Source organism: Asterias rubens, chromosome 19 (genome assembly GCF_902459465.1).
Source record: "Asterias rubens chromosome 19, eAstRub1.3, whole genome shotgun sequence".
In the NCBI taxonomy this organism is placed as follows: Eukaryota; Metazoa; Echinodermata; class Asteroidea; order Forcipulatida; family Asteriidae; genus Asterias; species Asterias rubens.
This window is the reverse complement of record NC_047080.1, coordinates 9,774,883-9,919,061: the sequence shown is the minus strand read 5'-3', so window position 1 is coordinate 9,919,061 and position 144,179 is coordinate 9,774,883. Positions and strand designations below refer to the sequence as shown.

At 38.5% G+C, this 144,179-nt stretch overlaps 7 protein-coding genes across 8 annotated transcripts; 3 read left to right on the top strand and 4 right to left on the bottom strand.

Annotated features, from left to right (window-relative positions):
- The first annotated feature begins 18,656 nt into the window (after positions 1-18,656).
- Positions 18,657-40,517, top strand: LOC117303356 (heparan sulfate 2-O-sulfotransferase 1-like). Its single transcript, XM_033787525.1, has 7 exons — positions 18,657-18,738; positions 22,005-22,225; positions 29,921-30,006; positions 31,836-31,983; positions 36,997-37,094; positions 37,939-38,096; positions 39,856-40,517. The coding sequence occupies exons 1-7, from the start codon at positions 18,657-18,659 to the stop codon at positions 40,074-40,076; spliced, it is 1,014 nt and encodes a 337-aa protein (XP_033643416.1). The 3' UTR covers positions 40,077-40,517.
- A 6,120-nt stretch (positions 40,518-46,637) lies between these two features.
- Positions 46,638-53,831, bottom strand: LOC117302892 (sperm acrosome-associated protein 9-like). The gene is made up of 5 exons (XM_033786859.1): positions 53,737-53,831; positions 50,722-50,878; positions 49,780-50,004; positions 48,705-48,924; positions 46,638-48,288 (listed from the first exon to the last, which is right to left on the bottom strand). Exons 2-5 carry the CDS (start codon positions 50,863-50,865, stop codon positions 48,005-48,007), a joined length of 873 nt encoding a protein of 290 aa, XP_033642750.1. The 5' UTR covers positions 50,866-50,878; positions 53,737-53,831; the 3' UTR covers positions 46,638-48,004.
- A 923-nt stretch (positions 53,832-54,754) lies between these two features.
- LOC117303490 lies at positions 54,755-72,646 on the top strand. Of its 2 annotated transcripts, none has more exons than XM_033787710.1 (14): positions 54,755-54,853; positions 56,144-56,338; positions 57,210-58,805; positions 59,707-59,830; positions 62,139-62,236; positions 64,032-64,156; positions 64,761-64,813; positions 66,314-66,380; positions 67,675-67,782; positions 68,660-68,830; positions 69,398-69,513; positions 70,603-70,739; positions 70,977-71,023; positions 71,422-72,646. In XM_033787710.1, exons 2-14 carry the CDS (start codon positions 56,172-56,174, stop codon positions 71,502-71,504), a joined length of 2,892 nt encoding a protein of 963 aa, XP_033643601.1. In that variant the 5' UTR covers positions 54,755-54,853; positions 56,144-56,171; the 3' UTR covers positions 71,505-72,646. The 2 variants fall into 2 exon arrangements, with proteins under 2 accessions (XP_033643601.1, XP_033643602.1); XM_033787711.1 differs by lacking the exon at positions 54,755-54,853 and adding an exon at positions 55,069-55,127.
- An 8,363-nt stretch (positions 72,647-81,009) lies between these two features.
- Positions 81,010-91,418, bottom strand: LOC117303354 (adhesion G-protein coupled receptor D1-like). Its single transcript, XM_033787524.1, has 16 exons — positions 91,281-91,418; positions 90,512-90,580; positions 89,647-89,758; positions 88,958-89,083; positions 88,538-88,716; positions 87,822-87,883; positions 86,138-87,044; positions 85,900-86,000; positions 85,257-85,365; positions 84,426-84,579; positions 83,991-84,063; positions 83,702-83,768; positions 83,284-83,369; positions 82,844-82,964; positions 82,126-82,248; positions 81,010-81,241 (listed from the first exon to the last, which is right to left on the bottom strand). The coding sequence occupies exons 1-16, from the start codon at positions 91,416-91,418 to the stop codon at positions 81,176-81,178; spliced, it is 2,493 nt and encodes an 830-aa protein (XP_033643415.1). The 3' UTR covers positions 81,010-81,175.
- Positions 91,419-106,799: 15,381 nt separating this feature from the next.
- LOC117303284 (sarcosine dehydrogenase, mitochondrial-like) lies at positions 106,800-124,250 on the bottom strand. The gene is made up of 16 exons (XM_033787445.1): positions 124,138-124,250; positions 120,952-121,280; positions 119,613-119,791; positions 118,816-118,995; positions 117,487-117,610; positions 116,685-116,890; positions 116,027-116,156; positions 115,236-115,413; positions 113,987-114,128; positions 113,447-113,530; positions 112,437-112,550; positions 111,453-111,591; positions 110,213-110,471; positions 108,944-109,200; positions 108,263-108,431; positions 106,800-108,137 (listed from the first exon to the last, which is right to left on the bottom strand). The coding sequence occupies exons 2-16, from the start codon at positions 121,244-121,246 to the stop codon at positions 107,873-107,875; spliced, it is 2,721 nt and encodes a 906-aa protein (XP_033643336.1). The 5' UTR covers positions 121,247-121,280; positions 124,138-124,250; the 3' UTR covers positions 106,800-107,872.
- Positions 124,251-126,238: 1,988 nt separating this feature from the next.
- On the bottom strand, positions 126,239-137,826 carry LOC117302942 (spliceosome RNA helicase DDX39B). The gene is made up of 10 exons (XM_033786941.1): positions 137,785-137,826; positions 136,528-136,765; positions 135,934-136,061; positions 134,846-135,128; positions 134,069-134,187; positions 131,133-131,264; positions 130,190-130,299; positions 129,206-129,350; positions 128,552-128,699; positions 126,239-128,091 (listed from the first exon to the last, which is right to left on the bottom strand). Exons 2-10 carry the CDS (start codon positions 136,745-136,747, stop codon positions 128,069-128,071), a joined length of 1,308 nt encoding a protein of 435 aa, XP_033642832.1. The 5' UTR covers positions 136,748-136,765; positions 137,785-137,826; the 3' UTR covers positions 126,239-128,068.
- Positions 137,827-139,631: 1,805 nt separating this feature from the next.
- Positions 139,632-141,182, top strand: LOC117302941 (the record flags this gene model as incomplete). The annotated part of the gene is made up of 1 exon (XM_033786940.1): positions 139,632-141,182. A coding segment is annotated over one exon (1,449 nt), but the record flags the coding sequence as incomplete, so codon positions are not given.
- Positions 141,183-144,179: the final 2,997 nt, after the last annotated feature.

The window sequence follows — 144,179 nt, the reverse complement described above, 5'->3', positions numbered from 1 at the left end:
TCAAAAATAATTAAATGTATTATTTATTAATTTTTTTTGTTTTGTTATTTGATTACACATCCAGGAATCCAGAATCATTAATCAGCGCCAGGAATCATGTGTCTTAAATCTCGCGACGAGATAATCTTTGTTTTTCTCTTGATCACCTGGGTGATGACATGCTGAGTAACGTGGGAAATTACCCATTTTGAAAGCACACACCCTTCCTTTTCAAATATTCATTTTAATTTTCGGACATTTTGGCGTGTCATGAGAGCTGGAACAGACTCAAGTGACTGTCAGTGGAGACTGTCATGATTTTGACACCTACAGGAAATGTTCCCATTTCAAAAGACGTTAAAAGAACACGTTGCCTTGGATCGGACGAGTTGGTCTTTGAAAAGCGTTTGTGACTGTTTTTTTATAAAATGCATATGGGTAGAAAGATGTTGTAAAAGTAGAATACAATGATCCACACAAACATGCCTCAAAATTGCACTGTTTTCCTTCAACCTCGTCGACTAACACGGTCGGCCATTTATGGGAGTCAAATTTTTGACTAACACGGTCGGCCATTTAGATGGCCGACCGTGTTAGTTCGTGCAGTAAAAGGAAAATCACGCAATTTCAAGGCAAACTTGTGTGGATCATTGTATTCTACTTTTAAAACATCATTCTAACCATATGCATTTTATTAAAAAAACGGTTACAAACGCTTTTTATGGACCAACTCATCCGATCCAAGGCACCGTGTTCCTTTAATATTGCCTCATCCATGATTTGACATGAAAACCTACAGGAATGACAAGCCAAATATTGACTCAAGAAATCTAGTTTATATTCCCTCTGTTCTGTTTTTTTTTTTCAAACACATTCCAATTAAATGTAAATTTTCCAGGTTTGTTTTTTGACACATACAGGAGATGTAGGCCTGCCCATTTCAAAACGAACGTTAATATTACCCCATCCCAGTGCAGCCTGCCCCCTGATTTGTCATAAAAACCTACAAACTTGACAGCCCAAATATTGATGCAAGAAAACTAGTTTGTATACCCCCCTTTCTTTATTTTTTCGCTGTGTGTTTTTTTCAGGCACGTTCTAATTAAAAAATTCTGCTTTTTTTTTCACTGTGTGTAGAGATCTCTTGATGAAGAATAATATTTTCTAATAAAATGTAAATTTTCCGTTTTTTTTTTCTTTTTTCGCTGCTGTTTTGAGAAAATCCCAGCTGTCGTAAGCCGGTTTTTTTAGCGAGTGCCTTGGGTCATCATAGGTAATGTTGTTTTACAGGTGAAGTGCCAACAATAATATTGATACTAGAAGTGCCAGGCTATGTGTCTTAAATAATGACATTTCTCAGTGTTGGACTGTTAACTTTTCGTATCTCCTGGGCTTTATATCCGCTGAAGTGTGTATAAAGAAACAGTATTTACTCTACTCCGACATTTTTTCTCTCTCCATTCTCGATGAGTTTCTTTATTTATTCAAGCCATGTTTTTTTTATACTTCTGAGCCGGAATCACAAACTTAAGGCCCTCGTTTAAGTCTGTTTTGTATTGACTTTGGAGGTCCTTTAGGTTGTTTTGAGGTTTTTAACGCCTAATTCATTCCGTTGGAGACAAAGAAAGCACTTTGTTGCCGACATGAGTCCAGACAAGAACATTGAAGGATGTGTTTGTTTTACTTTGTAATTTTGAAACAAAGGCCCTTTTCGAAACGACGGTTGCGGCTTTGGATTCGGCTCAGGCTAGCTTGGGTATACGCCCTCGAGGCTTCAGACTAGAGAGCGGAGCCTCAAGCCGAATCCAAAGCCGAAGCCGTGGTTTCGAAAAGGGCCATAAATTTGTTTCATGCTCAACAAAAAAACAAGAAAGATATATATATTTTACTCTTTCAGTGCCAAGGTCGTACATGTACGATCTATTTTATGTGTTTCAAAAGCGCCATCATTGCCATGAACAATATTTGTTATGTACCGGTTCTCAAAAAGTGTTGTCAATCGTACGTGTTTCTCCTAAAAAACATGTTATCAGAGGAGGGCATTTTCACTCATTTAGTTTTCTTGACTTTGAGATGTACCAGGGCAACTAACTAAAATCAGCAAGATACATTTTGTTTGATGAGAAAGACTTTTTTTAAACAGATTTTCTGGGCATTTAAGGCTTTTAGAAAAAATGCAAAAAGGCAAACTCACGCACATGCGATTATATTAAAGGGAACAACATTGTTTTAGAGATGACCTTGATTACTTTTGTCTCGAGGATGAAGTCTGTGACCCTCTGATATAAATTACACCTCAATTTAGCTCCGGATATATTAATAACAGATTAGCGTCTTTGGCTTCCAGTTCATGTACTTCCTTTAAAGGGAAGGTGGCCCTATAAATAGTAAACTTACAGGTACAACTGTATGTAAAGTGTCTTGGGAGGAGTGTTGGCTCTAAGAAGAGCCGGTTTGGGTCTCGTTGTTTCCAAGATTATACTCTACTCATCTTTGAATCTGAGAAACATTACTGTCAGATATGTTTCTCAGATTGTGTATTCCAATTGTGGAATATTCTTTCTGTGTGGAAACCGCTCTGGATTTTGGGCAAATCTTCAAAATCAGTTTTAAATTAAACTCGGCCCAAAAATGTGTTTAAAATTGTTGTTGTTGAAGTTTTTTTTTTTTGGTTTTTCTTTTGTTTAAGAGAATATTGATCTCATATTGAAATCTTTGCTAATTAACATAATTGACATGAGTGAAAGATATCTACTAATCAACATAATGTTTTTAAAGGAAGATATTGAATTGAAAAACACTGACACTAAAATCACTGGCCTCAAAGCCTGTGGTCCAATGTCAAATTTGAGCCCCGGTATTACAATTGTATTGTAGTGCAACAGAACCCGTATCTTATCTTTAAAGTACAGGAAAAAAATTAGTCCGGAAAAGGAAATGATGACCCGTGAAGGTCACAGTGATTGACAATTTTATCAGATTTCCCGATTGCCTTAACAATGTTGGTTGTCATATGAATGAGTGCATTGACTTTAAATTTGGGGATCTACATTGCATTGTTTACAGGGTTTGCTGTTAACTTTTTCAGCGACTTGCCAACAGTACCAGAATAGCTTGTCATTTCACTGGCCCGCCAATTTTTTTGAACGGTCATATTCTGGGATTTCCTTTCAATAAAAACTAGCATGGGACTATGTGATTTGAAGCATTATGATCAAGCAGTGGTTAAGTGGCTAGCAATCAACTAGCCTGCCGGACTAGCTGGTCGGATTCTGACTAGTCCTTGGGTGTTTTAAATGGCATTTGACCGGAACATGGTTTAAAAGTTCCAAGAAATAATAACACAGCTAGAGTTAATGGGAGGGTACACAAAAACTACAGCTTTCTACCATCCTTGTCTTCAAACTGTGTAAGTTTAATGTAAATATGTTGGAATTGTGTTATTTTGTCCTACAAAAAACAAATAGACCCTTTAAAATAATCAAATAGTTCAGAAAAACCAAAGATATACATTCGCTTTTAAGATGATGGTATGAACGAGTTAATGTCTTTTATATATGCTGTCATGAAATTTACCAAAAAACTATCCTTTTAATACAGAATATTACACATCATAAAATGGAAGGGGTGTGATTGCAGTGGTTAAGTATTCATCCCCTATCGTAAAAATAACCCATCTTTGTGGACCATCCTTTCTTTCCCCTGGTCTGGTCGGTAAAACCCTTTATAAAGAACCTGGCTCAAGGGGCTGTAAGACAATAAATGCTGATACGCTAAATGAGTTGAGTCAGCTGATATAGTATGGAACGACCCCGGGCGCTTAGATTTAATTAGCTTCTTACCCAGTTAAATTGCTTCTGCACGGATTCTTCTGAAGAAGGGAAACTAAATTTCATTATACAATTGTAAATGAAGTCCCATGTCTTGCAATATTTATTGTGTGTCACATTGGTTGAGGGGTTTTTATGTTCTGGATTGAAGAAATGCCAGTAGCGAGGGTAGGCACAGATAGATATAAATGCAATACTCAATGTGTACTTCAATAATCCACTTGTTGGCGGAGTTTAGATCTATGGGTGTTTTTGGAACAGCTTTTCATTAAAGGGAAAGTATACCTTTGGTTTTTTGAACCATTTGATTGTTTTGATCCCATATGTAGATGTATACAATAAAACTAACCGATGAAAATTTGCATTTCAAAAAGTGGTTGTCTTTTTTGAGACATTGCTGAAAATCTGTAGCGGTTTATGTCCACACAGGAAGAATAATCTGTAATTTGAATACACAATTTGATAAACGTATAGTGTCAGTAATGTCTGTGTTAAATGAAAAATTTGCTTTCATCAAAATCTGCATAATTTAAAATTTGCTTTACGTGAGCAGCAAATTTGCATAATAAAAAATGGCTTTTAATGATGCAGAAAATCTGTGATAAATGACAAATTTGCTTTTATGGAAGCAGATAATATGCGTAATGTAAACATAATGCACCGCATAGCAAGAAGGTTTTGTATGTGCATGTGTGCGTACTTAACCTTGCTAAGTACATTTACCAAAGGCTCCAGAGTAAGGAACTGTTCTTTGCTGCTTACCATGGGGGAAGGAAATTTCCGTGGTCTTACTGATTCACAGAGCTACATGTATTGCAGAAATTTGTTGCTTAACCCTGTAGGTTGAAAAATAGCGACAACCAGTGTTAGCGCAGAATTCCTTCATCAGCACATCGCCACGAAATTAAGACTTAATTTGATTTGACAGAACCCCCAATCAGATTGTTGTAAACAATTCTTAGCGTTTTCATCTCAAGCTCATCATCTTGCGGCGCCCAGAACCACCCGTCGTCTTATCATCCCCCATCAACAAAACCGCCTCGATTGTCCATCCATCGCCCCCCCAAAGGAAAAACTCCTGTTTCACATAAAATACACAACTATATCCACAGCGTTACTTTCTAGTTCTGCGGCAAATTTAATTAGAGTTCTGTCTTTTTTCCCCTTTTTTTATTGACCTAAATCGTCGCAAGATAATGAAATATCCAGCCACTGCCTGTTTCAAAACTGACGAGTCATAGCCTTGAGGTGGGGAAGGTGAAGTTGGTTCTAAGCCCGATGTTTATTTTTCTTGCCTTGGGAGTATTCCGTGTTGTTGGAGAACCCATCCCCCTGAAGTAACTGGACTTTTTTTTTTGTATTCCCCTTCTCTCTCTCTGTCTCTCGCATTCGATCATGCTGAGAGTTGTTACTGTTTATTGCGGACTGAAGGTTTTTGCTGTCACCTGTAATTACACAATTTTAAAGGGAGGGGACTGTTTCGAGTCTATGAGAACCCTGTAGCACTCTTTGGTTTAATTAGAAAGTTCTGCAACTACGTTGTGGATAACTTTGGGTCTGATGTTTAAAGTGACGATGGAATTTAACTTTCCTGGTTTTCAAGTATGGTCCTGCGAGTAGAACTTACTTTGATTTGTTGATACTATGCTAATCTTTGCATTGGGGGATAAGATACAATTTGGTTTAACCTTCACTGATGTGTATTTTAAAAGCACTGTCCCTGGAAACTCAGTATTTCCCAAGTTATGTGACAAATTATCTACTTTTAACAGAATATGCTTCCCACTTTTAGTCTGATTTCTGATATTTTTTTATCCTAAAACAAAAAAATCAGGGGAAAATGTGATTAAATTGCCTAATAAGTTGATTAGGCCTACAAAAGTGTATATTAAGGTAAGCCCTTGTTCTCTATAAAATATTCCCACATTTTTCCCAATGGACAAGTATCATGCTTGTCTTAAAAGCAATATAGACCTCTGCAAAATGTGTTAAGGTTGAAATGAGGACTCTGTTATTTGTATTTATTTGTGGACAAGCCTCCTCAATCCTAGTAGTGATGCATTTTAATAAATTAGGAAAACTCTAAGCAAACAAAAAAGATGAAGAGTTTCCTAAATGAAACCAGTCCGTATCTAAGTTGAGGTAATTGTGACTGAAGTAGACAAATGGCGGACGAACTAGAGGAAGCACCTGTTATGTATAATCTGAAGAATACTCAAGAGTTGTTTTGTAAAACAACTAGTACAAATTAGACTTGAGTACAGTCGTTTTGATTGATGGTTGTGTTGATTGGGGATGTGTAACGACTGCTGTAGCGGCTTGACAGGAAGACTAAACATCCAAACCGTTTTGGTGATCAATCAGTCAAATGGGCGACGTGAAAGGCCAAGTCCATTAGTAATGTACACATAATTTCCCTGAATTGTTTACTGGTTGCAAAGCACAAAACGGCAGGAGTTAAATGTTTCATTTGTCACGACGAACCTTCGGGGGAGAAATCTAATTAATTTGTGACCATTTAAAATCCTGATGTAATTTTGAATATTGTTTACCCACCAGAGGATGGGTCTAGCATGCAGAAGCAATGGTTATTGACCATAGTGGCCGCATGTCGCTTGTACCCAAATGCCCAAAGTGGTCACAAGGTTTGACCCATAAATGAACAATACAAAATTAACAACATTACAATATTTGTGATCGTATTTGCGATCTTTGAAACACAGAAATGAATGGTCTCTAAAGGATAAAACTAAAAATAAAACTGAACAATACAAAATTAGAAATTTTACAATATTTGTGATCGTATTTGTGATCTTACAGAAATCAATGGTCTCTGACGTATTTTAAAGCTAAACATAAAACCTGAATTACTGGATCAAATAATTCTTTTGAGTAAAGGATTCGTATTTACTTCCGAGTGCAAAGCGAGGCCCACTCTACCTTTAGTGTGCTAAATGCCAATGATATCATGACATATTTTCAATTTCATAAAATAATAGACCCTAGCAGTGTCTTTCTGAAAGACCTACAACAAAGACTCTGCTATCGTTTCTGATAGTAGGGTCGAAACGTCAGGCCATTAACTATTTTTTGCTTAATCCTTTAATCCTGTTGCTTAGTCTGAACATAAGGTAAACTAGGAGTTTAGGTCCTTTTGGTTGGAAAGCAGTTTGCAACAGCTAAGTCTAATTTCAGCTCAGCTAAGTCTAATTGCCGGTTTGTGTTGGCAGCTTTGTTCCAATGTGCAGCCTCTGTTGATTATCTAAAGTGCCTAGCAATGAATCAATCAATCGGATTCATCAGTAAGCACCATGATGGACAGGTGGAAAATTGCAGAACCAATTTAGCAGAGTTGTTTGTTTGCCACCCAAAAACCGTTACACATCCCAACCACTTAAAACCATAGAGCAAGGTCCTTGGCTCTGTGTTAAAACAAACCAATTCCATCCTAATCCGTTCCAGCAAAAAATAACATTTCCCAAATCTTGTTGTGGTTCCTTTTTCGCCCCCAATTGCAAGCTTCACAAACTGTCGCCCGCAAATCTCTGCACTCTGTTTGCCCTCGTCCGCAAGTCTCTCCACCAGGTGCTGAATTCAGTATTCGCGAATGAAAAATATAAGAGTACAATACACACGCCACGCTGCTGTATCAACAAAATCTTGTCAGCAGCCCATTTTGAGGCAACAATCGCCAAGGCACAAGTATCTCTAAGGGAGGTCGTATAATCACCCAGAATCCACCCCCATCGTGCTTAATATGATGCAGATCTTGTTATTGGTAGCACCCAGTAGTATGATGTTCCTATACAGAGTTAACAAGAACCTAGACAATACATTCTATGGCTTTAATCGTGGACTTGTAGTACTCCGCTTGAGTCAACATCCACCTTTAGTCCTAAGCTATACCCTCTTCTATGTAGAGTACATATTCACACCATTTTGGTGTGGCTTTTCCGGTAGATTTGTCCGTGTTTGACACTAGCGCGACTGGATGCATTTACTGCCTCATTGGTTCTTATTTTTAGACTTGGTAGGGAGGGAGCCACAGCTTTTTTCTCAAGTTAACCGGCTCTGGCTACAGCTTGACCTCTGATGCATTGTAAGAATAGGGTGTTTATAGCAACACCCTAAGCAACAGCCGCAGTCGGAGCCATAGCTGCCAAAAAACCACACTCGTTAGGGAGCAACCCACTATTCCTGCTCCTCATGCCCAAGTTATCTGGCTCTGGCTACGGCTTGACCTCTGATGCATTATAAGAATAGGATACCTATAGCAACACCCTTAGCAACAGACGCAGTCGTAGCCACAACTGTTAATAAGCCATTTGCGAGTTAGATTTGAATAATGTCTGGTACAATGACTTGATAACAAGTTAACTCTTAAATTTTGAATTCCTTTGACTAAATAGACAGTTGTTATGTCAAATGATTGGGGGCAACTGTCTCCATATAGTCTGAGGATTCAAGTTTAAAAGGCAGTGGACACTATTGGTAATTACTCAAAATAATTATTAGCATAAAACCTTACTTGGTAACGAGTAATAGGGAGAGGTTGGTAGTATAAAACATTGTGAGAAAGGGCTCCCTCTGAAGTGGAGTAGTTTTTGAGAAAGAAGTAATTGTCCACAAATTTGATTTCGAGACATCAGATTTAGAACTTGAAGTCTCGAAATCAAGCACACAACTTCGTGTGACAAGCATGCTTTTTCTTTCATTGTTATCTCGCAACTTCGATGACTGATTGAGCTGAAATTTTCACAGGTTTGTTATTTTATGCATAATGTTGAGATACAGCATGTGAGAAGACCGGTCTTTGACAATTACCAATAGTGTCCAGTGTCTTTAAGTGGTACCTTGTGACTAAGCAAGTCCTTGTACCAGACTTTATACAAATCTTACTCACAATAGCATAATTATACACAGTCATACTTCTAGAACATTTGATACCCATTCAGGTATCAAATTTGGAGGGAAAATTTGCAAGCCCTCGGGGGCTTGTTGCTCAAAATGTTTACTGGACCAGAAATGTTTTTACGATACCAGAATCAAAATGAGAAAAGCTTCTTGACACAGTTTCACATGCATTTAACTTTTTTTTATTTGAAGCATAAAGAAATACCTATTAACTCTTTCATTGCCAAGCTCGTACATGTACGACCTATTTTATGTATTTCGAAAGTGCCATTATTGTACATTTACGATCACTTTTTCATGTACTTTTCATACGACCCAAAATATTCATGTTCTTACCAACACCGCACGAGTCATCCATTTTAATGTATCTCCTTCTTAAATCTTCTCTTAGACATCCCCACTCCAGGGTGTTGCATCTAAGACACCTGTGAATTCCTCGGTCAAGATTTAAAACATTCTCCTTGTATTCTCGAAAGAAGAGAAGATCGATGGAACCAAAAGGTTACAGACTGCCTCGAGGCTGAGGATACATTCCGAGGAGTGATATGAAAACAGCAGAGAGAGAAGGGAAATAGTGAACTCTTGGGAAATTACAAACCGGTCCCATAGGGCTGATGCACCTTTAAACAATTTGAATACGATCCTGGATCTGTTTCTTTCTGACTTACTCTACATTTTTGAAAGAGTCGTTGAATTTTATAAGAGGGGTCTGTTTTATGAATGAAGTCGTGGGTGTTTCACAACTCGAAACCACGGAGGGATGTCCCTGCACTTTACAGTTTCCCTGGACAAAAACTTGCCAAGCACAGAAACATCTTGCGTAGCAGAAACGGATAACCAGCCAATATTGCACTAAATATATTCTATTGTCACCTGTGCCAAACTCATTTTTTGCTCAGCAAAGAAATTTGCTAAGCAGCATTTTCTGCTAAACAGCTTTTTCTGCTAAACAGCTTTAAAGGGTTTGTATATGTTTTGTTCCTGCATGGATCCACTCCGAAAAGGGATATGAAAACACCAGAGAGAGAGAAGGAAAGTCTTAGGCCTACTCTTGGGAAATTATAGGGCTGTTGCATCTTAAACAGTTTGAATACGATCCTCTAGATCTGTTTTCTCTCCTGTGTCTTTACTCTACATTTTGAAAGAGTCAAAAAATGTTAAAAGAGGTTCGGTTTTTATGGATGAAGTAGTGGGTGTTTCATAACTAGAGACCATGGAGGGATGTCCCTGCACTTAAAGGAACCGTACAGAGGTAGTAAGAAAGAAAAAAACCTTGTCTTAGATCACAGATTTACATAAAACTTACATGGTCTAATGATGATGATGGTCTAATGATGATGATGGTAGAAAACATCCTTTAAAATATTTCTGTCTGAAATGTCTTGTTTGATGAGAAATAATTAAAACTAAATTTAATGCAATATTGGCTGGTAATCCGTTTCTGCTGGCAAGATGTTTCTGTGCTTAGCAAGTTTTTGTGCTTACAGGCTTTGTGAAATTGTGGCAAGGTCATCTCTCTTTATTGACACACTTATGGTTCCTTTGCATAATTTATCAGAATTTGTTACTTTAAGCCTTCGAATAGGGTCGAAACGTCAGGCCATTAAGTATTTCTTGCAGAATTTGTTACTATAGAAACTGGCTGAAATATTCAGCTGTTTTCCAAATTAAGAGGAATTGCTAAGTTCTTTTATCATCGGAAATGTTAACTTATTCATGCCAGAGTAGGCATTATTGCTTGGTTGTCAATTAGTTTAAAAAAAGGGTACTTAAGGAAGGTTGTATTGTATGGTTTTCTGATAGCAAGTGATGTGTTCTGTAAATGTTTTACAACCGGACAACAATAGAGAGCAGTATTGCTCCTAAACCTCTTACATGGTAAAATCTTCACTATTTCAATGGACTCTTCTTGTTCCCCCATTACAAACATTTTATTTTGGAAACCATATCTTTGGCCTTTGGTGGCCTTTGTTTATAGCAGAATTCTTGACAGACATGGCGCACTAGAGATGTTCAATCATTTTTAATAAATATCAAAATAAGTTCTCTCTAATATTGATTAAAAAATCTTCACTAAAATGTCACTAATCATTCAACCAGTTTGGAAGCCAGCAGTCTATTGACCGTGCTTTGCTTTTTCAATACAAAACTCAAAGTCCAGTTGTCACTGACCGATGAACGTGTTGCCGATGAACGTGCTCCTAACAATACATCACGTTAATTATTGTCAAGTCACATCCAATTCATCTTGTAAGACGTCTCTTGAGATGGCAAGCCACCCAGCTTCAAGAGCTCATTTTCCTTACGCTATGTACGTCAAACACTCTTATACCTTCCACGAGGATGCACTTATAAGATTTTTCGTCTCAAAATTGTTGGCTTGGTTGATAAGTCATGTGTTTAGTGACTGTAAATTGAGAAGTTGAAGATTGGGTTTGCCTACTTATAGAGTTCCTACAACTGGGTATCACTGAGCGACCATTTTGTTTTGCACCCCTAAATTGGGGAAATATATCTATTTATTTAATTATTCTTTCAGGCTTTAAAAAACATACCAACATACAGCATCACTGAAGGATTTGAAAACATTAGGAAACAATGAGAGACATTACAAATCAAACAGAAAAAGCAAACAGAAGCCTAGGGATTGCCCAAAAGTGAACCAAATCACTATCCAAAGGGACAATCCCTTTAAGTTTATAAATAAGACACAAAAATAGGCAATCAAAGTTTTAAAAAAACTGAACCATAACAAAATTTAAAAAAATTTAAAAAATTTAAAAAATTAACACAAATGTATACAACTACAATTTTATAAGATTAAAACAACAAAACACTTCCAAGAACCAATACATTGCCTTTAAGAAATAAGACCCCTGAACAGCCATTTTGGTTTGGTTTCCTGAATACTACTATAGTAATTGCTAGACTGATAATGTAAGGGGCCAATCTATTTAACCACGGTCTGGTTACTTGTGTATACATTAGGAGTAACAGTATTGTGTTGCTTTAGGGTGTGACTACGTGAAGGCTCAGTTATTACTTCCAGAACATGTGGGTAATATTGGTTTAGTTTCCTGTTGAACCAGTCAGGCGTGAACTCGTGGTGTTTATAGCAGCTAGACTGGAGGAAAGTCAACCGTGATTACTTCCATGAGCCTTCCCATCCTCTGCTACTCGGCCCTGACCTAGGGGCTTTTACCTCGGAAAACATAAACACTTTAAGAAGAATTTGTTCATTTATAATGATATTAATAACTGGATTTATAGACGATGTGACCTCTGACGTCACTCGAAAACCATAACATGACTCGTGTGCATACCGCCGGACAAAACGTTTGTGTTTTGGCAGCCAGCTAGAAAGTATGCGCAATCTTACCATGACTACGCGTCTTTTTGCCCGGCGAAACATGGCGTGTACAGTGTTTTGTCAACAGAGGGCGATTTGAATGTAAACATAGGTCACATTGTCTATACAGTGCCAAATTACCACAAGACGCAAGGCGCTTAATATATCTTTATACATATGTTTATGTGGTGCGTCGGGTGCCTAACACGGATAAGAACACGGGACACAAGCTTTGGTGTTTCTGATCAGCAGAGTGTGGGTTCGAGTCCCGGTCATGAACACTTTTGTCCTTGAGCAAGACACTTAACCATGCTTTGTCCTTTGGATGGGGGCGTTAAGCCGTAGGTCCTGTGTGTTGTGTAATTCACATAAAAGAACACAGTGCACTTATCGTATTGACTCCTTTGTCTCCAGTGAAATTTTCCATGGAAAAGAAGTAGTTCTTCATACGAGAACTTATTTTATACGTTTGATCGTTTTTTGGATACAGATAAAAGGGCAAGCGTGACAGACAGGAATCTAGGTTGACGCTAATCAAGTCTAGAAGCAATTCAGTGCGGCAATTTGCTTTCCAAATATGCCCCCTCCGTTGCACTTTGTATTTGCAGGTATTTAACAAATTGGCTAATACAAATGTTCCAATTGTCAATACTCAAAATGTAAGTGTCACGTTGAGTACCGGAAAAAAGAAGTAGTCACTGCTGAAAAATTTGGTTGCTAGAAGTTCTGGATCTGCGAGTTGAGCGATACTAGGTCATTTAATTTATATTTGTTTGAAGAAAACACGGGGATAAACGGCGTTAAGTTAATTGGGCTGACGCGAAAAAAGATGATCATGAATAAAGCATATGGTGGGTTGTTTACCAGGCTAAAATCGCTTTTTTTTTATTTCATGAAACAAAATATTTTGTGAGAAATATTTTGGTGTTGTTGTGAGTGAAAAATGCATGATTTGGAAAAAAGGGGAACAGATGGCTAGAAGTCACTGGGGAAATCATTTTAGTAAATGTTGTCCTTCCATAAGTCAATGGTAGTTTGTAGTTTCCACTATGGTTGGGGAATCGTTGGGCTGTGAGAATGGAAGGAGAGAGACTGCTGATTGGAATGAACTTTCTGTTTTACTGTCTGGAAAATGAGAGACAAAAGAAATGATCGATATTGAGTTTAGAAGTTTGGAGCTATGAGTGCTGAGGGAGGAATGAAGGATTTGCCCTTTAGTAGAAGTCTAATCTCCCGAAAAAGGGGGGGGGGACACACAAAATATACAAGAAAAATAAAATTAGTTTAAATAAATAAATAATAATTCGTCAAAAAAATGATTAAATTTTTGAATTATTATCAAAATTTTTACTTTTGCTATATCCTTGTCATTCTATTTTATTAGCTCGTGAAGTATACTGAACATTTTGGCAGGTCCCACAAAATCTTTTAATGAAATCTGCCTTTCCAGTTTTAATAACTGTCAATTAAAAAAAAAGGCTCATGGTTGATTGCTTTGTTTCCAACAAACTCAACATTTACTTAGAATGTTTGTGTTATGTTGTTAAAATTGTTTTTGTTTTGCATTTGTGGCAAACACTTGGTCTGGGACTTTGCAATAGAAAGGTCGATAGACTGCAGAAGGAAACTCTTGCAGTAGTGAGAAAGCCACATTTGTCAACTCTTATAAATCACCATTGCTTGGTCGAGTCAAAAGAGGGCCTGTCAGAACCTCTAAAAGGTGTGTCACTTTGTCTCGTCGTGAAAATGTGTAAAGCCACCTGACCCATGGGTTAATACCACCCAGGAGGAACTCCATCAGTAAACCGTAAGAAAACAAGAACGCTGAGCGTGACTCCGAGGGTTGGCAACGGGATGCTGCCTCGTTCCCATGGTGATTGATCTCCCTCTTCACTAGTACTCCTCACTCAGTCAGTAATTCAATTCAATTTTTGTTTTGTCAATGTAACATTTATTTTCGTACCCAGGCAGGCAACTTTTCAGCTAATCAGCTGATTTCCTCTTTTTCTTTTTGAAACAGTGCCATAGAAAACTGAATTACACTGTATAAAAAGTTAAGTGTGATATGATCGGCCATTTTCTCTTTAACAGAATTATATGGACAAAAACGAAGTAATAAATTACAAGCAAAGAGCAAACATAACCAATGATAATGACACTGACAAAAATGTAACTATAGACGATGTGACCTAAGTTTACATTTAAACTGCCCTCTGTTGAAAAACTCTGTATATGTCATGTTTCGCCGGGCAAAAATACACGTAGTCATGGTAAGATTGCATACACTTTCTAGCTGGCTGCCAAAACACAAAGGTTTTGCCCAGCGGTATGCGCGGGAGAAAATGCCAAAATGTACCAGTAATGAGCTAACTAAACAGATAGTGCCAACAAAATAACGACAACAATAGGACCAGTTAAAAGCATCAACAAAAAGAGAGCTTTTCCTTTTCATTTAGCATTTCACTGGTTAATGCTCTTAAACTCTTGGGGATGTCCCAGGCCTATATGCTTTGTTTTTGAAAGGGCAAGGGCACCAAGGCATTTTGTCCTTAGTAAAGGGCACCTAAGGAGGAAACAAAATTTCTGCTGTAGCATTTCAAGGGCACCAAGGCAATGATCAGGGGGCATGGAGGCAATTACCTTCGTTGCCTCCATGAAGTATCAGGCCTGATGTCCTTTATACCCAGATCTGTTTATAACTGGGGGTGGAGCTACGTCAGCCATGGGAAAGAGGTTGATACCAATAATAAAACCTCCTTTCACACATCGCTTGCAGTGACCCCCTAGGTTGGTCTACTTTCGTCGGATGTTACAATGCCTCACTGCTGCTCGTATGTTTACAGAGTGAGATTTCTCTCCAAATGCTAGTGCCTTGAAGTGTTTCTTTTCAGCACCAATAAATGTTACGCTCTATTCAAGTGTGCTGGGCTTATTTCTTTTATAAGATAGACTCGTAGGAGTGGTTTCGAAACTGTTGTGGTTTTTCCTTTTGGCAAAGTAAATAATAAAACTCGGACAAAGAATTCAAAAGCTGTTTTGCCAAACAAGGCTAAATAATGTGCAGAATAATACGACAGAGCCTGCAAGTCTATTACATGAACTTAAGTAAAACATAACCCAAGCAGTTAACAAAACATGTGCACTCTCTTATAATTGCAGTGTTTGTAACCAGCTGTTTATTTCAATCCTATTGACCCATTTCACCTGACGTCATCATCAGAAAAATCTCAAATGCACCATACTGGTGGGCAATTTCACTGTGCGTTTTCATATATAACTCTATGCATAGAGTATGCTGTGCGATATGCAGTGAAGTGCGCATTTTAGGTGACGCGGTGTTAATACACTAAACCTAACTTGCCCACCAACATGGCGAGCTTGGCACCAGTCGCCGCGTGTGACAAGGGGTCAATAGTTGTAGATATGTGCCACAAAACTAACCAGTGTGAAAATTTCCTTTTCAGAGGGTTGTAGCATTGTTAGAAATTGCTGAAAATCTGGAGCGGTATGTCCACGCAGTGAGAATCATCCATAATTGGAACACACAATCTGAGAAACATGACTGTCTGATGCTTCTCAGATTCATATTTTTGGGGATAAAAAGTGATATCCTTTTCCGTGACCGCAGTACTTCGGAGCCCAGGTAGTCAAAAGTTTCCTTGATGCCTTTATTAGGACAAAATCTACCACACAGAAATCTTCAGCCGAAATATCAGAACCATTTTTTTGTGATTTTAATTTGAGTATTACTCCTTAAAAGTTTTTTTTTTTTTTTTAAATGTCCGATCTGAAAGTGCATGTTTGTCCATGTGTGAACGACACAAACTGATTCTGTAACAGTCATACATGTAGCACTAGTACCGATGAACACAAAATTAACATAGGCCGGCCGAACTGCTACAGGCTGTGTTTAAACAACGCAGGTGAAATCTCCATCATATTAGAGCCTAAAATGTCAATTAGTTTCAGTGGCTTATAGGGACACATAGAGTTTGTCAGAACGCCCCTTCACTATTCAGCCCACCTGCCTACCCGCCGCGGAAGGGCATGCATTTGAAATGTTTAAACCCTCTCCGCAGGCTAGTGACCCCTACACACTCGAGAGAGAGAGAGAGGCTACGATTGGGGATTGTAACATGGGCGTACATTCATGCACCCGAGTCCTAGACACCTGCAGGTAGCAATGTTGGTAGGCACAGTCTCTGAGTAAATATTGCCCGCCATGGACCCATGAAGCCAACGAGGGACTCCACTCCCACAGACCCCTGAAGCTTGTAGCAAACCCACCTTCTCGCTAGATTTCAGAGGAGATTCTGCAAACAACAGTCGTATAAAGTGTGTTGTTTATTGTTAGTGTTGCAATACACTTAATAGGGCAGGGAACTAAACTTGGCGACCTATTATGTGTATCTTGAATGTAAAGTAGATTTTATCGTTGGCTATCCTTAGGATCACGATGCATCAGTTTGTTGAATAGTTATTTAGCTGAGCTTTCTTTAAAGCCATTGGACACTTTCTGAATACAACAAAAATTAAATGTTCACAGATTTACAAATAACTTACAGGGTTTACAGAAGGTAATGGTGAAAGACTTCCCTTGAAATATCATTCAATGAAATACTTTACTTTTTAAGAAGACATTAAAACAGTATAAATTCTCGATATCAAGAATAACGGATTTATTTTAAACACATGTTATGACTCGTGCGGATACAAGGGTGGGTTTTCCCGTTATTTTCTCCCGACTCCGATGACCGATTGAGCCTAAATTTGCACAGGTTTGGTATTTTATATATAAGTTGTGATACACAAAGTGTGGGCCTTTGGACAATACTGTTTACCGATGTTGTGCGATTGCTTTAAAGGGAAGGTACACGTTTGGAAATACTCAAAACAAATATTAACTTAAAAACTGACTTCGTAGCGAGCATTGGAGAGCTGTTGATAGTATAAAACATTGTGAGAAAGGGCTCCCTCTGAAGTAGCATAGATTTTATTTCTATCTGAAAGCACACAAATTCGTCTAACAAGGGTGTTTTTTTTCTCCCATAATTTTCTCGCAACTTCGATGACCAATTTAGCTCAAATTTTCACAGGCTTGTTATTTTTTGCTTATGTTGGGTCCACCAAGTGAGAAGACTGGTCTTTGACAATTACAAAACATGTACCTTCCCTTTTAAGAGTGAGAGCCATCATCGCCTTTTCAGAATACTTGAATTTGTTTAGAATGTTTAAGAATGTAACTAGTAAAGATGGTTTACAAAATGTGCATTCATCAGGCCTCAAAAGAACCCACGGTGCCCACAGCCATTGTCGTGATGCTGACATTTGCTTTTGCTGTGGTGCCCTTCGCAAAGTTCCAATACGGTATCAGGCCTGGAATTTCATCTTTGAGAGGGCAAGGCCATTTTTTAATTTGCAAATGGCACTTCCATTGGAACAAAATTTATAAAGTCAAAGGGAAACTTTTGAAGGGGCACCAAGGCCAATACTAGGGCAACATTACATTTTCCTCATTGCTGTACCCCTTCAAGAGCACAGGGCAAGGCCTGTGCGTTTGTGTGAAAGGTTACACACATTTTCCGACACACCTACACTTGTATATTCCGACACACATAGTGTAATTTTCTATTTTCTAACCCCAACCCTAGCATGTATATCAAGAGGGGGGTTGTCGGAACCTAAGGGTGGCTGAATATTACGGGTGTCGGAATGTAGAGCAGTCACTTTGTGAAACACCATTGATTGGGCGGATAAAGTTTTAAAGAAAAGTCCTTAATCTAAGTAGATTCCGTGCTGAATGATTCATTCAGGACGCCAACAAAAAGACCAGAGGCAGAAAAAGCTGGCGTTCATCTAAGGAAAATCACAGTAAATAGAGCTTGTCCGGAGTTTGATGTTCTTACAGAAAATTCATTTTGTCATGGCTTAGTAGATTCTACGTCTGATAAATAAGCTTTGTCGACTGTAATAACGTTGCTTTTCCCCCTGATTTAGGCCAACTCTACACAAGTGACATTAACAATACCATAGAAGCTATCTATTCTTACAGTATCTTGGTAGGAATCTAAACTGTAAGTCCTTGTATACTCCTCATAGTAGCGGTAATCCAAAGGTACTTTGAAAAACATTTAAAAGTTGTCGTTTTAATCAAGGGTTAGGAATGTCTCGGAGGCAAATTGGCCCGGCAGAAAGGTTTCTTTAGAAGAAAAACGCGCGGCAGTGATCACCACCGTCCATGCCTCCAACCAATTGAGATCGGTAGCTCCGGGGTAACGGGCCAAACAAGAGAATGACTAATAGAGCAATAAAGCCCGGGTTCCTAGCCGTCCCCACCGACAAAAGAGGAGAGATAATGAAATGTGACTTGAGTCTTAGTGGCGATTGAGTTGGTCCGACACTCACCGTGACATATTTCATGTTGGGGTGTAAAAAGAGACAGGATTCTTGCGAACTTCCTTTAGGAATTTGGAGCATTAATTGGGATTTTTTTTTTTTTGTTTTTTTTTTTTTTGCTAGCCGGATGAGGCCATGGGGGAGTGGTAGGGACAAGATTAGCAGAATGAGACCGGAATGAGATTGAAATGGGACAAAAGTTTCTCGGATTTAGACGTGAATGTGGGATGGCAGTTGAATACAGAGAGATTGATTTGAAACATTCAGACAGTGAGTCAGATTTGTTGCAAAACTTCTAAGTCCCAGTACGCTTTGTAGGGAGTATTCTGTTTACAGTCAAGTCCGTCTTGTTTTGTAGTGTGTGGTTTATAGACTATGTCTTATTTTGTAGTTTGTTGTGTATAGACTATGTCTGGCAGGCCTGTACATCTATGCTTCGTTTTTGAGAGGGCAAGGGCACCAAGGCATTTTCTCCTTGGTAAAGGCCACCCTATGAGGAAATAGCAAATTGCTACTGGAACATTTCAAGGGCACCAAGGCAATGACCAGGGGGCACGAAGAAAATCGCCTTTGTTTCCTCAATGAAGTATCATGCCCATCTTGTTTTGTAGTTTGTGGTTTGTAGACTTTGTCTTGGAAATTGTGGAAATAACAACTACCAGAATCCACAAAATAAAGAACTCAAATTAACCCACCGCACACACAGCGATTGCTGTGGTGCCTTATTATTTTGCTGTGGTGCCCTTTGCAAAGTTCCAATACAAATTTAATCTTTCTTCATTGATGTGCCCCTTACACAGGCCTGGAATGGATTTCACAAAGGTAGTCCTAACTTAGGACTAGTCCTAAGCAATGCTAAGAGATAGGACTGGTCCTAAGTTAGGACCAGTAACTCATTCTAACTTAGGACTAGTCCTAAGCAATGCTAAGAGATAGGACTGGTCCTAAGTTCATCCTAACTTAGGACTAGTCCTAAGTAATGCTAAGAGATAGGACTGGTCCTAAGTTAGTACCAGTAACTCATCCTAACTTAGGACTAGTCCTAAGCAATGCTAAGAGATAGGACTGGTCCTAAGTTAGGACCAGTAACTCATCCTAACTTAGGACTGGTCCTATCTCTTAGCATTGCCTAGGACAAGTCCTAAGTTAGGACTACCTTTGTGAAATCCACCCCTGGTATTTTATCTTTGAGAGGGCAAGGCTAGTTTACAAAGGGCACTTCCATTAGAAAATCCTAATGTCTATGGGAAACTTTTGCAGGGGCACCAAGACCAAGACCAGGGGGCAACAAAGGCCATGGCCTCTGTGTAATTTCCAGGCCTGCCCTTACCAGAGAAAAATTGCTGTGCCCCTTGAAGAATAAAATTCAAGGCTTGCAAATCAGAAAACTGTTTGATCATTTGTAGAGCATCTATTGCTTTAATATCTGGAGCATGAGGGAAGTGAACTCTGAGATCATCTCATCAATAACTTGCTCTCTTGTCTTACAACTTTTCTTAAGATAATTAAGAAATCGTTTTAGTTCCACCTAACGGAGCAGAAACTAAATCGCCATGTGAATTTAGTTTGTAATTGATGCACTCATTACGTCCCTGAGCGGGTTGATGTAGTGATGTCCTTCAAAGACGATCTCGAAAATTCCATCAAAAAAATAATATCCAGCCCACTGATTTTTCCGCCTAGCTCCCTTTTCCCTTTTCTGAATTAATGAATGAAGTCACTTGGTAAAAAAATTTAGCATGCGCATGTCGGCGCAAATAATGCGAATAGCAAGGTGATTTGTGTGCGGGGCTTATGTACATAAATGCACATATCATTGGGCATTTACCCATTTACAATCTGTATAGAGAGAGAGAGAGAGAGCTCAGATTTCATACGAGGGACAAACTCCAAAAACCAGGTGGCCGTTTGGAAAACGTGTTCTCTACTGGGCTTCCTGTCATTTGCTGACCCAGTTGCAACCCCCCTCTAGAAAGAAATCTGGTCAATAATTTTGCCCAGTTCGGGGTCTAGGCTGCTCATGTTTCGTCAGCCTCATTCGATGGAGGAGCCCCCCATCGATGCTGTTTGAAGTGTCTTTAAGATATGTTCAATTTGATATGGGTTGGAAGAGCCCTTGCCCGAACGCAGTGACACGTGGTGACGGCGAACGCGATTGGATTCCTAAATGCGGGGCGATATTTTTTCCTGACGGATGTTGTTTAGTTTTGATGTTAAGTATGATCCGAGGGACAGAGCATTAACTTCGCTGAGGGAAGTCACTGCCGAAGTACAGTGGCAAGAGTCTTGTGCTATAATCATTAGAATCATTTATGGCTGTAGAATTGGAAATGTTGAGCTGCAGTTCATTTGCACTACCTTAAAGTTGTACAGGATTGATAAACTTGGGCACAAATGTGTCTTAAGTTTACATAGTTTACTTTTAAAGACTCTGGACACTATTGGTAATTGTCAAAGACTAGCCTTCACAGTTGGTGTATCTCAACATATGCATAAAATAACAAACCTGTGAAAATTTGAGCTCAATCGGTCATCGAAGTTGCAAGATAATAATGAAAGAAAAATAACCCTTGTCACAAGAAGTTGTGTACGTTTAGATGGTTGATTTTGAGACCTCAAGTTCTAAATCTGAGGTCTCGAAATCAAATTCGTGGAAAATTACTTATTTCTCAAAAACTATGGCACTTCAGAGGGATCCGTTTCTCACATTGTTTTATACCATCAACCTCTCCCCATTACTCGTCACCAGGAAAGGTTTTATGCTAATAATTATTTTGAGTAATTTCCAATAGTGTCCACTGCCTTTAAGTTTACATAGTTTACGTTTAAACAACATTTCAACATACAATGCGCATATCTGTTACATAGCAGATCAAATGTAGACCTTGTGTCCAGAAATGTTGTCAAAATATATTTATGTTCTTGTTGACTTTTATGTTCTTGTTGACAGTTGATGTTTCCTAAGTTCAGATTGCAAAGTACATCATACAGTTGCGCCACCCATTGTCCAGTTGGTTGACTGTGGCTATGTCTGCAGTTGTTGCTTGTTGGTTTGGGCATTCTATGCTATGCCATGGGTATTCTAGTTATTATATTAAGCATAGAACTTTTTATACTCTGGTCATTAGGCAAATAACATTCATTTAATCTTTCTCAGCTCTCCGGGTGTATACAGCCCCTGGGCTGCCGCTACCCTCACATGTATCCATTTATACCCCTGGGTCAAAGCATCTTGCTCAAGGACACAAGTGTCATGACCGGGATTCAAACCCACTCTCCGATGACTAACTTTAAACCACCAGCCATCGATTTCACCAAACTCTTCCTAACTTAGGATTAATCTTAGGACTTAGGACGGGTTCAGTTCCGTATCCAAATACGTATGACGCATTGAATCCATCCTAAGTTAGGACCGTTTACTCGTCCTAACTCGAGTTAGGATTAATCCTAGCGTTTCGTGAAATCGGCTGCAGGGGTATTATATGGTCGAAACTTTTATCTGACATTTCTTTCCATCTTTTTTATCGTTTCTACAGAGGAAACTCTAGAAAAATCCAACAGCAGACGAATGCGAAGTACTCCGAGCATCGCCAGTAAATCCAGTACCGATGAATTCGTCGTCATTTACAACAGAGTGCCTAAAACAGGCAGTACCTCCTTCACGGGAATCGCGTACGACCTCTGCCATTCAAACAGATTCAATGTTCTACATATAAACACTACCAGAAATATGCACACCATGTCAGTAGCAGATCAGGTTTGTACATCTCTTGTTTCTTTTGAAAGTGGACACTATTGGTAGTTACTCAAAATAATTATCATCATGAAACCTTTCTTGATTACGAGTAATGGGGAGAGGTTGATGGTATAAAACATTGTGAGAAACAGCTCCCTCTGAAGTGACGTAGTTTTGGAGAAAGAAGTGATTTTCCACGGATTTGATTTTGAGACCTCAAGTTAAGAATTTGAGGTCTCGAATTCAAGCATCAGAAAGCACACACCTTCGTGTGACAAGGGTGTTTTTTCTTTCATTATTATCTCGCAACTTCAATGACCGATTGAGCTCAAATTTTCACAGGTTTGCTATTTTATGCATATGTTTAGATACACCAAGTGAGAAGACTGGTCTTTGACAATTACCAATAGTGTCCACTGTCTTTAAAACAATCGAATGGTTCAAAAAAAAATAAAGGTACACCTAATTGCCTTTAACCTCAATAAGACCATATTCATCCATTTAAGATGCACACACCAGTGTAAATACACCACATTCCTCCTCCTTGAAGATAATTTAGAGTCTGCGCTAACACTCCTTCATTTCGGAAGATGATTAAGTGGAGAACAAATAACACAGAGTAAGTTTAATGGATAAGCAATCAAGCCGAGGCGGATTCCAGGGGGTAGAAACTCATAAATATAAAGTTCAGGAAACTCAAACTGTGACTAGAAACTCAAATCAAGATGTGATATAAAACATTTGTATCCCACTAAGGCTCAAAATTTAGGAAGGCAGTTTCAGTTTTTAGATGTAGAGGGAAAAAACCCCAGAGAATTATTCCACGCAATCAGGCAGGGACTGAAAACCCACAGTTCTCCCAGTGGGATTTGAACCAGGGTCCTAGAGGTGGGAGGCGAAGCAAAGATACCACTATGCCAACCTGACTGTCTTTCATTACAAATAAGATTGGTTTAGTCGTACTTCTCGTAATTGCCTCCGACTTTATTACTGAGCATTGTTTCATCCTTTGCTCTGTGTCTGACTCACTCCCTTTCAAACGATTCCCAAACCTCGGATTGTTCTTGTCAAAACCCCAACAATCAATATCGGCTTAAATACATCTGGATGCCATAGCAGATTGCCTTACAGAATCCCCCACAGATTTGGAATCTCTTAATGACGTCACGTCTTCACTCGTCTTAAACGACAGCCTCCGCTTTTAGCAAGGGTCGTCCGCCCCCATTATTCTTGTCAAATCAATTTTCGTCAAATCAAAGCCGATACGGCAGGGGAGCCCCGTAACAATTAAAAGAACCAAGTTCATTCACACGTTCAAATCAATTGTACCAATCAATCCGGGCCCCTTTTATATACTCCTCCCAAGCCATACCTCACCTGTCACTAAGGGGGGGGGACTGGTGGGGGACTTTGAATGAAAGAACACCTGTTCTTTTGTTCGGGGGAGAGAGATGGGAGGGGATTCCCTTTCCATAGAGGGGAATGATTAGTAACAAAACGGTGATGCTTTTACGGGGTTGAGCTCGTGATTGGGACGTGGTTCAATTTCTCATAACCCGAAGCTCTGTGTTTTGTGCTGGACTTTATGACGGATAAAAGTGCTGGAAACGGCTTTTTTCGATGAGGTCCTAATGAGGCGTGATTTACTCACTTTTCCCCCTCGATGAAAACCAAATCAATCCGATGTCAAATTTGGATGTCCGTTGTACAGACAAGTTGAACATCCATTGCTGAAACTTTGGGGTCAACGACTCTCAAAGTAGGAGGGAACTATAAATAAATAGTGAAGTTGCGGGTACAACCGTGTGTAAATCTCTTTTGTGGGAGTGTTGGCTCTAAAAAGAGCTGCCGTGGTCTCAAAATTTCGAACAGTATACTCTGCTCGTCTTCAGGAGAATGCAGGACTACTCGTGGTGTTGGGAGCTTTTAAGCTCTTGAAGTGGCAAAAAAGATACCTGTCAATGCTTGAACAATTTTCTTAATTATTAATTCAAAATAAGGTTCTTCTGTCTCAATTATGTTTTACTCACTCCACCCTTCAGTGTACAATTCCGCTCTTTGTTGTACAGACACGTTGCACGTCCACTGCAGAAACTTTGGGGTCAACGTCTCTCAAAATCCAAGATACCTGTCATGCTTTGAAAAAAATGTTAAATTATTAAATCAAAATTATGTTCTTCTGTCTCAATCGTGTTTTACTCACTCCTCCCAAAACCATATCAATCCGATGTCCGAATTTCACTCTCCACAGACACGTAGAACATCCACTGCTGAAAACTTTGGGGTCAACGTCTTTCAAACTAAAAGAGATGTCTGTCATGCTTGAAGAAAAAAAAAAGTTAAATTATTAACGCAAAATTATGTTCTTCTGTCTCAATTATTGATTTCATACATCACCTCCTGGCTATAGTATGCAAAATTGAAAAGAATCTTCAGAATGTATAAAAACAAACCAGAGTAAGGAAGATGAAAATGTTACGCACATTAATAATTATAGTTTAGGTTTTTCTACAGTGCTTTATCACAGGTGTCTCAAGGCGTTCATTACATCTATGACAGCTACGCTATGATTATGATGATGATAGGTACGCTATGTATGAATTATGAAATCTTCTTGCAGCATCTTAGGCCCCAAAAAAATAATACCAGTTGATCGTCCGGATTTTTCAAAAAAGAGGAGGATGATGGCCTTTTTTTTTTTTTTTTTTTTTTTTTCTTCCCCCAAGATGGCCGCTTAGTATTTCAAATAAAACAGGCCACAAATTCTTCAGTTTGAAACACCGCAAACTTATTTTAAATCTATTTGCTTGAGGACCCGTGTTAACAGGGTCGGATTATTACACTAAAAAGATGTGGTAGGCTTTCACTAATATTGTGTTATGAAACAGACATTTACACGTGTTCGAGAGCATAACGCGTTTTAAAGGATGCATTTTTATTTATTTTTTATTTTGTACAAAAATCAAAACAAAAAAAAATAATATAAAAAATAAGGATGCGGCCCCCAAAAAGGATGCAGGCGGGGACGATCAACTGTTTTTTTAATTTATTTGGCCTTATAACGATTTACTACTGTGTCGCAATCTGCAGCACCAGAAGCACTGGGGGCAAACCTTTCTCTTAACGATAATGGACTGGGTTTTTAATGTCTATCACACAGCAAATGTGATTTAAAGGCAGTGGACACTATTGGTAATTACTCAAAATAATGATTAGCATAAAGCCTTAATTGGTAACAAGTTATGGGGAGAGGTTGATAGTATACAACATTGTGAGAAACGGCTCCCTGTGAAGTGACGTAGTTTTCGAGAAATAAGTAATTTTCCATGAATTTGATTTTGAGACCTCAGATTTAGAGTTTGAGGTTATTGAGCGTTCTCGGAAGGTCTTGAAAAACAAAGAGTCTGGTTTCAACCATCTTTCATCAACTGCCCTTTACAATGTAGCTAGAGCGGACGATAGTAATTACTCCAACGTCACTGCAATCTCTAGCTGAGCGTGTCTATGCGTCTTGATATTGACGGTCCGAGTAGTAGTGAATCTTTACAAACGCATCTCTCATCTACCCCTACAGCCGTTCTTCCACCTGTTCTTTGTTTGTCTTCAATATTCTCCTCCTCATATGGACGTTTGGAATTCAACTTTCCGGGCCCCGGTATATTTTAGTATGCACTACGCAAAATAATCTACATGCATTAAGAAGCCGCTGGCCCAGGGGGAGTCTTGAATTTATTGGCTAGCGTTTTGCAATTTTAAGTTTCCGGGCGAGAATGTTTCGTTCTACACAAAGACTTCATTATGAAAAATGAGGTAGAGTAAGCGAAGAATGGCGATTGTAAATGCAGAATTCAGCAATAAGCAGAGCCATGAATTTGGGCTCAGATGTTTCGAACAGTTGTGTGAACAAAGAAGTTCACATTTCATTTGGGGAAACAGTTTAGAGGCAAAGTAAGCCCTATACTTTTTCATTTTTAAACGTTTGATTATTTTAACCCTATATTAATGTGTACACGATAAACTAACAGATCTATACAAAAAAGTCATTTTAAAGGCAGTGGACACTATTGGTAATTACTCAAAATAATTATCCTCATAAAACCTAACTTGGTATTCCGAGTAATGGGGAGAGGTTGATGGTATAAAACATTGTGAGAAACGGCTCCATCTGAAGTGACGTAGTTTTCAAGAAAGAAGTAGTTATCCACAAACTTGATTTCGAGACCTCCGATTTAGATTTTGAGGTCTCGAAATCAAGCATCTGAAAGCACACAACTTCGTGTGACAAGAACGTTTTTTTCTTTCAATATTATCTTGCTACTTTGACGACCGATTGAGCTCAAATTTTCACAGGTTTGTTATTGTATGCATATGTTGAGATACACCAAGTGAGAAGACTAGTCTTTGACAATTACCAACAGTGTCCTCTGTCTTTAAAAGGTGGTTGCATTTTGAGAAATCGGCGAAAATGCAGAGCGAAATATCCATGTAAGAAGAATTATCCATAATGGGAATACACAATCTTAAAAACATTCTGAGGTCATGCTTCTCAGATTCAAATATTAGGGCATAAGAACTGTTATCTTTTGACACAACTGAATTACTTAGAAGTGAAATGTTCCTCATAATGCTTTATACTGAAGTGTCGTGGCCGAGCGGTTAAGAGCACCGAATTCAAACTCTGGTGTTTCTAATCAGCAGAGTGCGGGTTCAAATCCCCAGCCAAGACTGTGACGAAGCTGCTGTACCAAGAAAAAAATAAAAATAAAAACTAGTGGACTATTATATTTTTATACTTTTTAATTAGTCACCATCGTTCATCTTAACATGTTACTCACGTTCTCAATGCCAAACTCATTTGGGTATTAATAGCTTTCAAGCGGTACCCTGACTTTGATTTCACCGCCAGTAAAAAGATCGGAGCGGAAACTGGTTAGTTTCTTCCCCCGTTAGCGTTCGCACTCAACGGATCTTATTTCCAGTGGGACATGGGGAGTTGCAACGAGAGAACCCATACACTGCAGGGTGCACTTCAGAAAGTTTCGTATCGACGCTGTTTGATGTACCATAAAGGAATCATCATAAAGTTGGACATTCAGGAAACATTTGAGGCTGAAACTGGCTATCATCAGAGCCACTTCTACTCACAAAAGAGATTTTGTTTACATGTAGTCACCACAAACCTCGCTTACTTAGTATTTTCCACTGTGCGTAGCCTGAGGGTCTTATCTCACGAAACGTTTCTTATTGTGGGTTATTGTACATCTATATTAATAATGGCCTTTTTAAGAGCGCGAGTGTAGATGGATTGCACTAAGCGTCATTAACCACCATATTTGATGAAATGTGCATGCGTGCAAGGCTATCATTGGCTAAGAGCTGTGCGCAGCGCGTACATGTATGCACTTTTGCATTGTTTATACATCAAATATGGCTGTTGATGACGCTTAGTGCAATACATCTATTGCTTTGTGTGAACTAAGTCACCTATTAGTTTATTGGTTTTCATAAAATGCACACAAGCACATAATACAGTAATATAAATTAATTGAATAAGCAAAAAAAGACAAAGATTAAAAAGCTGAAAAATTAAAAATCACAAAATGAGAACAAATAAATTGGTAAAGAGTGAGGAATTACACAATCCATTTACCAAACACTTTTTTTTTTGTTTCTCTATTTTTTATTATTATAACAATATAAATATAACAAATGTAAATATTCAAACAATTTCAGAAAAATTAATTTACAAAATTGGGAAAATTTCTGCAGGTTTCAAAATTCAAAATAATTTTTTTTTTTTTTTTTTTTTTTTTTTTTTTAAGTGTAAGAATGATGCACAGAACATTGTCTGTAAAAATGAGATTAATTTATTCTTGACCACAAAAAGTTGTATCTGGGCTTCGAAGTGTAGCTATAAAGTAAACATTGATGTCAATATCTGATACTATCGATAATATCATGGTATATCACTCAGCCATCAGAGAGCCAACTGTATTGGGTGGCAGTGGATCGGGTATACACCAACAACAAAAACGAATTCCAACAAAAACCACTGCTTACCCATCCCCTTTAGCTGTTATGATGAAGTCCTACAACAATATTGAAACATGTATTGGAGTGCCTTGCCACAGGCCAATGCATTGTGATATGGGGGTGGCAAGCCGTCAATTGCTCATCCTCCAGGGTGAATAATTTAAAAGTTCTTTTTACTTGAGGGGGGTTGGTCCGATCAGTTTCTTAAAAAGGGTTTGATGGAACCTACATGTATAAGGCCAAATAAAACAAAAAACATGTTTCCTGTCCCCCGCCTGCTTTCTTTTTAGAGGATGCCTCTTTTTTTCCTTCTTTTTTTAATGATTCTTTTTAAAGGAATTTATTTGTGTGAACAGGGGAAGAAGACAAAAAAAACTTTAAAAATCTCAGCTAATCAAAATAAGTTTTGAAAAGAAGAAAAAAAGCCCAGCCGTTTTTGTCTTAAAAAAAACCCAAAAAACATAAACAAAACAGGCCCTTTTCCTTTAAAAAAAAAGGGGAAGACGCTAAACATGTTTTTATTTTTCCTAATACTCCTGTCCTGAATGCATGTCATCATTGTTTATCAAGAAGAAAGCAGGAGTGAAATTCAATCAATCGTAGCTTCAGACTCGCTGACGATGGAGTGTTATTTTTATGGCACTAATGTCCGTCTATATACACATCACTTTCCCCTCGATTTTTCCTTTCAAGAGGGTATTTTTTCAAGGGTCATCTGATGTGAAATGGATTTTCGGGGTGGATAATGAATTCTTGTTGTGGGTAAAGCCCCCTAGTTGCTGGCATTGTGAATCGATAAAGTTGTTACTGATGGAAGGTTGGGTTGGAGGTACCCTGTAAGCTTTGAGGGGTTAGAAAGAAGAGGAGATAGCTGACCCCTCCCCCCCCCCCCCACAAACGGCCTCTTAAGGTCGGTTTATAGTCTGTTGCGCGATGGATATCTTGCGCGCGATATTAAGACTGATACTAAGTCTTTTTATAGTCGCGCGTAAAGATTTCCATCGTGCGATCATCGTGCAACAGACTATTAACCGGCCTTAACTGTGGACCCTCCTTTGTCCTGACAAAGAACAACTCTTTGTCCTAACAAAGAATAATAATAATAATTATAATAAGACTTGTAATGCGCACGTATCCACCCTGCTGGGTGTTCAAGGTGCAGAGTAGACCCCGTTGTTTTCCGTTGTGATAGGAATCGTGCACCTATTGTTCCTTTCTGTTAAAATTTCTTGGTTTGAATGTAACCAAAATACACGCAACCTAAGGGGATCCTGTTTGTGGGGTCTTGCTATTATTGTTTTATTATTGTTCTATTATTTATAATAGATGTTAAATTTGCATAGAGGATCAAGAATATTAATTTTGGTTTTTACCCATACACCGATGTGAGTTAGCACTGTATACTCAGTACTTTCCCGAGTCCTGTGAACAAATATTACAGGCATATTACTCGGGTGGGGTTGGAACCCACGACCCTTGCAATTCTACAGCAGTGTCTTACCAACTAGACTACCGAAGTTGCCCGGTAGCTAGAAGCAGTTCGAGCAGTTCATGTTTTGGCAGCGGGTACTGCAACGATATATAATAGATGTTAAATTTGCATTGGGGAATTGCAAGGTTCGGTTCACCCACCCAAAAAAGGATAATATAATGTCTTTGTTTTTCCTTTCTATTTTGTTGCAGATGAAATTTGTTCACAACGTCACGAGTTGGACAGCAAAGAAACCAGCGTTTTACCATGGCCACTTAGCATTTATAGATTTTGGAAGGTGAGGGAGTTAACATCGGCATAGGCCCAGTTCATAGAGTTCCTTAAGCACCTTAGCACAACAAAATTATGCTTACCATAATATGGTTACCAGCAAAACTATCATATCACATACCATCTTTGACTGGTATCCGTGCTTACGTCAAGCGAACTTCACAGATAAGCAGGAAATTTTTGCTTGTGCGCGTGCAGAATCAACGTTACTAGGTATTCTTCGCTTACACAGCTAGAGCATACATTTGGCGCCTGCACAGTTAACAGAGAATGGTGACCGTAAGCGCAGAATTCGGCAGTAAGCAGAGCCATGAAATTTGGCCTCATTTACTCATTGACTCTCGTTGACGTGTTTTTCACTGACTCTCTTTAAAGGGAAGGTACACGTTTGGTAATTACTCAAAACAAATATTATCATAAAAACTTACTTGGTAATGAGTAATGGAGTGCTGTCGATAGTATAAAACATGGTGAGAAACGACTCCCTCTGAAGTAAAGTAGTTTTTGAGAAAGAAGTAGTTTCACACTAAAATAATAAAAACTTCTAGCTAGAAGTCTTTTATTCCTACCTGAAAGCACACAAATTCGTTCGACAAGAATGTTTTTTTCTTTCATCAATTTCTTGCAGGTTTGATGACCAATTGAGCCCAAATTTTCACAGACTTGTTATTTTATGGTTATGATGGGATACACCAAGTGAGAAGACTGGTCTTTGACAATTACCAAACGTGTACCTTCCCTTTAACTGACAGTTCATTATTGACCCTTCTCCCCTTTCCCCCATATCCTGTTAAACTTCTGTTTACTCACTGTCTCCTTCTGACAGCCATCATTGAAAGTTATTTGTCCCGTCATAACATTATGATAGTAAAATCATGTTACTGGAATTTGCCCATGGGTCAAAATTACATTTACCGTCATTTAATAGCCATGAAGTATCAATTTTCACGACGTCGCCCCATATGCCGTCGTCCCGATCCTGTGTGTGACGGACACAGAGAAGACCAGATGCTTTCTGCATCATTAAGCTTTGATCAACGAGGGTTTTGGTCTGACAGACTGGCATCCTTTGGAGCTTGTTGTCATCAGCTCAAAAGAAAAAAATAGAAGGGTGACTCCTCTAACCCTCAATTTGTTCAAGTCTTTGTTTTCTGGTGCGCAATGACTGTGTCAATGAGTCATGATAAATACGGGTTGATCTGTATACCATGTGCTCTCAAGATAGCTTTTTTGTATATTAATCTTTCATTAGTCTCACAATACCTCATTGAAATTGCCTGTTTTTTTATCAAGGTTTAAAGGGAAGGTATGGTTTGGTTAATCACTCTTAAATTTGATGGCGATACAAACCTTTGATTAGAAGCCTACAGCAGCTTTTGATGGTTTAACAAAATTTGAGAAACATTTCACTTCAAAGTAACGTGGTTGTGTAAAAAAATATATCAAATTTTATGCGTCAAAAGTTTTTGAAACTAAGATTTGATCAATATTTATATTGATAATTAATTAGAACCAACTGATATTTGTATTGATCAATTGGAACCAATCTAAAAAAATATTGATCAATTAGGACCAAGCTGTATATTACTGATCGTATTTATTAGCCAATCAATATTCGTTTTTGATCAGTCTGGAACCCATTATTATTTGCAGTGATCAATTAGAACAACTATCATTTGTACAGAGGTTGTTTCAAAATAATTCATATTTGTAGAGATTGTTTGGAACAATCAATGTTTGTCTTGGTCTTTTGGAACCAATCAATATTTGACTCGTCATTTGGAACCAATTGATACTTATGTTGACTATTTTGAACTAATTTGTTTGACACTGTAGCTATGGATCATCACAGCAGCCACTTTACATTAACATCATCCGTCGACCTCTAGATAGACTAGTATCTTACTACTACTTCTTAAGAAACGGAGACGATTTACGACCAAAGCTGAGGCGGGCAAGACAACAAGGAAGTACATATAAAGAGGTAAGAAGAGAGTGAGGAACATCTTGAGATGGTTGCTTCAATATAGATGTCAGAGATGTTAAATTTGCATCGGGATAAATAATATTATATATATACTTTTTTTTACCCATACACCCTTGTGTCTTAGCACTGTATACTCAGTACTTTCCTGAGTCCTGTGAAAAAAATATTACAGGCATGTTACTCGGGTGGGATTCGAACCCACGACCCCTGCAACTCTAGAGCATTGTCTTACCAACTAGACTACCAAGGTTGCCCGGTAGCTAAAGGCAGTTTGAACCCTATTTTTTGGCAGCGGGTACCGCAACGATATAGAGATATAGGATTTGGGGCATTGCATGGTGTTGAGGTATCAATGTATATTTTGGTTTGCGGTAACACCATGTGTGTATCTACTTGCCAGGTAGAGTTTGTTCTTAGAGAACTGTCTTGCTAAATTCTACTGCCGCGGAGTAGATAATCGGAGGTTCGGGAGACTTCTCAGAGATATAAGAGATGTTAAAGTATATTTTTAAAAAAATTGTTTTTATAGATGTCTCCGGAGAAAGTTATTTAGTCAAAATATATGTAGGTGTATAATAAAATAGTCAATGGTAAAAGAAATTCCTTTTTTCTTTTTTTTCTGTTTTTCCCTTCTTTTTTTACCCCGAAATTGTGGATAGGTGGTTCAAAAGAAATAACTGAGAAACAAAATTCAGTTGTTATTAAAAAACATTAATTAACCAAATGAAAAAGAAGAAGTAAAAATACCCAGCAGCTGGCCAAGATCTTCAATTTTAGTCCTGATTAAACTGCAAAGTTGTTTGTTTGAGCTGTTGTTGGAGAACTTTGACCTAAAATACAATGTAGCTGGTTCACTGGAGGCATTACTTTGTTCTTAAGTGTAATTTTTTTTAGCATTGACTATTCTGTTCTAAGAAGTCCTAGACTAATAATGATGAACAAAATATCAAATATTGTTTTGATTTTACAGATGTGTTGACCAGACTTGTGTATTTCTCTAAGCGCGCCATAACTTTTTTGACTCCAAACCCAAGAAAGGTTTTTCATTTTTATTGAGGTATTTGACTCACTCACCATTTGAGGTCGTTGTTTATTTATATTTAAACTAAGTACATGAAGTACAAGCTTGAATTGACCTGGGTATAACGCACTCAACCATGGCTCGCTTTTAACGTTCATTAATCATCATAAGTTGATTATTGTCTCTCTCTGAAGTCGTTGTCAGGCGCCGAACTTGCATCACACATGGATGTAATGTTTCTCTTCTCCGCCCTCCTGAGATAAAACTCCCGACATAATTCCGCAAAGATGGTTTCATAATTACGTATAATGCTTCCCCTTTAGTGGATAGAAATCTCTTGGGGGGCTGCGCCATTTGATTATAAATCCGTCAAAAAACCAGCAGAGTGCTTCTCATTCCCGTATTGTTTTTCACTGTCACATCTGTTTTAATTGAGTAAGTCTTCGGAGCTTGAATCGAGGGAACTGAGAATTGACTTTTTTATTATTATTTTTTCTTCTCGGTCGTTCATATTCCTGATTCCTCAGGAGATATTGATCTTGATTTGTAATTTGGCAAGGTTTAAAAAAGTACTGCATCCTCAGAAGATTTCAGAATTGGTTCTGATGATGAGGGATTTAAGGAAATTAGGTTTGTTGGATTTGAGAGGCCACCAGTCGCGATAACCCCCCAAATGATAGGAAGTCCAGGCAGGGACTGGTTTTGATTTACTGAATTTGGGCACAAGGATTGTGGTATGTTCCTTCCCGAGTCACTCCAGGGACTCATTGGTACAAATAGCTAAACCATGCAAAGCAGAAATGAAATATTACAACATGAAGTGGGTAGGACAAGTCCATGCCAAGAATGTCGGATCTAGAAAGAGCTAATCTCTTTCTTTCTCAGGAGGATATCTGAGTTTCTAACTTCACAAGGAGCTTTTGCAGTGGTGTAGAACCAGAGCTCTTTAAGTTGATGAGTAGAAAATCTGCTAAGCAAATTTACTTTGCTTGGTGACTCATTGGTACAAATTACTGAACCATGCAAAGCAGAAATGAAATATTGGTGACATGAAGTGGGCAGGACAAGTCCATGCAAAGAATGTCGAATCTAGAAGGGACTAATCTCTTTCTTTCTCAGGAGCCTTTGCGATGATGCAGAACCAAAGCTCTTTAAGTTGATGAGTAGAAAATGAGCTAAGCAAATTTATTTTGTTTGGTGACTCATTGGTACAAATTACTGAACCAAGCAAAGCAGAAATGAATTATTGCTGACATGAAGTTTGCTGGACACATTAATGCCAAGAATGTCGGATCTAGAAGGGACTAATCTCCTTCTTCCTCGGGAGCCTTTGCGATGATGCAGAACCAGAGCTCTTTAAGTTGATGAGTAGAAAATCTGCTAAGCAAATTTATTTTGTTTGGTGACTCATTGGTACAAATTACTGAACCATGCAAAGCAGAAATGAAATATTGCTGACATGAAGTTGGCTGGACACATTAATGCCAAGAATTTCGCTCTAAAAAGGGAATCTCTTTCTTTCTCGGGAGCTTTTGCGATGATGCAGAGCTCTTTAAGTTTGATGAGTAGAAAATCTGCTGAGCAAATTTATTTCATTCTAACTCGGGAGCTTTTGCGATGATGCAGAACCAGAGCTCTTTAAGTTGATGAGTAGAAAATCTGCTAAGCAAGTTTAGTTGCTGGGTGGGTGGTGACTCGTTGGTACAAATGCATGAACCATGCAAGGCAGAAATGAAATATTGCTAACGTGAAGTGGGCAGGACAAGTCCAACCTTAATCTGTTAAGCAAAATGTGCTTAGCTATTTTCTGTGCTTAAGCAGCTCTATGATATGTGGCCCAGGGTAGCATTACAAATGGTCTTAAAAAGTCTGGAAGTTCTGGGGCGACTAGTGAAATTTACTACTCGACTAGTCGCACCTCAAATAGTCGCGACTAGGACACGAGTCGCAACTAAATTTTGATTCTCAAGATGCAATGTGGCAATGGTTACCGCAAGCGCAATATAGTAGAATTCAAGCTTAAAGGATTCAAGGTTTGTGTCACTGATGTCTGATTGTGTTTTGTAGTCGTGATCAACACAATGTGTTCACCAAACAGGTAGTCGCGACCATTTTTAAAGTAGTCGTGGTGGCATGATTAGTCGATTAGTTGAAAAACGGTAGTCGCGACTCGACTACGACACTGGTCGCACTAGTCACCCAGGCCTACTTTTTAGTATGTGTGCAGGTAGTCTGTTTATTCTTCAAGAAAAATACTAGACATCTGTCTGTTTCTGTTGTATCTGTCACGGTTTTATTCATTCCAAGTCATCGACCTCATCCGATAATCAAATTAAAAAATGTTCTGATCCCTCACACGGCGAACCTAAATGGCCTTTAACACTCATAAACATCCTTTAGAAATATGGTTTTAAAAGGCTATAACTCTTGAGATGATTGAATGGAGCTTTTAATGTCTGAGAGAGAGGGTTTTAGGGTGGTTGTTTGTTTCATTTCAGAACATTTTAAAGTCTCTTGAGTAACAAGGTTATCCACCTTTTATTGGCTCAATTTCATAAAGCTGTTGAAGGAGAAAATAATAATTGCTTGGCAATTTTCTTTGCTGAGCAAAAAAAGAGTGTACACCAGTTGCACCAATGTAAACTTAATGGTAAACTTAATGGAATTTTGGCTGGTAACCAGTTTCTGCTAAGCAATATTTATCTGTGCTTAGCAAGTTTTTCTGCTTACTGGGTTTATGCAATTGGGCCCTGGGCTCAATTTCATGGAGCAGCTTCAGCAGAAAATATTGCTTGATATTTTCTTGCTTAGCAGAAATTAGCAGGTTACCAGTCACAAATTGTACATGTGACAAGGTACTTTGGCTGGTAACCTTATTTTGGTAAGCATAGTTTTTTGTGCTTGTAAGCAGCTCTGTGAAATTGGGCCCTGGAGATGCTGACTTGACAAGAAAAAAACATCTCAACTCTACTCCCAGTAGAATCTGAAAATCTCACCAAAAATGTGCCTTTTTTATTACCGTTCAAAGGGGTGACTTTGGACAAATATTACCTGATTTTCCTAATATTTTGTATACACTGTAATTCTGTGGTTCATGTTTGTATTGAATAGCATCAATATTAAAGAACAGCATGTGATATCGCGCCAACTTTCTTATACTTTTCTTGGGGGGGGGGGGGGTCAAACCTTGTCCAAAGACACCCCAGGGTTTAGGGTGACTTTGGACAGCCAACTGTCTCTGTAAAGATACTGTTCTCATCCCTGGGTATTAATCAACAGTAGGCCAACTGCTTTCTTTTGATTACTTAGTTTTTAATCAGTAGAGTTTGACCTTTCATCACGCGGTCAACTTTTGAGTAACGCAACACAAGTGCTTGTCCAGTCTTGTGTTGCATACTCAAAAGTTGATGAGCATTGTTGTCGGAAAATTGTAATATCAGTGACTTTTATATACAACCTGTGATCTTCATGTAGGGTGGCTGTGCATTTGATTAGTTTCCCTGGGCCGGCTCACACAGTTGATGGTTTAAGGGTGAAAATGTGTGTCAAACTTCTTGAAAGAGTCCTGTTGAATTACAAACAAAATGGTGGCCTTTGAGAAAGGTTTTTTAGTTTGACATGACGATACGCACCTCGGTCAGCCCAGGTCGACCCAGGGAAGCTAATCGAATGCACTCATGGAACCAGTGATCTTTATGTAGTACCAGTGATCGTTATTCTAGTAACAGCGAAAACCAATCCCATTTCTCATTCCTGCCATTGTCATTATAAATCAATAGTCTTTAGTAACGATGATACTTCTTCCTTGATCTAACCAGGGAAGCTAATCCAACCCACCCATGGAACCAGTGATCTTGATGTCGTACCAGTGATCTTTATTCTAGTAACAGCATAAACCAATCCCATCTCTCATTCCTGCCATTGTCATTATAAATCAATAGTCATTAGTAACGATGATACATTGTACTCTTCTTGGTCTCTCATGGCAGACATTCGATCAGTGCGTCGCCAGACGAGGCTACGATTGCTCGGAGCAGAAGCTGTGGATTCAGGTACCCTTCTTCTGTGGACATGCTCAGGAATGCTGGTGAGTCTTGGCTCCAGACTGCAGACAGCTATAGGCTAGATCAATGCTGTCAAAAGTCAAAAACTAAACAAAGAAAACCCAATCACAGTCTTGAAAACAACATGATCATAATACTCGCCCAAGATCCAAGACTACACGTCTATATCTTTTTTAGAAAAAAGAGACGCGGGTCTGAAAACTTTAAATCTTTACAGCCAATCCTTACAGACATTGTTTACAAGTTTTTGCAGTCGTCATGATATTCTTCCTACGTTAGTCTGATTTCCCATATTTGTTAACCCCATAGAGTTATATATAAGAGCAAGAGGGCGCACTGGTGATGCTGCTTGCACAAACGCGACGGGACCGCAAGGAGACACGCGCGCCATTCTGCATGTGCGTTGAATATGAAGTACACATTGGAATTTGTGTTTATTGAATGCTATGCGATGCTGTTTTGTCAACTTACAAAATGCCCGTACAAACACACGCTGTGCGCTGCTTTTTTTGTCAACTTAGGAAATGGCAGCATGCGCACATACCGGGCCGCGTGTACAGGCCAGTGCGCCCTCTAGTTCTTATGTATAACTCTTTGGTTAACCCTCAGAAAGAAAAAAAAACAGCCTACTTTTTCCCAAGGACCAGGGGTGGTTTCACGAAGAGTTAATACTACTCTTATCGCGATTTAGGACAAATTACTCATCCTAACTTAGGACTAGCCTTAAGTTTTTATTAATCCTTAGGACTTGTCCTAAGTTAGGGCTATCTTTGTGAAATCGACCCCTGATCGTTCCTGTTTTTGCACGCAGTACTCTTCCCCTTTTCACTGGTGACCCCCATTATCAACTTATTGTTCTTCTTACAGGGTTCCCGGTAGCCGCTGGGCGTTAGAGCAAGCCAAATTCAACTTAGCCAATCATTATATGCTAGTAGGAGTTACGGAGGAGATGGAGGAGTTTGTTATTATGTTGGAATCAGCGCTGCCCTCTATGTTCAGGGGTGCCGTGGAATTATTCAGAACAGGTTTGTCATATACCATTTGTAAGCATCATTCTCCCTTAAAGGAACAGTACAGAATTAGTAAGAAAAAAGCTTGTCTAAGATCACAGATTTAGATAAAACTTACACGGTCTAATGATGATGATAGTAGAAAACAATTTTCAGCTGAGGAAAACTGCACAAGATGGTACATGCGACATGCTATCTTGGCTGTAACCTGAATCTGTGAGCAAAATGTCTTTATGCTTAGCTAGTTTCTGTGCTTAAACATTAAAGCAGTTCTATGATATTGGGCTGTTAAAGGTTATTATTTTGGTACAAAATAATTAGTTTCCAGAGCAGCTACATTCCATGCGTATTCCATGCCCCGTGGCGTTATGGGGGCGGAGTGTAAACCCCATCCCTTTAAAGCCATTGGACACTTTCGGAAGAGAACATTTTTTTTTTAAAAGTTACAGATTTACAAATATTTACAGGGTTTACAGAAGGTAATGGTGAAACACTTCTCTTGAAATATTATTCCATGAAATGCTTTACTTTTTGAGAAAACATTAAAACAATTATCAATTCTCGATATCGAGAATTACAGATTTATTTTAAACACATGTCATGACACGGCGAAACGTGCGGAAACCAAGGGTGGGTTTTCCCATTATTTTCTCCCGACGATTGAGCCTAAATTTTCACAGGTTTGTTATTTTATATATAAGTTGTGATACATGAAGTGTGGGCCTTTGGACAACACTGTTTTACCGAAAGTGTCCGATGGCTTTAAAGCCTACATAAGTATGTTATATTACAATTAGATTTATAGCAAATGAAAACCTATGGTCAATGGTTAGTATTTATTTATACAGGCGGCTTAATTGCTCTGAATGGAGACCGTTCATTTTACCACAAGTCCATACTTTATGTGTCAGTTTTGAATGTTGTCACATTTTTTTTTCCACATGAGGTGAGATTTGTGGATGTCTGAAACAGACTTGAGTTCCTTATATCTGTCAGCTTTCATTTGATATAATCAAAGCTGTGAAAGCTGCTGTAATAACAGAAGCTGTTTGCCTGACACTTATTGACTTATAAAACAAGCTTAAAGGTTAGGATTGTCTCCATGAAATGTTGTCCACTGTCCAATTGCACGATAAAAACACCACGCCTGTCCCAGTGGTCCGGCTGGCTAGTTTATCAATTCCTACATCTATATATAAACCACATTATTTTGTTTGAGAGGCTAAAGACACTGGACACTATTGGTAATTGTCAAAGACCAGTCTTCTCACTTGGTGTAGCTCAACATATGCATAATATAACAAACCTGCAAAAATTTTGAGCTTGATTGGTCGTCGGAGTTGCGAGATAACTATGAAAGAAAAAACACCCTTGTCACACATAGTTGTGTGCTTTCAGAATCTAAATCTGAGGTCTCAAAATCAAATTCGAGGAAAATTACTTCTTTCTCAAAAACTACGTTACTTCAGAGGGAGCCGTTTCTCACAATGTTTTATACTATCAACAGTTCCCCATTGCTTGTTACCAAGTAAGTTTTTATGCTAACAATTATTTTGAGTAATTACCAACAGTGTCCACTGCCTTTAAGTGCCTTGCTCATAGGATCATGAATACTTGATCAATGGCATCATTTATTTTCCTCGATTTAGAAACATTCATCAATTGTGTTGACTCGATTGTGTTCAAAATGTCCATGTAACTTTCAAAGGGACTTAAAATTTGAGGTTCTTCCGTTTCTAATAACACCTTTTTTCCTGTCCTCACTCTTCATCAGGTCAAAAGTCCCACCTACGGAAAACATCACACAAGCTCGCCCCCTCGGAAGAAACCGTCAAGTTCTTTCAAGCCTCATCGATCTGGGAAGTCGAAGAAGAATTCTACAACTTTGTGCTGGATAACTTTCACATGCAGAAAAAGCGCAGTCTAAAGACAGTCGACGGTGCCGTGGTGCCAATCAGCGGGCAGTTCCTATACGAGAAAATCCGCCCCAAGTGACATACAAGATGCCCCCGGGTCCATTTATAAAACACAAGTATTCTTGTCTTCTTTGTTCCTCGGGCGTCCATTTCTTCTGCATCTTCTTCCATCTTCTGGTTTTATGGGAGAAAAGAATGAGTGGACAGCTCCGGGTTTCAACAGTTATGTTTTTTTTATGTTACTTTAATTTGTTGAAGGTTCTTCTTCAATTCATACAAGAATTGACAGAATGTTGAAAGTTTTTGTTTCGTTTTGTTCCAAGTCACAGTGATGTTTATCAAGCGTTTGTAAGACCAACTCATGATATTCATTCCAATTTTTAAAGACGATCATCCGAGCATACTGATAAAAATGTTGAGTTGTCAACCACCGGTTTCTCTCAGAAGCAAAACTACTCAAAAGAGAGTTACACATGGTGCTACCGCAACCTCACTGATTATGCTCCCACTATGCAAAGAATCAAACAATCATTCTACTGATTCCTAGAGCTGCTTAAGCACAAAAAGTAGCCAAGTACAACAAAATGATGCTTACCAAATTAAGGTTACCAGCCAAACTATCATGTCACTTGTAAAGTTTGTGGCTGTTTTCCTGCTCGTTAAATTCTGCTTAGCAGACAATATGTGACTCTAGAGCTGCTTAAAGACAAAAATAAAGTTCATTACAACAACAAAATTATGCTTACCAGAATAAGGTTAACAGCCAAGTACCATTTCACCACTACCATTTATGACTGGTATTATGCTTATTTTTGCTAAGCAAGAAATTGGATTGAGTCTTCCAGTTGCGCTTGATAAAGCAATCAGAATATTTTGTGACTTGTGATGAAAGAATCCAGATGTTTGCTCTTTTAACTTTCGTTTTGTTTGTTTTTATTTTACGCTTGTTTGTTTGTTTGTTTGTTTTTCTTTTTTTAACTCTTCACACTAACACCATTGGGGGCATTTAGGAGAGATTAGTGAATAAATTATTTTCTTGTCAATACTGTAAATGATTTGACATGTTTTTATGTGCTATGCATATTTGGTAAGGTGTCATACTCGTTGATGAGATGAATTTTTTATATGAATTAGTCATTGAACCATTTTTGTGTTAATCGTGGCTGAAGTAGAAACGCTGTAAATGGACGAGGTTTTTTTGTACACGCCTTGTACGACTTCGTGACGTGATGTCTAAATGAACAAAAGTACACAATAGGGTGAATACGGTTCGGCTCAGGATTTCTTTAATGGCGGAAACGTGTTTTTAGTTCATAAAACCGTGTACCTGTAGTCAATATTGATGGCTAGGAAACCATTTATTGACTGGTAAATATGTAGTTCGCGTTTTGTTGAAATCTTTGAAAGGAATTTGCAGGTATAGTTGCAAAATTTGGAAAATGTGTGGTGGTCGGAAAATGAGAAAATTCTGTCAGTGTTGGTTTGAGATCCTGAGTGCCGGGAATTTTTTTCCTGTTCCCCAGGAAATTCTTCAAGCGCCGGAGATTCTGTCCCCCATATGAGAAATTAACATTGGCTGGACGAGGATGATTCAAAAGAGGGCGCTAACAGAAGTAACTTGTACATAGTTCACCTCATAGGGGGACAGAATTTCTGGGGGACAGAATCTCCTACCCGGTACAACCCAGGGTAAAGAAAGATTGTCTTTATTGACTTTCTGTTTGCTACGCATGATGATGCAAGGTCAGTTTATACACAGAATAATGCATAGTGAATGTCCTTAACCCTTTGGAGACCTAAGAAGAAACTATGAACAAATAGTGTAGGGTGAGTGTTGGCTCTGAAAAGAGCCGGTTGGGTCTCGACGTTTCGAACAGTATGCTCTGCTCGTCTTCAGGAGAATACTGTTTGAAACGTTGAGACCCAACCAGCTCTTTTCAGAGCCAACACTCACCCTAAGAGATTTACACATGGTTGTACCCGCAAGTTTACTATTTATTTATAGTTTCTTATTTCTCCACACCATGCAAAGCTTCAAACAATACTTCCTTTGGAGACCATTCATATCTATATAGAAGTTTTAGACACTATTTTTTTTGTAAAAGTGTCTGGAAAATTGATATAAAACAGAAATTAGGTTTTGTTTTAGAAACTTAGATACTATACACTAACTTGGAAAACGGTAGAAAATGTCAACTCAGGACTTGGCTTTTGCTCTGACCTTTTAAATCGAGTGGAAATAGGTCAGATCTTGCGGCCGTTTATGGTTATTTTGGTACAAGCTATTGTTTGCCAAACTGTGATTAGAAAACTATGGAAAGCCAAAAATGCAAAATAAAAACAAACGGCCACAGTTTGTAATCGTGTCACACAACTATTCAAAAATAGTGTTGAATTCGTTGGAAATAAAGAAAACAATCGTGGGAGGTATCTTTTAAATGAAAACTTTCAGAAAATATTGAATTTGGTTAAAACATCTGTAATTACAATTAAATATTTCAATAACATTCGGCCGACCATGCCAACAAGCTAGGTTTGTTTATCAACAACGGAAAGGTCCCATACACAGCTAGCTCTGCTGACAGTCAGAGCATTATACTGCCCTCAAGAGTTTTCAACTGCTTAGGTTTTTCCATTTCAAGTCGGTGAACTTTTGGCAACGTGCTCAAGTTGATAAGTTTTTGCTGTCGTTGGAAATTTTATCGCAGTTTGTGTTGTTGGTCTTTGTTGTTTATAAAAGTCTCTTGCTTAAAGTACCATGCTTTGGTTGATGAAAGGTAACAAAAGACCCGAAATTCTTATAAAAAAAAATTAATCGTCATGCATGTATTGATTTGTTAAATCGAAAAAAAAAAAAAGCAGTAGTCTTTGCCGGTTGTTATAAATCAAAGGGCGAAAGTAAAGACGCTAGTTTTCAAAAGCTTCAGTATTTGTTATAACAACCGGCATAGCGAGTGAATGGTTGCCCCACCGGCTATTTCAAACTAACAGATTTCTGTTAACTAAACGAGTGCATTGTATTGTACACTTAAAAGGTGCAAGTTGTTGCTGTATGCTGCAGCAAGTTTCTATTATTGTCAGTAGAAGTTACCGCTCATCGACCTACTGAAGTTCTTCTGCCTTTATATACTGCCAGGAAAAGAGCACGACCCGATTTCATGAAGCCGTTAAGCAGAAAATAATGCTTGGCAAATTTCTTTGTTTAATAAAGATTGAGTGGGGCACCAGTTGCAACAGTGTAAACCTCATGGAATTTTGGCTGGTACACTGTTTTTGCTCTGCAAGATTTGTTTGTGCCAGGGCCCATTTTCATAAAGCCTGTTAGCAAAAACTTGCTTAGCACATAACAAAAGCACAAACAGAAATTGGTTATCAGCCAAAATTCCATAGTGTTTACATTGTTAAATTAGTAAAGAAATTTGCTAAGCAGTATTTTTTGCTTAACAGCTTTATGAAATTGGGCCCAGGGTCATATCTCAAAGAATGTACGGTATACGCCTTTCTTAATATTTATGCATGAGGTACGTCACAATGCTAATCCAAAACGAGGCGATGGGCGCAGCCACTGCAAATGTTGGGGGACGTGCGCCCATAGCCTCTTTTTGGGTAAGAATTATGACGTCGTGCATAAATATTAAGAGAGGCGTATATGTACCGGTACTTTTTAAATAAAACTTCTTGTACTACATACCAGTTGCCCGCAAGGCTCTACCTTTGGTCATATTGAGCTGATTATTTGAACACGGTCAAGTTTGTAACTGGTATTACCTTATCAGGACGTGTTGGTTTTTTTGTTATATAGAAACATTGATAGGCTCAATATCATCTATTCCATGTGATTGCATGTGGTCCACAGGGCTTTGTTCTTGGTCCTGCTGTTTGTTTGTAAAGACTAAACAATTTGTAAATACATGACACTGATATTATTATGTGTTTGTAATTATGACATAAATGTTCATTTGTATTTAATGCGATAAACTTAAACAAACATAGAGAAACCACACCAGCAACTTCCTTCATTTTCTACTTGTCCAAGAGATGCGACATTGCCTAAAAGATTAAATTATGCAAGAAAATTTCAACTCTTTTTTGTCTTGAAATTTTCAGCTAATTGTACAAGAATCTTGTTTGTAAAAGTAGTCATAGTTGTTAAAACCTGAATTTATTTTTCCTTTTACACCCAAAAAGATCATCAAATTGACTCAAAATTCCCAAATTGGGAAACTAACAAAATTGACAGTTGTCCATCTCACTGTCAATTTAATTTAGAAATTCCTCTGTTTTAAAAAAACACAACTACAAAGATATGTTTGTCCTCTTACTCTTTTCTTGTCAATGTTTTTGTCTCTTATTTGGCAAGATGTCAATGCAAACTGTATGATTGAATTGAGAGTCTGGTCAAATGAGGCAACTTTCGCAGGCAACTTTTACAGGCGACTTGGAGGCAACCAACTGTAGTGCCTGCTACAAGACCACTTTGGTAGCACATGAGTCATTTTTCAAATAAATGTCTTTCGATCCCCATGTAAGTAAAGTGAATAGACCCTTCCCATGAAATATGTAAATTGCACGTAGCGCGTGCGCACTAACGTTTTGGTTGGTAAAATGAGGGAACATTGCGCTGTTTTGTACACAGCTAATGGGTGCGTGACGCAGACGCGATTGCGCGTCTGCTTAGTGCACAACTCTATGGCGTTTGCCAACCAACAGGGTCTGTACGCATGTGTGAATGTAATTAGCATATTTTGTGGGAAGGGTCCATTATTTTTCTTCTTGGAGATCGCCTGGAACTTGTTGCCTTTAAATTGCCTCGGGTGACCATGGCCACACTAAATATGACCCATAATTATTTTTAGATTAAACAGAAACTTAACCTTTCTCGTCCCAAGTGGTGATTTACAGTTTACAGTACTATTGACAAAAAACCTCAAATGCAAAAAGTAGGTTATTATTGTTGTACAGTGTACCATCATTTAGTTTGACTTTGTTTAAACTAAGGTAAACAACTTTGTACCAATCTCTTTCCGCTGTGTCATTTGAAAAAGCAAAATTGACTGACCCCCCCTTTTTGTATAATGCCAATTGGTATTGATGTTTGGCTATTGTAAACAGGGAACATGGCATCTAGTTGAGTCATTATTTTGACGGTGCTTTTTGTTTTGTTTAAGGAATTAATTGAAACAGTCATTTAACAGAAATCGGATTACTTTGTGTAATTTTCGGAAGATCTTAGATGGGAGAGATACAAAATATATATCGGAAAAAAATAACCGTATTTTTCACACATCAAATTATATATAAATGGAACATAAGTTTTCCGAAGATAGTTTATTATACACAAATTTAAGCAATCTTATGTGTAGGATCATGTAATATTTGATTAAAAGGGAGGGTATACATTTAGTAATTACTCAAAAATAATAACGACCATATTAACTTACTTGGTAAAAAGCACTGCAGCTGTTGATCATGTATAATATTTGAGAAAAAAATCCTTTTGAAGGTGGGTTTAGAGAAAGGATTCACAAACATTTCAATCTGAGAAACGTTTCTGAGATTATGTTTTCCTACTACGGTATTTTTTCTCCTGCGTGGACATCACCACTTCAGACTTTTGGGCAATATCTCCAAAATGCTACCACCTTTTGGAATAAAATTTTCACTGGTCATTTTTATTGTATATAACTACATTTATTTTGGATCACAACGGTTTCAAAATTCCAAAGGTATACTTTGCTTTTAAAGTGTCTATGATAAGAGGTACACAAATGTAGATCAAAGTTTCAAAACTTATTTTCCATTTAAAACGACTCCATTTCCTTCTTTTCAAACTAAAGTTGTGTCCTTTGATCAAATTTATCCAGGAGTCGATCTTCGTTATTTTATTTACAAATGTTTCAACTCTCTATTTTAAAAGGTATATCACACAAGTCCCTTGTCCAAACTGTACATTTCTAAACATTGTAAATTATTATTCCTTATTAGGCAATCATTTTGTTTATAAACCTCCACTTAGCTTTTGAAATAATAAACTTTAAAAGTTAACAGATATTATGTTGGGCTGAACTCTTTTTGTGTCTATTTTCACCCAGGCGTAAGTGAAACGTGTCTCTGGTGGCATTTGATTCGTGTCAACAGCCCAAATCAGTTAAGTGTAGCCCCCATCTTAAAGGCACTGGACACTATTGGTGATTACTCAAAATAATTTTTAGCATAAAAACTTACTTGGTAACAAGCAATGGAGAGCTGCTGATAGTATAAAACATTGTAAAAACAGCTCCCTCTGAAGTAACATAGTTTTCAAGAAAAGAGTAATTTTCCACAAATTTGATTTTGAGACCGCGGAATTAGATTTTGAGGTTGCGAAATCGAGCATCTGAAAGCACACAACTTTGTGTGACACGAGTGTTTGTTTCTTCCATTATTATCTCGCAACTTCGACCACCAATTGAGTTCAAATTTTCACAGGTTTGTTATTTTATGCATATGTTGAGATACACCAAGTGAGAAGACTGGTCTTTGACAATTACCAAAGGTGTCCAGTGTCTTTAAAGTGATCGTCCAGCCTTGCGACTTAAGGGGATCTCTCATTCAACAAAATAACAACTTAACAAGATGTTTCTTTCAATCAAATCTGTTATTTATTTTTACACTGAGTACATTTTTACACTAGATTCACACATTTTGTGTTTATATTACAGACTAGTTAGTTACACACAGAATAATTTGATAATACAATCGGCCGTCACCTAACCCGCTCTGTTGATTATTTAAACTGTTTTCTAGATTTTTGTTTTCTAGCCATCACTCGCCAGATTTTACTCATCTTTTATTGTATGTTTTGTTTTGTTCAAACCAGCACTTCAAAAAAAATAAAAAATTATGTGTTAGTTTAGGACTAAAATTTCTCGACTTGCAACCAAAACGGAAAACAAATTTGTGCAAATTCAACTTCAAACTTTGCAAGTGAGCCGTGTGTGTGTGTGTTTTTGTTTTAAACCACAGGTAAAAGTTCAAACCTTCATTTTTTTGACACATTGAAAAACTACTCTCTTTTTGTCAAATCTTTTTTTCAAACCCTTTTTTTAAACACAGAAGTTGAGAGACATTTTCTGGTTCAAAAATTTCATGGCTCTGCTTACCAGGCAGAGATGTACGCTTATGTTTCAAGGGTATTTCACGGGTTAGCAGGGAAAGTTTATTTGAGCTTGTGCATACTCCCGAATCTAAAGCTCCTATTTATCCCATTAGAGACAGTCCACTGATTAGTATCTTTGATCTAGCAGTACTAGCTAATATTTCAGCATTCTCTAGAAAATATTGTTCAATATGGCGTCAGGAAATAAAAAGTACAAAATATAGATAGATTTAAGGCAAGGCACAAGATTACAACAAGATATTTCAGCTTTTTGTTAGTGGCTGATTGAAAATCTAACTCAAAATGTCTTAAAAGTTAATGGAATTTCAGGATGAGAAAGTATTTAAATTAAGAGCTCACTCGGAAAGAACTGAAACAATGAGCAGGAAAAATTGATCAAACAACTCAGGTCAAGCTTTTAAAGGAAGGTCGACTTGAGCCCATAAATTGATTTGCTTTCTTTAAGTTTAGCAACGCTTTATGTACGCAATGTGTGATTAGAAAATGCAAGATACTATTTCAGTAAAGTTGAGGGCAACTTTCACAATGCAATATGAGCATTACAATATACAAACAAATTTTGGAATCTAAAATGGACAAAAACTTGAATACACAAAGAGCAACTGACCACCCTATCCAACATGTTGGGCGTGAAAGAAGGTAGGAAAATAAATAAATACATCAATTTAATTCGATATGGCATGTTCATATGAAAAATATCAAATTCGAGTGGATAGTGAATGTCATAAGAGAGCTGTACGCCATAATCTTTCTCATAACTTATTGAATGGTTATCTGATCCAGTTCTCCGTACGCGACCCACAACAAACTCTTCATCTAACTTCAATTCTCAACTCATGAAACACTCATCAGTAAAGCTTTCCCTCTAAATTAGTAAAATGTCGGTGTTCTTTGTGGTTAATTTTATCGTATGAAGCACCCCGCCATGGGGCTCGGTCAAGTGTTATCTCGCCATTATGGTATAATTTATCTGATCGGCCGTTCAATGTGCGACGATAAAACAGGACGGGTTCGTCGGTATTCTTAGGCATTTTTCCGAAGGAGAGCCTGAGCATACGCTTTGAGAGGTCTTTGGTGTCAACTCCTTGGTCTCGGGAACCAACTGCAGTCTTGGCTCGGAGTGGTACCTCACCTTAATTCAGATAAAAATAAAAGATATTCAAGTAAGCTTCTGGGTTGCAGAAGAGTAGGGGACCTGACTAATATTTTGTTACATTTTTTTTATACAAATTTCCAGAGGTAATTATGGTCACCGTGGTCAAGTGGTTAGACTGCAGGACTTGCGATCACAGGGTCGTAGGTTCGAATCCTACCAAGCTAACCACTGATTTCACAATGACTACAACAAGTATAGCTACTGAATGACAATTTCTTGATTTATGCCATTCATAGTCAAAGACGTTAAACCAGTGTTTGTGCGAGATTGATTGGCTGTTGCCAGCTTGGCGTTTATATCCCCTTGTGGGAGTTTGCCGAGTTTCCTTGACGAGAAGCATTTATAAAACAAACAAAGGTCTTTTTCGGGTCCTCCATGAAGTTGTTACTTACCGTCAGTGTGTGACCGATGATGCTTAGCGCTCTGTACAGATCGTCTAGGTGGATACGTTTCCTTCAATGGTTCCCCGCCTACACCGGTTGCCCCTGATGGTATTTTAGATAATTTAGAGAGCTCACTTTGTACCCGATGAGCTTGGTCAAAGACGAGGGGTACCAGACTAACTGCGCCGCCGAATAGCACGCGAGCTTCAGCACAGCTTAGATGGTTCACCTGAGGGGATAACAACAAACTTACACTGTAACTTTTCACAAAATTCACTGGACACTATTGGTCATAAAGGAAAACAATTTTTTAAATAGTATAGCTGATTGCAAACTGCTTACCCACCAAAAGGATACAAATGCAAAAAAAAAAGGTTAAAGGCCGGACGTTTTGACCCTAGCCTGAAATTACTAATATATTTTTGTCTTTGCCTTCTCCTTTTTCCCACAGATAACACCCTTTTTTGTCTGTCTCATTCACTAATTAATAACTTTTTCTCCCTCTTCCACATCTTTGATGTTGCACTTTTGTGTTTCCAACTTCTTGTGGTCAAACCAGCCCTTCCTCCACACCCCCTTGTCTCCCTATTCTTTGGGTGCGTTCGATAAGCTTCCCTGGGTTGACCCCGCAGTGCTCACTCAGGTGAGCCCCTGACAAGAGCTAATCAAACGATCACACTCGCCCTCTCGTGGTGACGGCATGCACCTCAGGTCACCTCAAAGTGACTCACTCCACAAGCAGGGCACTGGGGGCTGACCCGGGTGAGCGAGGTCAAAGCTATTCGAACGTACTAGGGCAAACCGGGGTCGACCCAGGGAAGCTTAAACGAACGTACCCTTTGTTTACCCACTTGCTATTTTCTGTGTGCCTTCTGACTCTCTCTTCTTTGTATTCCCACTTGACTGCTTCTGTTACCCTTTAAATGTTCATGCGTGTTTTGTTGTCATTTACATGTAGCCTTAAAGAAAGACTCTGCTATAATAGGGTCAAAACGTCAGGCCATAACTACTTTTGAAAAAGTTTGACAAATAAACATTGTCAAGAACTTTTCGTATAAAATTCAACCTTAGACACTAAACTTACCTCTTGGTGTGGGTACTTGGCTTTCAAATCGGAGAAATCATGATTTGGACTCAGTAGGACCTTCCATCGATCCAGCGCCCTCCCTATGGCACCTTCCTTGGCATGTGATCCGACAGCGTTCTCTACACTCCGTAGAAGGTTACTGAGGTCGTTCAGGAGGTCAAGCCACTGGCGCATTGCTCGTTTGTCCGTTGCATTCCTACTCCTGTCGTTCATTTGTTTAATCTGTTTTCAGAGTTCACAAAAAGGATTTGAAAAAGTGTCACTTTGGTGCATATCAGAATGTACCACACAATTGGTTTAAATTTTTCTAAATTGCAAAAAAAATAAAACGTTAAGTGAAGAAGAGCACTGCATTTTAAGGCCAATCAGTCTTAGGTTTTTGGTTCATGAAATTGGCAAATGATGGACGCCGGCACCAAGGCTCAATTTTACACAGTGTTTATCTGGGAAGTCTGCGTTTTCCATGGAAGTCTGCGCTTTTGCCTTATGACCCATAGAATTCTTCGCAGGTACTTTTTGCTGCCCTCTTGTACTCGAGATATTTTTGAACTGGTTGGTTAGCACCCTGGTTAGAAGTACACAAGAGCTGCTTAAGCACAAAAAGTATCTAATAAGCACAAAATATTTCTGCTTACCAGAATAGGGTTACCAGCCAAAATCCTATCTCACACGCACAATATGTGACTGGTATCATGCTTGTTTTTGCTAACAGCAGAAATCTGTCAAGCAATATTTGCCTGGTTTAGTGGTTTAGTGGTTACACTGGTTATAAAGTTATTCATCATTAACCCTGTTTAACTAACCTGAGTTATTGTCCGTACTGGTTTAGTTCGTTCAAAGGCATCACTCCTTGAACGCTCCAAAGCTCTCTGAAATTGGGCCATGGTTTAGTGGTACACTGGTTATAAAATTAATCGTCATAAACCCTTTTTAACTAACCTGAGTTATTGTCCGTACTGGTTTAGTTCGTTCGAATGCATCACTCCTTGAATGCTCTAATGCTGAGACAAATGTAAACTGCTGCTGTTGAAGAATCTTATATCTTTCTCTCAACTTTGAGACGTCTCGTTTGAGGAGATCCATCTTGGAATTTAAACTGTAATCATCAAAATAAAACAAAAACTATACAATTAATAATCTGAAGTCTCCAACAATAGTGTTAAAAACATCGCTGAAGGAAGTGGATTTTTTTCATCAACAGATGATTCTTTCTCATTCATTTCCTCAAACCCCCAATCAATTGTGCGAGGCAGAGGTAGTTTCAAAGTGCAGAGTCGGAGGCATTCGTGGAAGAGATGGCTCGTGGGGGCCAGCGGCGCTCCGTGCCGCACGCACATTATGTGAAGACGCGGTCCATTATTAAGGTACGACCGAGGAGGGCTGCGGGGCTCTCAAGAATCATAATTTCTTCAAAGTTTTTTTTTTTTTTAAAAGACTGTTATTGAAAAGAGATCTTCAAAATTTTGTTTGCCACCATTTCATATCATTATCAAATAATGTTTAACAACAAAATATAAACGAAAAAACAATTGATTTTTTAGCACGGTAACCAAGGTTTTGTTACGAGGTACCAAAGTTCAATCCACACGTCCATTAAAATACACTTTGCTAAACTATACAAATAGCCTTTCACATACAACCTACCAGGCGCCATGTGTACTGTTACCATGGTGACAATGAGTGGTTTGACCCATATCAAATTGTTTGTATAATTTGTAATATTTGCTTGTGATATTTGAGTAAACAGTGGTTTTTTTTTACAGTATAAAATAAAGTCATCAGATATTTAGGAACAAAATTAGTATAAAGACCAGGTGGTCCTCTGGCATTTATATAAACATTAATAATTAGTTTTTGACTGATATTTGACAATGGGTGGTCACTTCAACCAAGTTTTCAAATAAGATTTAGTCTGCCTCATTCTCTTATTTATTTATTTATTCTTGGTAAACCTCTCCAGAAAAAAATCTTGTCCTCTAAATCCATTCTCCAGAAGACAATCAGAGCCCAATTTCATAAAGCCTGTAAGCACAAAAACTTGCTAAGCACAGAACAGTAATGCTCAATAGAAACAGATTACCAGCCAAAGTTACATAAAGTCTACATTACTTAATTTTTACTTAGCAAAGCAATTTGTCAAGCAGCATTTTCTGCTAAACAGCTGTATTTTTTTATATTTTTTTTTTCTGTAATTTCGCCCAAAACAAGGCTAAAAGAAAGGGCTACATGTACAAAGCAAAAAACATAGCAATGCAGTAACTCAGTGGAGCTGAAGGTAGGAATTAATATTCCTATTCCTGTATGAATTTGGGCCCAGAGCATCTGATCAAAAGTTGAGTTGTCAAACCACCGGTTCTTCTCAGAACCACCGGCACTAATCCTATAAACTAGAGATTTATGCCCATGGTGTCACTGCAAACCTTACTTCTAGTTCTACAGCATTGTGTGAGTTCAATCTCCTTTTATTATCGGCGCATGAAGGTGCCTCAGAGTTCATAGAGTTCTAAATGAATTCTAATGATTCTAAATAACAGGTGTTAAATTATCCTTGAATTAAGCCCTCTCTTTGAAAACAAAAACACCCAAATGAAACCAAACTCCAATGGACCCCCACAGGCAAAGACTCTGTCGACCGATTCCTGGCTAAGATTTCATTCCATGTAAAAGAAAACTATTGCACAAACTGAGGTTACTGAAGTTTTGTATATACATCATAACAATCATTATGCACAGCTTTTCACATGGGAAATAAGTTATGGCATAGTTGTCAACATACGTTTAGGCTAGTTTAAAAAAGAAGTATTTTGATAAAAATTTGTAATTTACTAAGTTACAACCTGGTGCAGGATAAAGTGTGGATTACATTTTTAAAATAAAAACAAGTTGTTTGTATTTGTATCTTGTTATAATGTTTTGATATAAATATGTTGGTGTAATTTTATAAACTACTTTTTATTTTAATGTATGTTTTTTTACAGAAATTGTTATTATTATTACCTGTAGGCTATTAAAAAAAAATATCCTGCCACAACTTTTTCACAGTTTTTCAAAGGGGATCTCATTCGAGTTAAGTTAGAAACTAATTTATTTTATTACGAAGAATACATTTACCCAGAATTCTAAAAGGTTTTTATTATGGATCTGTCTACTCTTTTGTAAATGCCAAATCTATGAAAATAGGATTTAAAAAACTTGTTAAAAGAACTTAATTCCATCACAATCATTAATCTCAAAATTGTTAGGAGCCAATATCCGCCTAGGATAACTTTCCATATGGCGCCACCACTTTTTCACTCATTTTTACAAAAAGGTATATCTCATTGAGGTAAATTAGATACTGTTAAATATTTCATATCGAATGAAAAAGTGGTGGCGCCAAAGGGAAACTTTTCATATAAACAAGATGTATTATGTCAAAGTGAAATTGATACAGAGTGAGATACTGTTGGAAAAAAATATAGTTTTTATAATGATTGATAGAGCAGCTTGTTGCAGGTGTCACCATGTGCACCCCTTTTTTGCATTGACTTTTGTTTTTTTGCACACACACACAATTGCCCATTCACACTACTAGCACAGCACCGGCGTTTTGTACACGTTCACGGCCCCGTTTACACACGAGACATCGATGTAAACAAATGGTTGCCAAGCCAGAATTCCAGATTATTCAAGTATTTCAAAACCTCCAAACCTGCCATTTACAATATTTAGTTCACACGAATGTAGAGCAATCTATAAAGAAATATATTCAGCATTCTTAAACTGCAAAACAACACACGTTGTTGATATAACAGAAAGTGAATTCCAGTGAATTAAAAGGGCGTTGCTAAGACAACTCTGTCAGCAGTTCGGACGGTCCCGTCAAGAAAACGTTCAAATTTTGGGCTTTTTTTCTGTCCATAAATTTCAAACCTGAAAATGAAAGTAGAAAATCAGTGATGCCTAGTAACTTACCTTTATTCCCCTTCCAGTTAAGAACCGTATAAACGTGAAATCACTTAGAAATCCGTGATTTTAAGTCTATATATCGCGGGACGGGACAGTGTCGTGTGTGTTTTCCATTCACTAAAGTTTATGATAATAGACTTGTCCTCCAGTCGGTCGGTCGCGCGCTGTATAGGTTTGCCTAGTTTTGTGTGCTGGCTGGCGCATCATAGCCCGCCACGCGTGGCGTGTTTTTGTGATCCACTTTAATCTTTTGTGGGGCCGGCTATTGATTATGTTAACTGAACAGTAAAATAGTCATTTAATTAAATTGATAAAAACTTTGAAGAAAATTATGATTGTTGACTGGCCTTTTAACCATGGATGTAGAACTTTGCTGTTTCTGAAAACAGGGGTTGACCATGACAATTGCTTAATTGTGTAAAATTAGAATTCTAATTTTATTCCACCATGTTATAATTATTACTAGCTTTGTATTTGTCACACAGTTTTTGCACATTTTCCAGGCGGCAGGCTAGCTACGTGCTAGGAGGCACCTTTCTTGCCAAAAACTTGAAACTTTTAAACTCCCCCCCCCCCCCCGCCCCGCCCGAGAAAAAAATCCCACTTGGTTGGGATCATGGATAGTCAACTCGACTAAATAGTCGAATGTCGTTTTAAACGTGCCAATATCGATGGTCACGAAAGGTCGAGCTTGCCGTTGGTCGAGTGGATCTGCATTTAGCATGCAATAGTCATGTAGCCATTGAGGTCGAGTTGGTTCTTTGGCCGACTTGTGAATGGTCGAGTTAGCTATTGTTCGAGTCGTCTTCCGTCTAGTCTTAACCCAAGACGTCAAAGTCGTTAAATCATGCCGTAAGAGGGCGCTCTATAATAATTTACCAAACTTGAGCGTAGTACTGTAACCGAACCAAATCCACCATCGATCACTGACGCTTTGGGCCAAGACTATCTATCTTCAGTCGAGTTGGTCCCTACGTAAAAATGTTGAAATAGTGATTCCGCGGTTGGTTGCTGTCTGGGTGTTTATCGTTGCTGCGTGTTTGTGTGGGAAGCTGTCACTCAAATTTTTAGAAATGCAACTGGAACTGACGGATTTTTGTTCCAGCATAATAATCATTGATATGTAAGTATGTTTTCAAAAGTCAACACTTGTGTTGACAGCTTTTGAAATGTAGTTTTCAAACCATGTTTTTCTGCCTTATTTCCTGCCTCCCTCCCTCCCTAGCCTTTTTCAGTCACTCGACGCAACGTTAAAAAAAAAACGCATTGAGTAGAAATCAAATTCTTTTTATGGCAGTGCCGTCTGGCTGTGGTTGTCCAGTTTCCGGACTGTGTACATTTATTTGAATTGTACCAAACATGATTAATTTGTACTTTGTAGTGATTAATATGTAATTGTAAGTCAAAAGTGAATTTGTTGTGACTTTTTGTTGAGAATGACACTGACGGAGTGTGAATAATCTGTGATGTGTAATTGTGTAACTGTAAAGTGTAAGCATGGTCACGTGGGTGGTGAGTGTAGCACTATATTAAAAAGTAACACTACGGGTGTAATGTAAAAAAAATAAACACTGCAGTATCACAGTTGTCATGCATGACATGGTTGTGTAGTGACTGACAGACATGACCGACATTGCTCATTGTTGATGATCACCCTTTTTTATTTTATTGTAAAAAAAAGTATAATTTATATTAAATTATAAAACTTGCATTTACTATTAGTATTACTAGTTTGACTGCAGTTGCACAAATGAATTGTACAAATCATGAAATTGTGATTCAGAAACTAGACGACAATAAAGATTCTAGTCAATGTATGTGAAATCAGCGATTAGCTTTAAGGTAGGATTCGAACCTACAACCTTGTAATTGCAAGTTTTGCACTTGGTTGCAGTCTTAACCACTGGACCACGAAAGTGTGTAACTCAGTAGTCAGTGTTTAGAACTTATCATGATTCCCAGCTGGATTGCCTTTCGACAATTGAGAACAGCCAGCTGGGAATCGTGATAAGAGAAGGTCAATTAAGGAATTGTAATTTTCACAAATGATATTGAGATAAATAATAAATAATGACATTTATATATAGCGCCTTTTACCAGAGGATGCAAAGCGCTGGAAAATGAAAAGAACAGAGAGCCAGAAGGGCAGGGTTGGGGGGGGGGGGTACACTGGAGAAACCCAGATTACATGCTAGCAGAGAAAAGATGAGTCTTGAGAGCCTTTTCAAAAGGGGTGAGACCAGTTAAATTTCTAACATGAGCGGGAAGGTTATTTGAGATGTCGTCTCTATTTGAGATGTCGTCTCATTTGTCATAGTCATTTATGTTAATTTAGCCAGTGACATTTTGAATCATAACAACATTGTCTCGCATGAAATACTGACAAAAACAATATTTTGTTATCATTCCACAGAATGGGATTCTGAGTCCAATCCCCCACAATGGCCACCGATTTTGACGCATTACTGGGTGTAGACTCCCTCTCCAGTCTTGAGCAAGAGACTAATATTTTATCGGCACGATCCACCAGCTCTCAAAGTTCATTGGATGATGTCTTAGGAGGTCACCAGACAAGGAAGAAGAAATCGAGCACGCTAAGTCGCTTAAAGTAAACATCTATTTATTTATTAATTGTGTTGTATTGTATTTATTTTGTTCCAAAAACTGAACGAACCCCATACCCTGGGGAACGCTTACAACAATAACAACATTTAAACCTTACAATATAGCAAAAAAGGAGAGATTAGCTAAAATATAAACTTATACTTTGGATTTCCTTTAACTTAAAAGCGGAGAATATGAACTTGGCAACACAATTCATTTTTCATTATAAGGACAAATAAATTGGCCCTTCTCAGATAAGATACTGAGATACAGTTCAATGTTAAAATGACCACTGGCAAGTTTGTTGTCAAAATGTTTAAATTGTCAATATAATTAAATACAGATACGGGATAATAACTAAGATAATTCTTCAAACCTTTATAAATGTGAAAAATAGTAAATGTCCTGACTTTTGGACCAATGTGAAATTTATGTCGGGTCTAAAATGTCAAAACGTTGGGCCATTAACTATTTTTGCTATTATACCATGGTCCTTTTGGCTGTTTAAACAGTTTGCAACAGCTAATTCTATTTCCTATTTCATCGAAAATAATGCCTTCATAGAAAAACCAACAAATGTGACCATCCACCACCAATGGGCTGTAAAGTTGACACTTTTACTGTTATGGGCTCAATGCATTTTTGGAGAGAGTGTGTAATCAGCTTCAAAATGATACCATCCACATTTAAATCAGACTTTTCTTGACGAAGTTATGATTTCTCAAAGCCACCTACTTTTTTATTCAGATTTCTCAAAGATTTCTTGAAAACCCAAACAATTTAATAGGCTCTGCAATGTACAAGTGCAACTTTACAGCCTATTGGTGGTGGATGGTCACAAATAACTGTTTTTGTTTTTTTGTGTTTTTGAGCAGAAAACTGAAAAAGCCTACAGATATTCATCAGCACCTTGATGGACTTTCTTCTACCCCACCCATCGATGAAATACCAAAGGATCTGAGCCAATTCAAACCAATCAAACAAATCAATGGGCAAGCGAAAGAAACTCTCGACCAAAGCCGTGAAACAACTTCACAAGTACTCCAAGATGGACAAGATGAAATCTCGTCAATTCTCACGAGAGATCGTGATTTACTGAACAAGAAACCATCGCCCTCCCCTCGTGTCAAACCTCGTCGTTTTAGGCCACAAGATGAAAATCTCAGTGGTATGGACGTCGGGGGCGAAGTCCGAGCGAAGGATAACCAAAGTGAGTTCGGAATCCGTCCTTCGCCTTTTGGAAGACTATCCGGAGCCCCACCCCTTAATGGAGGGAATAGCGTTTCCTACAAGAATGGAAGCTCAGATGCAACTCCGGAAGACGAACTGGACAACAGTAGTGCCCTCAAGGCGCAACGATTCCCATCACCGAAAGTGAGACCACGCAAATTTCATGACGAGAGTTTGATGGGATATAACGCGGCGGAAATGTGCATATCTAAGAGGGAGATGGAACCGTCCAAGAGTAGTGGGCATAAAGCCAAAGAACAGGAGTTTAATTACAGAAATTTGGATCCTGTTTTGATGTCTACGGAACAGGTGTCATCGTTACCGCCAGTGAATATGGAACAAAATAATAGGACAAGTATCGGACAGTGGAGAAATAATCAAACGTCAGTTGAGAAATCAACAGAAATCAATCCAGAGAGTGGTGAGAATGTATTGTCGAGTAAGCCGTCTGACGAGATCTCAGAAGAAATATCTGAAGACATTGACACCGGTTCGGACTCGGACGATCTTGTTATCCCAGACAACAGCGCAAAGAGAAACGTCCACGAAACCAAAATGAACGCAACATACGGTGTCGAGTCTCTGACAAGAATCTCAGCGGACGGACAAAGTGACTCTGTGGAAATATCAAGTAGTAGCATAAGTTCCCTCACCGACGTCTCTAAATTAATGTCGCCAATCTCAGCCTCGACACCAACCAAGACAAACTCTGAAATGAATCTTAAGTCAACGATACCAAGTTCAGACGATGACGAAGATATTGTTGTAAGCACCTTTGCCGATAAACAAGTGGAGGAGGTGATCTTGCCAACTACTTTACAAGCCGAAGAGACGACTATGAAAAAATTAACATCGGAGGAATTCGCCGCAGAGTTGAATCAACTTAGTGAAGATGAAACTTTGTTGAACTACAACCAGTCTCTAAACGGGAACATTTCAAGTACGACGATCCAAGACGATAGTGTATTCAATAAGGAGACAACTTTAACGACTGATCTAGAATCTGTTGACCAGACTACGAAGTTAGCGAACGACCGTCCAATGCCTCTAATTGTTGAACCATCTCCCCAATCATCATCGCTTGTCTCGATATCAAAGAAATCCTACCGGGACGACGTCGATAACTCGGTTGCCATGTCTGAGCCAACTTTCGGAAGCAACTCCATGTTTTCAGATACGAATCGCTCCTTCATGTCTACGGGTGCCCTGTCGACGATTACAACAAGAAGTGCCAGACACAAGTAAGCGGTTTCTTATTTTCTATAGTTGAGTCCTAAATAATGAGGTTTTGTTTGTGTTAAAGTGACAGGCCTCAAAAGAAAATTAAACTAGAGTACAGCAATCTCCGCTGCAGTGGTCCGCTGACCAAATGTCAGTTAAAATGCCCAAGGACCAGTTAGAATTCTGTCCAACTAGTCAAGCTGGCAAGTGGATTGCTTGCCACTGCTGCACGCACGTAATCCACTGATTGGGGAAAAACAAATTCAAATCACTTAGGCATAGTCCCCTGGTATTTAAGTTGAAAGAAAATCCAAAAATACAGACCAGTGAAAAAGCTAGTAGACCAGCGAAATGTCAAGCTAATTGGTCTCTGAAAAATACCAAGGGCAAACCCTGTCTGAAAAATATCCCTTGACACTCCGTGTGTTGTTATTAAGCAGTGATATTATATGATAAATCAATAGATGTTAAATATGCATTAAAAAAAAGGAACATTATTTAGTTTAACCCCACAACAACAAGTGACGTGTGTGAATCCCTGTTTTCTCTGTACTTTCCATCGAGTCATGTGAACAAATTCCACAGGCATATTACTCGGGTGGAATTGAACCCATTACGCCTTTTGAGATATGGCGGACACAATGCTATACAAGCTCTCAGTTTCGGTTGTTTCCCCGATAGCCTCAAAGTTTCCTACATCAGGCCCCTCATCAAGAAATCAAACCTGCCCAAGTCATAACTACAGACCGGTTGCAAACTTAAAATATCTTTGAGGAGTCATCGAACGAGTACCTTCATCACCAAACAGTGCACTACTATAGTGTCCTCCATACCTCAAAAAGGGTAACAACCTTTGCCATATCATTACATTTTTTCTCTATTCAAACCTTTTTAGTAAAATGTTTTTCTTTGACTATTCAGGAGTTATTTAAGCGGAGGAGCCAGTACCTCGGGATCGTTGATGAGTAAAGAGGAATTGGAACGATTCTTCCCGGATAGGAAAGTGAAAATCTTCATTACAACATGGAATATGTGCGAAGGAAAGGTAAACAAATTGTAAATTTTCGTACTTTTAAAGGTTTCATCAAAACAGATAAGATTTAGGAAAGTTTATTCATGCAAATTATGGAGCTTTGAGCTTATACTGTTATTCGCCTAACAAAAACATGAGCCATCATTTAGTTATGGCATTTCTGCCTTTATTTGTTGGGAATTTGTTCTAGGTTTGTTGTGTTTTCTCAAATCTTTTGTCACGCACTTTCACAATATAGAACTTTTAATGCATTTTAACGCGGAGTATCCGCTCACAACTGGTTTTAAAGCCTGGTCATTATCAAAGGTTTAAACACCCCCACGTGACGCGCTCTCCACCAAATAGGAATAGCGAAACTGTCTGAGGTATTTATGAATGACCATTAAAACTTACTTGGAAAAGTGCACTGGAGAGCTGTTGATTTTAACACTGTTAAGAAACTAGGTGAGGATACTGGTCATTGAAAGTTGCCCAAAATATGGAAGTATGCCCTGCTTTAAGATTATGAACAACTAAGAAAAAATTAACCCAAAACAACACGTTTAAGCAAAACATAAAAAGCATACGTCAAGACCGGCCACCATAGTTATTTCAATAACGATCTATTTTTGAGACCAATTCAAGAACTGCTCTGCGGTAGTACTGTTAATTACGATCCTATATAAGCTGAAGTAGTAGTCCGAGCCAATTTTTCTAAACCTTCCGCCCAGGTAATAGTTAATAAGCAGGACAGTTCTTTTCAGAACTGAGAAGTCTCCCGAACACCCGACCCGAACAATCTACTCAACGGCAGTAGAATAAAGCAAGACAGTTCTCTAAGAACAAACTCTACCTGGCAAGTAGATATACACATGGTGTTACCGCAAACCAAATATATATTGATACCTCACCATGCAATGCCTCAAATCCTATATGTATTTTTCCTTCCTTGTAATGTTTGATCATTTTGTCAATTTATTTTATTGTAACCCCAAGAGTCCTAGACAAATGGCCATAATGCTGATCCCATACAGTTGTGTACAAAACATAATGCAGTAATTTAATTATAGATTCTGAATAGAGAGATGTGCTTTTAGTACTGCGACGACAGAATACGACTTGAGTACATTTAATATCTTGTTGATATAAACGACAGCAGTTATAATTGCTCACAATACATTACCGTATGTCCTTTCTAATCAATACAATAGATGCATCGGAAGGTCAGATGTCAATAGCAATGTACTCTGTGTTGTCATGACGATCATGACTCGCAGTTTGGATATGATCGTGACACTTATTGACAATATTTTTTACAAAAGAGCATAAAGCACTGATAGAGTGGGTTCAATAGAATGCATTGTATTTAGTTTGGGAAACAGTATGTTCCGTTAAAATTAGAAAGTGGATCAGAAAGTTTAGAATCATGAATAGAATGTACTAAGCTTGGGCAATATCAAGATATCATCGAATATCGCGATATTAATTTGGAAATGATTTCGATATCGGATGGATTTGGTTTTAATCAAAAATATGCGATATCGATTAAATATCGCAATATCACGATGTATTTGCTAGCTGAGACATCTTGCACCCCATAGGTTTGGAGTAAAACCAGAAGAATAGGTCATTAGAACACCTCTCTTATGCTATGACTGTCTCTTCTACAACTTTCACTTGGGAGTTTTAAGACTGATGATGTCAAATTTCATTAATCGCGATTATATCGAGTATCCCGATATATTGTCGGCGATATATGGTGAATAAAATAAATCGATATCGCCCAAGCTTAGCATGTACGAGCCGAAGGCGAGTACATTGTACTCACGAATTTACACTTTAGAGTCTATTCTCTGACTTAAACTATTTCCCCCATTGGTTATGAGAAGTCCAATTCATTGAAACTGTTATATCGAAAATTTGAACTCAATTAGTCATCGAAGTTGCGAGATAATAATGGAAGTAAAACACCCTTGTCACACGTGGTTGTGTGCTTTCAGATGCTTGATTTCGGGACCTCAACTCAAAATCTAATTCTGAGGTCTCAAAATCAAATTCAAATATTTTAGTGGAAAATTACTTCTTCCTTGGAAACTACGTTACTTCAGAGGAAGCCGTTTCTCACAATGTTTTATACTATCAACAGCTCTCCACTTCTTGTTACCAATTAAGTTTTTATGCTAACAATTATTTTGAGTAATTACCAATATAGTGTACGGTGCCTTTTAAAGTCTTTCTGAGAATGCTTTATACTATCGAAAGCTACGTGATTACCTAAAGTATACTCTTTTATGTTTCCCTGTTTATTTTAAATGCTCATAACGTCTATTTTTTGTTTCAGGTTTTACCGGAGAACTTAGAGGAGTTACTCCTACCAGAGGACTGTGTTTTAGTTCAAGACATTTATGTGATTGGAACTCAAGAATCGGGATCCGATGGGTAAGTCTAAATTATTTACTCACTTTTTTAGATTTAATGGCAGGGTGTTTTTTGGGTATTCCACAAGTAATGACCGTGACAAAATATTTACTCAGTAAAGAGGGCTTGAGAGCTGTTGATAAAACATGCACTATAAAACATTGTTAGAAGCAACCCACTTTGGAGTAATGTAGTTTTAGAGTAAGAGGTTATTTTTCACCAACAAAATTTGAATCTGAGAGGAATTTGAACGCACACAATTTTATGGATGAAGAATGTATTTTCTGTCATTATTTTCCACCAACTTTGGTTGACAAATTAAGCCTAAATGTTCCCTTTTTTTTATTTTGTGTTGGGTTTTGCTATGTGAGGACACTGGTCTTTGCCAATATCAAAAGTATACCCTGCATTTATAGTTTGATTTCCTTTAAAATTAACTCTGACTTATTTTTATGTAACGATGACGATTTCTGACAAGAATTTAAAAAATAATACTTTTATCCCTATTTCCGTACCCATTGTTGTACATGTTGTAGCGACGAATGATATTAAAAGTTATTTATGGTTCAGACAAACCCAGAACATTTACGAGTATAACCATAGAGATAACCAATACATTACAACTCCTAGCAACCGTAACTAAGCAACACCTTTGTAACTGTCAGCCACCAGATGTGGATAGTTTTCTGTCAGACTTAAAAAACAAAGAATTTACGACTTACGGTGAAAGGCTTCTGAAGATATGTTGACCTTTACTAATTGCCCTGTGATGTATTTTTGTCAGGGATCGTGATCCTTACTCAGACGGCCTTGGATTGAGTCAAATTGCAACCCAATGCTTTGACTGTTGTTAGTCTTTTACAGTAAATCCATATATTTTTCATGAATGAATAAATGTCTACACAATATTTGTATCTATAGCCATTCAAAGCAATAGCCAAGGGTGATGTTTTTTGTGTGTTTGGTTTTTGTTTTGGTTTTTTTTTTAGGGGGGGGTGTCTCCTGTGATTATTATATGAGAAAATAAAATTAGACGGAGCTGTTGCAAACTGCTTACCACCCAAAATTACCCTATAGATGGTACAATGTATAACAACCCTGATACTGCATGGAGGCCAGAAAGGCGATTGCCTCGATGCCTCCCAATCATTGCCTTGGTGCCCTTGAAATGCTCCAGTAGAAATTTACAATTTCCTCATAGGGTGCCCTTTACCAAGGAGAAAATTGTTGATGCCCTTGCCCTTTAAAAAATGAAGCATACATGCCGGTATTCTTGTTATTATAATTTTTATTTATTTCATTTTATATATATTTTTTTTGTGGGGGGGGTAGTGAAATTATTGTTATCTGTTGAACTAATTAGTTTTCATTTTTTATCAGTAATGTGATCACGTTATCGTCTTATCAGCTTTTTAATCCAAGCCCCAGGTGGTTATTTCGATGCTAGACTAGCCCAGTCAATTCAGAATCTTGTAACAGTGTCTGAGTTGATTGCTGGTCACCGTGGTCCAGTGGTTATATTGCTTGCTTGACTTGCAATCACAAGGTTGTGGTTTTGAATCCTACTAAGCTTACCGCTGATTTAACAAGGACTAGAAAAGATATCATGTCGCCTAGTTACTTAAAACCCAATTTCTCCATTTAATTTCATAAATATTAAACTAATGTTTGTATGAGAGAGATTGGCTGTTGCCAGCATGGCGTTTATATCCCCTTGTTGGAGTGTGTTTGGAAGAACTTCTAATTAAACAGACAAACAAACAGATACAAACTCAATCTATTTTGACAATTTTCACGATTCTGATTTTGATCTTAGCCAAGAGTGGGAGGTGCGTCTACAAGAGACGCTGGGTCCATCTCATGTTCTTCTTCAATCAGCGACGTACGGCGTCTTACGACTTCTTATCTTCATCAGACGGGACCTCATCTGGTTCTGCTCAGGTATACCAAACATCTTAAAGGTTTATGTTTAAGAAACATCACTTTATAAATGTTAGAAATCTCTTTTAGATGGCTATAGAAATGTTTCTCTTGTGAAAATGGCGACATGAAATTGAGAATTTTGTTACTTAGGCTGGTTAAGGGGAAGGTTCACTATTCATTCTTAAAATATAATGGCAATAAAAACTTACGGTTTAGAAGCCTACAGCAGATTTACATAAAGCATTTTCTTCTCAAAACTTTTGAGAATCATCCCCCCCCCCCGAAGTAATGTGGTAATGGAAAAAGATACTAGTTTGTGTGCCAAAAAACTTGAATTAAAGCGTTTGTCGGTAATGTTTCTCAGACTGTGTATTGCTATTAGGGATTATTCTTCCAACATATGTAGAAATATTCGCTCCAGATTTTCTGCAATATATCTCAAAAACGCGACCCGTTTAAGTAAAATTTTCAGTTTGATTGTAAACATCTACATTTAGGCCTAAATAATGTATAGATCTTTAATTATCAAACGGTTAAAAAAATCCAAAGGTATACTTTGCCTTTGAAGCACTATCATTTTCTCAAATAACTGATTTTGATAATTCCTTATTTAATTTGACAGCTGTTGAGGAAGATACAGTGTCTACGAGGGTATTCTCTATGATTAAAACCAAGGTATGATAAAAGAAAATATTAATTAAAGGCAGTGGACACTATTGGTAATTGTCAAAGACTAGCCTTCACAGTTGGTGTATCTCAACATATGCATAAAATAACAAACCTGTGAAAATTTGAGCTCAATCGGTCATCGAACTTGCGAGATAAGAATGAAAGAAAAAAACACCCTTGTCACACGAAGTTGTGTGCGTTTAGATGGTTGATTTTGAGACCTCTCCAAATCAAATTCGTGGAAAGTTACTCCTTTCTCGAAAACTATGGCACTTCAGAGGGAGCCGTTTCCCACAATGTTTTATACCATCAACCTCTCCCCAATACTCGTCACCAGGAAAGGTTGTATGCTTATAATTATTTTGAGTAATTACCAATGGTGTCCACTGCCTTTAATATGTTAAGCTGTCAGAAATTTTTTTGAAAACAGGATTTATGGTCGATGCAATGTCGTTGTTGGATACCTATGAGCGCATCGTCACAGAATATAATAATTCTTTGCTTTCTTGGTCTATTTGGTCTATTTACAAAATAAACACTGAACCAGAGGCCAGTGGTTTTAGCATTGGGCCAGTAAAATCATGTGTTTTTCAATAGACTGATCCATTAGGCTCCGCCCACGACGCCTGTGTGAGCAAGAACACGTGAGCCTCTCCACTGCCTTTCTGCACAACTCTGCCGAGCGCTCCAAGCATACGCGCCTGCATGTCGAACCTTATGTCAGACCTTCGTTGCATTGTGATTGGTCAATATGCAATGGGGCGGAGCTTAATGGATCGGTCTATTGACTAATAACAGTAATACCTTTTTTGCAGGAAAAAGTTGCCAATTAATCTGAAGTATTCTGTTGAGTATCTAAGTAGCATGACAAATGAGATTTAGATCTTCTCCTAGTGCATGCTTCAAATCATTGTGAACTGGTCTTGTGGAATCAATTTTGGCCCAGTAAAAAATGTTGAACTACAACGAGCCTTGTGGATTTACTCTTCTGAATTTGAGCCCGGTATACCCATTATAGAGTCTTGTGACTCTGGTCACTGATTGTTTATATTAATACTATTTTGTCCATTTAACTTGGCTATTGACCTTTTGACCTCTATTTGGCTATTGACCTTTTGACCTTTATTTGGGTATAGACCTTTCTTTTGTTGATAAACAAACCGCCTTGGTTGGCATGGTCGGCCGAATGTTAGTAAAACACTCAATCGTAAAAACAGATGTTTCCACAAAATTCAACATTTTCTGCAAATTTGCATATAAATAAAATACCTCTCATGATAAGTTGCTTTGTTTTAAACAACATCAACAAATTGTGAAACATTGTTACCAAAAAGAGCGATCTATTCTTGATTTGCACTTATGGCTTTCTATAGTTTTCCAATCTGGGTTGGCAAAAACTTGGGCTATGACGTTGCAAAAGAAAGGTCTATAGACCTTTATTTGGCTATTGACCTTTATTTGGCTTTTGACCTTTTGACCTTTGTTTCTTCTTATGGTTATTTGCAGGGTGCAGTAGCTCTGGGCTTTACCTTCTTCGGCACATCGTTCTTGTTCATCAATTCACATTTTGCAGGTAACTGATCATTACTATTACCCCTCTGCCATGGTCAAGATTTAATCCACAATCTTCCAGACAACTCTGTCAGTCGTATAGATTCATTGGGTTTCTTCTAAGAAAATCAAATTAGCAGTTGCAAACTACTTACCGACCAAAAGGACCTAGGGTATAAATGCAAACAAATTATTAGCGGTATGACGTTTGGACCCTAGCAGAGTCTTTCTCAAACACCAAAAAAGGTTTTTCTGTGTACTTTCCGCCTCTCTCCCTACCTCTCTCTCTCTCTCTCTGTGTTCATGTATTTCAACTTCACTGCTTCTGTACACTCAGTTACCTGTTCATGTTTGTTGTGTTGTCATGTTGCCTTCGAGAAAGACTCTGCAAGGGTCGAAACGTCAGGCCATTATATTTTGCCAATTACCAATGAAAAAAAATACGAATATTTACTTTATTTCACAGAGACATTGCAATTAGTCTGTACTAGCGACCTTGCTGTATGGTTCGGCTATTCAGTGCTCATTATGGGACATTGTTGTTCCCCCTGCTCTGGTAGTTCTTTCAGAGGATTTTCAGGGTTTTTAATGAGGGGTACCTCTGTTCAAGAGGAAAACAGTATATTACAGCATGGAGGTAGAACTAGACCTCTAGGGTTACAATGGGGAGCTTTAGAAGGAGAGTGTGTTAGCCCCCTCCCCCCCCCCCCCCATTTCAAGGTTTTCGCTTGATGCGATATGTTCAAGCAAAATGAGTCGTTTGTCGACCCAGGTCATTTGATCATTTGTTGTTGTTCATACATTTGGAAATCTTTCTTGAGCATAATGTAATAATAGTAATAGTAACATGCATTTATACAGTGCTTAATACCAGGTTTCTAAATGCTTCAACAAAAATTTGAACCCAGTAAACTTTGGTTTAAAAGTGATGAAAGTTGAAACACAAAGAGATATGAGAGACTAAATCTGAAATAAAGGGGTTTTAAAGCCGCGTGGTTTGATGAGCATACATCGGCACATTTTCTTTCAATGCTAATATTCACCCCTTTTTTATGTTATTTTATATTTGTTTATAAAATAAGATACATTTTGGCATTTAAACAAAAAAAAAATGTTTTTAAATTTACCTCTGTCGGCCTGTTTTGACTTGTTTTTCCATAACAATATTTTTGTCAAATGACTCATTTGGCTTGGACACATCAAGTATATTCAGAATTTTTTTGTGCACAGCTTTTCGCTATTCAAAGAATATTTCTTCATTTCAATTAGTTTTTCTGTCATTGACAAGTGATTTATTTTTACTCCGATTGACACAGCTGGGGATGAACAAAATAAAGAGCGGATCGCTGATTATCAGAAGATCGTTAAAGAGCTTCAACTCCCGGTTAAAGTTCCACCAACGAGGAAATATAATAACTTGAATAGTAAGTCTAGTAAATAATAAATAATAATAGACCATTCTTATATAGCGCATAACACATACTAATAAAACATGTCCCTAATCGCTCTTTAGAAAAACAGAACAGAATACAAAGACAAGATGTGCTGGGTAACAAATGAAATGGATGAATAAAATGTTTAATAAGTGCATCTTTAAAGCAATCTTCTACTTAACAATGGAGTCAATGTTTTTTTAGTTGTTCTGGTAGATTGTTCCATAAAGTTGAGGCAGTATGAGCAAAGCTGCGTTCACCGTATGACTTGGTCATCACTGGTGGAATAACAAACAACTTTTTCTTATTAAAACAGAGATTTCTAGTATCCCATCTTCAAAATTAAACTTGCTGTTTAGTCGAGTCGTTAGACAGCTGGATCTGTATCCATGTCTGAGGCTCCAGTCTGAGGTTGAAGCCACTGAACCAAAGGGACCCAATTTCATGAAGTTGTTATGCAGAAAATTAGTAAATTTCTTTGCTGTGCAAAAAAAATTAGTGGAGCACTAGTCGCACCAATGTAAGTTTCATGGAATATTGGTAGGTAACCTGTTGCTGCTAAGCAAGATTTCCCTCTGCTTGATTTTTGTTATGCTTACAGGCTTTATGAAATTAGGCCCTGAATGACCGATGATTATGGTGAGAGTACCACTTGGAGATAAATTAAATTGTTTGAATGAAGCACAAATAGTGGCTAAGTACAACAATACAATGCTTGCCAGAAAAGGGTTACCAGCTAAAATTCCATGTCTCATGTACAATTTTTGACCTGCTCATTTCTGCTAAGCAAAAAAACTTGTGAGCAATATTTTCTGCTTAAGCAGCTTTTATGAAATTGAGTCCTAATTGTATTTTGATCTATTTTTAGCTGACGTCACAACTCGTTTTGACTGCACCTTCTGGTGTGGAGATTTCAACTTTCGTCTCGTTGAGAATCGAGCCAAGGTGGAGAACTGGGCGGGGAAACTACGAGACGGGAAAAACGATGACTATGGAATCCTCCTGCAGCATGATCAACTTAAGAAAGCTATGGAGAAAGGTAAGATGGTTTGAAGATATATCAGTGAATGACTCTAGGGCTTGAAGTAAGGGAGAAATGGCAGGCCTGAAAATTCACTGAGAACATGGCCCCCAGTGTCCCGTTCTTGGCCTTGGTGCCCCTTCAAAAGTTTCCTTATTAATGGCCGATGGCCTCTGACTGGCACCCCGAACAAAGGTATTGACAAGATAGGGAGACTGCCAACATGGGGCTATAGATAGTTCAGCTGGTAGAGCGCCGGTACATTAATCCGGAGGCCGTTGGCACCGGTAATGTTTTGATCTTTTCTAAGTCAAATATCAGAGCTGCCAAATCTCCCTGACTCTGCAGAAAGTTCCCTGAAAATAAACCGCTCTTTTCATGTTCTGATAAAGAAATTTGTTGAAAATACTCTATACTCCCTAAAAACATGAATGTAATTGAAAAATATCTCCGCGATTGTTGAACAAAATCTCCCAAAAAAATTTAAAGACGCAAATGTTGGCAGCTCTGGACCAAAGAAGAAAATAAATAAAAGACAAGAAAGAAGACACTAAAATAACAATACCATTCTATTGTTTGTTGTAGATATGGTTTTTAAAGGGTTCCACGAAGGAGAGATAAAGTTCCTACCCACCTACAAGTATGACGTCGGTGGTGATGTGTATGACACTTCATCTAAAGCTAGAGTGCCATCCTATACAGTAAGTATTAGGTCTGCCATGTACCCTGTATCCAATCACAGTTTTTCTTTTCTTATAAGAGATCGCTTAACAGCACAAGGCCTGCGGCCACTTCACGGTGAGGGCTACACTCCAAGGTCGGGGCCAAGGGTTACTCCCTTCACAGGGTTACCCCCTTCACAGGGTTACCCCCTTCACAGTCCGTAACAGGGTTACCCCCTTCGCAGTCCGTAAGGATGTAGGCTTGGGTGTACTCCACTAGGAGCCACCTACTCCTGGGGCTGAAACAGGGTTACCCCCTTCACAATCCGTAAGGATGTAGGCTTGGGTGTCATCCACTAGGAGCCACCTACTCCTGGGGCTGAAACTGGGTCATCCCCTTCACGGTCTATTAGGATGTAAGCATGGGTATCATCCACTAGAAGCCTGGCTGGTAGAGCAGAATGTGTTTCTTTACCAACTTTTTATGCAGCATTTATTGTGAAGTGCTTTGCTCAACGGTACAAGTGTCATGACCAGGAATCGAACCGAGACTCTGCTGCTGACAACACCAGAGCTTGGGTCCAGTGATTTTATTCTGACTGCATGAGTTTCCATGTCATAGGGTCGTAACCAGTAGCACACAAAAACAATGCAAATTTATCGTGAAGGCCCAAGCTGGTTGCCTAATAATCTTGCTAACCTGTGAAATACTTTTACGCTTACAGGCAGTGGACGCTATTGGTAATTACTCAAAATAACTATCAGCATAAAACGTCACATGGTAACGAGTAATGGGGATAAGTTGATAGTATAAAACATTGTGAGAAGCGGCTCCCTCAGAAGTGACGCAACTTTCCACGAATTTCATTTTGAGACCTCAAGTTTAGAATTTGAGGTCTCGAAATCATCCATCTAGAAGCACTCAACTTTCGGTGGCAAGGGTATTTTTTCTTTCATTATTATCTCGCAACTTCGATGACCAATTGAGCTAAAATTTTCACAGTCTTGTTATTTTATGCTTATGTTGAGATACACCAAGTGAGAAGACTGGTCTTTGACAATTACCAATAGTGTCCAGTGTCTTTATGCAAATTTTGATCAGCATGATTTTTTGTATTTTGATTTCAGGACCGAGTACTTTGTAAGAGCCGACGATCAGATCAGATACACAACGTATTGTACAACGCAAGCAATAGCATCAAAACGTCCGACCATAAACCAGTCTATGCAATGTATGAAGTCAAGATAAGACCAGGAAAAGATGAGTAAGTACAGCTGTCATATCGATAAAATATTAACGGAATGAATGGAAGAACAAGGGATGTGAAAGCAAATGAGGATCAATTGGTAGGTTTTGAAACTTTGCATGGTGGAAACATAATCGGGTGAGGTTTGGGGTAGCACCATTTGTAAATCTCTTTTTAGTTGTGTAGTGGTTCTGAAAAGAACCGGTGGTTGACACATTTTACATGTGGTAATAACATTTTCCTTTCTGTTGACAGCTCGCTCACATCGGGTGGAGTGTTTTCAAGGGATGTGTTTGTTGAAGGTGAGTACAGTCTCCTCTTAGTTTTCAGTCTTTCTCAATATTAAGATGAAACACGGCACACCATTTTGTAAAGTCACAATTTCGGCACCATAAAAATGGAGTGCCGTGTTAGTTCACGATGTAAAAGGGAAACTGACCATTTTGATGCATATTTGTTTGGATCATAGTATTCTTCTTCTTCTTTCTAACCATATGCATTTCATAACAAACGGTTTCAAACGCTTTTCAAAGACCAACTCGCCCATTCCGAGGCAACATGTCCCTGTAAGTCCACTGGTTAGAATAGTAATAACATGGAGATACCAGGTGTTAGTTGTCAGACGAAAAGGATGTGTTTGTTTAACCTCTTTCATGGAGCATTCCTGTAATGATATAATTTTTTTACTCCTCTTTTCCAGCCAATAAGAGACGAGCAGCAAAGGCCGCCATGTCCGGCACTACGATGTCACAAAAATCCAGCACTGTTTGTTCTGTTATGTGAAGCAGAGCTGCAGACACCATGCACTATAGGGAGTTTTTGTCAAGACGAAGCCACACTGCAGACACCATGCACTACAGGGAGTTTCTGTCACGATGAAGCCACACTGCAGACACCACGCACTACAGGGAGTTTCTGTCATGACGGAGCCACACCATGCATTAAAGCGAGTTTCTGGGCAACCACGCATGAGTGGGCGCATATAATGAATGGGCCACAGGCCTCATTAAAATGTGCTAGACTCTGGTACATTTTTTGTTAACCAAAACAAGGCGTTATTAGCAAAGTGTGCTGGATAAAAAATACACTATTTAATACTATTTAATACTTGGAGTACTATTTAATTAGATATTTTTAAAAGTATTAATTACAGATTGTGACATTTCAAGCAATATTCTTAAGCAGGCTAAAATCTTCTTTTTATTCATTCCTAACTTATTCTATATTAATGTACAAAATATTTGGCGTGTTGGTGTATCCTTTCATTATTTAAGTATTACTTGCGTAATTTCGTGTGAACATATGACTTGGGGAGTTTTTTTTTTATATTTTATCCTTTTCACTGCGGTGTGTGAGTTTATTCATACTAATATGCACGGTCTTTGACTTGAGTTCTGTACTTTACTGAATGTGGGTTCGAATCCTGTCCTGGTCAGTTGTAACACTTGTGTCCTTGAGCAAGGCATGGTTGGTATGTGCGTTAAGCGCTCACCTCTCACTAAGGTGACCCTGGTTCGATACCTGGTTAGGGCCATATGTGAGTTCTCTGCTGTTCCACGAGGGTTTTTCAGACCATCCGGTTTTCCTCCCTCTAGAAAAATCAAACACTGTCGATCTCTGGCTGTGCTTCGTCATAATGGATTGATGAGGCTGGCTACCAAAGGAGCCCCCTTGCATGCCTGCTTCTCGAACAAGTTGTAGCTGCGTCCTTCGCAACTCAGGTCTTAGCTGTGAGTAAGGATAATTAGCCTCCCAAATTATTTTAAAAAGGCACCTGATCATTGTTGCTTCTCTCCACGCAGGAGTAAAAATGTGAGAGCTGGGGAGTAACCTACAATGGACTGGTATCCTGTCCAAGGGAAGTAGAAATATTCTCAGTCGTTTAAAGACAGTGGACACTATTGGTAATTGTCAAAGACCAGTCTTCTCACTTGATGTATATCAACATATGCATAAAATAACAAACCTGTGACAATTTGATCGGTCGTCGAAGTTGCTAGATAATAATGAAAGAAAAAACACCCTTTTCACACAAAGTTGTGTGCTTTCAGATGCTTCATTTCGAGACATCAAATTCTTAACTTGAGAACTCGAAATCAAATTCGTGGAAAATTACTTCTTTCTTGAAAACTACGTCACTTCATAGGAAGCCGTTTCTCACAATGTTTTATACCATCAACCTCTCCCCATAACTCGTTACCAAGTAAGGTTTTATGCTAATATTTAATTTGGAGTAATTACCAATAGTGTCCACTGCCTTTAATGCAAAGGAAACGGGGTATAAACACAGGCCTAATGAGCAATATTGGCTCGGGACAGACTTAATTATATTGGTGTGAATTATGGTATTTTATGTATTGGAGTGAAATATTCTTTCTAACTTTTAAGCTGACTTTAATGTTATTTTAATTGCATAATGATCAACCAAGTAAATTTTAAATAATCAATTTGTTTTTCAATTGTTTTCAGTATTTATTAATTATTTAATGAAAGGTTAAACCTTTCTTACCACACTGTACATTTGTGTTTATCAAATCTAAATTAAAAATATTAATTGTCATAATATGACTGATAAATTGCTGGTCAAATTAAAACAGATTTATATCAAAGAGTATATACATTTCCAAAAGATTTTGTGTTAAGAATTGGGCGTTTTATCAAATTTAGACAAACAATTGCAAAAACGGTCAGGCTTTTTTTCAATAATAGGCCAAATATTGAAAAAACGACAAGGGGTAAGTCCAGCCATTTTATCAAAAGTGGGCGAAAAATTGAAAAAACGACAAGGGGTAAGTCCAGCCATTTTATCAAAAATAGGCCAAAAATTGAAATAACGACAAGGGGTAAGTCCAGCCTTTTTATCAAAAATAGGCCAAAAATTGAAAAAACGACAAGGGGTAAGTCCAGCCGTTTTATCAAAAAAAGGTCAAAAATTGAAAAAACGACAAGGGGTAAGTCCAGCCATTTTATCAGAAACAGGTCAAAAAATGAAAAAAAATCACAAGGGGTAAGTCCAGCATTTTTATCAAAATTGAGCCCAAAACTGACAAAAAATCACAAGGGGTAAGTCCAGCTCTTATAAGCTGCGTTATCACTATCAGCAAAGAAAGAAGTTATAGTTTAAACATTCACCCTGGGAACCAACTTCGCCAAGACCAATGATCCCAACCCACAAGCCTACAGCGGGTGTTGATATCCGAAACAATAAAGGGCAGAGCGACAGCCTTTCCGTTTCTTTTAATCTTATTCGTTTTCTCAAGATACATTTGCTTATTGTTATGATAAAAAAATACCCTTGCGCAAACACTGTCTTCAAATACTTAATTAATAACCCCAAAAGAACCTGTAATATATTCCGTCTATGGTGCCGTGTTTACAATTGTTTGCTTAATTGTCTTTAACTATTATTATTATTCTTAATAAACATGTGGTACCGTAGCTTATCGAACTACGTGCCGAACTAAGACCCACGAGACCCGGGTTCGATTCCCGTGTGTGTCTCTTATCTTTTTTGCTTGTACGCAGTGAGTAAATTATATAAGTAGTATAAAAATCATCTCCAAACACCAACGGGCACTGTGGCGACACGGTGCACTGGATAGTTCAATTGCGTGCTATCCAGAGCTGGTACACCGGTTCGAATCCCGCCCGTACCAAGAGGGACATGACTTTTACTGCTTGCACCAGTAATGGATTGGGGTCCGTCATGTCTATCCCCAAATTAGGTGTGGATGAAGATATTCCGTGTGGGAGAGTAAAGGAGGGACCGGGACTGCAAGTCCCTTAAGGGTTCTAATGGGTGATCACCACGCTGGTTTCGATCAGACTTTGAGTCCCCTGAATGCCTGGTCGTCACTCTGACTAACTCTTTGCACAAATTTGTTTTAACATTGTATTAAGTATGAGATATATTCATTTGTTTTGAAGTATGAGATATATTCATTTGAAGCACCATGTAATGGTTAACAAGGTGATAGACCGTTTTGATATAGCGCTTTTCACGCCCGAGACTGGGCCTTAAATCATTCCTTGTGACTTTTTCGTCAAAATTTGAAAAGTTCACACTTGTGACTTTTTCGTCAAAATTTGAAAAGTTCACAAGGCTATAGCCTTGTGACTTTTTCGTCAAAATTTGCGGCTTTTTCGTCAAAATTTGAAAAGTTCACACTTGTGACTTTTTCGTCAAAATTTGAAAAGTTCACAAGGTTATAGCCTTGCGGCTTTTTCGTCAAAATTTGAAAAGTTCACACTTGTGACTTTTTCGTCAAAATTTGAAAAGTTCACACTTGTGACTTTTTCGTCAAAATTTGAAAAGTTCACACTTGTGACTTTTTCGTCAAAATTTGAAAAGTTCACAAGGCTATATAGCCTTGTGACTTTTTGAAAAGTTCACAAGGCCTTGCGACTTTTTCGTCAAAATTTGAAAAGTTCACAAGGCTATTATAGCCTTGTGACTTTTTCGTCAAAATTTGAAAAGTTCACACTTGTGACTTTTTCGTCAAAATTTGAAAAGTTCACAAGGCTATAGCCTTGTGACTTTTTCATCAAAATTTGAAAAGTTCACACTTGTGACTTTTTCGTCAAAATTTAAAAAGTTCACAAGGCTATATAGCCTTGTGACTTTTTGAAAAGTTCACAAGGCCTTGCGACTTTTTCGTCAAAATTTGAAAAGTTCACACTTGTGACTTTTTCGTCAAAATTTGAAAAGTTCACAAGGCTATAGCCTTGTGACTTTTTCATCAAAATTTGAAAAGTTCACACTTGTGACTTTTTCGTCAAAATTTGAAAAGTTCACAAGGCTATAAGCCTTGTGACTTTTTCGTCAAAATTTGAAAAGTTCACATTTGTGACTTTTTCGTCAAAATTTGAAAAGTTCACAAGGCTATAGCCTTGTGACTTTTTGAAAAGTTCACAAGGCCTTGCGACTTTTTCGTCAAAATTTGAAAAGTTCACACTTGTGACTTTTTCGTCAAAATTTGAAAAGTTCACACTTGCGACTTTTTCGTCAAAATTTGAAAAGTTCACAAGGCTATAGCCTTGTGACTTTTTCGTCAAAATTTGATAAGTTCACACTTGTGACTTTTTCGTCAAAATTTGAAAAGTTCACAAGGCTATAGCCTTGTGACTTTTTGAAAAGTTCACAAGGCCTTGTGACTTTTTCGTCAAAATTTGAAAAGTTCACACTTGTGACTTTTTCGTCAAAATTTGAAAAGTTCACAAGGCTATAGCCTTGTGACTTTTTGAAAAGTTCACAAGGCCTTGCGACTTTTTCGTCAAAATTTGAAAAGTTCACACTTGTGACTTTTTCGTCAAAATTTGAAAAGTTCACAAGGCTATAGCCTTGTGACTTTTTCATCAAAATTTGAAAAGTTCACACTTGTGACTTTTTCGTCAAAATTTGAAAAGTTCACAAGGCTATAGCCTTGTGACTTTTTGAAAAGTTCACAAGGCCTTGCGACTTTTTCGTCAAAATTTGAAAAGTTCACACTTGTGACTTTTTCGTCAAAATTTGAAAAGGTCACAAGGGGATAGCCTTGTGACTTTTTCATCAAAATTTGAAAAGTTCACACTTGTGACTTTTTCGTCAAAATTTGAAAAGTTCACAAGGCTATAAGCCTTGTGACTTTTTCGTCAAAATTTGAAAAGTTCACATTTGTGACTTTTTCGTCAAAATTTGAAAAGTTCACAAGGCTATAGCCTTGTGACTTTTTAAAAAGTTCACAAGGCCTTGCGACTTTTTCGTCAAAATTTGAAAAGTTCACACTTGTGACTTTTTCGTCAAAATTTGAAAAGTTCACACTTGCGACTTTTTGTGACTTTTTGAAAAGTTCACAAGGCCTTGCGACTTTTTCGTCAAAATTTGAAAAGTACACAAGGCTATAGCCTTGTGACTTTTTCGTCAAAATTTGAAAAGTTCACACTTGTGACTTTTTCGTCAAAATTTGAAAAGTTCACAAGGCTATAGCCTTGTGACTTTTTCATCAAAATTTGAAAAGTTCACACTTGTGACTTTTTCGTCAAAATTTGAAAAGTTCACAAGGCTATAGCCTTGTGACTTTTTGAAAAGTTCACAAGGCCTTGCGACTTTTTCGTCAAAATTTGAAAAGTTCACACTTGTGACTTTTTCGTCAAAATTTGAAAAGTTCACAAGGCTATAGCCTTGTGACTTTTTCATCAAAATTTGAAAAGTTCACACTTGTGACTTTTTCGTCAAAATTTGAAAAGTTCACAAGGCTATAAGCCTTGTGACTTTTTCGTCAAAATTTGAAAAGTTCACATTTGTGACTTTTTCGTCAAAATTTGAAAAGTTCACAAGGCTATAGCCTTGTGACTTTTTGAAAAGTTCACAAGGCCTTGCGACTTTTTCGTCAAAATTTGAAAAGTTCACACTTGTGACTTTTTCGTCAAAATTTGAAAAGTTCACACTTGCGACTTTTTCGTCAAAATTTGAAAAGTTCACAAGGCTATAGCCTTGTGACTTTTTCGTCAAAATTTGATAAGTTCACACTTGTGACTTTTTCGTCAAAATTTGAAAAGTTCACAAGGCTATAGCCTTGTGACTTTTTGAAAAGTTCACAAGGCCTTGTGACTTTTTCGTCAAAATTTGAAAAGTTCACACTTGTGACTTTTTCGTCAAAATTTGAAAAGTTCACAAGGCTATAGCCTTGTGACTTTTTCGTCAAAATTTGAAAAGTTCACACTTGTGACTTTTTCGTCAAAATTTGAAAAGTTCACAAGGCCTTGTGACTTTTTGAAAAGTTCACAAGGCCTTGCGACTTTTTCGTCAAAATTTGAAAAGTTCACACTTGTGACTTTTTCGTCAAAATTTGATAAGTTCACACTTGTGACTTTTTCGTCAAAATTTGAAAAGTTCACACTTGTGACTTTTTCGTCAAAATTTGAAAAGTTCACAAGGCTGATAGCCTTGTGACTTTTTCGTCAAAATTTGAAAAGTTCACACTTGTGACTTTTTCGTCAAAATTTGAAAAGTTCACAAGGCTATAGCCTTGTGACTTTTTCGTCAAAATTTGAAAAGTTCACAAGGCTATATCCTTGTGACTTTTTCGTCAAAATTTGCGGCTTTTTCGTCAAAATTTGAAAAGTTCACAAGGCTATAGCCTTGTGACTTTTTGAAAAGTTCACAAGGCCTTGCGACTTTTTCGTCAAAATTTGAAAAGTTCACAAGGCTATAGCCTTGTGACTTTTTCGTCAAAATTTGAAAAGTTCACACTTGTGACTTTTTCGTCAAAATTTGAAAAGTTCACAAGGACTTTTTGAAAAGTTCACAAGGCTATAAGCCTTGCGACTTTTTCGTCAAAATTTGAAAAGTTCACAAGGCTATAGCCTTGTGACTTTTTCGTCAAAATTTGAAAAGTTCACAAGGCTATAGGTTTGCGTTTTTATCAAATTTTGCTCAAAAAGCTACAAGGCTATAGCCTTGGGTTTTTATCAAATTTTGCTCAAAAAGCTATAAGCTATAGCCTTGCGTTTTTATCAAATTTTGCTCAAAAAGACCTTGCGTTTTTATCAAATTTTGCTGAAAAAGCTACAAGGCTATAGCCTTGCGTTTTTATCAAATTTTGCTCAAAAAGCTACAAGGCTATAGCCTTGGGTTTTTATCAAATTTTGCTCAAAAAGCTATAAGCTATAGCCTTGCGTTTTTATCAAATTTTGCTCAAAAAGACCTTGCGTTTTTATCAAATTTTGCTCAAAAAGCTACAAGGCTATAGCCTTGCGTTTTTATCCAATTTTGCTCAAAAAGCTACAAGGCTAGCCTTGCGTTTTTATCCAATTTTGCTCAAAAAGCTACAAGGCTTATAGCCTAGCGTTTGTATCCATTTTTGCTCAAAAAGCTACAAGGCTATATATAGGCTTTGCGTTTTTATCCAATTTTGCTCAAAAAGCTACAATTTTTCCTAAAAATTAAAAAGACTTTTTTTTGCTCAAATTTTGACCAAAAGTGCTAGTTTATATCCACTTTTGCTCAAAAAGCTTCCAGGCTATAGCCTTGCGTTTTTATCAAATTTTGCCTGAAAATTAAAAAGGCATTATTTTGCTCAAATTCTGCCCCAAAGTGCTAGTTTTTTCCAATTTTTCTCAAAAAGCTACAAGGCTATATAGCCTTGCGTTTTTATCCAGTTTTGCTCAAAAAGCTTCAAGGCTATATAGCCTTGCATTTTTATCAAATTTGGGCCAAAAATTGAACAAACGAGAAAGGGTAAGTCCAGCCGTTTCATCAAAAATAGGCAAAACATTTAAAAAACGACAAGGGGTAAGTTCATCCGTTTCATCAAAAATAGGCCAAAATTGAAAAAACGACAAGGGGTACCTCCAGCCGTTTTATCAAAATTGGGCTATCAATTTAAAAAAAAAAAAACATTCAGAAATCCCAAGGGGTTAGCCCGCATTTTAATAACCTTTGGGTAAAAAAAAAGAACAAAATACAAGGGCTAAGTCCAGCAACTAAGCGTTGCTTAAAGGCAAAGTTTACCTAAAACCAAAGTTTAGTTTTGGGACCGTTCTGTTAATATACATCATTTTCCTTTTAACAAATAACAATGAGCATGCATCACACCAACTTTACAGAGCACTTAGCAAGGTAACAACAGAATAAATGCACATCAACATTCGATATCTCAAAAATTATGTAAAATACACAACGACAAGCAACGTGGGCTCGGTTTTCAAAGAAGCCTTGTGAGGTTGATCAAAAATGTCCAAGGTTTAAAAAATCGCTCAAAGTTAAAGACAATGGACACTATTGGCATATGCCTAAGACTAGTCTTCACAGTTGGTGAATCTCAACATATGCATAAAATAACAAATCTGTGCAAATTTGAGCTCAATCGGTGGTCGAAGTTGCGAGATAACTGTGAAAGAAAAAACACCCTCGTCATACCATGGTCACACGAAGTGGTGTGCTTTCAGATGCTTGATTTCAAGACCTCAAATTCTAAATCTGAGGTCTCGAAATCAAATTCGTGGAAAATTACTTCTTTCTCGAAAACTACGTCATTTCAGAGGGAGCTGTTTCTCAAAATGTTTTATACTATCAATCTGTCCCCATTACTCGTTATCAAGAAAGGTTTTATGACAATATTATTTTGAGTAATACCCAATAGTGTCCACTGCCTTTAAGTGAGAAAACCACTTTTCCATGAAGAATTGCCCTTTGTCTTTAGAGTGTAAGATACAAAATACAAATAATATTGGCCATATAGTTTATACAACTAGTTCCATCAAGCTAATGACAAAGTGCACTCTAAGATTCACCAAAAGACCCTCCCACTTCAATCTAATTTAGTTTAATTACAATTAATAGAGACGTTTGTAAAATTACTACAACAAAGTTCTTAACGCATAATTTTGCAAAAGTTTTTTTTTTTGCAAGCTGTCTTTAAAAATGTGGTGACAAGAGTGAGTTCAAGAGACCAATTAGAATGTTTACAAGACATATGGTTGGATAAACATCCATACAGTTAATTGTCCCCCTTTTTCCTGGATCCTTCCCTTAAAGGGTGTATGTACTCTTTGTAGGATAAAAAACACAGTGTCCACAGATTTACACTAAACTTACACAGTTTGAAGATAATGATAGTTGAAAGCTTCCCTGAAAATATTACGTGCTGAGGTGCTGTAGTTTTGGGGTATTGAGTAAAACAACGTCATGAAAATAATGTTGGTCTCATGAGACCAAAATTATTTTAAGCATTCACAAACGTATTTTCATTACATTGTTTTACTCATTTCTCAAAAACTACAGCACCTCAGAAAGTAATATTTGAAGGGAAGCTTTCCACTGTCATTATCTTCAAACTCTGTAAGTTTAATGTAAATGTATGGACATTTTGAAAAAGTACCCAAATCCTTTAATTCTGTTTTGTGTTCTTTCTATAAATGGATATGTATTTGTGTGTACTTGTTTATGCCTCTGAAGACGGTCCGGTTTGGATCGAAGCTAAGGCCATCTACCCTACTCATTAATTATGCATTACAAAGTGAGCAGATAAATTTTGAGTAATTGTTTGAAAGAACTAGCGGAGGAAGCTTGGCAAAGAAAAAGAGGGAGATTGTTCCAGAAAGATAAGCCTGCGTGTGGTCACCCCTAAGAGTGCCACGATCGGATATCAGAAGTAGCAAAGAGTGTGATGATCTTAAGTGCTATTCACACGACAGCATTTTAACTAGGGTCCCTTGCTTAATTTTAGCATGATTGTAAAATGTTGCAATGTTTGACAAGATTTTGCAAGAAAACTTGGACAGTAAAAACAATATTGTTTTCCTTTCACACGAGATGACATTTTAGAACCATGGTACAATTTAGCAAGGGACCCTTGATAAATTGCTCTTGTGTGAAAGAGGCTTAAGTCTGCGAGATGGATAATATGCATGGATCAAGTTCTGTAAATAGATTAGTGAGGAGCCATCAGGGACCGTGATGTATTTGGTTCAAATCATTGGCCAACTTCTGTCAGTGTTGATTTTCCATCCATTCCGGTTTTACAAGTGCTGTCTGAAGTCTGCAAAATAATAAGAATCAAGTGTTATAACGTTTCCTACCTGTGGTGTTGCAATAACACCCTACCATTTTTACAACAGGCAATGCTTATTTCAATATACATAATCAAATACTGATTATCAATCCCACAGTCTTCCAGGGCTTAATTTCATAGAGCTGCTAAGCAAAAAAATTTGCTTAGCTTGAAAAGTTTGCCTTGATCGAAACGAGGTTAGGCCTGCCAACCAAATTTCCACGTGATTGTCAGGATAAGCAAACAACAGCTGAATACCAGTAACAAGCAATATGCAACAAATGGAAATTTGGTTGGTAATCCTGTTTTTTATCAAGGTAGAAATTTCATGCTAAGCAAATTGTTGTGCTTAGCAACTCTGTGAAATTTGGCCTAGATGGTCGAGAGATTGTATATTTCACCATTCCAGGGGCGGATTCACGAAAATCTGCACGGGTGGGGTCAGGTGTCTGTTTAGAATAATACTGTTACTACGAGTCAATGTGGAGTTCCTTTGAGACAGCGGACCCGTCTATGTTGTTAACAATCCAGTGGATAAACGACCTTCGCTAGTCGAAATTCGTAGAAGTCATGGAAATGTGAGTTCAACTATACGCCCGGAAAATTTAAAAAAGGGCTGACGTATGTGTAAGACCTCCCGTCGATTTCACAAAAACTCTTCCTAACCTAGGATTAATCTTAGGACTTGGGACGAGTTCAGTTCCGTATCCGAAGACGTTAGGACGAATTATACTAAGTGTTAAGACGGGTTACTCGTCCTAACTCGAGAAATGATTTATCCTAGCGTTTCGTGAAATCGGCTGCAGGAAGGATACTACTTTGCAAAGCATTGACTGCCCGTTTGGTTGAGGAAACGATTGAGAAGAACTTACTGATAGAGTAACTGTGGCGCTTACAGATCCTGAATATCTTCCCAGTTTCTTCTTAATACCAATCTTGAACGCGTTACGTACTTCACCATTCATCACGCAACAGACAGTGACCAGCCAAACTCCCTAATATTAGAGTATCAAAATAAGGTACAGAAATGCATGATGCTAACCGATGATGATGATGATGAAAGAAGGTTATATGTCAAATATAAAACTATGTGGTTTGAACGATAAAAAGGGGTTAAAACATTGTAATTAAAGACACTGGACATCTTTGGTATTTGTCAAAGACCAGTCTTCTCACTTGGTGTATCTCAACATATGCACAAAATAACAAGCCTGTGAAAAATTGAACTCAATTGGTCGTCGAAGTGGCGAGATAATATGGAAGAAAAAACACCCTTGTTTTACACGAAGTAAGTTGTGTGCTTTCAGATGCTTGCATTTCGGGACCTAAAAACCTAATTCTGAGGTCTCACAATCAAATTCAAATATTTAAGTATCAAATAACATCTTTCTCGTACACTACGTTACCTCAGAGGGAGCAGTTTCTCACTTTGTGTTTCACTATTAACAGCTCTAAACTGCTTGTGAACAAGTAAGTTTTCATGCTTACAATTATTATAAGTAATTACCAATAGTGTCCAGTGCCTTTAAAAAACATTCAAAATCAAGGCTAACAATTATTAAAATTTTAAGAGAACCAGATCAAACCTACCTGAAAACTGTTCATTAAAACAAAGGTGTATTGAAATGCTACATGAAGATGTGCAACGAGCCCAACTCCCCATGAAATACCAAGCAGAGGTAACAAAACAAGCGAACTACGCAAACCAGTTCTGAAACAAAATAAATTAATGTACATTAATTTCCATTTTATCGATGAGTTTCTATTGCTGATGCCGATGATAATGTCAAATTAAAGGAACATTACATAATTGGTTTTCGCTAACGAAACAGTTGTTGTCAGTGTAATTTCCCTTTATAGGAGTTTGCCGAGTGCCGTTGACAGGAAGGTCATCTCAAAAAACAAACACCCAAACAGACAAAACAAACCAAGAAAATCCCTTTCAATATATTTTCTCTCAGTTTTCCTCTATAGTTTGGTAAGGTGACAACAGAATGAATAAAAACAAATTAAAGTAAATTTTAACTTACTTAACTTTTGTCATGTTATCCACCTTGCAAACATTCAATGCCGTTACCGTAGTTTTAATCACCATGCACAATACAAGGAAGTTCACCTTAAGATAAAAACAATTTTATAAGTAGTCAATTATAAATGTCAATAAATACTGTAATTAATGGATAAATACATTTGCAAGTAGTGACTTTTTGAACGCTTGGTGGCAGCAGACTTACAAGATAAATCCGTTCTCTGTAATATGCGCATGCTCAGAACCATACCTAAACAATGGAGCTTGACCTACTCAAAAGAGATATTCACATGATGGTACCGCAAATCTTCCGTATTATACATCAACCATGCATGCAGAGTTTCAAATCCTACTAAGAAGTCTGCTGCCACCTAGAGTTCCAAAGTCTCCATTGCATAAAGGCACGAGTGAATACTCACCAGCATAATAACGCAAACTGGTGCAACAAAAGCCCAAATAAAGCCATCCTCTGCACTTAGCCAACACCTAAATAAAGCATACAAATGATTTCACAAATTTTAACTGCTTGATTATCAATTTTGATCTAAAGTTCCCTTTTTTAAGATTTGATGTTAAATTTAGTGATAAAAAAGTGAAATGTAATTAATTAAATAACAGTTTGTTAACATTTTAAATAATGTATTTTATGAAACCATTCAAATTGTTGAAAATAGCACTATCTGATTCTCTTGGTTGTGACTGACTTACGCTAGATTAGGAACTCCATAACCTTTCAGCTGAGTCGCTGATGACGAAATACCCACAATCAGCAACGGTGAACCTACAAAAGACGTCAACAGAAAAACGAAGATAGATAAGATGGAGACTTTGGAACGTTAGGTGGCAGCAGACTTACAAGGTAAATTAACACGCTGTTCTGAGCACGTGCACGTTAACCAAACTTTAAACTGGGTCTGACCTGCACCACACACATAATTTTGTTGGTGTGTGAAAAAGAGCCTCTAGCGGGGAAGTGTTCTTCATCAAAATGTATGAAATGTACAGTTACAGTGGGATACTTTTAAACGCTAGGTGGCAGCAAACTTACCAAGATAAATAAGTCTGCTGCCACCTAGCGTTTCGTCACTCAGAATAATCCTGCATTGAAATGTATTTCCTTCACTTACTTTCAAAGTAACTTACCCCATCCAAGTAAACAATAGAACTTGGCCATTTGTTTCTCACTCCCATACACTGTGACGATGAGTCGATAAAGATGGATGCCTTCCACTAACATCCAAGAAAACACTACTAGGTATAGGTAGTGCAGTACCATTGCGATGATCTTACATGGTATCTACAAAGGAATAATGTTTTAAGAGGAAACTATAAATAGATAGTAAACTTGCGGGTACAACCATTTAAAAATCTCTTAGGGTGAGTGTTGGCTCTGAAAAGAGCCGGTTGGGTCTCGACGTTTCGAACAGTATACTCTGCTCGTCTTCAGGAGAATAATGAACGAACAATGAATAATTTTTTAAACTTTGCATGGTGGAAATACGATATAGAAGGGTTTGCGGTATTATAGGGGCATTCAGGTAGCCTAAGCATCTGACGTCACACTTCGAGGTTCGTGAGTGTAGTTACCAAAAGGTATTCTTCCCCTTTGACATTGGGTGCGTTCGTTTAGCTTCCCTGGGTCGACCCCGGTGTGTGGAGGGATTTTTGTCCATGACGAACGTGGGTAATTAAAAAACACCACACAAAGGGGTCGACCCGGGGAAGCTAAACGAACGCACCCAATATAAATATTGTTGGGCTTACATTTAAGTAGGATTTAAAACTTTGCATGGTGGAAATACGATATGGAAAGGTTTGCGGTAACACCATGTAACTCTCAATGAGTTGGGGTGGTTCTGAAAAGAACCGTTAGTTTCAACTCGACGTTTCTATTAGGATGGTTTGATCATCTTTTGGAGAACTTTCATTGAATAATCTCACAATCATATTTATGCACACAATGCAAATTCTCACCAAATAAGAAGTCAGTAGCAAACTGATAAGAAAGAGTGTCATCGCTATGAGTAGAGATCCCATCAAATTCATGTGAATTAGAATGCGTTCTGTATCCAAGGAAGAGTGCCTGTGGAAAAAAAAGGGACCATAAAATAAAAATTAAAAAACTCATTATTAAAGGCAGTTGACACTATTGGTAATTGCTCAAATAAAAGAAAACATTCCAATCAGTGTTTTGGTGGGATTTTGAACTGTAGTGTCCCAGAGGTGGAAGGCTATGCTAAGGACAGGGGACCAGTTAGACTTGACTCAAGTCCCAATCCCGTGCCATCGCTAGAAAACTGCTCTGCATTCCCCCCAAACCTGTTCCGCACGTCGGGGGGACCACTGTGGGTATGCTTAGGGACCTCTCGCTCGAGAACGGGACTTGAATCAAGTCTAGGGACTGGTATGCAGCGGGCACTTTGGGACGTTAGATGGCAGCAGACTTACCAGGCAAACCCATTGTTCTAGTCAGTGTGCGTCGGTTCAGAACTACCGTAAAACAATAGATATTTATAAGAGATATTAAATTTGCATCGGGATAGATATTTAGCCGTCTGCTGCCACCAAGTGTTCCAAAGTCTCCATTTGGTGAGTGTTGAGGTAATAGACTTAATACCTGAATACGATGAAGCATACCAGAGCTACAATCAGAGCAACGATGGACATGATGCACCCAATCAAGTTTAGAACATCCAAGATGCTCTCAGAAACGGCGTCCTAAAGACAGTGAAGAAAAAAAATCATCAATACTATGAGAACTGCCCAATCTTTTAATCAATTTGTGTGTGTGTGTGTTTTTATTTGAAATAGATTAACCTTACGAAAAGTTGATAAAAATTTCCATAATTACATACCACTGGGTAGTAGTAGTAGTAATAATAGTATGACTCATCAGTCACTGTGTCATTGATGACTGAGACATTTGAATTGGATGCAGCTGATTGGTTGCTGGTTGAGATGACGTCACGTGCTGTGGCTTGATTGGTCGGATTGAAGGATGCACTCTTTGCTTCAGTAACTGCTTCAGTAGTTACTACGTGAATAGTTGGTTTAGGGGCTGTGGTGGTCGATAAACCGGTGGAGTGCTTTTCAGTTGGCTTTGAGGTGGTTTTAGTTTCTGCCAAAGTAGTTACAATGGGACGGGGCGAAGAAGTCAGTAAGTTAGTGGTGTGCCCAATCAATTTAGTTGGTTTTGTGATAGCTTCAGTTGCCCAGGTAGTTGGTTTAGGGGATCTAGTAGTCGGTATAAGAGTCGTGTGCTTAAAGAATTTAGTTGGTTTTGTGATAGCTTCAGTTGCCCAGGTAGTTGGTTTAGGGGATCGTGTAGTCGATATAAGGGTCGTGTGCTTAAAGAATTTAGTTGGTTTTGAATTGGTTACTGCCCCAGTAGTTACTATGGGCGGGGATGTTGTAGTCGGAAAAATAGTGGTGTGCTTAACTTCAGTTACTGCTTCGGTAGTGACTTTGGGGGGATATGTAGTAGTCGGTGTGGTGGTAGTTGCTTCCCCAGTAGTTACTATTGGAGGGGGTGTGGTGGTCAGTAAATTAGTGGTGTGCTTCACCGGTTCAGTTGGCTTTGAAGTGGTGACTTTTCTGCGGCGTCGGACTCTTATTGGTACAATGCGCATCAAAATGGCATAGTTTGTGGTATGGTTACAGTAGCAAGAGACCAAATCGCCAACATTGTCCTCAATAAATTCTTCATCAAGAACGTCCACACGCTGGCATCCTTCTGTTGACCATCCACCTATCTCTGTATCACTGTTATAATAGAACAATAGAAAACAAATAATTTGACGTCTTTGAAAGGCAGGGGAAGAGGGATCATTTAGCATGACGTGGCAAGGTTGTGGGTTTGAGTCCTACCAAGCTAACCGTGGTCCAGTGGTTAGACTGCAGGACTTGCAATCGCAAGGTTGGGGGTTTGAGTCCTACCAAGCTAACCGTGGTCCAGTGGTTAGACTGCAGGACTTGCAATCGCAAGGTTGTGGGTTTGAGTCCTACCAAGCTAACCGTGGTCCAGTGGTTAGACCGCAGGACTTGCAATCGCAAGGTTGTGGGTTTGAATCCTACCAAGCTAACCGTGGTCCAGTGGTTAGACTGCAGGACTTGCAATTGCAAGGTTGTGGGTTTGAATCCTACCAAGCTAACCGTGGTCAAGTGGTTAGACTGCAGGACTTGCAATTGCAAGGTTGTGGGTTCCAACCCTACCAAGCTAGCGGCTGATTTCACAATGACTAGAATAAAGTGTTGTCGTCTAGCTACTGAATCACAATATAAAGATTTGTGCAATTCAGAATCATATACGTTGAAAGGCTTCAAGCCGAAGTCTTTTCGGGTGCAAATAGAAGAAAACTATACTCAGTAGTTTTCAAACGTGTCCAATTGCCTTTAAACCAATGTTTGTTTTAGAGAGATTGGCTGTAGTGTCAGCTTGGCGTTTATATTCCCTTTTGGGAGTTTGCCGAGCTCCCTTGATCGGAAGAAAATCAAAACAAACAAACAAACAAACAAACACCCCAACAAACAAAAACTTACTATAGAAAGTCATCCCAAAATCCACAAAACGATACTCTTTCCATTGATGCATTCACGGAACCCTAAAACGCCAGGGAGGAATTAAGAAATAAAATCTTAGCTCAATTGTAATGACAAAATGTGATTAAATAAGTGAACAGTATACTCACATTGTTTGTGCGTTTGTTAAGTTTATACAGAAATGAGTGGTCACATTTATAAAGGATTAAAGGGCAAAGTATACCTTTGGTATTTGGAACAATGACAAGCCTATCGACACTATTGGTAATTACTCAAAATAATTATTAGCATAAAAACTTACTTGGTGACGAGCAATGGAGAGCTGTTGATAGTATAAAACATTGTGAGAAACGGCTCCCTCTGAAGTAACGTAGTATTCGTGAAAGAGGTACTTGTCCACGAATTTGATTTCCAGACCTCAGAGTTAGATTTTTAGGTCCCGAAATCAAGCATCTGAAGGCACACAACTTCGTGTGACAAGGGTGTTTTTTCTTCAATATTATCTCGAAACTTTCGACGACCAATGTAGTTCCAATTTTGACAGTTTTTTTGTATATGCATATGTTGAGATACACCAAGTGAGAAGACTAGTCTTTGACAATTACCAACAGTGTTTATAGGCAAATTATACAATATTTTTTTTTTTTTTTTTTTAAACAATGACAGGCCTAAAGACAAAATGATAAACATTATAGTTATAAATGTCTATTATTTACCGTAAGGTTTGTGATTTGTCGCTTGAAAGATGCTGGCGATGAGAATCGTCCAGTAGGAGTAAACACTGTTGCAGAAATCACATCCGCGATGATATTATCGTTGGTTCCTGTTTGATGGTTGTTGAGTATCTCAGTAATGTTGGTATGAGCAACACCCAGAATGGATATTTTATTTGTTTCTGTTGGTGAAGCAAGAAGTTATTGGGCAATTAACACCCTTAGTACGTTAAACTGCCGACTCTTGTTTTACGCTGCGTATGAATTTGGTGAAAGTCTTTGGGAGTTTTTTTTTTTTACTACGGTAATCCCGTTTTTTTTATACAAAAAATGGCGATATGTCTTTAGATTTTTTTCTGCAGATTCATATTCGTGCCAATTGTAAAAATATTGGGTCTTTAATAATATTTTTTACATACTTACTGTTTTGTCCCGAGCTGAGAAGATCAGATCCCTTGATAGTAATTTGCTCCTGAGTGTTTTGAAATGGCTTAAAGATCCAATCTTTCTGACTAAATTCTTCAACAGTATTGGACTCCAGAATGCAACCTGGAGAGGGAGGAGTGTCAAAACAAGACAGAATTATTATTATTGTTTTTTTTTTATGAAGCCATGATCCTCCGAGGTGTTACGAGCACCAGACTCAAGCTCTTAGGATATCCGATCAGCTGAGTGTGTGTATGAGTCCCGGTCGTGATGGCATTTGTGTTTCCTTGAGCAAAATACTTTACAATAATTTGCTTTTTGTCCTTCGGAAGGACCATTAAGCCGTAGAGGTCCCCGTTACTAATATTACATTTGGTTTGCGGTAACACCATGTGTGTATCTACTTGCCAGGTAGGGTTTTGCTTAGATAACTGTTTTGCTGTATTCTACTACCGCGGAGTAGATTGTTCGGGTGTTCGGAAGACTTCTCAGTTCTAAATAGAACTGTCCTGCTTATTAACTGTAATACCTGGGCGGATGGTATAGAAAATAGACTTGGACTCTACATTAGCTTATAGGATCGTGATTAACTGTGCTGCCGCGGAGTCAGTTCTGAATCAAACTTCATGATTTTGCAGTTGCTATAAGCAATTAATACTCATGTCAAGAGAAATATAATAACTCACTCATAGTCGGTGTGTCTGCCCGCAACACCTCCCCGACTTCGAGTTGAGATCCCATTACTTGTGCCACATCATCCAGTCTGTCCAACAGGCTGATGGGACTAGCATCACTCAGCTATAAACATAAGAAGGTACAGTATATATAAACTGCTCACAAAAAGTTAGGAAACTTTTTTCAATCAAGTATATTTTTATCATTTATTACTTTGTTTGTATTAAGTTTTATCTTCAAGTGCGCGCTAATCCTCCAATCAGATTCGCAGAATGGAGTGGTGATAAAAACCTTTATATTAACACCCCTTACCACTACTCTGCCTTTTCATTGGTTTAGCGCGCGTCACATGATATGTCTTAATTTTACTAGACGACGGCCGTGTGATAGCGCATCGGTTTGCCGTGCGCTAGTCCGAAGACTATCACACGGCGTGCAGTACCCAGACGTCCGTTGCGTGTACGAGGATGATAAATTAATAGTCTGTAACCATTTTGGATTACATGACACTACATGCAGCACAGTAAAAAAAATTCGCAATCTACACGCGTCGTCCGTGGATTGTAGCATTCATGTCTGTAAATTAATAGTACAGTATTTAGGAATGTCTGGGGCATTATAAAACAAATATTGACTGCTTTTACTCGTGCAATGGTCAAAACTAATAAATAATAAAAAATATACTTGATTGAACGAAAGTTTTCGAACTTCTCGTGAGCAGTTGTAAAACACTATTGGATTGACAACAGTAGATAAACCCAACTCTGCATGCAGAAACAGTATATTCATCACCTCATTTTTTTATGTTACAACAATTGAAAGAAAAGATTTTTTCTTTCTTGAAAGTGATTGTATAAATAAGAGCTTTATATTTACTTGATTGATTGTATTCCAGGTTGCGTCACCGTTCCAAGTTAGTAGCTCCGAGGTGATTTTGGCAGCTAACTGTCAATAAAACGTATACATGTGTACTGCTATTATCATGAACAAAGTTAGTTCAGGACACTGGACACTATTGGTAATCATCAAAGACCAGTCTTCTCACTTGGTGTATCTAAACATATGCATAAAATAACGAACCTGTGTAACTTTAAAGTAAATTGGTAGTCGAAATTACGAGATAATAATGGAAGAAAAAGACACCTTTGTTCACGAAGCTGTGTGCTTTCAAATGCTTGATTTCGGGACCTCAAAATATAATTCCGAGGTTTCGAAATCACGTTCGTGAAAACTTTCTACTTTCTCGAAAACAACGCAACTTCAGAGGGAGCCGTTTCTCCCAATGTGTTACTATCAACAGCTCTCCATTACTCGTTACCAAATAAGGTTTTATGCTAATAACTATTTTGAGTAATTACCAATAGTGTCCAGTGCTTTTAATGGCCTTGACGTTTCAACCATAGCAAACCTTTCTCGAAGACTAATACAATAATGACAACCCCCATATAATAAACTGGTGTATTGTAACAGAAGCAGTCATGAGGAAATGCATGACAAAGAGACAGAAAGTTATATATATTGTTATAAGCAAAAAGCTGAAATACATAACGAAATATGTTTGGGGCTACATCTAACTCTGGATTAACACACGCTAAATGATGACGTAGATGATGATGACGATGATGATGATGAAGACAAAACATACCTGAAAAGATGAGTTGTCCCCGTTCGTGGCAACATCGTCGGTGATACCCTCCAAGCAACATATAAGTTCAGTCATTTCTTCCAATGAACTTGCAACATTGTCTGATAAAGTTGGAGTGGGTGTTGTTGGTATCGGCATGGGGCTTGCGCTAGCATACATCAGCTGGTCATCGGAAAACAAGTGGCAGACAAGTTCATCACAGAGTCTTTTTGGTACCGGCTGGTCACAAGGAGTGCTTTCCTGTGAAGTAAACCATGGGGCTATTAAAAGTGTGCAAGAGTACACTTTGAACGCCTTCATTGTTCTGCCTACTGTTAGCAAAGAATTCGCGCTTACGGAAGCAGGGAATTCCGTGCTTACGTGAAGCTTTTTTCACGGGCTAGCGTGGAACTTTTGCTACTGCGCTTGCGTACTTCACATTACTACTGGGCATTCTACGATAATACAGCTAGTGCAGACATTTGGGGCTTGTAGAGAATGGTGACCGTAAGCGCATAATTCGGCGGTAAGCAGAGCCATGAAATTTTGCCCTGGTTGCATTTCACCTTTACAGGGAAAGACCCATAAATATGTGCACGGGTTGGGTCGGGTGTGTCAAACAACTACATGACATGGCTTGTTTGTGTACGAGTCAATGGATAGTTCTATTCAGCGGACCAGTCTTGTTGTTAAAATCCAGCGGGTGGACGACCTTTCACTTTAAACACTCAAAATCAAAATTATGTTTCTCAAATCTCAAGCGTGTTTTCCTCGTAATCAAATTCATCTGATAGTAATTGTTTTTAATGCTCATATGAGGCACTGTAAGGGTTTAAGCAAAAAGGTTCAAGTCATAATTTTAACTTTTACATGTATTTGCCTGATATTATAATAATAATATGTAAACCTACCGGGGTAGATGTTCCTCCAGAAAGTAGCTCCAGATTAAATTTAACCCAACACAAATCGACGGAGTCTGCTTCAGCCATGATACGAATGACGTCGAAACTAGTTAAGTCGGCACTAGAACGATGTTGAAAAACAAACCCTTGATATCCATTCACACGTACCTATAACAAAAAATCAAGAATGTCATGTGAGATTAGTTTTATGCAAGTCGCCAGACACACAAGGCCCGAAGGCCACTTCAAGGTGTGGGCTACAGATGAACTATTTTCCAGGGGGCGTTGCATGCAACCTACTCCTAGGGCTGAAACAGGGTTACCGCCTTTACAGTCCATGAATGTAGGCTTGAGTATGGTATCACCCATCAGAGGCCTGGCAGGTAAAGCAGATGTGGAAAACAGCGCCCTCAGTTTGCCAAGGCTGGAGAACTGTGTTCAAACCCATTTAGGGGAAAATCGTCACTGGCGTCAAGGGGTCATTATATTATTAAATAAATAAGCCGTTTTTGACTCTCGGCTGAAAAAGCCGCGCGGCCGGGTGCATTTTGGACTCGAATTATTTATTACTAAATGCAAATTTTGAGAGTAAAATGGTTATTAACCGGTATCTACGATGTCTATTTGGCCATAAAAAGGTAATAGTAGAAATATTCAGATCATCCTTTGTTGGCTGTTGAAGCTACAAGGGGAGTAAGACGGCACCGCCCCTCCCGCTTCGGCACGATGGAGCCTGGAGCAAATCCTAGTGTGCACCATGGCCAACTAAAGTTGACTATTTTGACTTGAACCCAGGCTGGTCGACCACTAGTGGACTACTGTGGTCGACCATTTGGAAAAAGCCTCACTTCACTGGTCCCAAGTAGTTTGTTCCATTCTTACATGTGTAAATATAAATTACAAAATAAGTTAAGTTAGAAATACAAAGCAACAAAATACAAAGACCCGCACACTTTAAAAAAATGCACCAGCAAAAACAACGCCAACCGGTCACCAATAGGACTTCAAGACAACAACATGCTGGGGGAAACACAAGTCCTCCTACCCCTCCTATATGGACTGAGTCAAGAGTAGACTTGTCGACAAGTCGTTAAATCGGCCCCACGCGCTGAGATAGTCGAGTTGTGGCGGTGCTCTCGCGAGATCATTGCTCTCGCGCGAACTGCTGGCTCCCCGATTTCTACTCCGTTAATGAGGAGTTGAAATTGGGGAGCCATCAGTTCGCGCGAGAGGAGTGATCTCACGAGAGCACCGCCACAACTCGACTATCTCAGCGCGTGGGGCCGATTTAACGACTTGTCCACAAGTCTAAGTCAAGAGCAGTATATTTACCTCATAGGTGTCAATCAAACAAAGTATAGTTATAGCAAACACTTCATTATCATGCAGTTTAAGGTGACCATAGACGTCCGTTTCTGGTGACGTGAACTGATAAGATCCTGCAGAGTACCAGTTCCTCTCAATCTGCCCATACCTGGAATCAACGTGAACGCGTATTGCCATAGCTGTCTCTATGGCAGCTGATGTTGGGTTACCAATGCTTCCCTGTAGGTTAAACCTGACCCTGTATTTGATAGTTAAATGAAAACGGGTATACAGTAGTACTTAGGTGTAGTAAAATAATGGACCTTATGCATTGACGTCATCACCAAAGCCTCCATCTTAATTTTAGATGTAAAGCGACGTAAACACGGAGTGAGATGCATATTGGTCTAGCTAGTGATCAAGTTTGATCCCATAGGGTGCGTTCGTTTAGCTTCCCTGGGTCGACCCCGCAGTGCTCACTCGGGAGAGCCCCTGAAAAGAGCTAACACACTCTGACGGCATGCTCCTCAGGTCACCCCAAGTGACCCACTCCACAAGCAGGGCACTGGGGGCTGACCCGGGTGAGCCCCGTCGATGGGTATTTGCGAAAAAGGTCCATGGCGTCATGGTGAGTAGGGCGCCCTCGCCAAGAGGTCAAAAGGTTGCCATTGGCCAATCATGTATGACAGACTGACATACCAGGTAAAATCCATTGTTCTTGGTAATGCATGAACAACGTAAACAATGGACATGGGTCTGTGGTTAACATAGCGCCCAAAAATCTCCCGTTGCTTATCATTATTTTTACTTCTAAGATGGCGGCTGGGTGACGTCACTCCTGCACCGGCTTGCATGAGTTGTTTAATCTGTTTGTTTCCCATGATACTGTTGTTGATAAGATTGACATTGCAGTAAAGAATGATTTCTGATACTTTGTATCAATCTCTTTTTGTTATGTTTGACCCGTGCAAATATGTCTAGGTCTGCTCTCCCTGGAATGGTGAAATCCATAGAGTTATATATAAGAACTAGAGCGCGCACTGGCCTATATACGCGCCCCGATATGCGAGCAGGCAGCCATTTTCTAAGTTGACAAAACAGCTGTCTCACAGCGTGTGTTTGTGCGGCCATTTTGTAAGTTGAACAAAAAGCATCGCGTGAGCGTTCAATAAAAAAAAACCTAAAACGTGTATTTCATATTCAACGCGCGTGCAGAATGGCGCGCTTGTCACCTTGCGGTCCCGTGGCGTTTGTGCACGAAGCATCACTCGTGCGCCCTCTAGTTCTTATATATAACTCTATGGGTGAAATCATACTAGTCTGGTTCCCTGACCAAAGATTCCTTGACGTCTCTTGTTAAAAATCTTAGGTCAGGTATCACCCACGGTTAAAAATAGAGCATGACGCAACTTGTCAGGGTCGGGGGTCATCTCCAGGGAAACCATGTCTGCATGTACGTACTACTAGCGATAACGTAACCCTCCTCCCAACGGCCGCCAGGCCGGAGGGTTACGAGATTATTGTGATCGTCAATTAATGAAAATCTGGTTCAACACGTATAATATCGACAGCTAGTACAGATTTTGCCCCATTTTTACCACTTTTAAAAATCATGAAACTTAATCCTCAATCAATGTCTATTGAACACTAAAGTCAGAACACTTTTGAAAAAAATATTTTTGAAGAAAAAGGACAAAACTTACCAGATCCCGGAGCGGTTTCCCAGGTTTATATATTTTCGCATCGCCTTGCAAACGCTTTATTTAGGCACAACGCCTGCATTTGCAATAACTGGCATAAAAACTCCTGGATCTACGGCCGACATGACTGACATTACGAGTCCGTACCGAACATCAACGATACTGTCCGAATGTTGACGACAACACGTTCGGAACATTTCGGATAACTTCGAAAGAGGAGGAATTCCTCCTCTTTGGTCACGTGATTTTGGGTGATACCGGACCCTAAATTCGACTAAGCCTAGTCGGAGATTTTTTGGTTTAGGAACCAGACTAAAATCATACAACCTCTGGCATGGGTGCGTTCGTTTAGCTTCCCTTACAGACCCCCGGTGTGTGGCGGTTTTTTTTTTTTTTACAGGAAAACCGTGGGTAATTATCTGCACACGTTCGTCCTGGAAACACACCGGGGTCGACCCGGGGAAGCTAAACGAACGCACCCTATATTAGATCACCTGGAATACTGTATGGTTGCTATCACTCAGTTCCAAGTTTAACCCTCGATATTATGACAAGTATATTTGAGATAAGAATTGCCAGTTGCCAAATGGCAGGGTTTTATTGTGGCATCCCAAATGAAATCTTGTGCACTTGAGGGTTTTTAACAACTTCATGTCTAAACATACCATTCAATTCCAGGACGCAAATGCAATTTGATCTCAAGCATGTTCCCAGGATACAAGGATGTAGGTAACGTCTCTTCGTGAACTGTTTGAGGCATTTCAATTGTATCTAAAAAGCAAGTGATAAAAAAGAATTAGCTGTTCTAAACTGCTTACCAACCAAAAGGACCGATGTTGTAATACAAAATTAACCTGAGGTTTCTACCAAAGATTATAGAGCGCCGCAAGGTGCAAGATGCGGAACTGACGCTTTATCTATTGTTGGAAGAAATACGCATGGGCGCCATTTCAGCAAGTGAATGTTTTGTTTCCCATTGACAGAAATGGTCATTGTATGCACTGATCTGCACTGATCTACTGTTGTATCACATCACAAGAGTTACTTGCCGACATGGCGTCCAGTGGGATTTCACATTTCAGCCCAAGTTCCGCATCTTGCGCCTTGCGGCGCTCTATAATCTTTGGTTTATACCCTAACGGAGTCCTTTTCGAAGGCTAATTGAATGACAACACAACACAAAACATAGCGTAGGTATACAAGTGTAATGGAAGCAGTCAAGTGGAAATACATGAACAGAGAGAGATGGGGGGTAGGCAGAAAGCACTCACAGAAAAAGCAGGAGGTAAACAATGAATATGGAGACAAAGGTGGCGAGGGCAGGGGCCGGTTTGACCATTGACCTCAACCATGGACAAAAGGTGGGAAGAGGGGGAACAAGTAATTCATCAGTGACTGCATGGAGGAAGAATGAGGCATTAAAAAGGACGAATTTCTGTTGAGGAAATTAAAAGGAAAAGGCCAAGACAAAATATTATTGGTCATTTCCTTTTGGATGTTCAGCAGACCATGCATCTGAGGCGCCTTATCCGCAGTCCCTACTCAGACGTAGCGGCCTAGCCTATAGGTGGGGGTTGGGAGGGGAGGCACGTGACACACAAATTCCCGGGCCCCCAGGTGCCACCCCCCCCCCTCCTCCTCCAAAAATATTAAGCAGAAAAAGAAGAGGGAATATGTTCACATGGATTACAAACTTAAGACAATTTTGAGAAAAAACTTTGAAGAACAAAATAAATTGTATACGTTTATGTCGTAAGTGTCATAAAAATACCACTAACCTTGAGCCGTGGTGAGGTGAACATCCCAAAATACCTACATAGAAAAAATAAAAAGATTGTCTATTGCAGTTTTTGTCTCAAATTATTGCACTGTAAAATAAAATAAAGTTTTTATTTTGGCCACTTCCAACGGGACAAGTCCTGCTGCCGTCAATTTCACCAAACTCTTGCCTAACCTAAAGGAACACGTTGCCTTGGATCGGACGTATTGGTCTTTAAAAAGCGTTTGTAACCGGTTTTTTTATGAAATGTACATGGTTGGAACGATGTTTTAAAAGTAGAATACAATGATTCACACAAATTTGCCTCGAAATTGCGTGGTTTTCCTTTTACTGTGCGAACTATAACACGGTCGGCCATGAGTATACAATTTGACTCCCATAAATGGCCAGCGAGGTAAAAAGAAAACCGTGGAATTTCGATTCATGTTTGTGCTTTATAATATAAAAATATAATAACACATTCTTATATAGCGCATTTCACAATAAACCGTATCAATGCGCTTTACATTAGTACCCTGGTCATTGGGCCAATAAACATCCCTTTAATCTTTCTCAGCTCCCATTAGGGAGTATACAGCCCCGAGCTGCCGTGGCGCTCCGAAAGCTTGTCATTCACAATATCAACCTCTACCCTCGCAGGTACCCATTTATACCCCTGGGTGAAGAGAAACAATTATAGTAAAGTATCTTGCTCAAGGACACAAGTGTCACGACCGGGATTCGAACCCACACTCCGGTGAATTAGCACCAGAACTTTTCAAACACCAACTCGTCCGATCCAAGGCAACGTGTTCCTTTAGGACGAGTTAGGTTCCGTAACAGACGTTATGACGCATTGAACCCAGCCTTAGGACGAGTACTCATCTGAACTAAGAGTAGGATTAATCCAAGTGTTTCGTGAGATCGGCTGCAGCTTTGTTACATAAAATGTAGAGACCCAGTTTTCTCAAAATAGTATCATCCGATGTTTTGGGTGTTGAACAATACATGGGAAGGGTATTGAATTCGATGTCAATTTACATCATTTTAACGGGAGGTTGGAGACTCCATTTGTATGAGGACAACACGAAATTGAGTTCGTTTCCCTTCCTCAATTTACTTGCATAAAATAAAAAACTGTGGAAATTAGAACTCATTTGGTCGTCGAAGTTGCGAGATAATAATGAAAGAAAAAAACATCCTTGTCACACGAACTTGAGTGCTTTCATATATGCTTGATTTCGAGACCTCAATATCTATGAGATATCGAAATCAAATTCATGGAAAACTACATCTTTCGCAAAAACTACGTTACTTCAGAGGGAGCCGTTTCTCACTATGTTTTATACTATCAACCTATCCCCATTACTCGTTATCAAGTAAGGTTTTATGCTTATAATTATTTTGAGTAATTACCAATAGTGTCCACTGCCTTTAAATTTAATTCTCTTTTTGGTATCTATATGTGTCAAAATCAACGGTTCTTTTCCGAACCAACACTACTAAAGAGATATTTACACATGGTGTTTATACCGCAAACCTCTCTTTGCTTGTTGTGTTTTTATTTTATTTTTTATATACGACAGCTTTGATTAAACCATAAGGGTCATTCGCCGTTCATTAACGTTCTCACTTATATCGCGCTCCTAAAAATCGCAATTAAACGAACAACTTACCAGACACACGCTGGCGACCGTTAGAATATGCTGAATCCGCACCATGGTGTATACCTCTAGCCAAGGCCTCGCTCGACCCGATGTACGTACACAATAAACTCCTTGTGAAAGCCAACTCTCGCTCATTCATCTATTTTTTCACCTCTCAGTAGTTTTTGTTTGTTTCTTGAACTTGCGCGATTAAGTGCTATTAATTTTATTCTAGTTTAGTTCTAGTGGTTATACCGTGCGCAAGATGGCTAGCTCGTGAGCTGCATTCCACACATTGTACCCTAACCACTATCAACCTGACGTAGTTCTAATAATTAACATAATTACGTCACATCTTCAGCGCTCTACATTTTGCGTTTGCACTCGATTTCCGACCACAACCACGCAATTCTGCTCTAAATGCAAAAGAGTGAAAAGGCACTCTTTAAAGAGCCATACGAGGGACAACTCTTTTACGAGGGACAACTCTTTTACGAGTGTTGTTCCACTCTTTTAGATTGAAGTTTGCATCTTTTTGAGTGATTTTTCACTCTGTCCTGCAGTGAAACCCCTCTAAAAGAGTGAAATAACCACCACTCTTTTTTAAGAGCCATTTGAGGGACAACTCGAAATGTAAAGAGTGGTGTTTTTCACTCTTTTACATTTAGAGAGTGATATTAAGTGTAAGTGTGTTTTAAAGGCAAATTAGCTTTCGTTTTTGGAACCACTCGTTTGTTTCAATCCTATATAGAGTGTACAATAAACTACACCTTGTTGGTGGTAGCGTTTTTGAGATATCGCGACAAATTTGGAGCGGTAACGAAGGAAGAATAATCCACAATTGAAACACACAATCTCAGAAACGTTTCTGAAAGAAACGTTCATCAGATTCATATTTTGGTGGGATAACAAACATACGTTTTACATTTACATGTTTCCATTACCAAATTAATTGACTTCGAAGTTAAACTCTTCTGAAAATGCTTTATACGTGTACTACAATGGCAAAGGTCGTGGGATCGAATCCCATCTGAGTACCACGCATGTGAATTCTTTTCGCAGAACTAGTTATTAATTTATTATTTGCTTTAAGATTATATAGTTTCTGTATAATTTAATGCGCTTTAGATTTTGTTACATTTCTAGGTACTGTTTAAAGCCATTGGACCCTTTCGGTACAGAAAAACAAAAACAAGTTCACAGATTGACAAATAACTTACAGGGTTTACAGAAGGTAGTGGTGAAATGCTTCTCTTTAAATATTATTCCATGAAATGCTTTACTTTTTGAGAAAACAGTAAAACAATATCAATTCTCGTTACGAGAATTACGGATTTATTTTAAACACATGTCATGACACGGCGAAACGCGCTGATACAAGGGTGGGTTTTCTCCCGACTCCGATGACCGATAAGCCCAAATTTTCACAGGTTTGTTATTTGATATAGAAGTTGTGATACACGAAGTGTGGGCCTTGGAAAATACTGTTTACCGAAAGGGTCCAATGGCTTTAATTCTCACAATATTGTTCTTTTTTTCTCAACAAGAGTATGAAATAAACGTAATATTGAATTGAATTGAAAACTTGGGAAAGTACTGACTCAGTAGACACAGTGCCTACACACATCAGTGTGACGGGTAAAACCACATAGTAATCCTCTATACTCCCGTTGAGTGGGGAAAAAACACACACTCATGACATTCACCCGAACCAGTTTTCTTCGCCTTTCCTGAACTTACGGCTGATGATGGATTTGCTCGTTTGATTGTTATTATCCATTCTTTGTTCGTATAGGATATTAAATTCATCTCCGCGTTCGTATTTTTTGAAGAAAAACAACTATAAATAATATTGGTCTCGAAAGGTTCTTTCCGTTACTATGGTGAAATCGATCGCTACTTGCATGAAGTACCGGCACGTGATATGGATAAGAATTTAATTCAAGGTTCTACAACCATGGAAACTGTTAGGCTATGTGTGCAGTTTATAATTACAATGTATTATTATATTTATTTTTCCCCTGCTGTGACCTTCTTCCTTCACCATCCACTTCTACTATGTACTTGTGGTATGTGTATGCCAGTGCCCATATACATAAAGCATGTAAGCATACACATTTGCTAAGCACAGAACAATCTTGCTGAACAGAAACTTGATTACCAGCCAAAATTCTATAAAGTATACAGTGTAGCAACTGGTGCCCCACTTATTTGCAGTATTTTCTGCTAAACCGCTTTTAAATTATGAAATTGGGCCCCAGATCCTGTGGAGCACTTGGACCAAGGCCTAATTTCATAAAGCCTGTAAGCACAAACACTTGCTAAGCACACATATCAATACAGGCCTATTTAGCAAAAACAGGGTACCAAAGGCAAACTTTTCATTCTGTTGTTAATTTAGTAAAATTTAATTATGAATTAGAAAGAAAGATTGCGACTGGCTCAAACACAATACATAAGTTTATCACAAATTGGAGGTTTAAAGTTTAGTTAATTATTACTTGTTTCTAGATAAGGTTTCTAAGTTTTGTCCTCTTAATTTTGTTTTGTATGTTCGTGGGGGATTTTCGTGAGTGCATATGTATGAAGACAAAAAGGTGCTTGCACTTATAAAAAAATAAATAAAAATAAATAAATAAATAAATAGGTTACCCGCCAAAATTACATCAGATTTGCATTGTTGTTGTTGGGGATAAAAACTTGTAGCATATATTTCGAAATGAAACGATTCTCAAAATGCTTTATAATTCAAACTTGCTTTACTTCTTAACCATTAAGTAAGTTTTTATTGCCGTTGAATTTTAAGAGTGATTACCAAACGTGCACCTTCCCTTTAAAGACATTGGACACCTTTGGTTATTGTCAAAGACCAGTATTCTCACTTGGTGTATCTCAACATATCCATAACATAAAAAACCTGTGAAAATTTGAGCTCAATTGGTCGTCGAAGTTGCGAGATATTAATGAAAGAAAAAACACCCTGGTTACAAGAAGTCGTGTGGTTTCAGATCTCAATTTCGAGACCTCAAATTCTGAATCTGAGGTCTCGAAACCAAATTCTTAATCACCAATTGTTTCCACTGGCTTTAAAGCCAGTATGATAGAAACCGGCAGAGAAACAGACACACTATAATTAGGCACGAACGTGTTACTTGGATCGCGTGAAGTGGAACGTATTGTATTGATGAAGCTTCTAGTATCAAATTAAGACGACACCAACATCTGAAAGACAAAGAGGAGACGTGCGTAATTATATATAGACACGGGCATAGACCTTTCGACTGCAAATGTCACAGCCCGAGTTTTTGCCAACCAAGGTTTGGAATAGGGAGCCTTAGATGCAAAGCACCAAACAGAACACAGTTTGTATACAATGTTAAAGAATATTCATAAATAGTGTAATTTTGTAGGAAACAAGGCAACCAATAAAGGGCTGTTTTTTATGGGTTTTTTTTTTGGGGGGGGGGGTTCGATTGAAAAACACATTGTCAAAAAAAAAAAAAAAAATACTAACAAATTTACTTCCAAGATTTTACGAAAAAAGGTATTTATAATTTTATTGAAGTACATCACGATAATCATCCAGTCTGTCTAGATTGAAAAAATACGATTCAAAAATACATGAGGCATTCTTTGCTAAAACATTATAATAGAATACGTTTGGGTTCAAATCCCATTTTTAAATACATGCGCACTTAATAAAAAATAAAAAATTCAGGTTTAAAAAGTAATGTTTAATCGTTTAAATTATGTAAAAAAAAACACTGCAGCCACCCTTTAACTTGATGTTGTGATCTCAGCATTTAACAAAAAAGCAATACACTTCTCTCGGTGCCTTGTGACACGGTAAGACATCTGCTCTAGAATGACAAAGGTCGTGGGTTCGAACCCCACCTGAGTACCACGTAAATATTTTTCACATCGGGTAAAACCAAAATGGTTTCTCTATAATCCCGTTGAGTGGGGGAAAACACACGCGCAATCACATTCACACATTCTCAAAATATGCATCCCTGTAGAGAGACATCTTTTACTCTTTCCATTGTCCCGGTACTTAAGATTTCTCCCGTAGACTTTGTGCACACAATTTCTTGTGGAGCACCCCGGTCTTTAGAATTTCCCTATGGAGTCCTTTTATGTTCCCTTTTTTGTTTTGTCCTTGGTCCCCAGAAGGTACCGAACATAAGAGCTCCCGAGCCAGTTTTCATCGCCTTTCCTGAACTTATGGCTGGCGATGGATTTGCTATATTGATTAATATTATCCATTCATTGTTCGTATAAGGAGATGGACTCATCTTTGTGTCCGTATTAGGAAGACAAAAATTCAAGGAAAAAAAATGGTCTTATAAGGTTCTTACCGTTACTATGGTGAAATCGATCGTTACTTGCATGAACTACAAGTACGTGTAATACTCGTATGAACACAAATTTATTCCAAGGTTCTACAGCACTGGAAACGGTATACATCCGTGCGGTTTATAAGAGATTTTTTCTTTCTTTTTCGCTTTGGCCTTCTTTCTTCACCATCCAATTCTCCTATGTACTAGTGATATGTGTTTGCCAGTGCCACATTCCACGACCCAATTTCATAGAGCGGCTAAGCACGAAAATTTGCTTAGCATGAAATTTCCTTGATAAAAACAGCATTACCAAACACATGTCCATTGGTTGCATATTGCTTGTTACTGGTATTCAGATGTTGTTTGCTTATCCTGAAAACCATGTGGAAAATTTGGTTAGTAATCCTGTTTTTATCAAAGGCAAACATTTCATGCTAAGCCAATTTTTGTGCTAAGCAGCTCTATGAAATTGGGCCCAAATAGCATGTAAGCATACAAATTTGCTATGCACGGACACATCTTACTGAACAAAACTTTAATCATACCAGTCTATTGGTAAGCCACTGGTCTGGAGACCACGCGTGAGGTCTCGAAATCATTTCAAATATTTTACCGAGAAATTACTTCTTTCTCAATAACTATACGTTACTTCAGATGGAGCCGTTTCTCACAATGTTATGATACTATCAACAGCTCTCCATTGCTCGTTACCAAGTAAGTTGTTATGATGACAATTATTCAGTGTCTTTAAAGGCAGTGGACACTATTGGTAATTACTCAAAATAATTGTTAGCATAAACGAGTAATGGGGAGAGGTTGGTGGTGTAAAACATTGTGAGAAACATCTCCCTCTGAAGTGCCATAGTTTTCGAGGAAGAAGTAATTTTCTACGAATTTGATTTCGAGACCTCAGATTTAGAACTTGAGGTCTCGAAATCAACCATCTAAACGCACACAACTTCGTGTGACATGGGTGGTTTTTTTTCTTTCATTATTATCTCGCCAGTTCGATGACCGATTGAGCTCAAATTTTCACAGGTTTGTTATTTTATGCATATGTTGAGATACACCAACTGTGAGGCTAGTCTTTGACAATTACCAATAGTGTCCACTGTCTTTAAAGCCTGATGGAAACAAGCACAGAAACACTACAATTAGGTACGAAAGTGTTATTTGGACCGCGTGAAGTGGGACGTAATATTGATCATAATCATTGTTATTGTCGGTCACTTAACAAGCTTCGATTATAGTAAAATTATGACCATGCAAACATCTGAATAAAATCTTAAAAGTAAAAGTGGAGACGTGCGTAATTATATAGAGATACGGGCATAGACAATTTAATTGAAATGTCACAGCCCAATACACGTTTTTGCAAACCAGGGTTGAGAATAGGGAGCCCAAAGCCTGTGTCGCATGCAATGTCCTCTAATAATGTCCGCCGGACGGTTTTGCATATGCAATCGTGTCCACCCGGACGCTAACTGCATAATGCAATTGTGTCCGCCCGGATACATTTGCATATGCAGTTGAGTCCGCCCCGTGCAAAACCGTTCTTGGTAAATTAAACGCCCTTGGTCGACGGAACACGTCCGCCATTTTTTTGTACAAGCTAAGTGCATGTCATGCTGGGTAATATGGAAAAAGTTGAGCGGCGCGACTGTTTCCGATTGTCTTAAAATCATCGCAGTTACGCTCAGATCGTAAATAATCGCCGACTGAAAAGTTCCCGATGATCTTAGCTCAGGCGCAGTGTGATCCTGAAAAGTCAATCGCCAACTGCTTTTGTTGTTGAAGCAAGGTCGACCTGAGGCCACCTTTAAATGCAAAGCAAGAACACAGTTTGTAAACGATGTCAAAGAATATTAATAAATATAGTGTTATTTTGTTGGAAACAAAGCAACCAATAATTAAGGGCTTTTTTGTTCGAGTAACCATCTCTTTATCAGTCAAGCGCCAATTTATAAAATGAGGGCAAAGATTAAAAGGCACTTGACACTATTGGTAATCGTCAAAGACCAGTTTTTTTCACTTTTCGCACAAGGTGTGTGCTTTCAGATACTTGGATTCGATACCTCAGCTGAGGTCTCGAATCCAATTCAAATATTTGAGTGAGAAAAAACTTTCGTTCTCATTAACGTTCCTTCAGAGGGAGCCGTTTCTCACAAAATAAACCAAAATAGCTCTCCATTACTCGTTTCCAAGAAGTAGTATGCTAAACATTATTTTGAGTAATTACCAATAGTGTCCACTGTCTCTAAACAGAAATCGCGCAATAAATTAAGTATTCTTAAATTCCAACCTTGCGATCATACAGAGAGTTGATTGAAATTTCAAGGTAGATTTCCTACCAAAGTAATGCTCTTGTATTAGTGTGGCAAGTCAGTCGCAGTATTTGAATTGATAGCAATTAAACAGTCTTTACCTAAAGCCGCTATAGCCTCGTCTTTGTTAAACACGGCCTTCATAATATTGAACGCTCCTCCATTTAAAGGTGCTGGATTCTGTTTGTAATTACTCCCAAAAAATGCTGTTGATCCCCAACTATAAGACTGTGTACCACTGTTTCGATAAGGAATTACTTGGAGATAACAGGTGCGAGTTGGAAAAGGCGAAAAGGATGTATTATTTTGGAAGCTTTCTTTGTTAATGGAGCGTTTCTGTAATTTGTTTTTATTGTTATGTTTTTTGTTTGATTTATATATATTTTTTTCTTTTCGTTGTCAAAGACCTGGGCCCAATTTCATAGCGCTGCTTAGCGGCCGATTTTGTGCTTACTGTGCAATTTCCATTTCATAGCGCTGCTAACCGTAAGCACATGCAAGGCATGCCAACCTCCCGGTGCCTACCACACGAAAATAAATGACGTCACAATGCAAATCCATGGTCAACGCACAATATGGCCGGCCAATTTTTCTGCTAACCTGTGAAATACGCTTGCACCTTAGCAAATATTTCTGCTACAGTTAGCACTAAAATTTGCTTACCGTAAAGCAGCGCTATGAAACTGTGCCCGGTATCCTCAACTGGTGTATCCCAACATTTTGCAGAAAGAAACCAACCTATGGAAATTCTGGTTCTCTTGGTCATCGAGGTTTTGAGGAGAATAATGAAAGAAAAATAAACCTTTGTTGCATAGAATTGTGTTCTTCAGATGCCTAAGACCTAGCTGAATCCGCTCAGATTCAAAGTTTGGGTCATAAAATTACAATTTTCTCGAGAACTTACTTCAAAAGGGGTCGTTTTCTAACAATGTTTTATATTAAAAACAGTTCTATAATTCTCTTTCTTGGATCATTAGTTTTTGGGGGTAATTGCCCAGGTTTGTTCGAGCCGAAATTGATACAACGCAAACGTGCATTATAACTTTAAAGGGCTAGGTACTTTTTTCTAATAAAAAAACTGAACACACTGTCCACAGATTTACATTAAATTTACACGGTTTGAAGATAATGATAGTAAAAAGCTTCCCTTAAAAATTACTTGCTGATGTGCTGCAGTTTTTTTGGAGAAATGAGTAGAACAATGTCACAAAAATAATTTTCGTCACAGTTTTAGCATGTAAGAACGTATTAACCAGTTATGGTATGTTATGATATAATATCATAACTGTTTACCAGTAATGCGTTTTACATGCTCAAATACATTTGGTCTCAGTGACACAAATATTATTTTGTGACTTTGTTCGACTCATTTCTCAAAAAACTACAGCACATCAGAAAGTAATATTTGAAGAAATGCTTTCTAATATCATTATCTTCAAACAGTGTATAGTGTATCGAAAATCTCATGTGGACATTTAGAAAAAGTACCTGAATCCTTTTAAAACAGTAAGGGTTCACACATTATCCAAAAAACAAAATAATACTAACAAATTTACTTCCAAGATTTTACGAAAAAAGGTATTCATAATTTTATTGAAGTACATCACGATAATCATCCAGTCTGTCTAGATTGAAAAAATACAATTCAAAAATACATGAGGCATTCTTTAGTAAAACATTATAATAGAATACATTTTGGGTTCAAATCCCATAGAGTAATATGCCTATGAAATTACTTACATATTTTATTCAAGGATTTATTTTTTGAGAAAGGTAAAATTGATATAATACAAATTTTCATCCAGTCTGCTAGATAAGGTGAACCCAGAGCCCGACTTAAGAAACAAATCACAACACCATGATTACCAGGTAGATTTTAAAAAGTTGGAATTCGGATAAACAACCCTGAACTATCACATCAAAATTTTAAGATTCATCTTTAGATGAGTTGTCAGTATCACCATAGTGATTTGTATTGTGACACCACTTTGTTTAGCGATTAAGAGCGATTAAGAGCGAAAAACAGAGTTGGATATCAATATTCTCTTCGCATTCGCATTCACCGGAACCAAGGGTGAATTTCGCAAAGCAATACTATCAATCGCAAGACAAATTGTCAGTATCACCATAATGATTTGCATTGTGACATCACATTTCACCTAGCAACTATGATTGATTTGCAGTAACGATCAATCTTAGATCTTTGTGTCATCGGCCCCAGGGCCTTTTGTTGCCCATGGCCTCTGTTGCCCAGGGCCTCTGTTGCCCATGGTCTTGGCCTTTGTGACCTTTAAAATGTGAATGCAAAGCAAGTATTGACATCACAAATTTGCAACGAATAATTCGCCACATTCGAGCTGTGCTCAACGACTCTTATTCACAGCAAAAACAGAGTTGATTTTCATTGAAAGAAGAAAATTGAGTAGGACTCGAACCAACGACCCCCGGATTAATGTACCGGCGCTCTACCAACTGAACCAAAATAACCCCTGTGTTGGCGATCTGCCTATTTTATCAATATCTTTGTTTGGGGGTGTCGAACAAACAGAGTTGTGACGTCAATATTTTCTTCGCATTCGCAATCGCATTCACAGGAACCAGGCATCAAGGTCCTGTGACATTGGTCGATTATGAATTCTACTCGTAAATCCCCTTGATGCGTTTGTTCTGCGGATCAAATGGACTTTTTAAATGAAGCTCAGCCTTGTAGACCTCGCCCAGCCTCTCGATAGTGTAAGTCCCCTCTGTGAGGAACTCATTTGTAACGACGTCCCCGTTGGGATTACTCACGTAGCCGTAACCGAGGTTCTTGTTGATGTGATAACCGAACTCACCGCGTCGTATGAAGCCAACGACCTCGTCGTTACGACGGATGCATTCAAAGCCAAGTAGAGGTAGATGTCTGAGTGAAAAGAGATGCAAATTTGAAGTTAGATGCTACAAAATAGGAAACAAATTGGTTTAGGAGGGAAAAGATTAATAATAAATAAGAATTAAAGATCAAAAGGATCAATAAACTTTACTCACTCGTCAATTGTGAAACACACTCTCTTTTTCCTGATCCCCTCTGCTTTCTGTTTTTCGACTGCCTCTCTACCAAGGAATGGAGTATCCTTCTTTAACTTGCACACAAAGCCTAGTCCACTTTCAAGAGGGGTGTCTTCTGGCCGGAGGTCAGTTCGCCATAGATGATAACCTGTTTATGACAAATCATATTGACATCAAAAAGAGGAAGCCAAGCTACCAAACTATTTTCCTCTCCGTTTTAACATCAATCCTTCAACCACTAAAAAAGTGTTTGTTTTTTACAACTAAGTACCAAATTTACATTAACATGTTTCTTGTATCTGTGGTGAGCCCAGTTCATACTTCCTGCCAATTCGATGTCACAAATTCACAAAAAACAAACTCACAAGAATTGAGCTGTGCTCAGCTCTTGCAAAGCATTCGCAGCGAAAACAGAGTACCAACGTCAAAAACCCATAGGTTTATTACCCAGGTGTGAGTCGAACCCACGACCTTTGACATTCTAGAGCAGATGTCTTACAAACTAGACCATCGAGAATACCTGATAGCTAGAGACAATTATCCCCGATGTTTAACTCAGCATCTTTAAAATTGCTGCTCTATAATTGATTAAATAGGCCCTTTCGACCAAAGCCCTCCATTTGGACTCTGGCCAACAATACAACAATATTTTCAACCCACCTTTTTCTAAACTGAGCGAGTCAAGAGCCCTGTAGCCACCGTTAGTGATACCAAACCGGGCGCCAGCTTCCATCACCGCTTGATAAACGGCTACGGACGTTTCATTGGTAACATGCAACTCCCATCCTAGCTCTCCGACGAACGACAGACGTATAGCGCGGACCGTGTGACCACCGACAGTCATCAGTTTGTGGGTGTTGAACTTAAACGCTTCGTTACTCAGATCGGTTGATGTCAGTGATTGCAAGACTTCTCGACTGGTCAAAATAAATTGGATCATGATGAATTTATTTAGAAATTTAAAGTAGCGGTTCACATTAGTGCCCTGGGCCCAACTTCATGGCTCTGCTCACCGTAAGCACAGAATCGGCGCTTACGGAAGCAGGGAATTCTGTGCTTACGGCAAGCGTATTTCACGGGTTAGCGGCAAATTTTGGCTTCTGCGTGTGCGTACTCAACGCTACTAAACATTCTACGCTTACAAGGCTAGCGCAGAAATTCGGCGCTTGAACGTAAGCGGGGAACCGTGAACGTAAGCGGGGAACAGTGATCGTAAGCGCGGAATTCGGCGGTAAGCAGAGCCATGAAATAGGGCCCTGGTCATTGGGCCAAAAACATTCCTTTAACCCCTGGGGAGTTAACAGCCCTGAGCTGCCGTGGCACTCCAGTGGAGCTCCACTTTACTCGATCAGTAATTTACTGAACAAAATAATGTAACATTATTTTCATTAAATTAAAAAAAAAAAAAAACAGAAGACAATATCAATTATATGTGAGAGTATTCTATTAAGGGCACTAAAAAAAATACATAAAAATCCCTACAAATTTACCATCAAATGAATCATTATAGGAAAGCTCCATTGAAATAAGAGGCTTAAATAAAAACATCCTTTTTATTTGTCAACTCACACCTGTTATCTCCATGTAATTCTTTTACAGAGGGCTTAATTGGATCATGCACAAACTAGTATGGCTTCTGACTGCCCTGAACATAATAACTGCTCAACCATCAAGTTTTATGACCAGGATAACGCAATCAATTCAAATTCAATTAATTGAAATCAAATCAAACACAAATATATTTCCATACTTCCGTGAAAAACATTGACAAGTACAGGGAACTATGGAGTAAAGCCTAACATACTATCAGTGAAAAGGGTGTATTATTTCCGAGATATTGTGGCCAAACTCAGAAATTCTGGAATGGCTCTTTCCTGTAATGATATACATTATTTATAAATGATAGTTTCACAAAATCAACATACGTACCTTTTTGGTCCCTGGATACTCAAAACTCCCATATCGTCAGAATGGTCCAAGATTGTGCAATCGAATCGCTCGTCTTGAATCGCCGTTTGCATGTGCGTCTTGACATGCTGCGTCACGCCCCCTCCCGCGGCAATGTAGAAGCCATGCCCATCAAAGGAAGGATCGATCGGCGAGCCAGTGCCGCTTTCGACAACGGAAACTGTGAGGTCACTCTCCACTCCGCCATCTTTGTTGAGGGCGCAGGTGTACATCGTAGATCCTAGAAACAAATAAGAAAGATGATTTGGTGTTATAAAGGGTTTTAAAACTTTTTGTAGATCAAGGTTTGGCCAAGCCATGAATTCCTATTCCCTGTGAATGAAGATGTAGCAGTGGAAGTTTCAGCATCACTAGTTGTCAAGATTTTGGAAAAAAAAGAAGTGAAAATCACTGAGCCATGTTTTCAGGAGAGTCGCGTCATTGTTTAAGTTAAAATGTCCTACTGAGACAGAATTTTTTTTTTCAGGAAACTATTTCACTCATTTCTCATAAACTACAGCACCTCAGCAAGTATTTATCTTTAAACCTCTGTGGGCTTAATATAAACCATTGGATTTTTTGTGTTTTTAGTTGAACAAAAAGTACCCAAACCCTCTAACCAAAGAAGAATTGTTGAGACACGGTCCTAAACCAACAACCTCCAGATTAACGTCCTGGCGCTCAACTAAATGAGCTATCTACCCCTATTTTGGTGGTCACCCTATTTTGTCAATATCGGTCGGGGGAGCCAGTCAGAAACCACTCAACCATTAACTGTAGCCAGAAATTACACCAAATTTTTGCACCTGATATGCAGCAAGGCAAGTTCTCAAAAGAACATTATCTACCTAGCCAGGGTGGGGTGTTTCGTAGCCAAACTCAAGCTCTGCTGTTTCTGTTCAGCACAGTGTGGCTTCGAATCCTGACACTTGTGTCCTAGATCAAGACACTTAACTACAATTGCTTTTCTCCACCCAGGGGTAAATGGGGACCTGTGAGGGCAGAGATGGTTCTTATGATTGATTTAGCTTAGTGCGCTACATATTTGGCAGCACAGGCTGTATACTCCCAAGGGAGCTGAGATGGTTTAAGAAATGAAAAGGGCCAGTGATCAGGGGTAATAATGTTTGAAGCGCTTTGAGAGTTGGTGTGTAAAGGCTTTATAAAAACCAATTGATATTATTATTATTATTTGCCAGTAGATTTAACTAAAGTGACAGACCTGCAGGTTTGGTCATATCATTTGTGAAGATCCAGTCTACAGCTTTTTGAGCATCTGGTCCAGTTAGGTACAACTGACCAAAGTACGACATGTTGAAAATGCCGACCCCATTACGGCAAGACAAGCATTCATTCCCAATCTACAAAACGAAAAAAAGATAGTAAAAGAATATTTCATATTTCACATCAATAACTTGACTGCAAACTATAAATTAGTACGGGTAAGCTCCCTTAAAGAATGGTTAAACTTTACTGAAATCACAATAAAAAATACTAAAAATAAATAACCATTCAAAAAGACACATTAAAGTTAGCAATTAAAGATTATAACAAATTGCAAAAGATAATTTATAAGCAACAATAATCCAAATGATAAATCACAACAAAACAGTAACTTAAAAACACATTGATTAAAAAATGGTTCATTTCATGACAAACAACTTTAAACATGAGAAATCGCCTTACATCACCAGGCGGAATGGCAAATTCAAGGTGAGGGCTACACTCAACCGATTCTCTGGCTGTCGACCCAAATCAACTGCCACCAGAGGCATGTTGTCACCTACTCCTATGGCTGAAGTAGAGTTACCCCCTTCACAGTCCGTAGGGATGCAAGCATGGGTATCATCCATTAGGAGCCACATACTCCTGGGGCTGAAACAGGGTTACCCACTTCACACTCCGTAGGGATGTAGGCATGGGTATCATCCACTAGGGAGCTTGGTTGGTAGAGCAGAATGCACTACCTTCCCAACTTTTTTACTTCTTTCTCGAAAACTACATGTGCGTCATTTCAGAGGAAGCCATTTCTCACAATGTTTTACACTATCAACCTCTCCCCATTACACGTTACCAAGTGATGTTTTATGCTCACAATTATTTTGAGTAATTACCAATAGTGTCCACTGCCTTTAATGAAAGTAAAATCATCTAGTAAAATAAACTAGAAAAATTTAAATACAATTACAAATAACTTGTATCTTACAATATCATGATGCTTTGGAAAGTCAAACGTGTAATCGTCCTGAAGGAGCTCTGCATAGCGATGGTTTTCATGTTTTGGGTTGTCGTAAGCACCATAGTAGTCATATTCCAAAACCTATTCAACATAATCAACGGAAAGTACACATTATTTTTATACAAGTAAGCAAAGCAAATTCATGTCCTAGTTTTAAAAGATACACTGTACATTTAGTCGTGGGGGGGACACACAAGAACAAGCCTTTAAATTTTAATTCAACCTTGATACAGCTACTTTAAAAAAAAAACAAGCCTGGTCATTCCCATTCTAGTCACACTCTACACAAAAACTACAAACTTTGCAAGAACCAGGCTATGACTGATACTTACAGGAGCAGCGCTATCAGTGGCAAACCAACCTGGTCGTTCCCACCCCAGTCACACTCTACACAAAAACTACAAACTTTGCAAGAACCAGGCTATGAACGATACTTACAGGAGCAGCGCTATCAGTGGCAAACCAGCCTGGTCGTTCCCACCCCAGTCACACTCTACACAAAAACTACAAACTTTGCAAGAACCAGGCTATGAACGATACTTACAGGAGCAGCGCTATCAGTGGCAAACCAGCCTGGTCGTTCCCACCCCAGTCACACTCTACACAAAAACTACAAACTGTGCAAGAACCAGGCTATGAACGATACTTACAGGAGCAGCGCTATCAGTGGCAACCAGCCTGGTCGTTCCCACCCCAGTCACCCTCTACACAAAAACTACAAACTTTGCAAGAACCAGGCTATGAACGATACTTACAGGAGCAGAGCTATCAGTGGCAACCAGCCTGGTCGTTCCCACCCCAGTCACACTCTACACAAAAACTACAAACTTTGCAAGAACCAGCCTGGTCCTCCGCATCCTAGTCACCCTCTACACAAATACAACAAACTTTGCAAGAACCAGTCAAATTCTACACACAACCAAACCAACAGCCTTTTCAAGAAATGTGATAACAACCAGGCTATGAAAGGTACTTACCGGAGCCGGGCCATCAGTTGCAAACCAGCCTGGTCGTTCCCATCCTAGTCTTTCTTGGTACACACATCCAGCATCTTCTAGGACCTGTTGTATAGAGACATTAACATAATATTCAAGTCTCTTCGGTGCATTTTCTGCTTGTTGAACAGTTTAGAAAGAAAACAATATAATTAGCTGTCACAAATTGCTTAAAGGGACCTTGTCAAAATTAGTCCAGAAAAACCAGCAGATAAGTTCCATCCAGGCATGCTTTGCAAAGAAGATGCAGATGTATTGTGAATGGTCTACTTGAGAAATTTAGATTATTCCTGGTTTGTTAAAACAATCTGCTCAGCGCAGTCGCCACGCTGAATTATAATACAGATTTACAATACAGTAGATGAGAAGAAAGCTGAAGTTATTGTTTGCTGGAGAGCATAGTTCTTGTTTGTGTGAACACCAACAACTTTGCAAGATATGAGAAAGATGAGATTAGTGGTGTTGCAAATGACATATAACACCTTGTCTTATGTGTGGTTTGTAAAGAGAAAGACTCGCTACCTTGTGCACGGCATCTTTCCTCATTCCTCGGCCCGCTAACGGTTCATCATGAGGAAACACAGTGGAGTAATTCTTGGCATACGCTTCTTGGCTTCGATCGTCGACCCACTTAGCATGGTGGCTCACCTTGGGGTGGAACCGTCTACGAAAAACATATCAACAAATATTACAATTTTAATTTTAAAGACACTGGACACTATTGGTAATTGTCAAAGACCAGTCTTCTCACTTGGTGTATCCCAAAATATGCATAAAATAACAAACCTGTGGAAATTTGAGCTCAATTGGTCGTCGAAGTTGCGAGATAATAAAGGTAGAAAAAACAACCTTGTCACCAAGCTGTGTGCTTTCAGATTCTAAGGTCTCAAAATCAAACTCGTAGAAAATTACTTCTATCTCGAAAACTACGTTACTTCAAAGGGAGCCGTTTCTCACACTGATCTATACTATCCCCCATTACTCGTTACTAAGTAAGGTTTTCTGCTAATAATTATTTTGAGTATTTACCAAAAGTGTCCACTGCCTTTAAAGGATTTGGGTACTTTTTCAAAATGTCCATCGATTAACATTAAACTTACAGGGTTTGAAGATAATGATAGTGGAAAGCTTCCCTTCAAATATTACTTACTGAGGTGCTGTAGTTTTTGAGAAATGAGTAAAACAATGCTATGAAAATATGTTTGTAAATGATTAAAATAATTTTCGTCTCATGACACAAAATTTATTTTCATGACATTGTTTTACTCATTTCCCAAAAACTAAAGCACCTCAGCACGTAATATTTTCAGGGAAGCTTTCTACTATGATTATCTTCAAACTGTGTAAATTTAGTGTAACTCTGTGGACATTGTGTTTTTGTCCTACAAAAGTTACATAGACCCTTTAATTAATAATATTATTAATAATTTTTTCAAAGAAAAACAGGCACTCAAATTAATGAACCCCTTTACGAACACAATAACATAAGGCTTTCAATTCAGTTAACTTGATGTTGCAATTCATATTGAAATAGTGACGATCGGAAATCAAGATAATTGGTATACAACAGTATACCATTAGTTTAAAAAACAATTGACGGACCAGTCAAAAACCTGGCGGACCAGTGAAAAATCAAGCCAACTGGTCCTGCTGGTCAGTTGAAAAAAAAAGTGAAGGGCAACCCCTTAATAGTGTCCTGTTCCTTTAGGCACATGTTTTGTACTGTGGACGGTTTTTGGTACGAGCAAGGGACATAATGAGTTTGACTTACCTGATGTCGTAGCCGTACATATCAAGCTCCGGTCGACCGTTAATGATCCAGTGTGCCATTTCTTTCCCTGTACCTCCTCCCAACATTAACCCAGAGCTATTCATAGCACAGTTTAAGTAGAAACCTCTCACTTCTGGAGTTTCACCCATCAATGGCTTGTGGTCCGGTGTGAAGGATTCTGATAGATGTATATCGAAAAATAACAAGGTAAGATAACAGTTTGGCAAAACATTCATTTGACTTGTGACCAGTTGACTATCAAAGGTCGATGGGGGGGGGGGGGCAGTACTATGTGGATCGACTTGCAGTCCTTACCCGACTGTGTGTTTTTTTCCCTGGAATAATTCTCTGGGGTTTGTTGGTGTGTTTGTTGCGGTGTTGGGGTGTTTGTTTGCCTGTTTGTTTGTTTGTGTTTCGAGATGATCTTGCAATCAAGGGAACTCGCAAGGGGGATAGAACCGCAGCAGACAACTGTCAATCTCTCTCATACAAACATAGGTTTAACATCTATGATTATGAATTGCACCAATCAAGAAATTGTGATTCAGTAACCTGACGACAATATGTATTCTAGTCACTGTGAAATCAGCAGTAGCTTAGGGGATTTGACCACACAAACTTGTGGTTGCAAGTCCGGCAGTCTAACCACTGGACCTTGGTCTTCCCACAATCTGAAACTTCCTTCCTTGTCTTCTCTCCATTGGGTTCTTGGCTAGTACAAAGTTCGCTTTAATGAGAGTCATTGGCTTCACAACCAAATGAAAGAAATGAGAAGCATAAGGATGCTTTACCTGGTCCACAAACTGTGGATTTGATACCAGTAGTTTCCAGGACGGGTAAACGGTTACAAGCACCATCTATGGTGAACCCAAACACGTCCCAATCCAATTCAAATAGTGAGAAGGCAAAGTCATTCTTTACCTAAAATTACAGAGGAAAACAGAATAACAAAAAACATAATTCTTCTCTCTTACTACAATCATGTTTAAAGCCATTGGACAATCATGTTCAAAGTGAACTAGACGGCTCGGTAATGATACGTCAGAAGTTGATTAAACCATGGTAGACAATTATAGTTTACTGCATCATCAGTTTACCTCTTTATAAAATTAACTGCATGAAAGTTACAGCCGTTTCAGACAAGCGCGCCAGAGTCCTGCAGAACCAAATATATTAGGAACGCCTCTAGGTTGATCCAAACAAATTTTGGTTTCAGACAGGCGAACTAAGCGTAACATTTACACCGGCTCATGACAAGATCGACGTCAGAAACCAAGGCGCTCCAGAATCATTCAGAAAGAACAGTCGATCTTTCGACTTCAAGTGCGCCTAGTCACTCCTAACTGTTTCAGGAATACATTTCCCCATTCAGAATTTGGTTCGGTGCAACTCTGATGGCTGTAATCGGTGTAAGTGGTTTTTAGATTTCTAAAAGAAAAAACTACTCACATCTTTCCAAAATATTGGGTTTGTTTCGTAGCCACCGAATGCGATCCCATCTCCTTGCACTTTGAGGTAAACTGAAGCGTCATGGTCCCTCACGTTAGGCATCCCGTGAATTCCTTCAATGCGTTCCGATACAACATAATGATGATGTAATGCCGTCAACGGCACTGATACCCCAGCCATCTTACCAATGTAGGGCGCCCATACTCCTGTTAATTATAAATGGAAATAAAAAGATCAAACTGCTACCTCAGTGCTATAAGTTTAAGGTCATTAAAGCAATTTTGATCAACTTTCATAATGATTGAAAAGGTGTTAAATAAAAGTTGTCCCTAAATTTGAAGGGGAAAAAAAAGTTAATCAAACACCTCAACCAAATGTTTTTCTTGATGTTTTCAAATGTTTTCCTAAATTTGCAAAAAAAAATTAATCAAACACCTCAAACAAATTTTTTTTCTTGAGAAAATGATTATAACTTTTTACCAAACAATTACTTTGGAGACCAATCTTGAAAGCCATACAAACTCCACTAACGACCTTTAAGTTATAAGCCGGCAAATTAATTGTTATGATTAGGATTCCCGTTAGCCAAATACAATGTCAGCAACCCAGTAGTTTAACCCAGGATGTTTTAAGCCCAAAAGAACCAACCAGTGTACCCAGATACCCATGTACGCAACCCAAATTAACCCAATCAGCATAGCCAGATACTGATGTTAGCAACCCAGTTTAACCCAGAGACCTATGCTTCCAGCCTTAGTGAACCAATTGGTGTACCCGATAACAAGACTTTTAGACAGCCTACCTGCTGCGTTGACTACCACTTGTGTCTTGATGGTTCCCGATACTGTCTCAACCCCTTTGACTCGTTTAACACCAAAGTCATCCTCACCCACAACGATACCAGTGACTGGGCAGTTGGTTACCACCTACAGTAACAACAAACGTTTAATATTAGCCCCTTGAATTCCCAATTATGGTACAGTAATTAGTCTGGTTCTTGTAAATATGCATAAATAGTTAATTCTGTGTAAGAGGTTAGATGCCACACAAAAATGGCCCTTGAATATGAATTGTATAAAATCTGAGAAAGAAAAACGAATCAGATAGCAACTTTATCTTAAAGCATTGAATTCTGTGTAAGAGGTTAGATGCCCTTGGATATGAATTGTATAAACTCTGAGAAAGAAAAACGAATCGGATAGCAACTTTATCTTAAAGCATTGAATTCTGTGTAAGAGGTTATGCTACACAAAAATGGCCCTTTAATATGAATTGTATAAAATCTGAGAAAGAAAAACGAATCGGATAACAACTTTATCTTAAAGCATTGGACGCAAATGCACCACTTTTGAATTTACAATAACTTCTCTTTGGGCACGCAGGAAGTGATATGGGCCGTGCAGTATAGGTTTGTGTCACACTTCTTGTTGCTATGGATGGATCGACCAATCAGAATTAGATATTCGAACAAGCTTGAAGATAAATATTTGAACAAGCTTGAAGATAATTTAACTTATTATAAAGTCAGTGAAAAGCATGTGATCAGGACTCAGTCAGGTAGCTTTTTTTCTCGTTTTGATTCTGGATACAAATACCAGGGGCCGATTTCACAAAGAAATAAAATTCATCGCAAGACAAATTTTCAGTATCACCAGAAATTACTTTTTAACTACAATCCCTATAAGGCCAAATAAAAAGAAATACCAGTTGATCGTCCCCACCCAAATCCTTTTTAAACCATTTTTTATTTTTCGATTTTTGTAAAAAAAAAGTCCATCCTTTCAAGCACGTTATGCTCTGGAACACGTCTAACCGTCTGTTTCGTAAAACAATATTAGTGAATGCCTACCAGATACCAGCACATCTTTTTACTGTAACAATCCGACCCTGTTGACACGGGTCCTGCATGCAAATAGATTTAAAATAAGTCTGCGGTGTTTCAAACTGAAGAGTTTGTGGCCTGTTTAATTTGAAATACTAAGCGACCATCTTGGAAAAAATAATAGTAATAATAAATAAAAAGGCCCTCATCCTCCTCTTTTTTGAAAAATCCAGACGATCAACTGATTTTTTTTTTTTTTTGCCTAATGGTATTGTAGGTTCCCCTCCCAACAATGCAACACCTGTTTACCTTCGCTCCTCTTTTGGTGGCTCCTCTTGTGAGTGCCGTACAGAAGCCAGCTGGGTCAATGCTCCCGTCTGAAGGGGAGTAAAGTGTGCCGTAAATATCTTCTGTGTTCAGGAGAGGGTACAACTTCTTGGTCTCTTCTGGCGACAGAACATGTGATTCAATACCATACACCTTGCCAAGCTGTAGAAGGATAAAGCATTAGGCCAGTCAGAATCCTACAAATCATGAATGAAAGCTAAATAAAAGAGAGAAAAACTGGTTAAAGGAACATGTTGCCTTGGATCGGTCGAGTTGGTCTTTGAAAAGCATTTGTTATAAAATGCATATGAATAGAAAGATATTTTAAAAGTAGAATACAATGATTCACACAAATTTGCCTTGAAATTGCGTGGTTTTCCTTTTACTTTGCGAACTCACACGGTCGGCCATTTAGGGGAGTCAAAAATTTGACTCCCATAAATGGCCGACCGTAGTTAGTCGACGAGGTAAAAAGAAAACCACGCAATTTCGAGTGATATTTGTGTGGATCATTATATTCTACTTTTAAAATCTTTTTCTAATCAATATGCATTTTATAACAAACAGCCTCAAATGCTTTTTAAAAGACCAACTTGTCCGATCCAAGGCAATGTGTTCCTTTAAAACAAGGTTTATCAGGAGCTCCAAAACACGCAAAAGCAGTTTCATAAAATTCTTACAAACTGCACTAAGGACCTTATAGTTCTGAGCAGACAAATGGTGAACAAAACCCACACAAAAACAAAACAAATTATAAAATATTTGTGAGCAATCCTCACCGTAGAAAGCCTCTTGTACTCATCCAAGCGTTCCTTATTATTAGCGATAAACAGTCCTCCGTTTTCAATCCACCCAGGAACAATGCCAGTCTCCGGTTCCAGGACACTACGCACGAGGTGAGCCATGTATTTCAGGAGTCGTACCTCAATATCTGAGGGCCTTAAGTTCCAAACGAGACCTAGAATTTAAGGGGGGGGGGGAACAACATGATGATAAAGACACGGTCAAATTGGGGTCATGGTAGAGCAACGTTTATGAAGTGCGTTAAAGGGAAGGTACACGTTTGGTAATTGTCAAAGACCAGTCTTCTCACTTGGTGTATCCCATCATAAGCATAAAAAAAAACAAGCCTCTGAAAATTTGGGCTCATTTGGTCAACTAAGGTGCGAGAAAATGTCGAAAGAAAAAACACCAGTGTTGGGACAAATTTGTGAGCTTTCAAATAAGAATAAAAGGCTTCTACCTAGAAGTCTTTCATTATTTTAGTGAGAAATTACTTCTTTCTCAAAAACTAGGTTACTTCAGAGGGAGTCGTTTCCCACAATGTTTTATACTATCAACAGCTCTCCAATGCTCGTTTCTAAGTCAGTTTTTAAGTTAATATTTGTTTTGAGTAATTACCAAACGTGTACTTTCCCTTTAAGTTCTCATTTTGATTCTAGAGTCTTTTCATTTTGATTCTGGTCTTGTCAATGAAGTCCTTCGCTCTTGTGGATTTTCCCAACAATTTGAGCCCTGCCACTGATTTCACCAAACTCTTCCTAATTTAGGAATAAATCGTAGGACTTAGGACGAGTTAAAGGCAGTGGACACTATTGGTAATTACTCAAAATAATTATTAGCACAAAACCTTACTTGGTAACGAGTAATGGGGAGAGGTTGATGGTATAAAACATTGTGAGAAACGGCTCCCTCTGAAGTGACATAGTTTTCGAGAAAGAAGTAATTTTCCACGAAATTGATTTCGAGACCTCAGATTTAAAACTTGAGGTCTCGAAATCAACCATTTAAACGCACACAACTTCGTGTGACAAGGGTGTTTTTTCTTTCATTATTATCTCGCAAGTTCGATGACCGATTGAGCTCAAATTTTCACAGGTTTATTGTTTTATGCATATGTTGAGATACACCAACTGTGAAGGCTAGTCTTTGACAATTACCAATAGTGTCTACTGCCTTTAAGTTCCGTTACCATAGACGATAAGACACTTTGAACCCATCCTAAATTAGAGTTACTCGTCCTAACTCGTGATGGGATTTATCCAAGCGTTTTGTGAAATCGGCAAGCGTTTTGTGAATTCGGCTGATGGTCTTACAGACTCAATTTTAATTTCTCACCTCCAGTATGCCATGTGGTGCCAGACGTCAATTGGTCCCGCTCCACTAGCACAGCATTGGTCACTCCCATCTTAGCCAAATGGTACAACGTACTACAGCCGATTGACCCTCCACCAATGACGACAACATCTGCCGATTCCGGTACGGAACTAGGATGAGATTTATCCGAGCTCTGAAGGGTGTCATAGGGCACACCGCTCCCTGCTTGTTGGCTGCTGCAGCGAGATGACGTACTGAGAGCCCTTTGAGATCTCTGCTTCGCTTGAAAAGCACCTCTTGCTAAAGCCCGCCACATGATGATGTTCTGATCTTAAGCAAACTCCCTGTGACTGAATTACCATACAATTAACTGTAGTCAGTTACGTCAGCGTTGTCACCCCGATGCCCGGGGCCTTTAGTGCTATTCAAATGACAGAAATGTAACTAGGGTCCCTTGTTTCATTTTAGCATGGATGTAAAATGTATACAATGTTTGAAAATACTTTGCAAGAGAACTTGGACAGTTAGAAACAATTACAATTGCATTTTGTTAAACTTTACAACCATGCTACAATTTAGCAAGAGACCCTTGCTATTTCTCTCGAGTGAAAGGGGCTTTTTTCAAACCTTGGCTTGAGCTCCAGCTCAGGCTACGGCTCCGCACGCCAAGTACGCAGTGAGAACGCAGCTTAACCTTTAACCTGCACTTTGGAGCAGTGCATATTGCAACCGGTGGTTCGAACATCAACACAAGGAGCCTGGAGCCTAAGCCGGCGCCGAAGCCGAGGCTTGAGGAAGGCCCCTGAGCTCAATGTATAGCCTGTAAGCACAAAAACTTGCTAAGCACAGAGAAGTATTACTTAACAGAACTAAGTAAGATCCCAGCCAAAATAACATTAAGTTTATGTTTATGTTGTTGTGACTGGTGCCCCACTTATTTTTGCTTAGCAGAGCAAATTGCTGAGCAGTGTTTTCTGGCTTTAAACTTTATGAAAAAGCTGTTATAAAAACAGAAAATACTGCTTCACAAATTTCTTTCAAACTGTTGTGGGGCAACATCAGCCACAGCAATGCCAACTTTAAAAATAATTTTCCCTGGTAATCTACTTCTGCTAAGCAATACAGCTTTGTGCTTAACAGGTTTTTTTGTGCTTGTAACAGGCTTTCTACAAACTGTTTCAAATGTGTTTTTATAAATACAAAGGGTATTAGAAACTCACCTGTTTAACTGTATGATTCTATTTAACCCATTCGAACTGCATATTAACACTAAAATTAACGGGCACATCATAACCTACATGGTGCTACAGCTGGAATGAACCAGTTCTGTGTTTCATTGTTTAAATCCATCCATCTGTTTCGTTCGGTACTGCACACAAACTCCACTAACGGGATATTAATGGTGCAGGCGTGTGGACATTTACCGGAGGCATATTTACCGGAGGCGTGGGCATGTTACCGGATTGAAAAGATATTTACACACATGTCAATGTACATTAGATCAGGCCAGGGCTTAAAGTTTACACTGGTGAAAAGCAGGTCCAAATTCCAATCTCTTTATTAGAAAAGACCCAGTCCTCTTGTGTTTTTTGTTGAAACTATTAACTTTTAGGCAGACTTGTTTTTTTTATTTTTTGTTTTTAATGGGGTACTTTTTCAAAATGTCCACAGATTTACATTAAACTAACAGGGTTTGAATATAACGATAGTGGAAAGCGTCCCTTTAAATATTACTAACTGAGGTTCTGTAGTTTTTGAGAAATTAGTAAAACAAGTCACACAATAATTGTCGTCTCAGGCAGACGAATATTATTTTAGCATGTAAAATCCCAGTTATGATATTATACCATTCGTATAAATACCCCAGACACTTTCTCTACTCCTATTGGTGGAGAGCGCGTCACGTGGGGGTGTTTAAACGGTTGATAAAGACACAGCTGAAGCTGTTTAAGACCGTCTGGCTTCGTATGTTGGGCGCGCAAGCTCATGTACGCCAATTTAAATTAAGTGGAATGCAATTCATAGCTATTAGTTACAACCCATAATATGTGTGTACACACGCGTATATATACACTGACCGACGCCAACAAAACATTTTTACAAAAGATTTTGAAAATTTATGAATTGGAATAAAAGAGTAGTCGTTCTCAAACGGCCGATTAAAACCTTGCAGGGTCGTGGCAGTGTGATAAAGGCCCTCCTCTTCGGCTTGGGCCTTTATCACAGGGCCACGACCCTGCAATGACCCCGCCTACTCGTTTATTCCCTTAATCATAGCATAAACGGTTAATACATGCTAAAACGAGTTGTCTAAACGTTGAGTTGTTCGAGTCTCCTTGGTCTCCTTGGCGGGACATGATCGAGCTACCATTCAGACGACTACTTGTACATGTAAAGAGCAAGGACTAGACTCGCTAGACCTAGTCTAACGTAACTCCTAGTAGTAAGAGCTATGAGAGGCTCGTTTGAATATTGTCTCCCCCGTAAAACGAACCTCATTGTAGTTCTAGAAATAGAAGAGTAACTGAATACCCGAGTAGCTAGACAACTGGGCTGGAGCATTTATTCCTCCATAAATTAAACTACTTGCTGTGACGTCACTGTATTGTTTTCAGGCTACTGAAAAAAGTTAGAATTAAAGGGGGAATCGACGGCATTTTATATTTCCTATGTCTCTACTTGAAATGAATGAAAATTAGGAGGCATTTTATGGGATTTATCAGACCTTTTCAAACAGTAAACAGAAATTAAACTAATTATTAATTAAATTTTCATGAAATATAGGCTATAAACAACCATCAAAATAGTTTTCATGGCATTATCTTTAATGAGCCGTTCACAGGGTAGCAAGTTAAAATACCCATTTAGTTCAACGGTTTTGCCGCACTTTTTTACCATTTTGTGTCTAAATAAAGTCATAACCCACGAAGAGATTATTTTCATTAATTCTTTAATTCTTGCTATTCTAGTCCTAACTTAGGACTAGCTGTATGTTTTTGATATCTCTTAGGACTAGTCCTAACTCTTTGTGGTGAAATCGACCCAGTGCAGTGTAGATTCTTTCTCGCCATTCTCCTTTAGTTTACCATGGAGGAATATTCGATTCCTCCATGAGTTTACATTCACAGAGTCAATGGCTGGCGCTGTACTTATTTTTTCGAAAATACTTTACCGCTTGGCCACGAAAGCGGCTATTTTTATGCTTACCTAATTCCGGAGGCACTATATAGTCCCAGATCCCGTCGGAAACAACTGAACAAAATTCGGTATTTTGATGCAGCAGCTGGACCGTGGACGGATGTTTTGTGTTATCCACTACACTCGAGCTGTCCCACTGCATTATGATAAAGGTACGCGCCACATACACATCACATCCATCAGCATCACACACACGTATGCCAATGTCAAGCAACAAACCGAGGTCAAAAGTTCCCTGGCCACACATAACAATAATATTGTTAATCGTCCACGCCCGACTGTTCAAATCAACCGGTTTTCAGTTCTCTTCGGTCAAAATTGTCAGCTGATATTTGTTTTCAAAATTCATAGGTTTGAAAAGATGTTTAAAACAAGGTTTTATTGCTGCATGGTTTTATTCATGCCGGCAAAGCAAGAAAATTTCATAAAATATTTTAAACACTGTCTAACAATACATGCACTGCGTTTTAGTTTGTTTTTTAAATGTTGACAGAACATTCATCTACAAGAAAACATCAAAAACACATAAATCCTCTTTTTTTAATAGTGATTTTGATGATTTCTATATATTTTATTCCATATTTGGCCATGTCAACAAAACTATAAAAAAAAAAAAAAAAAAAAAAAAAAAAAAAAAAAAAAAAACACACTCCCTACCCCCGGCCCATTCATAAAAAGGACGATTAACAACTTTATTTTGTATGTGGCCTAAATGGGGGCGGTGTCGGATGTTACATAAGGAGTCATGACTCACAAACAATTTGTTTAACAACAAAAATGGAATTTTCAATTATATTCCATTCTTGTGGATGATATACAAATTGCGCTGGTAGTTGGCATGGCCGAATATGACACAAAACAATCAATTATTGGGACAAATTCAACATTTTTCTGTAGAGATTCATGATCTAAATGATTTGTTGAATTGTTTCTGACAAAATGTTCAACATATATGAATAGTTTGTGTAACCCTTTTTAACAAACTACACTGGCTATCTGATTTAGGGTTTTAGTTTCGCATTTACGGCTTGCATTTTTCTCCAACAAAATTTTTGGCATAAAGCTCTGGCTGCTGAAAACATTACAATGGAGCAATAAACTAAAGCCTGGTTCATACTTGCTGCGAATCAGGCATGAGAATGGAGTTTCAGAAAAAAGAAGGAAAAGTATTTGGTAAAAAAAAAGAGACGAAATTGCGATGGCAAAGCCTGCGAGCGCAAAGCCCTTACGGCGTGGGGTCCGGGGCCCGCGAATGCAATAGCGATAGAATGTTGTCAACGTCACAAATTCGCAACGAATAATTTGTAGCAGGGTAACTCTGGGCAACTCACTTGCGAATATCGCTGCGAAATGAGGGTTGTGACGTCAAATTCACGTCAAGCTACTTCGCACCAGGCTCTATCCTAAATAACGTCCCTGCAATTTAGCTAAATAAATTATAAGAATACAACTTTGCTAACCCAACTCCCACAAAAAATTGAGACAGAAACTCAAATATTACATCAAGAGATAAAAAAACAGACGTCTTTATTACTATTTGAAAACTGCGTAAAGAAAAACTCACTAAATGAACATGTATAAGACAATAACTGCACGGTTACCTATCAAAATGAGAAGCTACAAAAAAAGTTATATTATGTGTACCACCATGGTCCAGACTAGACTTGTGGACAAGTCGTTAATCGTCTGTCGCGGTGATAGCGTTCCAACTCTATTCTGAATCTCCCGATTCCCACTGTATTCTCGCGAGACTGCTGAGCAATTGAGACTACTGCTCTCACGACTACAGTCCCGTTAATGGGGAGTAGAAGTTGGCAAACAGAAGATCGCGCGAGAGCACCGCCACAACTTGAATATCTCACCGCGGCAGACCCTTAACGACTTGTCTACAAGTCTAGGTCCAGACCAAGAATCATTTCAAATAATTTTAAGTAAATAATTGTCACGCAATCAACACAATAACGTGTGCAAAACTGTCTAGCAAGTTCAATAGAAATAAATTATGTAGTTGGAAAAAGTAGAAAAAAAAACTAGAAAAGAAGGGCATGCCAAGACTACAGGACTTGTAAACCACCTCTGTTTATACAGTTCATTTTACATTTTGTTTTTTTAAAGGAGACAACTGTCTAGTTAAAACAATATTTACACTTTCTTTTACAGACCTTAAGTAAAGTTGGAATTAATTAAAAACTTCACCAGCAATCGAAACGTCGCATTCATTTTTTGTTTGTTCGGTAATGTTTGTTAGGTAATACAAAACACAATTTTGATTTATAAACAATAATTGGGGGATTTTAAGGTGTTTTTATTAAATTTGTTTTCAACAATTTCATCATTTGCAGGCTTCCGAGTATAATGGCTTGTCAAGTCCTGAAAACAACGCAGATCAGGGCCCAATTTCATGAAGCTGCCCAAGCATAACATAAGTTCATAATGCTTGCCAGAATAAGGTTACCAGCTGAACTACCATGTCACAAGTACAACATGCAACTGGTATCCTACTTGTTTTGCTTAGCAGATATTGTTAAGCATCCTTCCCTGCTTAAGCAGCTCTATGAAATTGGGCCAGCTTATAAATGAACGGGTTTTGTCGTATTTGTAAGTAATAACCCACCATTGCCCAAACGAACTGCCAACATTAACATCTTGCAACCAGGGAGATATTGTACAACAATCATGGAGATATTTAGAATTACATTTAACATGATAGTGAACAAGTTTCCGTTAGTACACGGAAAAAAACAAATTTCCCCAGGAAACTTTCTGCAGAATCTGGTAAATTCAGCAGCTCTGCAACCGATCAACAAATTAGTGGGATTTTTTTTCTTGTTGAAAATGTATGGTCCTCGTACAAACTATAAAGCAAAGACATAAATTGTCATTAGGATTGCTTTGTTCTCTCTTACAATTTTATGTTTCTTTAAAAATATCTTCTGCGTGAATCTTTACGACAATGAATGTTAAATGTAGAAATGAGTACAATAGTCATATTTATAATGTATAGAAAGCCATTGGATATACGATTGAAGGTAAAGTATACTTTGGGTTTTTGAAAATGTGTGATTGTTTTAATCATATGTAAATGGAGATATGTACAATAAAACTGGTGGTAGCGTTTTGAGGGGGATATCCCCCAAAATCTGGTTATGTCCACACGGGGAGAATAATCCGCAAATGGAAAACAAAATCTGAGAAATTTTTCTGAAACGTTTTCCCAAAACGAATTTGTTTCAATCCCTCTTTCTAAAACCGGATTCTTTTCAAGGGAGCTGTTTCTCAAAGTGCTATACATTTATTATCAACAGCTGCAGTGCTTCTTACCAAGTTTTTCTGATCATTATTTGTTTGTTTAAGTATTTACCAAAGGTATACTCTCCCTTTAAACAAGATTTCTTTCCATGTGAGGCATTGAGGTACTTGGTCAGTCCATGGTTGTATAATAAGCTAATTTAAGTTTCAAATCCCAACTAAACTGGTTCTCCATGGTTCTGTCTAGTTAGCCGACTAAACTGGTTCTCCATGGTTATGTCTAGTTAGCCGACTAAACTGGTTCTCTCTGGTTCTGTCTAGTTAGCCAACAAAACAGGTTCTCTCTAGTTAGCCAACTAAACTGGTTCTCTCTGGTTCTGTCTAGTTAGCCAACAAAACAGGTTCTCTCTTGTTAGCCAACTAAACTGGTTCTCTCTGGTTCTGTCTAGTAGGCCAACTAAACTGGTTCTCTCTGGTTCTCTCTAGTCAGCCAACTAAACTGGTTCTCTCCGGTTCTCTCTAGTTAGCCAACTAAACTGGTTCACTCTGGTTCCATCGTCAGCCAACTAAACTGATTCTCTCTGATAGAACTGACCTAAGCTTGTCCAACTGCTCTCTCCTGTATCTGGTTTCTTGTCTTGTTATCGATGTCTCAGAACAGTGCAAGAATGAATTTCACCACACTCTGAAATCACTGGAACCTGTCAGGTTCAACTGTAGAAGAACGAAAATAACAAATAAATATTATAGTGGTTTCTACAGCAACTACTTTGTTATAAGAAAACAGCAGTTTCCCTTGTTTCCCATTTCACCCTGCTTTGCTTGGTCCAGATTTCACCTCATGTTATAATTCTACAGCAATGGGAGACTTTTGAACACTAGGTGGCAGCAGACTCACCAGGTAAATTGCCATTGTTTACAAAGTTCTGAGCATGCACACGCTACCATGAACAATGGGTTTACCTGGAAAGTCTGCCGCCACCTAGTGTCTCAAAAATAACTTGCACATGTCCAATATTTGTGTAATAAAACACCGTTACTGCCATGGATCAACCAATGAGAAATGAGAGTCGATTCAAATTTGCTTGAAGAAAAGAAAGTTGTCATCAAAGGATTCCAAATGTATTCCTTAAGTTTAATTTAAAAACAAAATGTAAAAAAGAGATGCACTTACTGTAAGAGGCCATGTCGATTTCTTCGGGCAATTCAGTGATGTTGACTTCAAATCTGTCCTGAACGTCGTTGAGAATTTTAGCATCATTCTCATCGGAGACGAAGGTGATGGCTAAACCCTTCGTGCCAAAGCGACCAGCACGGGCGACCTTTAAAAAAAAAATTAAATAACTCAAAATAACTACATAATTTACGTTTAAAGGGTTTGGGTACTTTTTGTGGGACAGGTTTACATTAAACTTACATGGTTTGAAGACAATGACGGTAGAAAGCTTCCTTTAAAATTGTACCTGCTGAGGTACTGTAATTTTTTTTTATTTTGAGAAATGAGGAAAACAATTTCACAAAAATAATTTTCGTCTCAGTGAGATGACAATTATTTTAGCATGAAAAGGGTACTGTAGGTGCTAAAGCTAAGACGTCAACTATTTTTGTGGCACATATAGCCCTATGTTGGCGGTCTTCCTATTTATGTTAATATCTTCCTTTGGGGTGCCAGTCTGAAGCCATACAACCCTCAACTGCTGTGTAGCCAGGGATAAAGGTAAAACACTTGTGGCTACAAATGATACCCTTAGCCCATGCAAAGTTTCACGTTCCAGCTCCATAGTTTCGATGGAAAGATAAGAAATTTTCAAGTCATGTTAATTCTCACCCTGTGAAGGTAGGTGTCAGAGTTTTCAGGCATGTCGTAGTTGAACACAATGTTCACTCTCTCTATGTCCATACCGCGTCCGAACAGGTTGGTAGCGACCAAGATGCGCTTCTCAAAGTTCTTGAACAACTTGTAGTTTTGCAATCTACAGGAATGAGAATCAAAGATTAGAAATGAAGTGTATTATGAAAAACAAACTAATGCAGTTAACCATCCTATCACTTGACCTGGCGACCTTATTCTAATTTCGTCAGGACTAGTGGGCAACCAATCGTATTGAATATGAATGGCAAGGAGAGACAAGATTAGAAATTTAAGGAAATTATAATTATTACTTTGATTAACAAAACTATTACACGTTTCATGTTTTCTCTCTCGTCAATGGGTTAGGCTGAAGTGTTTTCATTACTAATAATTTATTAAGTTGGGTTTACAGGGGAAAATTCCCGTTTAATTGCTATTAAGACGTATCATATAATCATCACCATGTGACCAGACATGGCTAATATTGTCAAGTTTTCATAACGACGTTTCTTGTACAAGTGTGTGAAAAAAATAATAGCCATTCAGTTTTGTTTCAGAAATATGGCTACAATGGGAATATGGGAAACATTGGAAAATTTCTATTCAGGGCATGACTTTTTCCTTTTTTGTTTGAGTGGAAATAGGTCAGTACTTGCAGCTGTTTGCGGCCACTGTGGTCTCTAAGGGGTTAATTTCTATGGGTGCATTCGACTAGCTTCCCTGTGTCAACCCCGCGGTGCTCACTCGGGTGAGCCCCTGAATCGTACAATCACTTGCTCTCTTGTGGTGACGTCATGTATCTTGGGCCAGCCCCAAGTGACCCGTTCCACAAGCAGGGCAATTGAGGCTGACCCGGGTGATATGAGCGCCTGGAATGATGTCAAAGCTATTAGAACAGACCGGGGGCAGACCCGCCGAAGCTAATTGAGCGCACCCTATTAAAAGGAGAATGTATCTCACCTTGTGGCTTGTGGCATCAAGCGATGGATACTGATGGCAGGGAAGTTCTGCTCCACCAGGAGTTCACACAGAGCAACACAGCGTTGAACACTTCTGATGAAGATGACAACCTAGGATACCAATACAAATCCAAGTCAAAATCAGGTTAATCAACTTTTGCACGACAAATAGGATGGGCACACAGCCCGATACTTCACAGCCGCAACAAAGGCCTCCAAGCCCCATTGCCTTGATGCACTTGAAATGCTCCAGTACAAATTTCCTCATAGGGTGCCCATTACCAAGGGAAAATGCCTTGGCGCCCTTGCCCTTTTTTAAAACCGAAGCAATGAAAAACCAGGGCGAATTTGTATGGCTCTTTGTGCGAGCACGATCAGGGGCAACACCCAATTTTACAATACAGCCTGGCAAACGACTTTTCATTCAAGATATACAGTAACAAACTAGAGTACAATTTGTAACTACGACATAGCTCCGGAGTTGCTGTACAATTTCACTTCATAAAATTTCAATTCATAAAATTTAATCTACATATTAAAGCCATTGGACCCTTTCGGTAAACACTATTGTCCAAGGCCTAGCCTTCGTGTATCACAACTTCTATATCAAATAACAAACCTGTGAAAATTTAGGCTCAATCGGTCATCGGAGTCTGGAGAAAATAACGGGAAAACCCACCCGTGTATCCGCACGTTTCGCAGTGTTATGACATGTGTTTAAAATAAATCCGTAATTCTCGCTAACGAGAATTGATATTGTTTTACTGTTTTCTCAAAAAGTAAAGCATTTCATGGAATATTTCAAGGGAAGTCTTTCACCACTACCTTCTGTAAATCCTGTAAGTTGTTTGTAAATCTGTGAACCTTTTTTTTTTTTTTCTGTACCGAAAGGGTCCAATGGCTTTAAGATGAAAGAAAAAGAGAAACATTTTTTAAGACTGTACCTGGTTGAACTCAAGCACATCGAGGAGATCAAACAGCTTGCGGTTCTTCTCGTTGTCCTTCAGTTTGACGTAGTATTGCATCAGACCGTGGAGAGTTAGCTTAGTCTCGTCATCGACGTACACTTCCATTGGCTAAAATAAGCGGACATGGTGTTACTATCAATTTCAACAAATTATTTGAAACGCTTTCTTCTAATAGCTAGGGATGCCACATCAGGGACAATTGGGTGGATGCTTTCAATTAGTTGAAACTTGTAAATGGGTTTGTTTTGGTCAGTACAGTTTCAGATTAATCATTTAAGCTTGTACTCATCTGTAAAATTAATCAACTAAAAACTTAATATGCCTGTGGATTTTTTTTGCACATAACATAGGAAAGTACTGAGCATATATTGTGAACACACATCGGTGTATATGGGTAAAAACCAAAAAGAATATTCAAAACTTGTGTTCAGTTCTGATCGTTCACGGGACACTTTTTTTGTGTCTGTTCGTTACTCCTGCAAATATTAGCAAACTAATATTTTACAACTAAACCACAAATCCTGGGAATAATTATTCCGCTACCCTTAATAAACAGAGCAGTGATCTTGAACGCATTGAGGCCTTACAGCACACTGGCTGAGGGGTCCGCACTTTCCAAGCACTGGCCAGCTTAACATTGTTAATCTGATATGGCACGGTGTCTTAAAAAAAAATAAATAAACTGAACAATTATACATTATCAACATTGTGACTTGTGTACACAGGGCTTGTATTTTTTACTGGACCACAGGCCTTGGTCAGTCAGGTAGTGTCAGTCCAGTCATTTTATGACCCGACACGTCAGGGGTCTCGTCTTTTTCAAATGAATATCAGTACATTTGCCTTGTGTCCAAATGTTGTGTGATACAGTTAAATTCTCAGTATATTGAGTAACGAGTTCTTAATATCCATAAGACAGATAAGACAAATCTTCTCCAACATGTCTTAGTGCCTTTTTTGTTCAAATAAAAACAGGTTCAATTGCCATTGTCAGATCTCCAAACTTATCGTCTCATTCTTGAACAAAAGTGCCTGGTCCAGTAAACATTCAGAGCTAAAAGCCCTGCGTTCTTGTGTATTTTTTTTCCCCCAAAAATTAAGCCTTGGTACATGTACAGAATTCATCTGCTGCGATTGAAGAATGGTAGGTGAATGTAACCCCCTTCTTTCAGCAAAGCTCAATTTCAAGAACAAATTTGGACTTATTCCCACTCGAAAGTATCTTGAACCTTTTACAGAAAACTAAACTAAACACTAATTGGGCAGGTCCCCTTCAAAGACCTGGCCCAATCCACTGATGCTGTGCAACATCAACGTTGGCATAAGTCTTCGGGAGCTGGGTGATCAGAAGACCTACGAGGTAACAGGCAATGGCAAGGCAAGGATGATCTCAGATAACAGGTGGGTCCAAACGCTGGCTACAGATGACGCAATCTCCTTACATTCAAGTTCATTCAAAAGTTCTTACCACGAACGTTTCCAAGGAGTCCACGCTTTGCGATCCGCGATTCACTTCTTCCACGGGAAGGAATAGTGCAGCATGCTTCAAAGAGTTCTCGATGTGAAGACCAAATATATTTGATTGTCCAAACTCACTTCGTAAGAAGGTGCATCTCACTAACCACACCACAGGTGACAATTTTATCTTTGCTTTGTTGCAAGTCCATTTTACGGCGCGTTCACATCAGGTTTTGATGGAGGATAAAAGCGCCAATATCAGCGTTAGGTTTAGTAGTTGCAGGTTTTCAAGATATTTTGTTTTGTAAGGGCAGGCGTTTCTTTTTTTTTTCCAATTTTTTTTTTTTAAAGTAAGAAGCTCAATTGGTTATTATGGCAGGCACTTGTTTGGGCATTTAAAAAGGTGTTTATTTTTGTTTACACCTTCTGTACAATCTTCCATTAAATCGATTCTATTTGCTTCAACAGAGCATCAAAGCACTTAACAACCATTGCAGATAGAAAGCAATCGTGAAACAAATGCAAATCATAATGTAAACATCAATCATTTGAAGACATCATGAAAGTTTCCAAGATCACAAGACATTGTAGAGCTCTCCTTGAAGAACATCAGAGAAACAGATAAATCAGATCAACTCATAACTTCCAAACGGACAGAACGCCGGACCCTACAAAAATGTTGCTGATGAACTCATGGGCGCCTTGGGCCTGACCTAAAGTCAAGTCCGCATTTCCCACAAGCTAGAAGCTTGACCAAAGAAAAACCCAAAACTAAAACCTAACCCTCAAAGTGCAGAAGAATTCATGGGCGCCTTAGTCCTGACCTACAGTCAAGTCCGCATTTCCCATGAATGAATAGACAAACACAAAACCTTGATCGACAGTAAACCCTGAAGACGTTGAAGTGATGCACTCATGGGCGCCTTGGTCTTGACCTAAAGTCAAGTCCGCATTTCCCACAAGCAAAAAAAGGAGCAGAAAAAAATTAATTAATGAAACAAACATTTTTGATCTGAATTTGAAAGTGCCTGCCAGAGACAATTGAGATCAATTGATTTACGCAAGGGGGGATTTGTACTCTGATAAAAATGACGTCGTTGTAGATTTCGATAAAAAAGACGCTGTCGATGCGCATTCATCCAGATTGATTGCAGAAGCGTCGCTTTGATTGATGATCCAAACGAAAACCTCACGGTGTTTTTCCTTTCTTCATTGCCATTTGCCAACCTGCCTCAGGCTTTTCATTCCCCACTCGTCTGCAACCGACTGCAGCCTCCTTCAGAGTGCTCCGTCGATCTTGCCCGTTGATAAAGTCCTATGACCTAGCCATACCAGACGACCATGGCAGCCACTCAAGAACCTACGGTAGCGGCATTTAAGTGCTGGAACAAATGATCGACTGTGCAGCGGTGACGATGCCCGAGGGCCCGACAAGAGAGGGTGGTTATATTTACGTCTTGCATGAACTTCTTGCAGACTGGCCGGATTTCCTTGCTGAGTGTGGCGCTGAACATCATGACTTGTTTCTCGTGGGGGGTGGTGCGAAAGATCTCTTGGACGTCTTTTCTCATGTCTGTGGAGAAAACAGAATAAAATCATCACACTGTTGTGAGTAGTCTAATTGTGAGTGTATTTACCATAATTTTTCAAAAACTGGGTGGTCTAGTTCAGGAAATTTTTACACATCAACTTATTTATTCCAAGATTTCTCTCAGGCCCGATACTCCACTGAGGCGACAGAGGAGTGTAAAATCTAGCTGTAGCAGTCTCCTACCTCCTATTCATACCAAAGGCCTGGAATTTCACAGAGGCCAACTGAGGCCATGCCCTAGTCTAGGTAGTCTTGGTTCAAGACTCTACTGGATTTGTCACAACAGGGCGCGCTATCACCCCCAACGCGCTATCAACCACGAACCGCTATCACACGAGAACCGCTATCACAGGAGAGTCTTGGCACATTCGTTAAATCTCCCCCCCCTAAAAAGGGGCGGGCTCTGCGGGAAACCTACGCACGCGCATTATGTTTCCCCCCGATTTTGGGGGGAGATTTAACGAATGTGCCAAGACTCTCCTGTGATAGCGATTCGTGGTTGATAGCGCGTTGGGGGTGATAGCGCGCTCTCTTGTTACAAATCCAGGAGAGTCTTGAACCAAGACTATAGTCTAGGCCATGCCCTCTCATAGATGAAATTCCAGGGCTGGGCTTACGTGAAATTTCTTTAAATGTTTACCTAGCTGTTCCAGCATCTTGTCGCATTCATCAAGGATGAAGTGCTTGACATTCTTGAGATTGAGCGACTTGTTACGGCAGAGCGCCAACAGACGTCCTGGTGTGCCGACTACGATGTGAGGGGGATCCGTCTTCAGCTTCTGTATGTCCTTCTGGATGTTGAGACCGCCGAAGAACACGGCTACCTTCTCCTTCATGGACGGCATGTACTTGGAGAAGCGGTCGTACTCTTTCTTGATCTGGTAGGCCAACTCACGAGTGTGGCACATAACTAACACACCGATCTAAATAATTGAAAAAGAAGCGAGTTCTTAAGCGATATGTTAACTTGAATCATACAATTTGGTTAAAATCTAAAATGGCAACAAATTTATTTAGTGCTTTCCCTAAAAAAAATGGTTATCTTCCCGAGTGCCAGTGTTGCACTAAGTTTCGTACTTTCAGTTGCCTGATAGAAGGCTTCAGAAATTACCCCTTTCTCAAATAATAATATTAATAATAATAATAATAAATAACATTTGTATAGCGCTTTCCACAGGCATATCAAAGCGCTTTGGCATTGTCTGGCATTGTTTCTCACAATGGTCTACACTAAAACTTTGTTACTTCAGAGGGAACCATTTCTCACAATGTTTCACACTAACAATTATTTTGAGTAAACACCAGTGTACATTGCCTTTAAGAAAAACCTATGCACAACATTCCAATAAGCTTGGGCGATATCGATTTATTTTATTCACGATATATCGCCGACATTGGATATAATCGCGATTAATGAATTTTGACATCATCAGTCTTCAAACTCCAAGTGAAAGTTGTAGAAGAGACAGTCATAGCATAAGAGAGGTGTTCTAATGACCTATTCTTCTGGTTTTACTCCAACCTATGGGGTGCAAGATGTCTCAGCTAGCAAATACATTGAGATATTTAATCGATATCGCGATATATCGCGATTATCGCGACATATAAATATTTTGATTAAAAACAAATCCATCCATCATATCGTGATATCGCCCAAGCTTACATTCCCATGCTACTAGGAGCAATCATCTAATGATCATTGGTGACAGTTAGCACACTTTCACATACCTGTCCTTCTACTGGCTCAAGCTGTTGAAGAGTTGACAAAACAAAGACTGCCGTCTTTCCCATACCACTCTTGGCCTGGCAAAGGACGTCCATACCAAGGATGGCTTGTGGAATGCACTCATGTTGAACTGCAGGTGGAAATATTAATACAATATTTAAACATTCAAATAATCAAATCATAAATTCAAGATAGAGTTTGCCCCAGAAGTTTGTTTTAAGGTCATCAAGTATTATTATTGTTTACATAGCTTAAGAAAAATGAATATGTATAACTGTATCTGGGCTTTTTTTTTTAATGAAGTCTGAGAATGAACCAAACTTTATTTGACTTAATACTTCCTCACGCCAGAAATTTCATCTTTGGGAGGGCAAGACCATTTTTGTTTTGCAAAAGTCACTTTCATTACAAAATCTACAAATAAAACTTTGTTTGAGTGAGCGTCCATCAAAAAACAAATCTGTTTAAAAAAGCTTCTTTTGTTGTTCTGCGCTGCAATTGAACTTACTCCCCTTGTTTATTTTCAATTTTTGGCATGGCAGCAATTATTTTGGCAGAGCGGCAAATTCTTTGGATGGCAATGCAACATTTCTTACCCTCAGATGGATGTTCAAAACCACAGTCAACAATTGCCCGCAGCAACTCTGGCTTCAACAAGAAATCTCTGAACCCCGAGCTGTGAATGGACACGTAGGTTCCTTTCACATCTTTCTTGGCTACTTGTTGCGCGGGAGCATCACCAGCAGCCTCCTGGGTGGTGTCGTGTTCCTCTTCTTCGTAATCCAAAAGCTCTTGATCGACATCATTATCAGCCATTTTGAGTTACTTAGATATCTGTTGAAAAAGGTATACAAACGTTTTAAGCTTTGTATTTGAAGTACACTCACTAATTATACGGCCAGGCGATACCATTCAAGACACTGAATTGAGACACCGGCTTGACCATGACTGAAGAACTATGCTCCTGCATGCTGGACTGGATCATCTGGAGAAAAATCACTGGGCAGGCTCGAGCTTCGAGATGGCGCTCAACTTGATGATACCATTTGCACAAACAGACTCCGTTTGCTGTAGGCATTGCATTAAACAACCGTTGAAATGTGTTCACACTAACGCTTTGCCCACAGACTAGATGGCCGATGATCAAGAGAAATTAAAAAAAAAAACATTTAAAACAAAAATATTTTGAACAACATTTCAAAGGCTATTTATTTAAACATCCAAAGCAACCAGTGCAAGCCAAGAGGTTTGTGAACACATTTAGTTGATTAAAACTGCCGACTCGCAAGCATGCTCGTAGGAAACATGCCTTTACCTTTATTTTTACAATTAAATTTACAGCGTTAGCTGGGAGAAAAATGAAAAGGAAGTGTGGCTAAGGATTCAAATCAAAGAGCTACGCCACACAAGCTATGTTAAGCAATCTTTAACAATTGAACAAAGAGGGCGCTCTTTAGCTTTTTCATTTTCATTTGATGAGGTTGTGATTCACAAATAAATAAGGAATTTAACGGAAACGGAACAAGTAATAACAGGAAAAAAGAAGCGGGTTAAGGGTATACGATCATCACATTGCAAATATTATCGCAACTTTTGTATAGGGGTGCCACCTTGAGTAATTTGATGGATGAATTATAGTAAACGCAGTTTGTAGATTCGTTGATCAAACAAGAGCTGTGCACAGGCTTTATACGTGACAAAACCACCGCACAAAAACTGCCAAATATTCCAAAACGGGGATTATCTCAGAAACATAACCGGTCCTTAAATAATCTTAACTGTTCAATACAAAACTTGATGTAATTTTTATTGAAATAGCACAAAAAACAAAAGCGATTCGTATGGATTCTTACCTTCGAGAGCCGAGATAAATCAGAACCAACTTCCGTGAACAGAAATACAAAGAAAGAAGACCAGCGTTAAATGTATGACGTCACTAATTTGAAGATGGCGTCATCAAAACAGTGATCACGTGCTCGTTAACTTCATGTTGATTCGTTAAGAAAATCAGTCAAAAAAACTAAAAATTGTACAGATTTTGTGTCTTTAAACCAAGGCCAAGATAGTAGTTCAAATCAATTTTTGTTCCATTGTTTTGAGATGAACTTTTGTTTAATTTAATTAGGACGCCGCGTCCGAACCTGACTATTTTGTTACACAGTGTTTCTCTTCAAAACAGTCAAGACACAATACTCTCAAAGTTTATCAAACTCATTCCCAGATATGTTTTAACCTCTACCTTATATTACACGACCCCTCCATCTAACAAACACAATGTATACGCTAGACGGATGGGCAGGAGGTTGAATGTGTTATAATAAACAACCCGCACCCCCTTGATTGAGAAGTTCTGTGTACTCGATCATTTCATCATGAGAAATGTCATTGTTTGTAAGTATTTTGTGAAATATAATAGGTAAAAATGTCCGTATCATCCTACTACCACTTTTTAAATTCATTCTGAAATAAAGTAAAAGTGTGAATATGTATGACCTTTACTCATTCATTGAGTTTTTGTTTCGGTAAGCATAAAACTTAAAAGTGACAAAATTGGACCCTGGAACAAAAAAAAGTGGAAGTGGCAGAAGTGGAACTGGGGATAATCGCCTCCATGTTAGCGGAGCCATCATGGAGGTAGAAATAGAACCTCATACTAGTCATACCATAGTTCTAAGAGTAACTTTAGCTCAAACATTCACAGAGCAGAGTCAGATGCCATCAGTGCATCCATATTGTTGTGAGTTATCTCCATTATTATGCACTTAAATGATTGATGACTGTGCTTGGATAACTTCCCGTATGGCACCATCACCTTTTCACTAATTTTTACAAAAAGGGATATCCCATTGAGGTAAATTAGATACTATATTATTTCATATCAAATGAAAAAGTGGTGGCGCCTTATGAAAACTTTTCCCTGTAGTTGCTTAGTTGCGGATTGCGGCTAGCCTGTTTTGTGTTGTTGAAAGGTTGCCCTTTGACCAACCACCTCCATGGACCCTCCCCCCCCCCCCCCCACCCCCGCCCTCAACCAAACTCAATTGTAACTTACTACAAATTTATTTTCTGATACTAAATAAGTGAAAGTTTCAGCTGTGTAATTTGTTTATAAATACAAAAATTCTTGTTGTATCATTCGATAACGCAACCCTCCTCCAAGGCCATTATTTCACTACAAAAAGGGATGAACAATCTGCCTACTCCTACCATCAAGACTAGAGCAATGAGGCTCTATCAACTCGTTCGTTGAGACGATAGCGGAACGAACCTCACAGTTCTAGGAGTAAGTTCTGCCAAGAAAGCGGAACGAATCTCATAGTTTCTTGGTGTACAATCTATTGATGGATATTCAATCTCGTTTAGCTCCTTCTCAAATTGCTTGTTATTTCCACAGATTTCTCAAATAAAAGTGACAACGTGAAGAAAGTTAAGGTGAGAAACATGACCGTCTTGGCAGCTGAAGTGGAGATTGTTTCAAGACTCTATCCCCCTCTCTCTCGTCGCATCCTGCAAACAACTGAACCATAGGCTTACTGTTGGTCCCTGCTCTATGGGTAAACTGAGTGTTACCAAATACGGACTGCCAAATAATCAAGCCCAACACAGTATAAACTGAATGTTTTTAAAGACGGGCCGCCAAATGATCAATACCAACACTGTAGATCAAGCTCCTCAACTCGGTGTAAACTAATTTTTTTTGTTTTTTTTGAACGGACCACCAAATGGTCAAGACCAACTCATCATGTCGTCTATAATTGGAACAATTATTCACTGTGTCGGCAGTTTCCTGTGGTTTTGCAGCCAGCCAGTGTATTTCATCAGATACATCTTCGAGACAAACTACGAGCTCATATCTGTGGTGTTTGGTGGCGTTTATACCTGCTTAGAGTGTTCTGGAAGAGTTTGCTATCTTCTGATTTATGGACTCTTGTCTATGGTGGAGTACATTTTATTCTCTTTTATGAGTACAAAAGAACCACTTATGATAGTCGTGAATTTCATAATATACCTTTTGAAGATCATCATTCGAGTTCCTGTGTTCATCGTTCAGGCCCTTCTTTATGTTCCAGTGTTAGTTACGAGTCTGTCAAACGGCATTGTGGAGTTGGCTACTTCAATAACTAACTGCTACAATGTCTTTTTGAATTCAGCAAGAGGGCTTCTTCAAACGTCGAAGGTAGTGTTTGAATATTTCAAAACTGAAGGAGTAGTTTGGTATGATTACCTTGAAACGTTAAGTACACAATTGCTGACAATTGTTCAGACCCTGGTTGGTGCTTTGGCTCAATTGATTTATGTTCTATGGGATGTGTTAATTACACTACTAGCTACTGTTGGGGCTGCGACTTGCCATTGTGGAGATGCTTTGTGTAGCGTTCTTGGAAACTCAGCAACATTCATCGTGAACTATGTCACCAAAATATGTAAGCATCTCAATGAGGAAGTCATTATTGCATTTAGTTCCTTTTCCGATTTACTTTTGACTTCCCTCGAGTTGGTGTCATACATGGTAATTTTTGCAGCGGTTATTATTCTCCTCGTCACTGTTTCCGTGAAAGTTTATTTAATGTACAGCAATGCAGTGAACTCCGCAAACAGTTTGATGAGTTTTTTCCGCAGTAGTTTGTTATTCGGCAGTGGCGGGGACAACATGCAGCAGCGTCATCCAGCACCGCCGGTCAGACCTGAAAGATTTCCCCAGGAGGGGAACCTGTCAGACGCGGAGGCAGACGATTCGCTGATGAATAACGTTAGGAATAGAGTCTTGAGACGACCTCAAGAAAGGCATCGTGAGGAACCGGGACTTCATCCTTCACAGTCGTCTCAAGTAAACACCCAGACTCGCAATTATGAGGAACATCGTCCAGGTTCTTCCAGTGAACATTCTCGGACGCAAACAACTCGACCGTCTCACTCGTCAACAATAAATCGACTAACTGATGCAGCAAAACTTGCTAAACAGCTCGAAGAGGAACGCGATCGACTGCTTTGTGTTGTCTGCCAAGACAAAGTTAAGAACATGTTGATTTTGCCTTGTAAGCATCTCTGCGTTTGTGAAGATTGTGTGGATGGGATTTTAAATCGTGGTTCAAAGAAGTGTCCCTTGTGTAGAGGACGGATTTCCAGCTACTTGGAAGTCTATGCATGAAGAGAAGAGATTTTCGGAAAGTAAGCTTGAACAAAATTGTAAAATTGTAACATTGTGCTGCTATAAGAACCAGGCCTCGGCGGGTTTAAGCCACTAGTTGAAACCGATTCAACATACTTTGATTCCCATTCATAAATACCTTTTCTGTCAAAAACATCATCACTTTTTAGTCAAAAAGTAAAATAAATGCAAAAATTATAATTGTTAAATGATTTCTTTCAACACAACACCCCTCCAGCTATGAAATGGTAAAGCCCTCCGCCGCCCTCGGGTGAACAACTCCTTATAAGGGAATGTTGTGCACGTATCTCGTGATGTGGCACAATTGTTTCAGCCGTTGCTCTCGACCAATAGGAATGAAGAAACTGTCTTATAAGAACAGGTGCAAGGTCGCGTGTTACCACTTTTTACCGGTCATAAACAAAGGTTTATACACACCGACGTGACGCGCTCTCCACCAATAGGAATAGCGAAACTGTCTGAGGTATTTATTAATGGAGATTTGTTTATAACGAGTACAATAGTTGGCTGGTCATAGTAGTTGTATGCATTTATTTATTTTAAAGCAAAACTATATTATACACGGTACAGTTAGTACAGAACAGAACTTTATCTTTTACATCAAATGTCAATTTTATTTTCTATGTTCATGTTCAGCGTCGCTGATATTAAACAGATTTTAGTCTGGAAAAAAACTCATTCAGAAGAAGTTGCCAAAATGACGACAGAACATAGAGAAACAAAACTTTGTTCAGTGCTTTTCAGTTTCCAATGAAAGTACAATGTATATTAGAAAAAAGGATTCAGCTGCAAATTTACATGCCCAATTAATTTTGTGTATCTTTAAATATGTAGTTAAATTATTTGGGGTTTTTTAAAGTAAAACTTCATTTTAGTTTAGTAGAGGGATATATTTTGTGTTTTAATGTTGGCTGTAGAAAAAGACATTCAAAAGTTGCCTTTTGGTTCTTGTAAATACATGCAATCACTATCTGTAGCCTCTAATTGTCTTCTAAAATCAACCATGGGTAAATTAAACAATAAATATAATTGTAACAAAGGTTTGTTTTACAAAAACAAAATCAAGCCGATTATTATTTTGTATTCTTCACTGCTAATATAACAATAAAATGTCCACCACCCTACGATTGTGTGCGTTGGTGCACAGCCGTAATCATGGTATAAACTCTCTGTGGATCGTGTATTCAACAAACTCGAGCACTTTTTATTCATTGACGACACAGCGACTGTTATTTGAATAATTAACATTGAGATAACTGCTACATCTGGGGTTTTCAAACTGTGGTTTTCAAACTGTTGTTCATAAAATGGACACAAACAAAATGTGTACCACTCACGATTGTGGTTGTGCACAAATACATTGGGTAACTCTTTGCAGATCTTGTATTCAACAAACTCAAACAGTTTTTATTCATCGTTGACACAACGATTGTTAATGGATATATATACAACATGTAAATAACATGAGATAACTGCTACATCTGTGGTTTTCAAATTGTAGTTCATAAACTGGACAAACAATTCCGTACCATGATTGTAGCTGTGCACATTTGTAATTATGTAAATGATATTTATAATGCTAACTACATGTAGTTGCCAGCTATGTAACCAAGAATATTCCAACTCTTGCATGTTGCATAAATAAGTCTTCCTTGTGCTTTGTGGGAATAAAATTAATGCCACCTGCCATTCTCTGTAAGAAAATGACAAGTGTGTCTCAATTTGAATAATTTACTCTTTTTTTTTAATGAAATGCAGATGGTTTGTGTTTATTGTCCCCAATGAACATTACGTCAGCATCACACTTTGTTTTTACAGTAATCCTTTTCACACAACTCTATTCCCTTGGGTCGCCCCCGGAACTTTAACTTTACCCCGGTCTGCCCTGGCAAATGGGCACAACCCCAGGAATAGCAAACCCTTCTCCAGAGTAATAATAATAATAAAAATAATAATAATAATAATAATAATAATAATAATAATAATAATAATAATAATAATAATAATAATAATAATAATAATAATAATAATAATAATAATAATAATAATAATAATAATAATAATAATAATAATAATAATAATAATAATAATAATAATAATAATAATAATAATAATAATAATAATATCAAAGTCTTATACAGGCCTGTATGCTTCGTTTTTGAAAAGGCAGGGGCACCAAGGCATTTTCTCTTTGGCAAAGGGCACCCTATGAGGAAATTTCTACTGGGGCATTTCAAGGGCACCAAGGCAAATGAATGGGGCAATGGAGGCAATCGCCTCCGTTGCCTCCGTTGCCTCCGTGAAGTATCAGGCCTGCTTATATAGCGCACGTATCTACCAAACAAGGTACTCAAGGCGCTGAGTATAATACAAACTCTCAGAAAGATAGGTAATTGCAGTGATGAATTTTGAGACCCAATTATTTAGAACCTTATAATGGTTTACAAGGTGCTACGGCATAAAATTCTTTCCAGAACAAAAAAAACGAAACTATTTAAAAATTACTCTAAATTACAACTGCAATGCTTTCAAAATTAATGATTTTCAAAACTATAATCAAAAGTATTGTAGTTACTACTAACTCTATGCATGATTTACAGCCGTGTAAAACAATAACTTTGAAACTACAAAACAAAACAAGTAAACACAGAATAGTACTCGTTTAACCCTGTTCAAACAGTTAAACTTGCAGAACAGTCAACATTGAAACCATAAAATATTTGAGATTCCTTGGGAACATTTTAAAGAGAACTACTTATCTTTTTAAGATGAACACATTATTTACATGATCAGCCGAGAGTAGGTTAAGTCGCTACCCAGACGGACACTTGTGCCCTTGAGCAAGGCACTTGACCATAAATTGCTTCATAAAAAGTTGGGATGGTAGTGCATTCTTCTCTACCAGCCAGGCTCCTAGTGGATGGTACTCATGCCTACATCCTTGTATGGGCTGTGAAGGGGGGCTACCCGGTTTCAGCCCCAGGGGGTAGGTGGCAATGTGTCCCCGGTGGCAATTGATTTGGGTCCATAGCCCAAATCACCTTAAAGTGGCCATCCGTGGCCTTGTGATGTTAGACA

Bases quoted from the DNA above. Each gene is read 5' to 3' on its own strand.
- LOC117303356 (XM_033787525.1), top strand. From the start codon at position 18,657: ATGGGACAAAAGTTTCTCGGATTTAGACGTGAATGTGGGATGGCAGTT. The intron at 30,007-31,835 runs GTGAGGGAGTTA...TTGACACTGTAG, and splicing joins GCATTTATAGATTTTGGAAG to CTATGGATCATCACAGCAGC. The intron at 31,984-36,996 runs GTAAGAAGAGAG...CTCTCATGGCAG, and splicing joins AAGGAAGTACATATAAAGAG to ACATTCGATCAGTGCGTCGC.
- LOC117302892 (XM_033786859.1), bottom strand. From the start codon at position 50,865: ATGGATCTCCTCAAACGAGACGTCTCAAAGTTGAGAGAAAGATATAAG. The intron at 50,005-50,721 runs GTTAGTTAAAAA...CTCTGAAAACAG, and splicing joins CAGTACGGACAATAACTCAG to ATTAAACAAATGAACGACAG. The intron at 48,925-49,779 runs GTAAGTTTAGTG...TTATCCCCTCAG, and splicing joins CCAAGTACCCACACCAAGAG to GTGAACCATCTAAGCTGTGC.
- LOC117303490 (XM_033787710.1), top strand. From the start codon at position 56,172: ATGGCCACCGATTTTGACGCATTACTGGGTGTAGACTCCCTCTCCAGT. The intron at 66,381-67,674 runs GTAACTGATCAT...CGATTGACACAG, and splicing joins CATCAATTCACATTTTGCAG to CTGGGGATGAACAAAATAAA. The intron at 67,783-68,659 runs GTAAGTCTAGTA...ATCTATTTTTAG, and splicing joins GAAATATAATAACTTGAATA to CTGACGTCACAACTCGTTTT.
- LOC117303354 (XM_033787524.1), bottom strand. From the start codon at position 91,418: ATGCCGATACCAACAACACCCACTCCAACTTTATCAGACAATGTTGCA. The intron at 89,084-89,646 runs GTGAGTTATTAT...CTCCCTCTCCAG, and splicing joins GGCAGACACACCGACTATGA to GTTGCATTCTGGAGTCCAAT. The intron at 85,366-85,899 runs GTATTAAGTCTA...TTTTTTCCACAG, and splicing joins GTATGCTTCATCGTATTCAG to GCACTCTTCCTTGGATACAG.
- LOC117303284 (XM_033787445.1), bottom strand. From the start codon at position 121,246: ATGTGGCGGGCTTTAGCAAGAGGTGCTTTTCAAGCGAAGCAGAGATCT. The intron at 117,611-118,815 runs GTAAACAGGTGT...TTGTTACTGTAG, and splicing joins CCACCAAAAGAGGAGCGAAG to GTGGTAACCAACTGCCCAGT. The intron at 113,531-113,986 runs GTAGCGAGTCTT...TCTATACAACAG, and splicing joins GGAAAGATGCCGTGCACAAG to GTCCTAGAAGATGCTGGATG.
- LOC117302942 (XM_033786941.1), bottom strand. From the start codon at position 136,747: ATGGCTGATAATGATGTCGATCAAGAGCTTTTGGATTACGAAGAAGAG. The intron at 131,265-134,068 runs GTAAATATAACC...CGCTTATTTTAG, and splicing joins GCAAGAAGTTCATGCAAGAC to CCAATGGAAGTGTACGTCGA. The intron at 128,700-129,205 runs GTGAGAATTAAC...TTTTTTTTAAAG, and splicing joins CTGACACCTACCTTCACAGG to GTCGCCCGTGCTGGTCGCTT.